The sequence below is a fragment of the Apteryx mantelli genome, chromosome 3, assembly GCF_036417845.1.
Source record: "Apteryx mantelli isolate bAptMan1 chromosome 3, bAptMan1.hap1, whole genome shotgun sequence".
NCBI classification, from domain to species: domain Eukaryota; kingdom Metazoa; phylum Chordata; class Aves; order Apterygiformes; family Apterygidae; genus Apteryx; species Apteryx mantelli.
The window spans coordinates 26186249-26330427 of NC_089980.1; the positions used below are offsets into that span (position 1 = coordinate 26186249).

A 144179-nucleotide genomic window follows, 5' to 3' on the forward strand; every position below is an offset into this window, starting at 1 on the left:
ACAAATTGTTTTAGGTCTACTTCAAAACAAAGCCTGTGGTTTTATCTTCATCAAAATAAAAAATAATGATTATTAAGTCAAAATAAATGGTTCTGAAATCCAATACTATTATTTCATTAGATTTTCATTTGTTTTTATGCCATTTTAAATAGTTAACTTAATTTTGACATAAAACATTATTTTAAAATGAAAAGGTGATGCATCTCATTATAAAATGTAATATTAAAACAAACTGTTTTACATTTTGGGAGGTTTTCTGTATTTGTTGGCCGAAACTACTATCCAAATTGCAATACGAAATTGCAAGTAGTTTCAGTTGACCCAGAATTGCATTATCAGCAAATAAATTATTTGTCTGAAAAATCTCAGCAACTTTATATATGAATCTCTCCATTTGCAATTTTAAGCAAAATGATTTGTACAGCAATATCATGTATTATATTACTTGACTACATATCAAAGTAGAACCTTGTAATTAACACAGAGAATGGATCAAATGCACAGATAAGTCTAGTTTGAGAATAATTCACATTTGTTCCTCTCTAAATTACATAGTTAGACTTTCAAACTGCTTTTGACTCACATGCTTACTGACATATCACTCATACTGTTTCCATACTATTAAATTGATCTAAATAGGAATCTAACTTGGTAATTTGCTGTAATTTTTTTTTATATATCAGTCCTCTTAAAAGTAAAAAAGGTTTTGTGTCATACCTCTTCTCCTGTCCCTACATCTGTAAATTACTAGAGAGTAGCCTCTGAATATGCCTCGTAGTCTGCCCATCTTCTGCTAAGTGCTACTTATAACCTATTAATGCCCAAGGTACAAAAGGTTATCATCAACACAGAGACCACAGAATCAGTCAGGAGGTGAAACTGCACAGGGTTTAAATCTGATATGAAATCGTGATTGACTCTGGATGAATCACTTTTTCAAAAGACGAATGTAGATGCTTGGTGATCTAAGCACGTGCCTCCAGGGCATTTACGTGCCAGGGATGTTCTCTTCAGAATTTAATAACGTGCAGGCAGCGGTAATGTGCTATTTAGCAAACCTAGGGAATATTGGTTATCAGTCAAACCCAATTTCTTATAGCTTCATTTTTTTTTCTGCTACCTTGCTCTAAACTTCAGAAAGAATAATCATCTAACTTTCACTTAATAAGACTAGAGCATATATTTCAGAGATAATTACAATAAGATCTTTATTGTTGACAGGGGAGTTCTTTTTTATCACACAGAATTTAAAGATCTGCTGAACAATACACATATGAACTGGTCTGCATTTCACCAAGAGCAATAAAGACAGGAGAAAGTAGGGAAAAAAAGATTGCCAAAATGTATAAACAGGGAAAAAGGCAATTTCAGCTGACAAAAATGAAAAACATTTACTAAGAACCCGCTACTGACTGTACTTACTGACAGCATTGAAAAATACTACCAACTGTAACAGGAAAAAAATCTGCTTATTTCTTTAGAATACTGTATTAACTTGACATTTTCCTAAAAAGTGATCTGATATTAGAGCTCTGTACAACTTTAAAAATGATCCCAAAGGTTACAAAATATTCTGCGATATTACTGGATTTTTAATTTAATTTAAAAAATGATAACAATATCATCAAAATATAAACTCATTATATCCTGAATCTGCAGTGTGACTCCCAGTGACTTTACTTCTTCATTTATATACATGAGACACCATCTAAGATACAGTTATAATCTGTTGGTTTTATTTAATTTTTTAAAAACAAACTATTTTCTTTTCCCTTCAAAAGTAAAACAAGTATCCTGGGTCCAGTTTCTCTAACGCTCAAAAATAAGAACCAGAAAGCTGAAACCATCAGGATCTGATTATACTTCTAATGTTAGGAAACTGTACTTCCTCCATCTCTTTGATAATGAAACAAATTACTCCGTCATGTAGATTAAGCAAAAATAAAAACTGAACAGCAATTACATAAAACATTATAATGATAACATCAAAAATTAGAAAGCTTGAAGCAATAACATTCTGTAGCCTGTTTTTAAAGGATGTTTATTTCTAGACAACAAAAACAAACTGTTCTAAAACTACTTTTAGTACAATTTAAAAACATATGAGTGACATTTAAGCCTATTTTCAGAAGTGAGTTGGAAGCCTAATCAGGAGCCTTCTAAGAGCTGGGAACAGACAGATAGGAAAGAGCACCATGTGACCCTGTTTGCATCCTTAGATCTTTAAATGCCTTTAGAAGTGTGGCTGTTGAGCATTTTTTAAAAAAATGACCTTTAATCCTGAAAATGATCCCAATTCTATCAGATCAAGATTCAGCAACTGACAAAGCTGAACTTAATTTCGTCTGTCTGTGATAACAAAGCCACGATTAATATTGTATTAACTATCTTAAATCATTGCAGTTGCATTTAGAGACAATAATACTAGGTGATAGTAATAAACCACTAGCACCTGGAGTTGGGAATTGTGTCTAATTAGGTTATTTCTTTTAACTTACCTTACTGCATGAAGCACACAGAGGTATCCAGTTGCCTTAGCAGGCAGAACACCATGTCACTGGAAGATAAGAGATTAACAGTGAAATTGCTATCATGAAACCAGTATGAAGCACTCTTGCAATTATTTGTTTTTCTTCAGGTCACTGCAGAAGACCCATGAATGCATATTAAGGTAAAGCAACATTGCAGGAATGTAGTTGGAAAATGTATCTAGCTCTCTAGTCAAGACAAATCAACCCACAACCATCTAACAGAATAAAATGATTTTTTTTTGGGGGGGGGGGGAGGTCCATTTATTGATTCTCTTTGATTATGTTTCCTACTTAGACAGCTCTGATTTTGTAACTAGTGAAGTCCTCTGAAGGGATGGAGGAGGCCTGAGCACTCACTATACAAAACATGTTTCTTTATATACATCATTTTATACAGGAATGAGAGTTCACTTTGCTGAGCGATGTGCACCGAGGAGAAAGGTAAGTGCAGTGTAAGTCCTGCTTATGGATGGTGATGATGTAGCTCCCTCTGCTGCAGTATACTAGATGGTGTTGCTGGTCCCAGTTCAGGATTTCTCCTAGCCAGGCCTGGCTAAGAGAAAAAAAAAATCCTTTTAAATAAAAACAAACCAACCAACCCCCCAACAAGATTACACTTAACACATGTGTCCCACTAAGAAATAGCCTTATGATTCACTAGAGAAAGTCATGAAGACATACTTCATTTCAGGTAGCTGAACTGTCTGAAAGGCAAAACATTGCACAGAAAGAGATTTAGGTGCAGTGGGAGCCTTGTAGCTCATGATGGCAGGAAGGTGCTAGCCAGGCTGTGAGATATGGGGTGTTTCTCCAGGAAGGGCTCCAGATACAGTTTTGCCTTTCTTAAGGTTCCTTATCTTCCTGCTCCCATTGACCTCTCCTTTGTTCAGTCTTTTTCCTTTTTCTCTCCACTCTCTCATCCTCATCTTCCCCTTTTGTCTTTTTCTCCCATTATTGTTTTGGGGTTATTTTCCCTTTTTGGTCTTTGTCTCACCACTTCTTTATAAGGCAAACTGCTTGGAGGAGTTGCTTTTTCTTCTGACAATAGCATGGAGCGTGGTTGGAAAATCCTTACGGTGGAGAAAAATGCAGTGGAAGCCCCAGAAGAAACTGATCCAGCAGGATGCTTCCTGGTACTGCAGGTATTGCAGTGCCCCAGCACCATGAAAACCAGGAGTTAACCACCTGCTGCCATCCACACAACCATGAGAGGAAGTATGCTGTGGGCCATTGAGCAGATCTGTGTTTCTGCACGCACCTGGTCTCAGTGTGACTGGATGACAGCATGGCCTGCCATCCCTGGGGTACACAAAGCTGCTGATCTGTTCTCAAGTAATTGGGTAGAAACAAGTTACTGAGGACCACATTCAGAACTGATACAGAAGGCACTTGAACAGCAATTTGCACTTTTTCTAAGCAAGATGTAAACACACATCTATTTGGCAGACATCTGGAATGACTGTTGTTGTGCTTATGCAGAAGGTCACTTCACCTCTGGTCGCTCAGCAGCAGAGCCAGGAGATGACACCGGGTCAGCATTCTTCTTTCACATCTTTGCAAAGTCAGTGAATGTGCGTGATCCGAGCTCATGCCTAATTTTGCAGTGCAATTAATTGGTGCTGAAGTTTTCATGTGGTCTCCTCCATCTGCAGCAGATGAAGAAGGCAGTGTCCAGCTGATAGTTGTGAGTACCCAGCTATTGTGCCATCTTCAACCACCCCAGCCAGAGCTATTAAAAGGTGCACAGCTATCACCCAAGTCTCCTCCTGCCTACTAATAGGTACTTGCTCCTCCACAGTGGACACTTCAGAAAACAGACTATACTTTCATATACTACCGGAAAGATAATCACTTCTGGCAAGACAGCTTTCTGAATTTAGCATCATTTGTCTGTGTGTATGTGCATACCCATAAACATGGGCACATGTATATAGAGGTGTGCTCTAGTGATGGTGCCCTGTTACAGATCATTAGCCGCACAGTTGCAAGTTCTAATTTTTTTTCTTGTGAAAACTCACAATATTTGATACTTTTTGTGAAACTCCAGTTTCCAAATCCCTAGGATTACAGGAGAATTTAAATTTTGATTTGAAAGGAAGCCAAGTTTTTAGCTTTCCTCCTTCTGAAGAAGTGGTTGGAAATGAGAACCCTCAAAACTTTAAAAATCAGAAGGCAAATTTAAAAGCTCATTACATTTTAAAAATCTTGTTATTTTCTAATGCTTGAGGCTGGCAATATAGCATAAATCCTGTCCTGCTGCCAGCTTACAGATTTTACTTAAATTAGATGATAAGAGTTCAGCAGTCCTCACCGAAAAAATACAGGGCCATCTGTTTCCATGAGTTTCTTCTAAAATTATGAATCCCTGCTGTGAGCGCTGCCCAGCTGTAACTGGCTGAGAGGTAAGTAAGCCACTGCCTGAGGAAAGAGAAAGAGTGAGCAGAAACTTTATCCAGAAGATTAACAAACTATACTTCAGATGTTTAGTCATTTTTCCAGTACAAAAGTGTTTCAAACTGATTAATTACATTTTCCATTCACAGAGAAATAAATGTGTTATAAAAAGTGCACCAATTGGATGAGCTGGTTTAACTATGAAGCAGGATTTTTCTTTAAGATTAAGATTTAAGGAAGAATGTGGGAGGAGATAACAGATGCTCCAAGACAAGCAAAAATTACCTAGGTGTACTTCTATTAGTACAAAAGCTGAGCTGTGTTATTATTATGAATACACGATATTCAAGACACATGCTAACAGATGCATCAAGCAATGATGCCGGAAGTCTTCCTGGCAAAGTTGCCTTCCTGAAAATATGAAGAAAAGGGAAGGTGTCAAATGGAAGACTGTTAAATGTGAAACAAAAAAACAGTAATGAAAAGGTAGTGTATAAAATGAGACTTTGTCTCCTGGCAACACTTGTGGTTTGCATGAATGAATGTCACAGGTATAAAGTTTGATTTTTCAAAGTTCAGGCAGCACTGATAGCAGACTTGTCATGTAACCAGTCTAACCTCTTGATTGCTCAGTGTAAGACTTGTGAAAATGGCAGTGCCTACAGAATGATCAATATAGATTTTCTTTTGTCTGGTATAGACACAAACTTGTATTATTTCTGATGAAAATCATGGTTTACAGGTTATCGAGTTACATAGGCAAAACACTTCCCATTCATGTCTATGGCAGTTCGGTTCAGAGATAGATAATTATCCCATTCCAATTTGGAAAAAAAAAAAAGTAAAATTGTGCACTTTTTCAGTGTCCCTTTAAAGCCAGAGCTATTTACTTTTTATACTGCTTTTGACACCTGTGTTATAGGTAGAATGAATATAGATGGCGTCTATTGTTTTTAACACCCTCCTCATGTTCTAAGATACGGTTTTCCATTTGTGCCCATTGTCTCTCATCCCGACACCGGGCATCTCTGAAGAGAGTCTGGCCCCATCGTCTTTACACCCTCCCTTCAGATACTTATCCGCCCTGATAAGATCCCCCCTCAGTCTTCTCCCTGCTAGACAGTCCCAGCTCTCTCAGCCTTTTATCACATGAGAGGTGCTCCAGTACCTCAGTCATCTATGCGGCCCTCACTTGAGTTGCTCCAGTAGCTCCATGTCTCTCTTGTACTGGGGAGCCCAGCACTGGACCCAGCACTCCAGATGTGACCTCACCAGGGCTGAGCAGAAGGGAAGGATCACATCCCTCAACCTGCTGGCAACGCTCTCCTTCATGCAGCCCAGGATGCTGTTGGCCTTTTGTGCCACAAGGGCACACTGCTGGCTTATGGTCAAGTTGGTGTCCACCAGGACTCTAAGGTCCCTCTCTGCACAGCTGCTTCCCAGCAGATTGGCCCCTAGCCTGTACTGGTGCATGGGGTTATTCCTCCCTAGGTGCAGGACTCTGCACTTGCCTTTATTGAACTGCATGAGGTTCCTCTCTGCCCACCTCTCCAGCCTGGCAAGGTCCCTCTGAACAGCAGTGCAACCGTCTGGTGTATCAGCCACTCCTCCCGGTTTTGTATCATCAGCAAATTTGCTGAGGGTGCGCTCTGTCCTATCATCCAGGTCATCTCAGCAGGCATCTATACGAATACATCTGCTCACCCAAACAGCATTTGAAATGGATCCACCAGCTGCTGGACTGCTGAGGCTCTCGTGCTTCCGGGGCAATTCAGGGATGCCCACAACGTGACAGAGGAGGAAGGATAAGCACTCTCACTGTCGGTGAGGTAACTATTGTGCTCATAAATGCAAAAATTAATGAACTAGCAAATTAAGTAATTAGTGAATTAACAATTTAGGCTAGTCTATAGAGAAGGGATTAATCCCTGGTTTGTTTTTTACCTAATGAGCTCGTAAAAATAGTTTGTTTCACACAGGATGTTGTCCTATAAATTTGAGAGATCACAACAAACTGTGGCATTTTACTGGTATCCAAAGTGGGATCTCTCTTGGTCACATTGTGTTGGCAGGTACCGAGTGGTTTGCTGTGCCAAGCGGGGCAATAGTTCAAGTGTGAGGGTAGAGGGTGTGGGTGGGTATGATGGCCACAAATGAAAAATTGGTCTGTTCCGGCGAAAACCTTGGGCACACATCTGTTCCATATTCTCCATAGAAAAACAGAGAAGAAGCTGCTGTAGTAATTCGAAAGATGAAGTTTTATGTGCTTGATTAGCACAGGCCACCAGGGTTGCATTAAATCCCACTGCGCTCAATAGTGCAGAACTGCATGAATCCATGGTAATACACTGGGGATCACGACTGAATCGTTGGCTTTAGCAGGCAAGTAAGGGAAGGGATGAATAAGGGCAACTTTATATAGTTGCCTACTTCAGATATCCATAAATCTTGAGGGTTTTTTTTAAACTGAAATAGAAACTTGCTTGAGAAACAAAATTATTCTGATGTATAGAAATAATTGATGTATTTGGCACCATGTTTAATTTGTGAAGATATACCTTTGTCCTTACCCGAATTTATTTTTAAATCCTTGGCCTCTCTAAGAAATGGTTGCCAGCTGCACAAATATATCTAATCATTTTATGCTGTAGGCAAATTGCCTATATGGTTTATATCACTCCTTGCCTGATTGTTTCCCTGGCCTGCTCAATTGCCATATTGTGTCATGAAATAGAATGTCATCCAGATAAATACGTTTAATGTATTTTTAATTTTTCTTTTGCCAGTTACAACAGGAAATCACTAAATTGAATGTATGTTAGAATATAACTTATCAGCAAGCTAACTGTGTACCAAGACAATTATATTAGCAACTGATTTCAATAAAAACTATCAAGTATCCACTAGAATACCAGTACCAGTTATATTATTTGATGATATTTTGCCCTAACTTTACAGTAATGTCCAAAAATAATGAATTGGATTTTATATCCAAATGTCATGGTATTTATCTGCAAGGTTTGATGCCGTATCTGTTCAGTTACAGTGGTCAAAGTTTTTGTAAAAAAAGGGAGGGGAAAAAAGAGTATTGACTGATAGCCACCTACATATCAACACCTTGCAGTGTAACACTGCCCTTATGTCAGTTCTGAACAGCTGCTCGGCGGAACATACAATATTAGCACCCTGCATGGCTTCCTTCTCAAAGAGAAAGGAAAGAAAAAGGGCACAGAGCAGGATGGAGTGGAGCTCTCGGCAGGGAGTGGAGAAGCCTAGAGGAAAAAGGAAGGTTTACAGAAAAAGGTACAACAGGGAGACTTGTGCCCCCAGCACATAAAGAGATACAGTACACACAGCAGAAAATAAGGACAGAGAGGGTCCGCAGCTTGCGAGGGATGGCAAAAATGGTATGGAGAGAAGCAAATGAGGTGACACAGAGCCACTGCCATGTACGGGGAAGGAAACCGCATGGCACAGAGAGTCCTTGCCATGATGGGGAGGAGCAGGCTGAGAGCCCCAGCAACTCCATCAAGAGCTCTCAGTTTCTGCATTTTCCCTGGTTTATATTCAAACATGCATACTGGGCAGTGACCCTTGCTCTGCCTTGGGCCAAGCACGAGTCATTTCTCTAAGGAGAGGCTGTCTCCGTGATGACAAGCCCTGTTTCCCTGGAAGCGCCATGTTATGTGGCTCTCAAGTGATAAGCCTGGCTGCTGAAATATAAAGTGACAGTGAAAACCAAACCACATTAAAAAAGCAGTGTTCTAAAAATAAAGCATCTTAGTGAACTACTATGTCAGAGAAATGTGTATTGAACTAGCTTTCTAGTCTGGCAACAAGCATACAGCCAGTGATTTTCATGAAAAGGAACTCTTGGCAAACATTTGAGTTCATGAATTCATCTGAATTCTGAGTTCCTCAGACTTTTTGCCCTTTGTGCTACACATTACAAGCACTAACCTAATCATTACAGGAAAAATGAATTTTTAGTCTCATTAGAACCAATAAACTGTTAAATGTTACAAACTCAGTGAATGCGCACTTTAAAAATAAGTCCATGTAAATATAAAGCTGCTCTGACAAAGCAGAAACTTCAGGAAAGAGACTTCTTGGAGCATCTGTATTAAGGAGAAGACTGCAAATAAGGGCTCAGAGTAGTTCTAAAGCTATTAATTCCCAGTAAGTTAACTGGTCTTATTTCCCAGTGAAGGCTGGGTACTTCTCTCCTTCATTCAGCAAAGGATAATAGTTAAACCACATGTCTGTCACTATGAAAACCAGTTGTCAGCTGAGGCCTGAGGCAGGGATGGACCCAGCGTGGAAAGGGTGCTGCTCAGGCGGCATGACATTTCTCCACTGTGAAACACAAAGCCTCTGTCACAAGAAAACAGGTCACCTTGCCCCATGTCACCTCATCCTTGCCCCAACCTGCACCTCCTGACATTCATCAGAAAAACAACTTTTGGACAACATTTCCTAGATTTAGTGCCAATGCCACTTGGCAGCAGATTAGCTCTCCATAAGGAATGAAGTTATAGATTTAAGGAGGAAATCAAGAAGCCTCCTTTTTTTTTTTTGGTGAATTTTAATTAGTAGGAACCAATCTTCCTTTGGCTCTCTGAGCAGTATCTGGCAGGGATACTGAATTGAAACATTAATTCTCCAAGCAGTGACCGTACTCATTCTTCATCAGTGGGCTGGTTTCCCTTTGCCTCTCTCACCCATCATCAACACTGGCAGGTGATTTCTCTGAAGCACAAGACTATCAGTTATGCAAAATACACATCCCTTCTTTTTTACAACACTGATTTGCTAATTCAGTGCGGGAAAACAACTAGAACTTGTTTAACACTATCCAACCAGCTCAAATTATGTTCCCTGCCTCAAGAGCTGCAGATACATCATGCTACCTAATTAACAAACCATTGCCATGATCTATCTTTGAAAATCTGTAAATCAAAACTGTTTGTTTTCTGCAGGAGGTAGATAGTCTGATTTAAACAGGATTGATTCAGGGAAATCCAATGCCTTGTGCTGTGCAGGTCAGATTGTTTGATCATAGTTGGTTTTCTGGATTTATGGGTTATTTTTTCTTTGCAACTTGAAGTTATTAAGCTATATTATTTAAAAAATTGCAAGTGTTCATACTATTAATAGAAGCACAATGAAACAGAAGGCAGGAAGCAGGATAACTGTGGGTGGCTACTACAGTTTTAAAAAGCAGGAGCCAAGATATACATCTTGATCTCAATGAAATCAGCAGATAATGTTCCTGCTTGATTCTGTGGGAGCAGGATGGAACTATGGAGAACAGTTAATCACCCTCAGCCCTGGCCCATTTTGCTTTTGTTTCCTGCTTCTTTTTTTTTAGGATATATTATTATTATTATTATTATTATTATTTTAGGATATGGTATTATTCAGGGGGCTACACTGTATCACATGAGATAAACATATGAATTGGAGATGCAGTTTGTCTGCATTTTTGGTTGCAAATCAATTCCATGGGTAACATGCTTTTCTTATGATTTTTGAACTCTTGTTTCTGGGAGTCCTGCTACATGCCATTCCAGCAGCTCTACTCTCACTTCAGACCTGCATCTAAAACAAGGCATAATATGAACAAACCATCCTAAAAGCTCACTTATTCAGAAAACTTACAATTTAATCTCTTTTTTTGCTGCTCTGTCATTTAAGGATAATAGTGAAAAGGTTTCAGTCCCAGACTGTGTAATTAGAGGGACCCTTAAACATTTATTTCTTGCTTTACTTCTTGCCACTGAACAAGCGCCCCTAAAACTGGTATAAGGAAGCTGCACATCAGCAGACATGCAAAAATCAAGCAAAGGGAATTAATTTCTCTTTTGCGGTTTCTCAACCCAATTACAAAACACAGACCTACTGAATAATCATCAGTCTGTAACTTATATTCATACCCTTGCCAAGCCCTTTAAGGATGCTGGATGTTGAAGAGGATACTGAGAAGTAACAAATTTTGCCCTGGGGAAATCTCAAAAAAATACCCATTAAACATGCTTTTACAAACCCCTTATATATTCATTTTTCCAAGCCCCTGCACAAAAATAGTATACTAGGATATCTAATTCTCACTGTCCTACCAGATCAGTGGTATTTAGGTCAGATTCACATCAGTACTCATCAACATTTTGTCATGGTCATATTGTTATTAAAATTTAACCTTATGCCAATTACTAATCAAAACCAATTGTAAAACATTGTAGTTTCACAAAACTGCATAGATGTACAGTCTCCAGGTTTTTGCTTTCTTAATTTACAAATAAAATCACTTGCAGTCTTTGAGTAATAGGGGAATTTCTGTACAACACATTATTCATAGCTTACATAATATACAGACTTCTCATATTTAAATTCTCCTTTAGGGGGATTTCTGGAAAGCTAAAAATGTCAGTAAGTTCAACATTGTCTTCAGTCCTGTTTGCATTAGCTTAATTAAAGTACTTCTGTAAGTTGTTCCACTTCACAAGCTAAGAATATCTCATTATTATTAGATTGGTCTGGCACCCTTTGTCACCAACATAAGGCATATACAGCATTTAGCGGTGCTTTAAGACTACTTCTGATCATGTCACCTCTACGGGTATAAAAACAGTGTAAGGGAAAGGACACACATTAATTACATGAAGCAACGGATCTTCTTTCCACTCACCATTAAGCTATTCACATGCCAGGTTATTTCACTTGGCTATGACAGAATTACTGGGTGGTTGCAGCAGCACTATTAAAAGCACTGTTAAGACTCACTATCTTCCCCCTTAGTAATGTCTTGTGCCAAAGAGTAAAAATAGAACATACTAAAAAATCTCCATGAAATATATTTATGTTAAAGGCGAAAAGTGAGGATTGTTATATGTGTCCCAATAGGACAACTCCAGAACATTCAAATGAGAAAATCATAAGTTTTGTTCAAAAACAAAAAATCCCACCTATAATAGGAAGATTTCTTCTCTCTTTTTAAGAACCTTTCTGTTAGTGCTGGAAGAAAAACCTGTTACTTTGCTCAGGAGACCTAAAAAAGTGCTAGTGCTCATATCTCTTTCTTGAAACATCCATCAAAGTGAAATTTCCTAGATGGCTCTTAACGTTAACTATCATTAAATACAACAATTTTGCTAATGGTTTAGCAAATTTTGCCTTAAGAGTTTCAAAAATTTGTTATCAACAACTTGTTTCTTGTGCATAGGCCTTCAGGTAAAAAGAAGTTTAAAACAGTTCTGCAAGTACAATTCATAACTAGTTAACAGTAGCATATGTTGAATGTTATCAAACATTAATATTTTGTCGGATGTAAGGCTTCAGGCTTAGGCCTCCCAAAGGCACTAACTGGCCTTATGGTCCCTGCCCAGCCCTACCTGGGACCTCCCTCCACCTTGCCCAGCCCCAGGGTCCCATTTCAGCCCTGCCTGGGGCCATCAGTCCCTGTGACGCAGGGCTCCAGCCTGGTCTCTTTCCTTGTCCAGGGCTGTTGGTGGACTCAGTTATCAGCACCCCATTCTGCCCACCCCGTTCAGATGCTGTGGGTCTGCACCCCGGTCAGCGAGGGCGCTGCGTGTGCTGGGCTCACCCCCAGCTCGCCCCCCTTGCAGAGCGCCCCGGCTCTCGCTGTTCCTCGACGCCTCACTGGTTTGCTCTTGGCTCCACCCAGCAACTTCGAGGACTTCAAGAACCTTCAGGTGAGGAATGACCCTTCTTGTCTATCAAACATTTTTTCCAAAGAATATCTTATCTGAGGTAGCAAACACTACATAAAATTAAAAAAGGGGCATATGATCACAAACGTACTTTAGTTTTCTATTGCTGTTGTTGTTGTTTTAAGTATCCTTCTTGATCTACATAATTTCATTTTCCCAGGAACACCTCAAAATCACTTGGTTAGCATTTTGCTTATTCCAGCAGCTAACAAGATAGAAATGATTAGTTCCAGACTCTAGAGGGAAGCCTTGGTACAGGGGAGAGTCACTGCATTGCAAGCTGGCTCTTAGATCCTGCTCCGCTCTTGACAACAGTCCATCATCCTTTCTGTATCAACTGTAAAGAAGGTGCTGTATAATCCAGTAAAGCAAGATATGTCCAAAATCGTTTCAAACACTTTGAGACATTATCTTGAAAAATGCCAAATCCCTGTCATTTCCAATGAAACTAGAAAGGAAATTGTTCAGAACCACTTAAGGAGTTAAAAAGCACAGTTGAAGGCTGTGTGGGAGTATTTGCGTATGCACTGGCAGGGGGAAAGGGAGGGAAAGAAGATAAATACAGCAATTTTTGGTATTCAGCTGAGGTTGGTGTAAGGTCTGCATTACAGCAGCTTAACAATTCCCTATGGTTTGCTCTGTAAAAGGAGAACATTCAGAAAAGGAGGAAGGACAAAGAGAGATGTTTTTAATAAGATAAAAGTTTTTACTAATGTCACTTACCTTTCATTAAAGCCTCCTATCAAACAACTTCAAAGACTTTCATGCATTGATTTTTCCATACTCTACCCCTCTGAGATTGGTAGAGACTCTAGAATTACATATTTTACTAGAGGGAAACTGAAGACCATGTCAGAAAAGCCCCCTCTGCGTGCATTTATGTGAATGGCTCTGTAGGTAGCAACGTCTGTGGAAACAGCTACCAGAAAACAGCAGGCTGAAGAGAGGACAAGTGTGTGCTGAGAGGTAGCTCATGTAAAGTCTCCCACAAAGCGATAAGCTCCATAGAATAGTTGCCGAATCCACAAAAGCTGATAAACTCTGAACATCAATAGCCAAGGCCACTAGCATACACCAACACCAGTCATGGGTTGTATAACCAAGATCACCTCCAAGGAGACTTCTATATGCAAAGACTGCAAAATTATACACATGTATAATATATACACATATACGTATATATATGATAAAACAAACGACCTTGAGAGACTTCCTGAATCTCCACCTTGAAGCCACTGGTGCATCAGTACATGCCTCTGCTTCTAAGTAAACTGCTGGGGTTGGTCCCCCAACTGTTGCTCCAACCAGGTGACTATGAGTGAGTGTGCACAAGTGAATTGTGTGAGGGAATAAGTGAACGTAGTGTGTGACTAGAATGACTTGCTCTTAATAGTAACAGCTTAATTCTATTACTAATAGCTTAATAAAAAGTGTTCTGCCAAATACTGGTTGTGAGCTGTATTTCCCAGACCTGATCCCCTATCAGAGAAAAGGGGACGGACAACAATCTGATACTGCAAAGTGGAAGCTAACTCCTAAGTTTTTGCTGATATCAAAGTGCAGAGCTACCCAGCCTTGGGGAGGGGACCTGATATGGGATCCAGACTTTCTAAAATATGGATCCAGATAAGTTTCCAATGTGACATTTCTTGAGTTTCTGTCACCATCATGCCCTGATGAAATTCCAGATGGAGGCACCACACACCCTGAGAATTCATACTGCTGCATGGGACAAATTAAAAAACTGCAAATGTAAACATTAATCTTCTCAAAGTTGCATATTCCAGCCCACCTGAGTGTCAAGCTTCTGGACTATGCAGTCCATGAATGCCAGTGGTCGTGGGCCTGGTCTTTCTGTGACCTTCCCAGTCAGACAAAGTCAGTAACATGCTCCCTCTCCAGCAACATTACCAGGGCTGATTCAGGTGCTCCAACCAGGCTACAAACAGATAACCCAGGGCTACCAAAAATGACCCCCACATCAAAGTGACTTCTGCTGGGGTCATACCATGTTGACTCAGGAGGCTGCCAAATTCAGATTACCCTTCATGTTTTGCTGTCTTCTCCATTCTTCATATGAACTGAAAACAGTCATCTCCACAGGGAAGCTAAACCCAGTGCTTTCAGGAGCCTGCCTAAAAAGGGCCTCTTCTTTAAGGACTGAGCCTGCTTTCAGCATTCTCCCAAGTTTTTTCGTTCCCTGCCTCAAACGACCCTCCCTGCCTCCACCTGCCAGATGGCTGACCAATGTGTACATTTTCCAGAGATTTAGAAATTTAAATAGGATTGTCCTTACAGCTGATTTTCTGCAAATAATTTACAAAGTGTGCTTCACAAACATTTTTGCAGGTACCAGTCCTGATGAGCGTTTTTGATAGGAACAGCGGTATCTGCTGAGGGGGTTACACTGCAGCACACACCACTTAAAAGTGCTTTAGAGTACATGCAGTTTTGAATCCCCTGGACTATTCTCAGGAAATTAAATGTAGTCATCCTTCTACTCAATTTTGAGATGTTTGTAGTTGACGACGCATCAGAAGCAGTACATGGAAGCAATACACGACAATTTAAGCAGAAATGATGCACTGAAATTAAACTGAAATAATTCCTTTAGAAGGAGTATGCTTTTAAAATACGTTGGTATTGTTTAGGTTTGTTATGACCTCTTGTGGTAAAATCCCTACCTTGCAGTTCAAACTTTTTACTCTGGTGGTAGCTCGTTGCACTTGAGATGTTCTCTGGCTACAGTTGTGTTGAACATTAGGAGAGATTTTGGCTTGCAGTACTAAATGGTAATTTTGATGAAAGAAAAAGCCATGCTGAAAGACATCTAGTGACAGTAGATAATCGTTCTCTTAATTTATGCTGATGAAAATAAGTTCTAATTTTATATTCTTTGTAGCATTGTAGATGGAGCACAACATTTAAGCACCATGAAATGGACTGTCTTCTAGTGCATCAAAATATTCATTTCAAAGCACATGGCCTCCTCTGCAAACATGCAAAAACATGTAGGAAGAGCAGAGAAAAAAGGAATTCCTGTTCTGTAGCAATCTTTTCTTTGCTCTACTGCTATCTGCCAGTAAACGCAGCTGAGAAGCACCATAGCTGTAGAGCTGGCAGCTGTCCCAGCTTCTCCCGTGGACATGCACCAGCTTTCTCCCCACTGCACTGTTACTCCTGCCCTCCGCAGCAGAGCCTGGAAGGAAATTCTCCAAGGCAGGTCTCACAGCTTCACTTTCCCTCAGGATTATTTTACGGGAAGGACAAAGCTCGTCCCAAATCCCACCTCAACAGTGACAGTGATCGACGCAGGATTTTCCCAGCTTCACTGCAAAATAAGCAGCGGAGTTTAAAGAGCTGTAGTTATTAAAATGAAAATAAAAACTTGCTACGAGCTGCTAAACTCGGGAAACGTCTCAGAGGACTGAAGTGACAGGAGCAGCCACCCCCCCCGCCGCCCCCTGCCCGCGGCGGCAACGCGGGGCACCGCAAACATGGCGGGCGCGGGCGGGCGCCGGCGGCGGAGCGGGGGCAGCGCCGAGCAGCACCGCGGCGGCCCGCGGCCCCAGCCGGCAGCGGCGCCGGGGTCTGGGGCGCGGGGGGGGAGACGGGTGCCCGAGCGGGTGCTGGCGGCGGGGCGGGGCGCAGCAGGTAAGCAGCCAGGCAGCCGGCGCCATGCGGCGACCGAGCAGACATGGCACCGCCCGCCGGCGGCGGTTGACGGCGCGCGCGCGCGCGCGCACGGGCGGGGGGTGGGGGGGCGCGAGGCGGCACGTGCGCCGCGCAGGCGCGAGGCGGCGGGGCGGGGCGGGGCGCGGGCAGGCCCCGGGGGCGGGGCGCGCGGCGGCGGGTTTGGCGCGCGCTGCGGGCGCGCAGCGCTTCCCGCCGTGGCCATGTCGCGGCAGAGCACCTTGCTCCGCTTCTTCCCCAAGGCCCCCGCGGCCTCCGCCGCCCCGGCGCCGCCCGCTGCCCCGGCGCCGCCCGCCGCCGGCACCCGCCGCCGGGCCCCAGGCGAGCAGAATGGGCGCGAGGCCGCCGCGAGCCGCGCCGGCGCGGCGACCAACGGCGCGTCGGGCAGAGCCGCGGCCCGGCGCAAAGACGCGGGGGAGAAAGGCGGAGGGCACGGAGCGGCCGCCCAGGCCCCCGGGTAACCGGCGGGGGCCGGGGGCGGGAGCGGGGGCGCAGGAGGGGGGCGGGGCGGCGCAGCAGCGCGCGCGCGCGCCGCGGCGAGGGGGCGGGGGCGGTGCGCGCGGGCCGTTACGGCGCGCGGGGCGGGGGGGGAGGGGGGAGCGGCGCGGCCGTTAATGCCGGTGGCAGCTGAAGGGCCGCGGGGGACATGGCGGTGCCGGTGCCCCTGCTTTCCTCCCGCCGCGGCGGCGGCGGGAGAGGGGCCCGTCTTCGGGAGGTCTGCCTGTTTGTTTTCGTTTTATGGGATGCTCTAGTTTGTGGCTGTTTCGATGTTGCTGCCGACAGTAATTTTTCCGGTTCAAAGGAAGGTGTTTGTTAGTAAATCGCCGGGAAATGTGCGTAACCTTCTTTTTCGCCTTGCTTGAGTTCAAGTGTGCAACTCCTTAACGCAAAGAGCGGTCGATGCAGATGGCAGCCAGCAGCCCTGTCGCTGAGCGGAGGTTTGGAGGTGGGGGGGTTAGATAGCGCTTCTGCTGTGGTAAAGCTGCCATTTTCAGAGAGAGGGAATAACTTTTTGTTTGTTTTAGTTTTTGCTGTTTTGAAATCCATTTTTTTGGTTGCGTGCGAATTTCTTCTCTGGTTTGTAGAATCAGTGGTAAAATCTTCAGATTCTCAACTAACTAAATGTTGCTGCTTGTTGGGTACGATCTGTAAGAAAATCTGCATTTATCAGCACTGGATTATGGCATTTGCTGTGTTGATATCTTGCAAAAGAAGAGGAGAGAGCAACCAAAAGCTCCATCATCTGCTTTTCATTAGAGACCGTTTATGTTGGAGTTTTTGCTGTTGTTTTGGGGGGAGGGGTTGGTAGGTTAAGGTTTGTTGTTGTTTTTTTTTTTTTGAAAGCCTTGCTGTTTCCTTTAGGTTCCAGTCCCTTCGGGAAAGCTTGTCTTAGTTACGGAGGCTGGACACTCATAATACATGGTCTGCTATCTTTTTCTTTTAGTTAATATCTGGTTAGACTCAGTTACTCTCTCCCCTTCCTAAGAAATCCAGTAAGAGTTTGGTTATATATGGAGTATAAACCTCTGTCATTATAGGGGTCCAGCAGAACTTGGGGGAGCAAACCAGAAAAGCAGTTTGAAAAGAAGTCTTGATGGTTCTAGGAAAAGACTGTGTAATTCAGGCCACACCACTTAAGAGCATTCAAGACCTTCTGTGGGCAAGCTGCTCAGAAGCAGCATGCAGTTAAATTTATGAGAAGACTGGTAGACTGAGGAGGCTATTTAAAATGTTAAATGCTACTTAAATGATACATGTATTGTTTTTGCAGTGTCTCCTGTGATTTTTCACCTGGTGACTTAGTTTGGGCCAAGATGGAAGGTTACCCTTGGTGGCCATGTCTCATATACAACCACCCAACTGAAGGAACAATAGTCAGAGGAAAAGGGAAATCTGCTCGTATTCATGTACAGTTTTTTGATGACAGTCCCACAAGGGGCTGGGTCAGTATTAAATACCTGAAGCCATACAAAGGTAAGAGATCTAAATAAAATATTTAGAAAAGAAAATATGCCACTTGTTTTGGAAGCATGGGTAAGGAATGTAGGATATAGTATTCTCCGTAGCAAATGAGCAGCAGAACCAGAGTTAGTACTGAGCTAGGTGGTGTGTTTTGTACTTTGTAAGTTGGAGAAAACAAGTTACAGGTGTACAGGTTACAGGTGTGTTCATGGTTATACGGTTCTTTGAACATAAAACACCAAGCCCTCTGTTGTTTGTTAGATTAGAACGCAAAGTTAAAACTTGCTTATTTTTTAAAGTTTTTTTCCCCCTTTTTTCTCTCCTGTATATAAAGAAGATCTAAAATGATAATCCAGTATCTCAGGTTTTAGTCCTGAAATCCCGAAAATATTAAGAATGTCAAGCCCAGCTTTTAAGAAGGTATTTGGGAATTGCAGTTTGTTCAGAATCAAAAGATTAGGCACAGGATGTTGGTTAGGTAACTGAAATTAATTCTACTGTGGTGTTACTACTTTTGAGTGGCTGAAGTACAGTTTTGTTAGTAAAATGTATGATTTGAGAGTGTTAGGGTAGTACTAGTAGTTACAGACCAGAGTTGGTGTTTGCCATGTTGGAGAGATGACTTGTCTAACTAACTTAAAATTAAGTAAAATCAAGAATTAAAACAATATTTTGCATAATAATCTCACTGTAGTAACAATTATAATCTGTTTTTCCCTTGTTTTATAATTCTACTGTTGCTGAAATATGTGAATCATTGGTGTGTGTCTTTCTGTTTGCCAAACGTACACTTTGGGTATAATACAGTATTTTTGGTAGGCTGTAGGATTTGTGTGTCAACTTAGTGAGACAATTTTGGATTTAAACTCTTTCTTCCCTTTTAAGAGTCAGGATTCCCTCTAATGTGATCACAGTCTCATCCTTTTTTGGGGGGACGGTGGGGGAAAGGGTGTTTTTTGTTTATTAAACCTAAGTGTATTGCTCCCTAAAGCCATAGTTACTTTTAAATTAAAATGACAATGTTAGTGCCGTAAGCATTAGCATAATTTAATGTGAGTTTGTCCATAGATTCTATATATCCTCCCTGAAGGTTTTTTATAAGAATCAAATATATTTTTAGCAGTTTACAGTTTACACCCAGAAGCAAATACAGGTAAGGAGAATAGAGCTGTTTACCAAAAGAAAATCACAGAAAAATAAGAAATGTTGGAGCTATTTAAGAAATGTTGGTCTATCTACAAGATGTGATTAATGCAAAACAGAGCAAAAGTATTTAAAATAATTCTTTGCTTTTAAATAAAGATTAAAAAAATCCTTTTATACAAAATGGGTGAATGCTAACTAAAGGACTGGCTAAATGTTAGGCTAACTTCAGTTTCTGATGAATTATTTGCGATTTTACAGGTTCATCAGATGGGGAGGCACTGAAGGGAGGTACGTTTTACAGTACAAAGCCTGAAATTAAAAGAGCAATGGTGCTAGCGGATGATGCAATGAGTAAAGATAAAACTAAGCGACTTGAGCTTGCAGTATGCAGTGAACCTTCAGACACGGAGGAGGAGGAGGAGGAGGAGGAAATGGAGGTAAATTGTTTTTCTTTCTTACTGTCATTTTCAGAAATAGTGCAAGAGCATACAAGTTGTCTCTTGAAGCTAAGCATGGAATATTCTCTGGCATAGTAAACACTGCCCATCTGCTCTTTAATAAACTCATACATGCATGTATCCTCTGGTCTTTTCTGTGCTACCTCTGTGTTGTCAGGTAGTATACTGGTGTCTCATCTTTTTTAGTAGGAAAGGTGAAGTCCAGTACCTCTTCATACCTCCAGTGCCTGTTTCCTTTGATAAAGACTGGCTTCAGAGAATCACAGAATGGTTGAGGTTGGAAGGGACCTCTGGAGATCATCTAGTCCAACCCCCCTGCTCAAGCAGGGTCACCTGGAGCAGTTACTTAACTTCTCTAAAGTGTATTATCCCTCTTAACTGATCACTCACCAGTAGCCCAGTTGACCCAGTTTCTTGCTCATGAAGTGCTTTTTTTCCTGGTGTATCTCTGTCTTCTCTATCTACTGTTCATATTCCAAGTTCCCCTAGCTTCACTCTGAGGTTTTTGTTTCTAATAATGTAGAAATTCCTAACTTTTTGAGGGCTCGTTTTGAGGGCTTGTTTTAAGGCATTAGATTGGATTTTGAAGGCTGGTCTCACCTTGTGGAGTAGCACTAAATACAAATTCTTATACTGTTTCTTCCTTCTGTTGGGTAACTAAAAGGTGATCTTTTATCAATATTGTGAATGATTCAATTAGTATCTCAGTACCACCACATGCATTGGAATAAACTACTTTGAAAGGGAGTGGTATGAGAAAACTGCTGGTGGGATAGTGATTTGCCCTACCTCTTTTGTCAGCGTAACCCACCTGTTCTTTCTCCAGCATGACATTGCCACCAGGGCCAGCTGTCACTCCAAGCATCATAAATTGGCAGCAACAGTGCAGTGGACACTGGCACTTCTTACTCCCTTCACTCCTTCACTTTTCCAGCAAAGGCGCTGGAGTTCTTAAAATCACAAGTCAAAAATACTAATAATGCAGTTTCCTTTCTTTCTACTAGACAAGCATGATCTTCTTGAGGGTAACTAAGTTAGTAGTCTTTGCTGTTCTGTTTGTAGGTGGAATAGGTAGTTACCTCAGAAAAATAAGGAACACTGCCAAAACCCTCTTATGCTAGTACTGAAAAGTTGCCATGACCAGTCACATTTCTGACAAAGGGCAGTAGGAAAAGGTTTATAATACAGAGTTGGCTTATGGAAACATTTCTCATTTGTGCTGAATTTCGTATAGCATATACCTTCTTGAATGTTTTTTTTCATCAGCATCACTTATGCAAGTTATGAATGATGCAGTAAAGAATATAAAGAACAGTAATTACACCACTGGCAGGTAGCAATTGACTATTCAAAAAAAACCTAAATTTTGTAAAGATAAATTGAGTTGGCTGTGACTCTCCTGTCTCTTGCTTTAAGTATCATAGTTACTGCATTATACTGAATTTTCAGACTTCTTTTTGCAACTGTGATATTTTACTTTTATCTTGTAGCCAGAATTTTTAATATGTTAAATAATTTATTTTCTAGCAGATGAGTGAAAGTGCATCAGGCGACAGTGATGACTGCAATAGTGAGGAGGGTGTGAAGACCAATAAGCGAGTAGCGAATAGAGGGAGAAGTGCTGTAAAAGCCAAAAGAAGAAGAGTGTTGGATTCTGACAGTGATCATGAAGGTTCTGATGTAGAGTTCAAGCCTGATGTGAAAGAAGCAGCAAGCAGTGAGGAAGCTAGTAGTGGGGTAGATGAAAATGAATCTACCGGCACAGAGACGGACGCAGAGAGCATTGCAGAAAGCCCCATTAAAGTCCCTTCTAAACGAAAGAGAAGAGACACAAGCAAGCCTGCTAAAAGGAATAGCTTAGGAAATGAACGTTCTGAAACACCTAAAAGAGCAGCAGTGGTTTCTTTAGAAGCTAAGTCTAAGCTAACATCTTTTGCAGCACCTGAAAATTTTGAATCTCAAGCAAATGCTTGCAGTGGAGGAATTGGTGGCTTTGCAGTGTGGGAACATGAAAAGCTTGACTGGCTGCAGGAAGGGAAAAGGAAAGATGCACGCAGGAGACGACAGGATGATCCTGATTATGACCCATGTACTCTTTATGTACCTGAGGACTATCTTAACAAGTGTACACCAGGAATACGGAGGTGGTGGCAGCTGAAAAGTCAAAACTTTGATGCTGTGATTTTTTACAAAGTTGGAAAATTCTATGAGTTGTATCATATGGATGCAGTCACTGCTGTAAATGAGTTGGGCCTGATATTCATGAAAGGCACTTGGGCCCATTCAGGTTTTCCAGAAACTGCATTTGGCAGATTTTCGGATGTTCTAGTACAGAAGGGCTACAAGGTAGCCCGTGTTGAGCAAACAGAAACCCCTGAAATGATGGAAGCACGCTGTAAATCAATGGCTCACCCAACAAAATTTGACAAGGTTGTACGCCGAGAAATATGTAGAATCATTACTAAAGGGACTCAGACTTACAGTGTTCTGGATTGTGATCCATCTGAGAACCATAACAAATACCTTCTGTGCATTAAAGAAAAAGAAGACTCCTCTGGACATCGTGTATATGGGGTTTGTTTTGTTGACACATCAGTAGGGAAGTTTTATGTAGGCCAGTTCTCAGATGACCGGCACTGTTCGAGGTTTCGAACTTTAGTGGCGCATTACACTCCTGTGCAGGTACTGTTTGAGAAAGGCAACCTCTCTGTGGACACGCAGAAGATCCTGAAAGGCTCGCTTGTTTCTTGCATTCAGGAAGGGTTGAGCTCTGGTTCCCAGTTCTGGAATGCATCTAAAACACTAAAAGTTCTTCTTGAAGAAGAATATTTCAAGGAGAAACAGAACTCTGATAACGGATGTTCTCTGCCCTCTGTAATCAAATTTATGACTTCAGAGAGTGATTCACTGGGATTAACTCCTGGTGAAAATAGTGAATTAGCCCTGTCAGCTCTTGGGGGATGTATCTTCTATCTCAAAAGATGTTTGATTGATCAGGAGCTGTTATCATTGGGAAACTTTGAGGAGTATATCCCTGTGGATATTGATATTGCTAAAACTACAAGTTCAAGTAGTTTCTTTGCCAAAACTGACCAACGGATGGTGCTGGATGGAGTCACCCTAATGAACTTGGAAGTCCTGCAGAATGGAACTAATGGAACCACAGAAGGTACTTTGTTGGAAAGGATTGACTCTTGTTGTACGCCATTTGGAAAGCGGCTCCTGAAACAATGGCTCTGTGCTCCTCTCTGTAATCCTAAATCCATCAATGATCGTTTAGATGCTGTTGAAGACCTTCTGGCAGTGCCTGATAAAATGTCTGAAGTTAGTGAGCACCTGAAGAAACTTCCTGACCTTGAAAGACTACTCAGCAAAATTCACAGCATTGGATCACCACTTAAAAGTCAGAACCATCCTGACAGCAGGGCCATCTTTTATGAAGAAATCAAGTATAGCAAAAAAAAAATTGCTGATTTTTTATCTGCACTGGAGGGTTTTAAAGTAATGAATGAAATTGTAGATGTCATGGAAGAAATTGCCAGTGACTTCAAATCTAAAGTACTTAAGCAGCTAGTCACCCGCAAAGCCAGAAATCCAGAGGGTCGCTTTCCGGACTTAAATGCAGAACTTAAAAGGTGGGATACTGCTTTTGATCATAACCAGGCTCGAAAGACAGGAGTGATTACTCCAAAGACAGGCTTTGACCCCGATTATGATAAAGCACTACAGGATATTAAAGCTGTAGAGAAAGATCTTCATGAGTACCTAGATAAACAACGCAAACTGCTTGGATTCAAATCCATGCTGTACTGGGGGGCAGGCAAAAATCGATACCAAATAGAAATACCAGAAAGTGCAATATCACGTAATTTGCCTGAGGAATATGAATTGAAGTCAACCAGGAAGGGATATAAACGTTACTGGACCAAGGAGATTGAGAAGATGCTGGCTGCGATGGTTAACGCTGAAGAGCGGAGAGATGCAGCACTAAAAGACTGTATGAGGCGTTTGTTTTACAACTTCGATAAAAATAGCAAAGACTGGCAGACAGCAGTTGAATGCATTGCTGTGTTAGGTAAGGGGTTTTCTTTTAGCTTTGACCTCTAGTAAAAATACTCTTACACAGTAAATGGTGAAATCTGCTCAGGACAAGCAGAAGAGGCTCATGGTGAGCTTTTAATTTGTAGTTTAAAACTTCTGGATGTGATAATAGTGCTACTGTTGAAATTTAACAGTTCTGCCATTTACTGTCAGAATGGAAACAGGCTATAACAGATGGAGTGCTGCATCGTGACATTTGCAAGCTCTTTTTTCATTCCTGTTGTGAGATTGTGGCTGTGTGTGTGACCAGTTGAATGTTTCTCACAGTTCAGTGTCATGTGGTTGGTCTCTCGCTGCATCTAGGATTCTTGTTTGTAGCTCAGTAGCTTCTCATTAAATGAAGACTGTGATGCAGATGGGGGTAGAAAAATCTAACCAGCTAGTCATTCTCCTTTCCCTTTGAGCATGCTGTTTTCTCAGCAGCCTTTAAAAATAGAAATAGTGGTCATCTTCATTACCTTGAAGAAGGCAGTGTAATAGGTTTACTTCCCCAAGTCTTCCTTAAGTTTCTGGGGAAGAACAGTCTGCTGTATACCCTTTACATATTTTCCAAACTGATGTACGCTTTCTATTGTACTGTGAATTTTCTGTTAGCATGAGGCACTGTGGGATGCCTTTGCCTTTGCTGGGGAAAGTGAAAGAACTGTAGCAGAAAAGGGAGGGCAGACAGTCAGCGAGCATACTCTGGGAGCCAGTTCTCTGAGTGGGTTGGGAGAGTTGGAAAGAAATCAGAGTAGCTATACCTCAGTGTCAGGGCAAGTAATTAAAGTCAAGGGAGATTGAGGTTTCAGGCCTGTTTCACAACCGTAGCAACTGCAATGCTTAAAATCATTAAAATGGTCTAAGCAGTCTTGTTTTGTAGGTACGTGCTACTTGTAACCAGTTTTTAGAACCTCTGAGCTGTGCTAATTGAGTGGGATTTCTGCTAAGACAACAGAATTTTTTACTACTTATACAAACTTATTCTGGCAACTTTCCGCCAGTATTATGGTTCTTAACAAAGTAATTCGCTGTCAAGGAAGCAGATTTCCTCATCATTTAGTCACCAAATCAAAAACCAGCACAGGAAAAATAGCATTTATACAAGTGTATAAAAATGAGTATTAGCTTTCTAACTGAAATGATGCAGATGTTGAAGACTTCTAAACTAAAAACTAGAGGGGATTATTTTTAATTTGACATCAGTAGAAATCTTGAAGAAATGAGGAAAGAAGTTTTGAATATCTTCAGCTCTTACTTGGGCTGTCTGGTGTACTTCTAGGGTATTGCATTTCACAGGAAAATGAAAAATTGTGTTCCCAAAAATGTTATCAATGAGTAAATGCAGACCAGTGAATGAACAAAGAAAAGTAAAGCATGACTTACCTGGAATTTCCTTTAATTTTTGTAGATGTCTTGATGTCCCTTGCTAACTACAGTCAAGATGGTGATGGACCTCTGTGCCGACCTGTAATTCTACTGCCTGTGGATAGTACTCCTCCATTCCTGGAACTTAAAAGTTCACGCCATCCATGTATTACAAAAACTTTTTTTGGAGATGATTTTATTCCTAACGACATCATGATAGGCTGCAAAGATGAAGATAGCAGTATTGAAGCTTCCTGTGTGTTAGTAACTGGCCCAAACATGGGTGGCAAATCTACGCTCATGAGACAGGTGATTGACTATCTACCTAAGATGACATACTCTAGAGTACCTGAGTATAACATGTAAGGGAATTAAATGACTAAACTGTTTGTAACTTCAAAGGAGAACCCACCAGTGGCCTTCAGGGTATGCAGCAACAGTATGGCAATTATACTGTAAAGAAAAAATAAAATCTGGTAGAAAATGCCCTTTAGGTTTAGATAGTAGATTTCCTATTTGCACTTAATTTAGTGAGGAATAAGTTTTTATTACTCTTATGAGAGATGGTTGGAAAAAGTGATAGAGTAGCTTTTATCTTTCTTGAGTGGTCTTATCTGTGATTTGGGCTCAGCTCACAAAAGATGCTTTTGCAGGTTGAACAAGATGAAAAGGTTAGGGGCTACATGGAAGACATTGCTTTATAAACAATACTTGCTGTGATAACTTGTGTTTTGAAGGTTTTCAGAGTAGTTTAATCCTACTTGAGATTATGATGCTGTAGCTTGGAGCTGTTAAAACAGTAGGAAGTTTTATGTATTCTAGCCTTTGTTTAGGGGAAATATAGTTTAATTCCCCTGTTCTCTGTGTGGAACTGAAACTTCAAGCACATAATAAAAATTTAAATGTTTTAATGTTTGTTTTTCAGGCTGGTCTCTTGGTTATAATGGCTCAATTGGGATGTTATGTACCTGCTGAAGTCTGCAGGCTTACACCTATCGACAGGGTATTTACAAGACTGGGTGCCTCAGACAGAATTATGTCAGGTGAGTTTCTGAAATCCAGCTGTTGGAACTGCTTTTACAACCAACTGAGTGAGTTCTCTCTGTGCATTTTGGATGCTTCCTTTGTGCTTTGAGTGGCAAATTGCAAAGGGATAGTCTTGTATTTTTATTGAGAGCTGGGCAGCTAATTCTTCTGTCTCCTACTGGAGAATTGAGGGTTGTGAATTGTAGAGCAGAAGCAGGGCTGTAGTTTGGCTTATCTGTTTAATATGCTTGTCCTCCATTATTTTTGATGGACACTTAGGATCAGTTTTTAGTGACTGTAATATTAAAGCCTGCTTTACAACCAGATACAAATCTGAGCAGTATCTTCTTGGATGTTGTACAGTTGGTTACTGTTCTGCTTACATGGACATCTTATTCAAAATGTTCTGGAATAGAAAAGTGATGTTCAGGTATCTGTTTTAGAGGAGATGTTTTTCTACCTTCTGTCAAGGATGGATTGTCCTTTGTTTCAATCGGAATGCTTTCCTTATGTCCGAAGTCTAGTTTCTTCAGATGAAGAGAAAGGCAGGCCTCTCTTGGAAGAAGTAGCCGTCACTTCTTGGAACATTTCATTTCTTCCACAGAGGGGATGATAGAAGTGGAGGGTGATACAACAACTGGAACGGGAAAGGATGCTTTTGGTGGTATGCAGTATGTCATGGGGCTAGAAGAAATGAGTATTTTTGTGGTAATAAAAGTTGTATCATAACTCATTTAAGGAGGGGACAAATTTTCTGTGATCTTCATATGGAATAATGTGGGTCAGTGAATATGAAAGGAGTTAGTGTATTGAAGTTGTTGCACATGAAGTATATGGAAAGAAATGCTTTCAGTAGAAAATAGTAGTGGCTGCATATTCCAATAGGAGTTTGCTTTCCTTCCTCTATGAGATATTTTAATCTTTAAATGACTATCATTGAGATAATGTTAGAATCTCTTTGTGCCGGTAGGCTACAAGGAAGAAGTGGAAAAAAGATCTAGCCTTCCAGCAGAGCTGATGCAGATACTTCTCAAAACCTGCTCCATTGAACTTTCACTCTAGAGTACCTACTTGTTATGCGGAGATGCATTTGTTTTTCTTGAACTGATTTTAGGTTCTTAACTAGTATGGAGTTGCTTGAGTGGTGGACTTGTTTCAGTATGAACCTTAAGTACATTTACTCTCAGTCTCACAAAGATCCTGGATGGATGATGCTTTCCACAGAGAGAAAGGCAGAACATGGCATATTTCTTCTATGAAAGAAGATCTCATACTTCTTGACACTTTACAGATTGTTACTGTAGTTCCTGCTGATAGACTTTTAATCTGTAATCTCCATCTAGTAGGAATCGGTCAAATGGGAGTTCTGTAATGGGCTGCCCGCGCAGGATACAGGCTCCACACAGGTTACACGTGGCAGCAAAGGTGTTGAGAACCACATCGATTCCAGTGGATTCTAAGGTCTGCTGCGAAGGGGAAAATGTGCTTATTCCTCCCTCTCCAAGAGAAAATGTTGATCAGAATTTTCTTGGGATTAGAGGAAGGAAGTAACAGAGCTAGATAAAAGAAGGTCAGACCCTTTTTGAGAAGTGGGGCAGGCTTCTTCAACTTAAAATTCACAGCACTTTAGGAAGAACACTTTCCTATGTGTTGTGACAGTATGGAGTTCTAGCTACGCTGGGTCTTGCTGGGCTCCACTGACTTATTTCTTCACGTTTATATTGTGGCAAGTTTGTATTTTATATCCTTTTTGATCCCAAAGTCTTCCTGGGTATAAGTCTAAAGAATTTTTAGCGCTTTCAGTAATACAACCTTGTCTGCTACTCCTTTAGAATCAAAAGGCAATCTAAGGAACTAAGTGGAACTTAGCACAGTAGCGGTGAACCCATACAAAATAAAACCAGCTGGGAAAGATGAGTTCAGCCCACCTAAGACTTTTTTCATTTAAACAGAGAGATTGCCTCTTTCCAAGTCTGGGCTACAGAAAGCATGTAGTTAATAGACAATAAATTACTGATTTTCTTTCTGTAACTTGCTATTCAGAAATGGGGGGGGGAGGGCTAAAAAGCCTCAACATTACAAGATTAAATGCTGCAAGTCCATGACTGTATACAGTTTCTTATGTTTCTTCTTGAGGGTTGAACAAATAATGTTCCTCAGTCATATTCTGTTGCACTTACTAATTAAAAAAATGAAGCAAAATTTTGTGCTCCTCTAAAATAAATGCTTTTTTTTTTGCAGTTAGAGAATTTATTAAGGCTTTTTTGCCCAGCTATTTTCCATTTTTGTTTAATTTCAGTAGGACAAGAAATCTTGAAAATAGAAGAGTGCTTATGGTAGGAAACAAAAATGCATTTTTAGTAATAGATGTGGTCTAGAAAAATGTAGCATTTTACATTTTCTTCTATTGACTATGAGCTGTTCTCCTGTCTTCCATGTATGTGTAGAAGCATCGTAATATTTTCCCCATGAAGTTAAACACTGCACAAAAAAGCTAGCTTTGAAGTCTTGGTTTTAACACACCAGTTTCCACAGTCTGAGTAGAAATGAAAGCACAATGTAAGTTGTTTTGTGGCATCATTTAATAATGGATGTCAATAGGACTTCTATGAAGTAACTTTTAAGTAATAGAATTTTAAAATTGCCTGTGTAATTTTAGGGTTTTTTTTATTTCTAAAGTAAATAAATTAAGGATTATTTTTCCCCTCCCCCACAAAATGAGTGGTTAAAAACATACTAACCCCCTGAACTTTTGTTAAATAAATCAGTGGGTTTTGCTCTCTGCAGATACAGAAAATCAAGTTTGCTAGGCACCATTTAATAATGCATGTGAGAAATTTATGTTGGAGTACAGCAGTGTGGGTTATAGTTAAAATTTTAACCAAATGAGTACTGGCAGTAAACGCTTGTCATCTTTGACATGCTGTTGAATGGGATTATTTCATTTAAACCCTACAGAGGTAAATCTGGACTTCATACCCTTGGATTTATAGTGTGCAAGGGTCTAAATATTTGTGTCTACTTCTGCTTCCAATCTGCTAAAAAGAATTTCAAGCCTAGCATTGAGTCTTGTCCGGGTTGCTGGAACTTCTGTCAGTTGTTCAGTTTTTAGCAGAGGTGTCATTTTTGTAGACTTCACTCCAGAAAGGTATGTTTGAGTATAGCCTTTTACCTATTTGAACAAGTGACTTAATTGGTGACATCAAAAACCAAACCAGTAAGGCTAGTTTCTTAGTCACTTTAAGGGTTTCTGCTTGCTTTTTCACATAGAAAAGTCATGTGCACCTTTGGCCTGCATGTAAGACTGTGAAGAGGCAAAAGATTCTCCTCCACCTTGTTTCCTTTGTGCCCCTTCTCTTTTTGTCCAGCTGGTACATCTAACTAGTGCTATACTTGTCTGCTTTTATTTAGTCATCTGTACTTGTGTCTGTATTCCTTAGGAACCAGAATATGCTTTTTCTGGCAAATAGAACCCCACCTTTTTCATGCCAACTCCAGTGCAGATTAAATAGGGTTTTAGTTGTGTTTTCAGAGAATTTTGAATACTTCATGTTTTTTTGTCTTTAAGGTGAAAGTACCTTCTTTGTTGAGTTGAGCGAGACTTCCAGCATACTCCAGCATGCGACAGAGCATTCCCTTGTTCTTGTGGATGAACTAGGTAATTAGTCTGTTTCGTAATAGACTGAAAGTGAATCTAAGATTAAAGACTAGCTGTAGGGCTGTTATGACTGTCTAACCTATGACTGAGTACACTGAAGTGGTTTTAGCGTAATGCTGCTAACTAGTTAATACCAATGTAATTGTCTTCCTAAAACATGTTTTTCTTAAGTGTCCCAGAACCAATACAGCACACCCCCTGCAATCATTATTAGCCTATTTCTAGCTCAGTTTCCCCACAATGTCCTTTGCATGATTACTTACAGCAGACCTTGACAAAACCAGCAGCAAGCCTCAAGAGAGCAGAAATGTTTCTTTTATGTGGTGTGGAAGAGATCATGATTGTTGTGGGACAAATAGTCACTTTACACAGATGCTGGTGGCTCTTATTCATCATTGCTGTTTTTCTTCTGCCTTGCTGTGTGGAAGACTAACAAACAGAATGAATTGATACATTTGAAACAATGAATTGTATTTGGCAGTTGTCTTCAGAAAAGCATCTTTGCTTGTGTTTATTAATCTTTACACTTGGGGAGGGTCTCTTCAGCAATAAGTAAAAGATGGATTGAATTTACTTTGGTACCACTTCTGTTCTTGAGTATGCTAAAGCTTTTCAAATTTCTCCTCCAGGTAGAGGCACAGCTACTTTTGATGGAACAGCTATAGCAAGTGCAGTTGTTAAAGAACTTGCAGAGAAAATCAAGTGTCGAACTTTGTTTTCTACACACTACCATTCACTAGTAGAGGATTATTCACACAGTGCTGCTGTGCGGCTTGGTCACATGGTATGTATAAGATGCAATACATGCATTGAGAGCACCAAGGTAATGTTTGTTTTCCCCCTCAGAGCTAGCAGATCTCATGATGTGCATGTTTTCTCCAATCTTCTGCTTATAGTCACAAAGATGTCTTGAGAAAAGGTGTGATGTTTCATGTATTCTATAGTCTAACATATACTAACTTGTGGTAACTTGCTCTTTCTAGGCATGTATGGTTGAAAATGAGAGTGAAGATCCAAGCCAGGAAACTATTACATTCCTGTACAAATTCATTGAAGGAGTATGTCCAAAAAGCTATGGCTTCAATGCAGCAAGACTTGCTAATATTCCAGAGGAGGTTGTTCAGAAGGGGCACAGAAAAGCAAAAGAGTTTGAAAAAACAACAATTTCACTGAGAATATTTAGGTAAGGCTTTGATTTTCTTTTTTCATTTAATTACAGACAATTTAGTATGCAGCCATTTTAAAATATGGGCAGGGGCTTGTGCTTAGGAGCCAAGTCTCATTTAGGGAGGGAGGGAGGGTAGAAGCTACTGTTGTGAATATCAAGTGTCCCTCACAGGCACTGAGGGAGGTAAGTAGGGAATAAAGTCAGACTGACTAGGAGATGGCAGATGAGATGAGTAATGTATTTTAAGCCTGGGTCCTTGTGCTAGTCTCCAGGGCTAAGGAGAGAGTGTAACTTGCATAGGTGCTGGACTGGATTTGAGCTGAGCTAAATCCAAGGGATGCATGATTAAGCCCTTGCTGCCTGCTGCTGCACAACACTGCGGGTCACAGTACTGGAACAGGATTTGGCTGCCTTTGCATCAAGCACTAAAGGCCAACAGCAGCCTTCTTTAACATACATAGAAAATGGCATGTATACTTGTAAAGTTTCCAGTAGGCCCCTTTGTGTCCGTGTTTGGTAAAATGAATTCATTATTCTCCATAGGTATCTCTGCTTGGTGGTGGATGATGCAACAAGTGATACAAATGCTATTCAGAAGCTTACCACTATGATCAGTCATCTTTAAGAACAATAATGTATTTGTAGTGGCGGTTTCTCAAAAATGTGGTATGAGACAACATTATGATCTAATAAACTTTATTTTTTAAAAATGACCATTTTTCCATTGTCTTTCCTAGGAAATTAAACCCTTTTAATTCTTACCTACCCTCTACATAATGGTTATTGAGTACTCCACAATATATTAAGTCTAGATGTTATGGTACATGCATACACTTTCAGGCTGTTGATTACCCACTGTCACCAATACACATAAATGGAAAAAAAGCTATGAAACTGTATAGGGCTGTATATATACTTGTCTCAGCTTCATTAGAGCAGGAAATTGCTGTGATTTCCAGCAGGTTATGTAAGTAATGTCCAGACTGTTCAAAAAAAACTATGAACAGAGTAAAATACAAGACTGTTTTGAGGAGACTTTCTACTGTGTACTTTAAAACATAGTAAAATTTCATTCACAAAACTTAGTTACATGGGTACTTTGTTTTATAGTGCATTATAGTCTAGGAAGTCTCATTAAAACACTCGCTTTTTTTGTTAGGGTGGTTTGAGTACAGACTATTGCTGGGGCAGGGAAGGAGATTATTCTAACTTCAGAGGACACCAGAAAAATTGCTGGATATAATTTAAGATTAGTGTTTTCTCTTTCATAGAAAGAACGTACATACTGGGACATGAGTACAGTTACAGCAAGTCTAGGTGTGCTAACAAAACAGGACACATTCAAGTACAATAAGATTTTTTTGCTTGAAATTAGAAACAAACTACATGAGATTAAAGCATTAAAATCATATTTCTCAATCTGAATAAATGTTAAAAAATCAAAAGAAATGCAGAAGTGCTAGCTCACATTTTTTTTACCATGTTACAAAAGCAATTGGTACCCATGTCCATAAAGGCAGCAACAAAGAATGCTGCTTGTCTACAGAATAGTACTACTGCAAATTGGACTGCGTTTCAATGCTACTTGTAAAAACACCAGCTTTCAGAAGTTGGTATCTGTACAAAATTGCAGCTTATTTTTCTTCACTTCTGTCCCTTCAAAGTCTTTGTTTACACAGTAATGCTAAAACGCCCAGTTCTGTTATCCTGAGTCAACATATTGCCACTTTCTTTTTTGGTAGGTTGAGCTCCATAGTGTCAACACCTCACATATCCACTTTAATACAGTCTCTTTCTGCAGAAATGGGCAAGTATAACTTCCTCCAAAAAAAAAGTTTTAACAGTTATGATATTAGAATGGCAGGACTTTCTTTCTGAAAGGAATTCAGTTGTGCTGCAATGTATTAGATTCTATAGGTGGAGCAGAGTCATATAGTGTATCTGTATCATGTGTAGGCTCTCCAGCAAGTGTACAGGGATTAGACAGTGTTCCAGCACCACAGTCACAGAAAAACCTACAAAAAAAGAGAGCACTTTAGTTCCCTTGCTTAAATTGCTTTAAATTGCCCGACATACACATTTGAAACATACCTATCATGTCTAATGAATTCTACATCATGTCCTTGATGGCACTTCTTAATGCAGTTCACACATATGGCATTGCGGTCTGTGGTGTTACAGGTGTGACATCTGAAGTAAAATGCATCACATTAGGCATGAATCAAACACTGGTGAGCTGAGAAAAGTGCTTGGGGGAGGAGGGAGAATGGCATTAAAGAAAAGATTTGCACAGGATTGGAAAACCTCAGGATTTTACATGAATAGTGAACCTGAATTTTCATAGCATACTTTTGTTTTTGGCTTTTGAAAGGGCAGTTCTCCCATGTAATCCCGTACCATACATCATCTCAAGCCCACAGCAAAGTCAAGGCAATGGAACTTGTTTAATCCTCTTCTGTTGCAGGTGAGGAAGAACATTCATTTGTGCTTTAACTGACACACAGCAAATGTTTTAGGGGACTTACTAAAAGAAACACTGTGGGTGTTTATTTAAAAAAAAAAACTTGGTGTAGGTGACTCCCCCCCCCAAATCTTGTTAACTTGCAGAAGAACTTGTTACCTGTAGAAGTCATGCATCGGATAGCTGGTGTAACTTGATATCTTATACAAACACTGGCCTCTACTGACAGCTTTTTCTATGGCATCTTGATTGTTCATTATTTTGTTATCTATTGGGGGAACAAAAACCCACAGTACTTAGTCACACCTGGGTCAATAGTCTGATTTATTTATTAAAATTAGAACCATTACAAACATTTAGTTACATGCCAGAATTTTAGTTTTGGCATTTAAGTATATCAAATCCTGGATGCTAGATTACAAGGCAGATGCCCAGACAGCACAGTGCATTCCTCAGACCAAAAAGACTGCTCTTCTATCTGATCCTTGCATAAAACATCTGATAAACCAGACCCCTCTTTCATTTAAATACTCTTTGTGAATTGGTGAAAGATGGTTATAGAAGCAAGCCTTCCTGTCAGGCTTAAGTTTTCTATTGAAAAAAAGTCTGAAAACAAAACAGGTGAAAGCCACTAGCCTGCAAGCCCTTGACCATAAGGAGTTTTACACACCCCTCTTAGAAAGCAGACAAGCACAGCTCTTCACCCTTTTAAGAATAAGGCATTTTCCAATAGAACTGAAGCTGGAATTAGTTCCCAACCACCTCCAGCATTTAAAAGTTGTGCCCAAGGCCTTACGAATTTGGTTATCCCCTCTTTGGCAACTGTTACTCAAATACTGGTTCTTCTCCTGTCAAGTCCCAAAGTTGGGACTCAACCTCAACCTTTTTGTCTGTCCCCAGTAGCATCACAGCACTGTCTGATGCAGTCAGCAAGCCCCAGAGCTGTGAACCAGGGACTGGGGGGTTGGGTTTTAAGTTGATCTAAAGAATTACACAGAAAAGGGTATAACCAGTACATCTAAGCAGGTAAAAGCTTCTTGCAAAATTAACCTTTTTCTTCTAGAATAACCTCCGGTAGCTGTCTGCCATTCAAACCATCACTCCAACATGAGGATCTTGTTTCATGCACACTTCACTATACATGAAAATTTTATGTAAACTGTTCTTATCATTTTCTGCCAAAGTGACTGGGGATTGTGAATAGTCATGCTTTTAGATCCTAAAGCCAAGTAAAGCACATTTCTTTACCTCTTTGATTGGCCCATCTCAAATTCACACTGTAAGTTAGTGTAATGGAAAGCCTTTTCTCACATATCTGAAAACAAGTGTCCAGTAACCAGTTTGCAAACAACTATGAGACAGAAGAGCTAATAAAGGAGCTTTAATACAACAAGAAAACCTGAAGTTACCTCTGAAAGCTTCTGGCTATTAGTCTAAAAAATTGAAATATCTTAGTTTGTCTTATTCCTGTCAGTCAAAACCCTTAATTTTAATGCAGCTTAAAAAGTTAGCATAACTGAGCCAAAAGTGTGGGGGGAAGATGAGGATGGGAGAGAAGGTATGATAAACTCTAGACCACCAAAACCACCACCAAATCAAAAAATGCAAAATGAACACACACATGCAGCAGAACTCAGACTCACCTTTCATTGTTACATTGACACCAGATGCTAGAAATAAACCTCCAAATCGGTTGTTAAAAATCTGATTGCCTTCTAATGTTGCAGTTGCATGATTTGTTATTTCAATACCTTTTTTGGGTCAGGGAAATAGGAAAGAGAAAAGAGAGTGGGAAAAATTAAATCCTTAGTCATTGTGCATTTGTACCTCTCATTAGCTTCAAGTTTTTTTTTTTTTTTAAACTACTCAGGGAAAAAATGTAAAATGACATAGCTAGAAATTGCATTGTAATCTGCTACAAAACTGAAGTTCAAATACTTGTATTGAATCCTTTCAAAAAGCTACCGCTGGCATGCATGGTTTCCGGTAGTAACAAACTATTAATTCATCTAATAATATCGTTCTTTGATAAAATAGTACTTTGATTTTCAAGAGGAACATGATTTTTGGGTGCTTAACCTGTCATCTTCATGTATATTTGAAAGTTCTTGTGCACATACCTTACCCTCTTTAAAAGAACTTCTTTTAAAAGAAGTTTGAGATGGGCACCTAAAAATCATTTCTTTAAATCTTAGCTTTTATCATTAACCAGTGTCTTCCAAGCCATTTCTCCAGGATTGCTCTTGACAGCAACCTATCCTTCCCCCCCCCCCCCCGAAACTACACCTTTAGAGGCTCTTCTCAGAAAACTTGCTTCTTCTTGAAAGAAAGATGGGAGAAAACTCAAGAATGCAAGTTTAGTTGGAATGGAATGCAAGACTTATGAAAGTGTGATCATTAAACAACAAATTGCACAAAAATCACTACTAATTCATTCTTCATCTCTTTTGGAGTCAACAGAAATGCTCATTTCAACAATTTTTCATGTTTGGGAGATGGTTAAATTTGAGATGCAATTCAAATATCCTTAAAACATATATTGCTCTATGTTGCCTTGGTTTTAAAACAGGATCAGTGATAGAATATTCAAAACCAGCATCCAGCAGATCAACTAGACAACTTTTTCAATTACTTCTAAAATAAAATTATAAAAAAGGACTTCACAGAAAAAAAGAGAAGGCAGAATATGTGTTGTTTCTCAACAGGCTAGTAATTCCAAAGATTGCTATAAAGATATTCTGGCTACAATTCTGAATTCTCAAATGAGTTCTAGAAGACATTAAAGAACATCCCAATCTCTGTTAAGAATTTCTAAATACTGTGGGATAAAGAAAATCAGAGTTAGCTTATGTGAAGGGCTTTTTCTAAGCTCTAACACTTCAGAATTTTATTTAAACAATACAAACCTGCAGCAAACCCATCAAATATTCGATTTTTCCTTAACACAGGGTGGCTGTTGGTGCTGATAAGAACGCCAGCTTGAGCGTTCCTGAAGATATCATTCTCTTCCAGAAGACCTAAGACAGAATCAACACACATGACATTTCAGCTTGTTAACTTCTCCCTATCCATTCTGTGAAACCTTTCCAAAAGATCTCATGCATCATCATCCAGTTAATTCTTTCATCTGGAGAATAGTCATCAACAGCACTGAAGTTGCTAGCAATACAAGTTTAAAGTCATTCTCAGTGCAAAAATTATCTAAGGGTATTTTTTTTTCAATATGTGGAATACAATTTGGGAACATATGTGCCATTACAGCAAACCCACAAGTGATCCCTCTAAACCCTATTTTATATTTGAGGAAACACCAAGGGTTTTTTTTTATTATTATTTTTTATTTTTTTTTACAGCAAGTGACTAGCTACCAAGTATCAGAAGCTGATACCAGGATATACAATGGTCAGAGGATTTCAGAGAAGGACCATTTTGAAATTTATAGCTGTGTGAAAGAACCCTTACAAGTCTGGGTCTTTTCTTAAATCTCTTGACATCAGCAAAACCTGAAACATTCAGGTGCAAGATCTGACTTAGATGACTAATTAAATATTTGTCCTTCAGTCAAATGGAAAGCTTACAAAAGCGGTCAAGATAAAAGGACCGTCCTGAGCAGCAATCCTTGGATTCTTGGTGAGATTAATTACCTCTTCGTCTTCCACAGAGTTCAGTATTACTGATGTAATTGAGGCTAAAAAGCATCAGTGTATGTTCATAATAACTATTTTATTACTTCAGAAGAGAAGAACTAAATTTCTAAAGAGCGCTTTAAAAAGAACATAGCTTAATCTGAAACTAAACTCTTCTCCAGAGTATTTAGTGTACACTAGTAAGGGAAAGAAATACCTCTTCCCCCATTAAATATACAGATGCCGCCATCTCTTCCATCATGGATTTTGTTTCTTCTTAGCGTGGGATTACTGTCTGTTTTAATCCATACACCAGCCATTGCATTATCAAAAATCTCATTGTCTTCTATAAATCCAAGCCCTAAAATTGAGGGAAGGAGGGCAGGGGGGGAAAAAAAAAGGTAATAAATGGGAAGCAATAATATTGCAAAACATAAACAATTCTGGATAAATGAGAAAAACAGACCTACCGGAATTATAAACAAGAATACCACCATTCTGACCTCCCCAGATCTTGTTGCGTCTAATTTTGGGGTTGCTTCCAGTTCTAGAGAGAAACATAAGCAAAAAAAGTCTGATAAAGCAGTTTACTATCTCCCAAGGCCAAACATTTAACGCATGTCAGTGGTAAGTGGCCAGTAGATCTCACTGCTTGCAAACCTTAATAAAAATACTTCACTTCCAGATATGTGACCAGATTTTAGCTTTACGCACTTCTCAATGGCCACACATTCTAGTCAGCATCCAGGCTGTACTGGAAACTACTCCTGACAAGTTGAAGCTCAGGCTATTCAGACATATCAAATTTCAAAAAAGTTAGTTTTAGAAACAAAATGACAAGAACAGTTGGAAAAAAAAAAAAGAAAAAAAAGACAAAAAAGAGCATAGCACAAGTTCTATCTGTTTAGACATAAAATCAGAATACACTTTACCTTATTTGAACCCCCGAGTACATGTGATTATAGATGTCATTGTCTTCTAACACACCATGTCCATTGTCATAAAAATAAACTCCAACCTAACACATTAAAAAATAAATTATTATTAGTTTCAAAGTAGTAATAATAATAATTAAAAAAAACATGGAAGAGCTTTCTTTTTTTTTGACACCTTTTTAACATGCAAAGCAAAACTCACCTGTTTCCCACTATGTATTCTATTTCTCCTCAACACTGGAGTGCTTCCTGTTGTCACCCAGACTCCAGCCAAAGTATTGCTGTAAACTTCATTTTCCTCAATCACACCTTGTCCTTTTTCATGCTAAATACAAGACAATTTAGGAGTTAAGCAAAATTGCTAATTGCAAATATTGTTTTTCTGGTTGTACCTGTCCCCCTCCAACATGGTATTTTTATTGCAGGAAAGGAATTCTTATCTATTAAATTTAGTACTTATTTTCACTATTTCATTAATAATACTGCATCATGATTTTGAATGTTTGTCATAAAATTAAGAATACTCTGCATGTAAATCATTACTTTATATTTCCAAACTCTGCAGCAGTATTTGCAAATCTCCGCTAGCTGTTGCTAGCTCCATGCACTCAGACAAGAGCTAGGGCACCCAGCACTTCCAACTACACCCACTGCTGTCCACCCGACTGACAGCAGTTGGCATGTTACTGAAGGTAACCAGCATGTTTGTGCATAAAACTAAAACAACAGCACAAAAGTGTTCTCAGACAGGGAAGCTGTTATGGTTAGACTTACGCTTGTAGCTCAAGTAAATGGAGCTCTACATTTGTGGCATGAGCTTAACCTTAGGTAACTTTTGGGTAAGAAGATATGCAAATCTTTCTCTATACAAAATCTGATATGACTTAAGGCAACCTGACTGCTCCTCCAGTTCAGTTAGCAGCGCCCTTGGTTGCACACGCTGAGATCTACACTTTATTCCTCAGTTTTATAATACACAATTGTACAGTGAGCGCAATCCCTACCATCCTGGAGGAAAAAAAAAATATTTATTGAGGTTAATGGTAAATGCATTATACTCTCCAAAAGCTCAACAGATTTCTAAATTTAAAAACTTTTTTTAAAAGTAACTATAAACTATTATCAAAGCTCAGTCTTTTAAAAGTTTTTTTTTCCTGAAAAGTGGTGAAATTGTGCCAGCTACCCCATTTTACTCTGTAAAAGAAATAATTCAGTTACATTTGTAAGAGTCTTCATCTTTTAAATATTAGCACCAGCTTCAATGTACTACAATTAACCTATTTTATAAGAAATTCAGTCTCATCAGCCATTATAAGTATAATCAAACACTTCATATACAGTACCCTTTTCCAACATTCACATAAAACAGATCTGCATGCCTGTTTGCAGGTAATACTTACCACATAAATTCCACCATGCTGACCATCATGAATCTTGTTGTGTCGAACTATGGGACAGCTATTTGTTCGAATCTGTATTCCTGCTAATGCATTACCTGTTAGCAAAAAAATCATATTTAATATAACTTATATGTTCATTTTTCAATTGTTATATATGTAAAATGTTCAAATTTTCAATTGTTCTGAGTTCAAGGCGCAGTAAGTGAATTCATTTACCATAAATGTCATTTCCTTCAATAAGGCCTCTTCCATCACCAAAGATATAAACACCACCTTGATTCCCATTAAAAATTGCATTGCCCCTAAGGAACAAAAGTATGCATGTTACAAAATGATTATAATACATCGTACAATACTATGCAAAATATGTAGTGCTTAAGATTATGCAGGACTCGTGTTTGAAACTGAATTTAACAGCAGTTCTGTGTTTTTTTGAGAAATACACATTTCCAAGAATATATGCAAGTTAAAAACATAGTTCAACTGAACACAGACAGCAATTCCGTTTATATATAAACAGGAATATTTACACTTCATTATAAATAAATGAATTAAAGTTGCACTTTTCCCCTCTCCATCAAATCTTCTTCTAAATAGTAAAATGTCAATGAGGAAACTGATACCTTATTGTTGGGTCACTGTTTGAGGTAATCCAAACACCTGCAAAATTGTTTGCATAGATTTTGTTCTCTATGAATTGTCCTCTTCCTTTTTCATGAACATAGATTCCTCCAGTCTGGCCATGATGGATTTCACACCGAACTACTGTAGGATTGGCGTACGCTTTCACTTCAAAGCCTGCTATTCTGTTTCTATGTATGTTGCAGCTTTCAAAATAACCCTTAAGACACAAAACATGCAAAGTTTCCTGTAAGAGTCCTTTTTTATGTGAAGGCAGAATATTCTAAGATGCTATTCGCTGCCCTCCCTCCCCTCCCAACGATGTGGTCATTTAAAGAGTATAAAAATGGACAAAATACCAGTACTTACATATAGCTAATTGAAACAGCCACTGTATCGAGTCTTTCCCCAAAATAAAAGACTATCAAGAAACTGTTTGTATTGCTTTGGATATATATTTCAAAGAGGACTGAATTCCAGGTTTGTTCAGCAGCTCCCAAGGATAAAACTCCTTTTAAAGGCCCCAAAGCCCACAGATCCACTATCAAAAGTGCAGTGCTATGGAGAAGACTACCTGCTCATTTTCAGACCCAGAAAAACATATATTAAGAACAGAAGTTATTTAAGAAGTGTCCTAAATTTTTTTGAAATGACTGGTCAGAATAAATGCATATGAATGTAGGAAAGTAGTAATTTTTCCAGGGCTGAATAAGATCCTCCTTTCCCCTTCTTCTGGTCTGAGCCGCCAATGGGTCTTTTTTTTTTTTTTTTTAAATATAGTGTACACTTCCATCTGAACACTACAGTAGCAGTAGGCCTACAACCAAACTGTAAATACAACAAATGCTTTAAAAACAGCATAGCCATGAAAAAAAGCCATCCAACGATGCCCAGGCATGCTTCCTCCTGCACCTTCTGCTATGCCCAGAAGCACTCGCATGGCAGCATGATGAACGGATCCACTTGAAAACTAACCCAGCAAAAAGGTTGTTCTCTGCCAGTCATTTCTCCAAGTCAGTTCACTCCAGGGTCACGCAAAGTAACCGTGTCAATCCTTCCAGAGCATTTCTTCTGACACAATTTTAGAATATTTAGATAATGAATTCAACCTGTTCTTTGAGGAGAATTTTAATGATATTATATGTGTGTTTTGCCCAACTAAAAGAACTAAAACTATACAACAGAAGAGAGGAAGTATCGCTTATTGTGAATGGGAGACAATCATAAGGTGAGGATGTTTCACTTTATGGATGGGTCTTGCAAGCTCTAACCCAGGCTGTCTCCAGTGGAAAGCTGCAGAGGGCCATACTAAAAACAGAGCATTTGACATTCAGAGCAGTACTGTTGCTGACAAACAACCAAAATTGCACTGTTCCTTACGTCCAAGGACACATGGTTGAAAAATAATGTGAACGCATCTCGACTCCTCCTCTCCTTTTGGCTAGCTCTCTGTGCTCTCCAAAGCCATCTATAGTATAAACAATCTACAAAATGCCAACTATAGCTTTAGTAGCAGCAGCCCCTCCATGCAAATAGTTACCTGTTTAAGGAGCCGATACATACATACATACATATATATATATATATATATATATATATAGTTAAAACATTCAGTCCAAAAGGAAAGGGGCTAGACATACTTTCATTGATCTCTGTTCTTAAACATCAGCTGCCCTCATAGGCATCTGGTCCCAAACACATTTTTTCCTATAGCTATCTAGAGTTAGTTATACGACTAGGAAGACTCGTTTTACTAGAAAACTACAAAAAAGCACAATTTCTCCTACTGCTCTGTGTAACTAGATTCCACAATGTTTTTATTCACATGATCTCAGACCTGAGTACCTCTGCTCTGGTGTTTCTACCTACCATATGAAAATTACTGAAGAAGTTATTGCTAAGCCTACCTATACAGAAAAGTGCTCCATTTCATGGTTTTCTTATTTATGTACTGCGAGTAGCTGAGAGACTTCATCTAACATGGTTTAATTACAAAAAAAGCAGAGACATGCACAGCTCAAGGAAGAAATCAAGAAAACATGCACCCTACCCTCCCTACTTCAAGGCTTGCAGCCAGGAAGGGCACTGCACTAATTAAACAGGCTCCAAAGAAAATTGTCAACATGTGTAGCTTGGCTCCCCAGTCTCCAGTCTCATGGATAAATAAAAAAGTCAAAAAAAATGGAGAGAGACTACTTCTTTAAAGTATTCAGCCACAAAGCCACAAGTGAAATTTAAGATGACAATTTGGTATAAAACAAGGCTTAAGCCTCTAAACAGAATATATCATTTCAATTAAGATATTACTTTATGGTCTGGTGTTTCTTTTTTAATTACTTCAAGGATCATCTTCCTTTTGAGCACCAGATGTGTTGTGACTACAGCAACTGCCTGGATGAAGAAAAAAGGTATTTTAGATGCGCTTACTCACAAGCGTTAAGTGTCATGGAGAAGCTGCAAACAAGCAGAGCCTTTATCACATATTCAGCGGTATCTTTGTGAATCTCAGCAAGTATTATTTATTCAATAGTATGGAAATTCTGATACAAAGATTTTTAGTTCTTGAAAACAGTATCAGATACACTGTAATTTTACAACTTTTTTGGAAACCCAGTGAAAGAGAAGGCTCCTCTTGCTTGTACTTGTGTCTCAATGCATCTACATAATATGCAATTTCACAGACAGTGTCAGAAGGGCCTACAGATTGATGGTATTCTGCTCGCTCTGTCCTAAAACACCGTTACATCACTCAGAGCAGAATACAAGTGTCATTGCTCTTCTACAGGCTCCAAGAGGTAGGACCACTGATTCAGAAGAAGCTGAGAAATTGCTGTAAAAGCCTTTGAGGTTGGTAGAAGAGAACTCCTTGTAAAGGAAAAAAATCTAGATCTCAGACTCCTTAACAGACTGCTGGGGCAGAAAGTCAGGGCCCTCTGTTAGGCAAGATCCTACAACATTCAAAAACTATAAAGAGAAACCGCATTAAACCCTATTAAACACCCTTTAGAGAGAGCCTGTTCCTTTCTTGAAATCCCATTTAAGAGTATATAGGGGCTGGCCAACCTGTAGTCCTTAAGCTACATGCAGCTGACAACCAGCTCCAGCACAGATCCTTTACAGAGATTTAGAGAGCAGCTATCAAGGTCAGGAAGGCCAGTGCTGCGCCTCCTCTGCACAGAGGAATCCCAAATCTTATATTGCCTCCATCTCCTTTTAAGCATGATTTTTGAGTGTGCTGGGTATTTTGGTACTCTCTTGTGACCTGTTTTGGTTCTAGTTTATCAACTAACAGTGTAAGAACCTGGGGAATTCGGCATTCTGAAGTGTCAGGATTCTTTAATAAAAAAGAGCCACTATGTTAAGGAGGAAGAATACAGGATGCATGTGAAAACAGATTACAACCTTGCACAAAAATACAAAGTGTAAGGAGATTTAAAATACTTAAGATTTTTGAAGCAGAAGCTACTGCTAAGGTATCACAAAGCAGCTCTCCACACCAAATCTACTTAAAACACCAGGCAAAGCATTAGCTATGGACACAAAATGACAGTTACAACCACAGAAAAGCTGCTATGTGGGCAGGAAAATACTGCTGTAATCTGTTACACTGACCAGGCAAAATAATTACAAATGAACAAATACTGTAGTAATTCTAGTGCTGATGCTTCCACACACCACTTAGCATACCAAAAAAGTTTATGTGATAATGAAGAAACAGGTCCTGTGCAACTGGACAGGTTCAGGAGACTTCTTTACATCGAGACTAATTCAGTAACTAAACTTATTTCACATTTATAAAAAGGTGACAGTGTTACAGAGATGCAGAGGTATTTTATGTGATATTATTTGAAGAATAAACACATTAAAGAAATTATGAAAATGTTGCAAGTTTAAATAATCTGGAACTATTTATTGACACTAGTATTCCCAAAAGGACGGGAAAAACTACCTGCAGATCAAGACAGAAAAACGTTAACTGCTAAAGAGTATCTGACTCTGTATCAATTTAAACAAACAGATATAGCACAACTGACAACAAAAAGAGACATACTTATAAAAATCTGCCTCCTAAAGCCAGGAATGGTCCCTGTTTGAGGGTTGGTGTTGATGTAAAAAGCCAAATGCAGCACAAAGACGACTATGTTCAAGATGCAAAACAAACCCTTTATTTTTAGCACACGGGAAAAAATTGTTGTTATTGCAGCAAAAGGCCAATTGAGTTCTTGGGTACTCTATGTAGCAATTGGCAGAAGTTTCATTTACATTTTTCTAACTGTATATACATTTCTTTAAAATTTGTAATATTTAAAAGAATGAGCTGCCAACTAGTCATAATTACCCTACTGAGTCACATGCTATTATATTTTTATTTCAGTGAGCAGAAAAAACAAGCAATAGTGCTACATTTCTCATTTGGGAGCAAGGAAAATAGAGACTGCATGCCCAAACCTCAGATTTAAATAAAATTATGGTAGTTTATTCTTATAGTAAATTGACATTTCTTTTTTGCTTGCATACAATGGCTAAACATGATTTATGGCAAATGTCTGGCAGCTTGTCTCATGCACCTGGCAAGAGGCGCCACTGTAGGACATTGCAATGCAGGACACTGCTGATGCCATGCTGCATTTTTCATGCCTGCTTGTTAAATGGTTGGCACAAGTACTAAGGCAAATGTCTGAATATTGCCACTTCAGAAATAAGAGGTTAAGTTTCCACAAGTATCAAAACACAAAGAATAGTCTGAGAACACGAAACTGAAAAACAAAGCACTCTTGAACCTTTCTCAACCAGCACTCCAGCACAGCAAACCCACGGGAAAAGAATGTGTAGGGTAGGAATTCAGTACTGGAATGTACTTTTCCCACTTCAGTGTGCTACAAGCAATGAAAAACATATCTATCCAAAAATAACAGAACAGAAGCAAGAGAAAGGCACAGAAAAAATTCATTAATTTGTTTAAGTGTATGTAGGATTTGTATTTGAAATATAAAACGTCACTTAAAGGATATTTATACTTTCCCAATGATGTCATCTCATCAACTCTATCACTAGCGTGATAGAGAACAAAGAGTACTTTTTGCCAAAAGCAGACTTTGAGATGAGGGGGAGAAAAAAAAAAACCTTTCAAAAAGTTTGCAACTAAGAAACATCTCAATACTGGAACTGGGACATTCTTAAAGATAGTATATTCTATAATTTGCCCTATTTTTTCTCCTACTTATCAAAATACCTCCCAAACACATACACCAGTGTTATTGCACTCGAGGGGGGTTGGGAGGAAGGTGTTTTGTAATTGTGGTTGTTGTTTGCTTGTTTTTTTTTTTTTTTAAACCCAAGGCATCACAAAGACTGCATCAATTCTGTACGTAACATTTCCAAACCTGGAACCGCAAGTATAAGACAGGAGAATCAACTCTAATGTCTGCAGCTAAGATAAATGTTATTTGCATTTTCTTTAATGTGCTATTGTTCTTTTCAAAGAACAATTTCTTTGTACTGTGTTCTGTTTGTGATATCACACTGGTTACAGCACTAGAATACAGAATAATTGAAATACAGAATTGGAATAGGCTTTCTACCTTTAAGAAAACAGATCAAATACACTTTTGATTTCAAATGAGTCAAGCAAATACAGTCTAGTTTTATTACTCTTTGATACTTCAATACTCATGTACGTAATACTTCAATACTTAAACCAGAAGTGGCTCCTAGCCAGGCTTTCCAGTTAACCCTGAAGCCTACACATACACACCTCCCCTCCAGGAGTTACTGAAGCATTCCCCTTTGCCAGCTTTCCTAGAGTTGAATTCACTTCATTACACATTTCAGAACCTGTTTAAGTCTTGGAGGGATGGATGTATATACGTATCCACTCAAGCAGATTAGGAGTGCTTATAAAACACATTAATACAGCTTAGATGAGGCAGTGGTGATCTCCAACACTGAGGCAATACAAAACAAAGGTGTAACTACTTAGCTTGCCACTGCTCTCTGCAAAACAGCCAAATAACTACATCAGCTACATATGAAATGACAAAAATCTGCCAGACCACTGTTCCAAGGCGTTCTTCCGTGCGGGTGTAATCCTGCCCAAAACAGAGCAAATACTCTCCTCTTCAGAGGTAATTAAGGGCAGAGAAGACGAACCTATCAGAGCAGAATCCCACCACATTTGACCTTCCATTGGCAAGATGATTTTATGCCAACAGCAAAGTAACAGCAGTGCATATCCTATTGAGTTTACATCAAGACCAGGAAACTGCAACTCAATCAGCTGCGACTAGTATGGCATTGCCCCTTTGCCCCCTGCTCCCCCAGAAGCTTGAATGGGATGAAGGAAACCCTTGCTAGCTTTTATCCACAGTGGATCCTCTATTAATACTATTTTCTGACTGCCAATGCTAATTGAAAACCCAACCAATTCTGGGTTAGAACTAAAGCAACAGAACAACCACTTACAAGGGAACAAAGCATTCCTCCCCAACAAGGGGGAGTATAGAACAGTATAGAAAAGCCTCATGTAGAAGTTCAGCAGGAAAAATAAAGCAGTTTAGTGCCTGACTTGATAAACACTTAGATTTCAAATATAGGAATAAGATTACTTTAAAAAGCTTGACTATTTGGTTGGATGGAGCGACCACTGAGTGAACGTGATAACGTAATAAAAATTAATGTCTATTGCAGTTAGATATCTGAAAATGCTTAACGGGGTGAGGTGAAGAGAACATCAAGAGATTATATACCTAAGAAGGAATATGGGAGGAACAGTGGATCCAAAGGTTAGAAGATAAAGTGAAAAATAAAATGAGAAAACAGAGGTCCAGTCTACATCCAAGCTATGTTTGCAAAAGTGCAACTTGGGACTCTCTCTGCTAGTCAAAGCCATTAGTTTCAATGCTTGCATTTTTACAATTTTTGTTTTGCCTTCTCAGGGACTGAGTAAGGTGTACCAGCAAACCTGCTATTTGATGATGGAAGACACTTACTTACAGAGAGCATGCTGATATAACATACGAGATCTAATTACAGTCTTCTAATTGAAGAACAGCCCTAACACATATTTAGCCACAGCTAGTCAAGAAGCACATCTGGCAGTAAGGCAAGGAACAAGACGTACAGAAGGGGACATGCACTACTATTCCACGGTGCATTGAGCAAATGCTGCCTTTGGCTGACCTCATTCTTGAGCAGCTTTCTGGAATCAAGTTTGTTACAGTGAGGCTTCTTTAAAATAGCTGTACCGCAACAGAGAAGAGATTCCTATTCATCTATAACACCTTTAAAAAGGAAAGCCCAGAGCAACTGGCTTTATAGCTTAACCCAAGTTACATGCAATTCCTTCAGAGTAAGAGCCAACTCCTACAGCAAGCTCATCAAATTCTGTGGTACCCTTGTGAAGGTAAGAGGGAAACTGAAATCTTACTGGTTTTGAATGCTGATTTTTACTATATTAAATCCAAAAATGAGTAATATTAACTTCAGTAGCCTTTTAGTTTGACCTTTAGTTCACCATACCTGATCACATTTTGCATTTTTGAGGTGCTGTTCACGTTTTTGTTCTTAATTATAGCAAAGGAGTGAATGGAAGAAAACTTTCGGTTTTGCCAGCTGGTGGGGAGAATTGGGACTTTGGCATTCAAGCAGGCAAAAACAATGGTTTGGCATTGTTTGGAAGACATACAGAATGTCTTGCTAAAACAAATTAGCAAATAGTCTTTTATTTCAGTGGCAAAAATCCATTCTGTTTTTTATTTCAAGGGCTATGCACACTCGTTTCAGCACTAGTTTACACGTACACGGCAAACCACTTTCAACTCATAGAAACAAACGTTACGATGAAGGAAGGCTTAAACTCTGAAGCAAAATTTTGTGTTAAGATTCCACGACTAACTCCATGTTAAGAAAAGTCTTCTTCCCAGAGAAGGTGGGCATACCCCATTTCAGAGATGTAACATTAAAATAAGACTAAGTCTCCACACAACATTTTGTTATGCTTTCAAATCTTCCAGGCACCTTGATAAAGGTACGGAACCCTACAGAAAAGAGCGAAGTTACAGTATAAATGTAAGCCTACCATTTATTTCCTATTTCAAGAGTTATTTTATCACTGCAATATAATTCAACATAACAGGTTGTCAATCAACTGCAAAAAGCTTGCTTAAACCTTTTTCAGCTAAACTTGTCTTTAAGCTAAAGTGAAATTGCCCACAAAATAGTGAGAAAAGAAATACTAAGTGTATTTTAAAATATCTGTTCACAAGTAAAAGCATGGCTTTTAAACACATTCCAATGACGGGCAGTAAAGTTTGTTCAGCTATGCAACATCTACATTTCTTTCCTCAAAGAAAACATATACATTACCATGCCATGGTCAAAAGTGAAAACGCCAACATCACGTCCATGGTGAATATGATTCCGTCTGATAATGGGATTTCCATGGTTTTTAACCCAAATCCCTGCTAACGCATTATTGGAGATCTCATTGTCCTCATATATTCCCTAGGAAATGAAGAAGTAAGTTAAGATGGCAATCAATAAAAGTAAACAAATTTACCAAAATAAAAAAACTGATATAGAAAATACCTGTGCATGGTCTGTAATATAAAGTCCAACATTTTCACAGTCGCTGATGTTACAGTGTTTAATAGTAGGACAAGCTCCCTGGCCACTAACACATACTGCGGAGCCAACTGGAAGAAAACAGTACAGTTACCATAGCTTCAAAGCATAGTGTGTTTATAAATAGTCTGGCAGTGCTCTTGCAAGAGAAGTCAGCGTGAACTGGTATTTAAAAAAGATTTGGCATGCACAGTGCCAAAACATTGCAAACCAAAGCCAGAAAAACACTAATGTCATCATTTTGTAGATGTGAAAAACTGAGGTGGAAGTTGCTTTAAAAAAAAAAAAGTCCCTCTTCCAGGGTTACACAGCTGCATATGACTGCCAGAACAGACAATAGTTTATATAATATTTCATGCTTATGAAAGTTTTTGCTCATTTATTTCCCTACATTAGGCACACTGTATACTGACAATTCACAACAGACAAAGGATAACAAAAATATAATAAAATCCTATGCTAATTATTGCCTAACTTAACTCCTTCAAACTGTTCATAACCCAACCCTTCAAAGAGCCCAAACAAAGAATTTTGCAGTATCCCAGAACAAAGATGCACTAACAAAAGATGAGCAGAAGACTAACAGCATGATCTAGAGTAAAGAACTTCACACCAGAAATCCATAGGTCTTTTTCCAGCTGAATTGCAAAGCTCCTTGCTGCAGTTTCCTTGGATGATTTCAACTATTATATTATTCACCCTGAGGGTCCCCTCCCCCCCCCCCCCAAAAAAAAAAAAAAAAAAAAATCAAAAAACCCACCAAACTCTTCCAAGCAGCTTGGACTCAAATCATTCAGGAGTTCAGCAGATGAGCTCAAGTCCCTGAATTGCAGGGCAAGACGAAAGCACGATATTCTGCGCCCACCAAAATCAATGGCAGATGCACACCGATTTCGGAAAGGCAAGGTTTCATCTCAAGTGTATCTGGCCTATATAACAAACGCCTTCCTTTCAATTATGCATCACTAAATAAGCAAGCTGGTACTACATGCCCATCAGTAAGCTTTTGTATCACCTTCAAGCAGAGTACCACATAGACTACATTTTAATAATTCAGATTCATCCATAGAGGTTTTTTTTGTGTTTTTTTTTTAATCCTAAAGAAATCATTTCTATTGTCTAGTCTGACCTTATGAGTAACACAGGCCATAAGAATTTCCTGAATTAATTCTGCTTCAGTTCTACTGGCAGGGACTTCAGTATACATCTTTTATAGAAACAGATTTGATTTAAAGATTTTCAATAATTGAGGAACTATCATAAAGCTTGTTATAGAGTTTTTACCCTGTTAATTGACATTTTAGTTTCTCATGAGAGTTTCTCTAGTTTCAGGATCCAGTTACTCGTTCTCCTTATACCAGCATATGCTACACCCAATGCATATACTTATCTAATGCAAGTTACCCCTTCAGTCTTCTCCTTGAAACCTTAATGAACTGTGGCTGAAATGTTTTTCATTATGAATCAAGTTTTCCACTTTGTCCTTTAGGACTTTTCACTGAACCGTTTCTAAGTTTTCAACACATTGCTTTAAACTATGGACACCAGGAAAGAGCACTTTATTTTGAAGCAGGACTAAGCAGAGGGGTAACACAGTCTCTCCCCTTCTGTTCAACGTTCCCATACGTTCACCTAAGGATCACGTTAGTTCTGTTGGCCGCTTTATCACATAAGGGTTCATATTCAGCTGTGTACCTACGACTCTTCACCTTTTCCAGCAATACAGCTTCCCATCATAGAGGGCTATCAAGCACATACACAACTAGGCACAAAAAGCCAGCTGTAACTTCGCATTTGTCCATACTGAAGTGGATACTGTTCACCAGAATCCACCTTCCAAACAGGATGTGGCAACCCATCCTCTTGGTGATTTACAACACCTTGATCTTAATCATCTACAAATTTCATCAGTATGCATTTTATTTCTTCTCTACAAATCATCGACAAAGTGGCTTTGAGTCAAGAAGTGATCTTTGGAATACTCGGCCACAAACAAAACCATTTATAATTAAACTGCAAGTTATTTTTAATCTATTTAATACAACCTGTGTTAATTCCATAATGTTCTCATGTCTTAATCAAGGTACTGTAGGGCCAAGTCAAATGTCTTTCAAGGATCTACTTAATTATACCAGGAGTGCTGCCTTTTTTAGTCAAAGGTCATCAAAAATGCTAAGTGTAATGCAATCATTACAACTTTCTGTAAATAACATTAGCTTCCTTCAGTTATAAATTCTAATTCTTGATTGACCAAACCCCTGCATTCACTACCTCATTATCCTACCTGGGATCAATGGGCAGTACTAGTTACCATACATCATCTTGTTCAGTCATCCCCCATCCCTGGTTTCACCCAGGTTTCAAGTTACTGCTGATATATAATAATAGAGTCCAGAAGATTTCTTGGCCAGTTCCTTTTAAACTCTTGCATGATTTTAGAATGTCTATTTTTACAGCTGTTTAACCTCATCCACAGTTACTGTCAGAGTGGAATGTATTTCGTTATCCCTCTAGGGTATGAACACATTTATCATTCCTGTCTATTCTCATTAAATATGGAATAAAAATTACACAACACTTTGCCATTCAAATTCTTCCATATCTATGATGGATAAGTATCACTGTTAAAACTCTTTGTTCCCCAAGTTAAGACTTTGTCACTGTCTCTTCTAGCCAGAGGTTAGATCATCTTCGTTTTTCAGTTTTTTTTTTTTTTTTTTTTTTTGGGGGGGGGGGGTCCAGTTCCCACAGTTTCCTGCAATTCCTAGCTTCTGATTCATGTTAACTAATACCTTCTCATTGCCTACATTCCATAATTGCTTTCATTCCCTTTTCCTCCTCCTCTTCTTGGTGACATTCAGGAACTGTAAACTTTTGGGAAGCCAGTAGGATGTTCCAAAAACATCTATCATGACATCTATCAAAGACCTCTATCATGATTTATGGTTTTGTTTTTTTAAGTTCTTTATTCCAACTCACTTGACTTGACTTCATTTTTTGTTGTGTGAAATTGGTCCTTCTAAAGTACCAAGCACACATTACTGGTGTGGGCTTTATTTTGTTTACTCATAATGATTGCACATACTTAAGCAATACAGGGAAGAAAAAGAAAGCCACCCACATACATTGCCATCAACTTCTTGTTTTATCTATCAAGATGAGGACTAATACAGATTTCCTATATGATGGATGCAATAGAACATCTAGAGTCAGGATCTTGCCATTTAAATTTTATTTTAAAATTTCAAAGATGCTTTGGACTGGTAGCAAGAGACCTCCAGCTTAAATCACTCACACAGCTCCCACCTTTACATATTGCATACAATAAGAACTTTACATATGACATATATTGAGGAAATACGCTTTAATGTAATGAGGATGTCTACAGATAGGGTATCAAGCATGTGCTAAAAGAGTGATTTTGAATGCTCACGGTTCAATACTTCAGAGATGTCAATGACTTGGAAACAGGAAAAGTCTTTTCTGGCAGACTGACAAACTTCCTCCCTTTTTACACACACTCAATACTTCCTGTAGAGGTTATAATAAGGCTTGGTAGGATTAAAAAAAAAAAAATCAATAAAAATCAATAATTGATATATGTTGGTAGTACAGCCTACCCACAGCCTCTAAAATTGACCAGAAATTTTGACTTTGAAGCAGACAAAAGCAAAATACAGTGCAGGGAAAAAAACAAAAACCCCCACAAAAACACACAGATATCCGGAGGATTAAAGAGGGCAAGAGCCTGCAATTGATCAGAAATGTTTCATAAAGAACATTAACCATGGAAATCAAAACTTAGTTTTAATAAACAATTTTCACAGAAATAGCAAGTGCTACTACTAGCTTATATATAAGCACATGTTTTAACATAAAGCCATGCAGGTCTTCAAACCACTTTTGTAATCAAGTTGCATGTGGTTCAAGAAATTAATCCAATTTTTCTCATTCAAAATTGGGGTCCCCAGCATTTTATGTAGGAACTTAAAGAACAATTTTCTTCATATACTTTGCTCTCCCAGTACTTAGCACAAAAAAAGGGGAAAAAAAAGATACTGAGAGCAGCTAGCTGTCTTTTGTTCCTTTTTGAACACCTCTACATGTTAGCTGATCCGTCTCCAACAAAACTAGGACGAAGGTGATGAGAACGGTCCAGCTGCCTTGACCAGAAGTGAAATAGTGTTTCACAGCCTGAAGCCTCCAAGAAAGAGCATGTCTCCCTCTAAGATGCAGACAAGGAATACTTACACTCTCCTTATTAGAGTTCCCTGAAGAATTCCCTCCTATATAATTCCTAGCAGAAAAGGGTAGTTGCTATGTCTAGCTGAAGATCTTCCTTGTTTCCCTGCCTTTAGGCTGAGCTGAGCAACCATTATGCACAGCCTGCTGTATAAAACCCTTCCATTTCACTAGCTGAATTTAGGTATGTGAAGTTTGTGTTATGATTTCCATGCAAAGACTGAGCATTTTAGTTCTTGATCTCCCCTTTGGGATGCTCCATTTCAGCTGTTTGTTTTCAAACACTTTAAATTTGCCACATCTCTAGTGCTTGTGAACTGCCATATATCCTCTCTGGTTTCCACTACTTCTGATCCTTTTTCCTGAATCCAGACTACTGAAGTTTCCCAAATCAGGTGGTATAAATATTCCTTATGATCTCTGGTGATGAAATGAGCATTCAGTCTTCCACACCATACATCTCTTCTGCCACTATAGCTAATGGCTCCTCCTTTGTCTACAGGAAATTCCTTCCACTCTTGACAAAGTGAACTTAGTATACTAGCTACAGCTCGACTGTTTTAATGCCATCAGTCCCAATACTGCATGTAGCACTGAACCTAATGTAAAAGTCCCATTTACGCCCTTTTCATATACCTTCTCTCTTGCTAGCTACAACTATACACACACACCCCCCAAGAAACAGATACACGTTTTATATAATCACATTCCTGTCACTTATCAGGTTTTAAAGTAACTGCCCAGAGAGTTCAGACTGATTCAAATAGAAGACTAAGACATAATCACACTGGTCTTGGACACAAAGAGATCACTGTAATAATGCCATGTCAAGGCAGTAAGGCTTACAGACCTGTATTAAACACTTGCATCAAAAAAGAAATGCGGGAACAGTGATCATAACCAATTTTTCTGCTGCTTCCATGTTCCAGGTTAAATTAGCCTGCTTTAAACAGTGTTAATTTCAAACAATAAAAAACCCACTAACCCGTACAAGTACTTCGAATAATACAGTGATCTATAATTGGACTGCAGTTCACGGTAATCTCTAAGCAGTGGTGTGCATTGTGGTGCTGAGCAGATTTGTCATCAGGATTGAACTGAAAAAGGAACACAAAATATAAATGTAATATATTTCATTTGATAGGCATTACATGAAAAATATTAAGAGCTCTGCTTGAGTCTGAGATTCTTACCCTGATTGTCATATATCCAACATAAGCATCTTCAGAACCCTCCATAAAAACGAAGGTAGAATCTCTAGTGTTTTCTATTATGACTTTATCTGCTACTTTTCCAGGTGCTGTAAACAACAACAAAAAATTTAGTTTATGCCAATGAAAACTCCTCAGAGACTTACAGAATTCTTTTCAAACCAACAACAACAAAAGAAAATGAAGATGATTCTCAGCATGTAAAAAAATCTTACTGATGAAAGAATCTTCAAACAGAATTTCAAAAGACAATCATGAAACTGATCTTTAGCTAATACAAACTTGAACTAGTTTAATATCTAGTACTAAGTCTCTTGTGCAGAGCTCATTTTTCTGACTTCTAGTTTCTTATTCCAACTTCTAAGAAAATGGTTCCCCCATTAAAGTAAACTACAAACTGAAAATCTGGGCAAGAAAATAGCTACAAAATATCAACTGCATTTTCTGAACACAAATTAAACAGTTTAACAAATTTGGTTTCCAGCCTGGCAGCACTTGTAATTCTGTTATGAAGTACAAGTTATTTTGGTATTCTAAACCCTTTTATTAAAGCTAAATACATACCTTCCATCACCTATTTGAACCAATTAAAATGTCTACTTAGTAATATGCTCACAACCTAAGAGTGACCTCCCCATACTCTCAAATGGAAGATTCAGAGTTTTGCAGCAATATCCTCATTATTTACAGGACAGACTTGTATAATTAAAATTGAACTGTACTTTTGAACATATGTAGTGAAGGTTTCAGGACGGTTAATTTAGAAATTCCTATAATCTGCAATTTGATTTCCAGTGTTAGTCATCTTTATCCTTAATTTAGGGGGAGAAAAGCTTACTCTTACTATTGCAAGAGCCAGCAGAGGGAGCACAAGTTAACAACCATCTTAGCATTGATGTAAATTCAGTGATCCTCATTCACAAGCAAGACTGTCCATCTGATTCCAAATAGGACATTAAATATGCAAGCCAGAAGCAGCCTTCCTCAATACATGAAACAAAGATTCAAGTTGCATATATTACAGCAGATCAAGTTATCTGATTGCAGTTCTAAACCATTTCGAGCTATGTAACAAGAGAGACACAAACGTGGCCAGATATTTCCCCTAAATTCCGTATTTTATTGACAAGCCGATGCACAGGGTTTCTCAGCAGCAGATCTTTCTCTTGTCTGTTGACACTAGTACAGACAAGCGGCATGTCCTGTTCTTTATCACTCAGGCAGAAAGGTGCCAGTCAGAATGAAGCAATATTTACATCACTATCCAGCTTGTTCTCACTATCTAAAAGCCAGATCTCCGCTTTCATTACTGCAAAGCTGCAAATATTTTAAGGTAGTCTAGCTCTTCTTCATACCACTATTCCCTTAGTACTGGACAATAACTGAAAGAGCCTTTGATGAGGACTTGCATCATCATAAGAAACATATTTCCACTGCCTGATAACATTTTTTTCATGGAGAAAAACAGTAAAATTAGATACAAATGCCACTGGCATCCACACATCTGTATACTTCACCACCTTAGCAAGAATAGCCCCACCGTACTGCAGCTGATCTAAACCCAGGAAATAAATGGAGTCCCTGGCAGGAAATAAAGGAGCCATAAACTAATACCAGAATACAGGTTCCCTCCTAGGAGGCAGGGAAGATTTGTACTTCACACTGGATACTGTGAAAGACTAAGCAAAGCAGACAGATCTGTGGAATTGGGCTTGGAGGTGTTTGCCATGCACTTGTGCAATATTCTCTACAGGTTTCTCTTTCCTCTCAGCACAAGAGTTACATCATGGGCCTCTGAGTTTGGGAGGTCCCCAAATACCCATTACAGAATATACCAATTAGCAAGATCAGTGCATTTTGGGGAAATGCAGATTCTTTCCCCCAGAAAAGGCTGAATGAAAAGGGACCGGGATTTGCTCAAGCACTGGCTGCATTCTAAATGCAAAGGGCTTCTCTGCCACATCCTACTGCATCTTTGCAGAGGAATTACTCAGAGAAATATCTTCATTTCAGCTTTTTGCTCAAACCACTCTAGAGAGATAAACCAATACAAGAGGGAAGGGGGAAAAAAATCCCACACCCTTATCTATTCACCTGGTACTTATCTAGCCTCCAACTCAGGACATCTGTTACTAGTGAGCTCAAAGAGGAAGAAAAGGGCCACCAATTTTGTAATTAAGCAAAAGCACAGTTGATGCTCCCAGAAAGTCTGTCTTCCAAAGTCTAAGGGAGTCATGCTCTATGGGAATCAGAGGGTGTGGTCAGCATACGAACCAAAATGAGACCATTTAGGAAGTATTTTAACAGGAAACCTAAGACAAGGGACTGACTAAAGGAAGTAAAAATTAACTGGATGCTGACTCAAATTTCTTTTATTCCTCAAAAGAATTAAGAACAATTTTATTTTTCAGTAATAAAAGAAAAGAGCTAGACCATGGGAAATAATTGTTGCGACTTTGTTCAACAGTATGAGGCAAAAATGCAGGGGTCCTTTTAGATCTTGCAATCAGTAACAACTATGGTAATAACACAGCTCAAAACCTATTTTAAGTATCATTTTCAACCCAAAGATGCAGAACTGGCATTTGAAAGTTTACTTTTGTCTGGGAAAGAGGGAAAAAAAAAAGTGCCTTACTCTGACAAAGTCTTCAAAGTCTTTATCATTTTAGGTTTTGCTACCCTTAAAATTATTCTCATGTTATTACCTACTTTCCTCCTACTTCCCTTGTTATCACTTTTTTCCCCCTCTGTATTGGAAAATCCTTTGGTAATCCCTTTTCCACTTGCACATTATTTAAGTCAAGTGGAAAAATAAAGGAAATAAAATGAAAGCTAAATCTCTCAAAATACAGAAAAAGGCATATTCAGTGAAGATTCTCACATTTGATACATGTCAGTACAACTGCTGAAACTCGGCCAGCAAGACAAGACGTCTTTGTTGTCTTGAGCAACATGACTCCATGGAAGGTCTACACTCCTGCAGAAGCCTGCCCCTCCCTCCCCACCACTTTTTTTTTTTTTTGCACCCAACACCCTGGAAAAATAGTTTTGTTATTAATTAAAAAAAAGCCCACATGTATTTCAGCCCACTGAACCAGACACATCAGCTCCCTTACAGGATCTTGACTCTTGCCTCCAAGTGACAGCTTGGATAAGCCACACTAGAAGTAGTACCTCTAATGGCTTCTTTCTAAACTTGACTCTTTTCCCTAGATCTAAGAAAAGAAATAACCTTAAAATTAACACAAGAACAAACCTAGAGGACCAGGTGCTTTTCTGTAAGAAAATTTCTTATGTGAGAAGGTAGTAACCTCTTGAATGCTAGAGGGATGTAAAGCTGACTTCTCATTACCCTGTGCTTCTTCAGAAGTCAGCAGAAGGAACTGCCGCAGAAGTTCTAGCAGAACTGCAGAGGGATTTGGTGCTGCCTTAACCCTACCACCATTCTGAAAAGCGTGCCAGACTGAACAGCAACGAAAAAGTCCTCCAAGGACTAGTGGTTCACTTGAATTCCTGTTTTTTCCAGACAAATGAAAATTGACTCCCTCTACAACATTACTGACTATTCAGTGGAGAAAGTCTGAGGAAGCGAAAAGATTGCAGTGCCAAAAACTGAAATATAAACATATCTAGCCTTTCTGGATTACTCGTGGAGATTTCGTTCCCCAGGACAGCTATTCTGTTACAGAAATACACAATGCAGATCTCTTGCTTTTAAAGAACTATACTTAAGGTGACTGCTTTTCTGAATAACACAAGCAGCTCCAGTGGAAGGGAACTACTGAAGCAGAGGGTCTTTCAAAACTCAAAAGGAGCCAGAAAGCCTGCAGAAGTCCAATCAGATATTGCAGATGCTATCTCAAATTTCATCAAGTAACTGAGACATTTCATATCTTAGAACAGTTCTGTTACAGCTTCTTCTAGATTTTAAACACTTGAGTGTCTCTTGCCCTATTTGTACTAGAATCTATTATTGTCATCCCCTATTTGAAACAGAAGCTAGGAGAGTATTTTATTTGTCTAAGGCTATGTCTGTACAGCATTAGCAAGCACTGTAGCACCACTTCTGTTACACTACAGAATGAAACAGTGCTGAGGATAAGACATCCAAACCACACATGTGGCAAGGCAGCGGAGGAAAGGGACCAGGACCTGGGACTAGTTTTAGTCTGTTCCTCTTGACTGAGCACACGCTGGCTATTAGAGTATGCCAAGCGTATTCCAGGAACTTGTCCTAGTCTAGTCTCATTGAAAAGGAATCCAGTTTGCGCTCCAAGGCACAAACCGAAGCACAGAAAATGGGAATGATCAGGACAGTAGCTTCAGAAGTGCAGTCATGACCCGACAAAATAAAATACTAATGCAGTGGCACCTCACAAATCTGCAGGAACAAGTTTTAGAGACTAACACTGGAACCACCTCACTTAATGGGTCAAAACTGTTTTCAATGCCAAGACTGTAAAATCCAGGCAAGAAACGCCAGAACTGGTTTACTCAAGAACAAAACAGCTGAAATACTTCTGGTATCCAGAACAAACAGACAGCTGAAAACAGGGATTTCCCCCCCTCCCCCCCCCGAAAAGAAAAGAAAATATGCAGAGAGCTACCATCTCACCTCTGGGTTTCCAAAGGAGCAAGAGGTCTGAGACCTCTTAACCACGATCTCTACCAGACTTTGTTAAGACGCTCTAAATTCTTATCATTTTACTGTGCTACTGGGGGTTAGCACACTCACAGCAGGGACAGGAGAAGCAAACACCTCCTCAGGCACCACAATCTGCAGCCAGGTGTATTATCTTAAATTAACTTCCTAAAACTTTCAGAACAGTAAAGGTTTACATCCTTCTCCACAGAAGGAATCTCCCTTAGAGGAGCAGTTGGGAGATGAACAGAGAAAGAAGCCCCAGTCGCAGAATCTTCCTGCGGGGCGCTCTCATTTCCTTCCTCAAGACAGAATTACGATGTTAAAGAAAATGGGACAGATACTAATTTGGGCTTACTCCCACTGCTGGAATCTACTCCAGAGATAGGTTATATATAAATAAATTTTATAATAACCACCTGAAAATCTCAGCTGTAGTCATGTAACTGAATACACTTGCTGACAAATTTCATTTTTTTTCTCCTAGTGAAATAAAAAGTTAGTTATTCCAAGAACTAACAATCAGACAACAATACCTCAGTCTGAAGGAGTCAGTTTTTGGTTAGTGACACTTGCACAGAAAACAGTTACTGACCAGGCTCACGAAGAAAAAGGATATTTACACAGAATATTTAATATACAAAGAGTATTTTTGTAAAGAAGGTGGTAATGAACACAAATTATACTTTGAGACAAAGATGCTTTTTCAGTTTAAATACCTGCACCGATCATGGTGATTGGAGATTCTATATATATCCATTCATCAGTATATATTCCAGAATGAACAAAGATAAGTCCATCAAAATGAGCTTCTTGAACTCCACCAAGAGCATCCTCAATGGTATCATAATACTAGAAGCAAAGAGACAAGTTTAGACAGATGCAAAGATGCACAAGTATAAGTAGTCTTAAGAACTGCTTTAGAAACATACCAGCATATTTTCTCTTCCTTTATATCTTGCAGGATTACTGTAGAAGTGTTCAGCAAAACCTGGCTTTACATGTGCTCCTTTGTACTGAAACAGGGAAAAATTTTATGATAAACTTGCAAGTAAATGGATCTGAATGCACAGATGAAAGACCTACTAATCCTATAATTAATGAGCCATTTGCTGGTATGAGCCATTTGCTGGTATTAGCTAGCTCCAAGGACAAACGATCATATTCCGACCTCCCACATTAGGCACCCAATTTGGAACGGGAACACCAAAAGATCCAGTAGTCTCATAAGAGTGATCGACTACACCAAGAGCCTGACTTACACAGCCAGAGGCCTCTGAAGCAACTGAGAAGTTGACAACAAGCTCTGTGTCTTATCCACTCCACTAAAGATGTTATTTCCATCTTTTGATTTTGTAGCTGCTTGTCAAAAGGGACAGCACTTTATTTGGTGAGGAGAAAAAAATAAAAACAAAAAAACCTCTACCTTTGCAGCTTGGCACCTGATTCTCAGTACTGAACTAAGAAGCCGAATCAAGTACTAGTATTCAACAAGCTTCAGAGCTTCATTAACTAATATATACAGCACTATGTAATTAATTATAACACATAGGCCTTGTTATTTTATTTAATTCTTTTACCTACAGTTTTCAAACATCATGCCCAGCCTCTCTTACAGTAACTTTGATACTTTGGATTAGAGGTCGGATCATGAACATGCCTTTAAACATAACCTGTTCAGCTCCAATCACGTTAGCTGTAAATCACTACTTCAGCCCAAGTGATATCCACATACTGCTCAGTTTACTGAAGGAGGAAGCATAAGAATTTGATAACCAGTGTGCATATTGGTTAAATAATATGCATGATGACAACAATCTATTGGAAAGTGATTTGCAAGCCACAGACCACAACAATCTTCCACAGGATTTCAGTGATGCAAAACCTGAGGAAAACCCAAGATAGAAGAGTAGGACACCAGTGCTCCACTTTGGCATGATGCATCTCTCTAAAGAGTACCTCAAAACAGGAAATAATTTAAGATAGTCCACTATCATGTAACACAAGACAGTGATCTCCCCTCATCCTACTTACTCCCATGAGCCTGTCTACTTTAAATTTTGAAAGAAAAAAAAAAAAGTCTTCTGGTTGGGAGTTGCACATGCTATGTTTCAGAGGTTTGAGTTTTTACTTTTATAAGCCATCATTAAATTGGAATATAAACAAACACTATTACCAGTTGCTGAAAGCTTTCTTTCCAGGGATTTGGATGTTCATATTCTTCTGGATTAATCTGGTAAAATTTACCAGGTTCAGGATGCATCATTGGACGTGTGTACTCAAATACTTCCATATACAATCTTTTCCTGAGAAGTGTCATTCAGGGGGAAAACAAACAAACAAAACAAACACACACACCAATTACTCTTCCATTTTAATATACCTCAGACATTGCAGATGGGATTTTTCAACAGCATTTGCCATAGTCAGTAACAGTGAATTTGATCAAGACCAGTACCAAACACTAAAATACTTCAAGAAAATTTATCTTTTGAAAAACTAATCATCCTCAAAATTAGTAATAATTCTTTTCAGAGCATCTTATCTGTTAAAAGTTGGTTAGGACTGACCTCTGTGGTAATACAGATTCTGACATATGTTTAAGAGTCCAAGTAACCATGTCCTTAACACGTAACTTCCAGCTGGGAGAGAGAATTAAGCAATTTATTATGTGGTTTGTGGACTCAGAGTCCAATTGTACACAAATATAGCTTAAGCAGTGTTTTAATGCTTAAGAAAAAGCCAATATCATGAGAATAACAAAGTTTAAGTAAAACAAAACGTGCCTCACCTTGCCAAAAGGCTGAAAAATGCATTTATAGAGGAACAAATGATGCACTGTAAAAGTGTAAAATGTGCATCACTGGATACATTACAGTGGCTTAAAAAAAAAAGGGGGGAGAATACCACAAGCACAGAGCAATTAGATTCTTTTGATTAGTGCTAAAACACACAGTTTCAGAGTCTATCCTGCTGATATTAAGTCCAGCTTTACAGGATGATGCTAAGTATCAGAAGTAGTAATTCATCTGACAAGACATCCCCAAGATTGTCTTCTAGGACAGAAAGAACAGAGTTTTGTGATATGCTCAAATTTCATTCTTGTTCTTTGGTCTAACTTCTGGTCTTAATTTTTATTTTTAAAAAAAGCAGCATAAAGACCTGCATGCAATTTTTGCTTATAAAATACTAATTATTTAGATCACATTTATCCTAGCTGTCAATAACCCAGGGGTGGGGGAGGGAGATGGATTCATAAGGGAGAAACTAAGGTATACAACCACCATTAAAAATTAAAAAAATCCAATACAAAATTTTAAGTATGGGTAAAAAAAGACCTTGCACTTCACATTCTACAAAATGCATTTACTGTACAATTCTCACAGAAACTTGAGAAAGGATATAGAGGGGAAGGAGGAAAGGAATGGCCACTGAATTTTAAACAGCCATTATTTAACTAGGATATGCTACAAAATCAAAAGTTTTACTGTTAATGTCTACAATCAGATATTCATAAGTAACCAATAATGCTTATGCAAACCAGCTATGTTAAAAAACAATTGGTTTTAATTCAACTAACTGCAATTTCTAACCAACATTTCAATTTTTCCTATTGCACTTGGCATCTTGTGCAGCACATCTAATATTTCTCAAGATAATGAGGAATAGCTTTTCACTTACCACAAAATTGGATCATTAGCCAGCTCACTGAAGCGTTTACACACACAAGCTGCTCTACAGAGATCCTGCTCCAGCAGGTAGGAAAAGATCTTTAGAACCACTTCATCTGGCAATTTTTCCTGAAGATACTGTTCTGCAGGCGCTGCTATTAAATAGTAATCTACATAAGATTATTGATAGATTTAACCAACCCAAATCCTGATTAAAACAGATCACCAAGTTGCCACATTAAAGATTACCACTTAATTCCAATTATCTTAAACCTACCATTAAAAAAAAAATTCATTAAAAAAGTAAATGGTTGACTCTGGCGTTAAGAATAGAAGTCTTCTTTTGAACCTCTATATTTCACCTTTTCTGTTGCCTACAGTTGTAGACATAATGGGCTACCATGGATGTTCCAGATATACTGACTCTCCACTGCAATTAGGTTTATCATGGCTCAATTAGCCCACACTACCGATACAAAAACAATCCAATTTCAAAGTCAAAAGTTTTGCAAGTATTTTCAAACAAAGAAAATAATTTACTCAGAAATAGTTACTGTCTGAAAACAGCTACTTTCTTCCCCCCCCCCCCATAAAGACATTAAGAAAAAGGATGTTTAAGATGCAGGAGACCTGCAGCCAGCAATAATTCCAACATTTCTTCCTTTCATGTACTCCCACTTACGCTCTTTCCCTGAATTTGGTTTGACAATGAAAAAGAGAAGTCAAAACAAACAGTAGTCATGTCAAGTGTCGTATTTCTTAAAAATGCCAGAGAGGTTTGAGAAGTGACTTTCCTGTATCCCTGTGGGGAAAAGTGAGTATATTTGTTATACTTCTGCTCTTGTGCACACGTGCACTCTAAATACAAGAGCGTATATTGGAAATACCATTTGCAGTCTGTGTTCTTACAAGAACTTTGGGGCAGGTATCCTCAGAGCAGGATGGTTCTCTGTTTGCAAAGGTCATTTGTTTGAGTCATCGTCTTTAGGATCTTTTCCCAGGAAGAACGATACAGAACAGCTCCCAAAGTTTAGACGATTTATATGCAAGGTTTTAAAAGCTTCTACTACTTCCACAAAAATCCATGTAACGCCCCTTGCATTATTAATTTTTCCTAGAACATTTGAACCTAGGGAGCAATAAGATCATGATTTTGACTATTAAAGGAAGAACAGTAAAGTGATCCTTGGAAAGAAGGCCCACTAAACTTGAGGAAATAACAGTGGGAAAAATAATTTCCACATGAGATTCCACAAAAAATAAGCCAAACTCCAAGTCTTCCCTAGTCGAAGAAGCACAAGTTGTCAAGTTATTTCCAGCAAGAAGAGATAAAAGACATGAATTGCCAGGATCAGAACTGTGGCTTTATGAAGATGTTAAACTACCTGCACTATTGTAGAACTGATCAAAGCTTCAGTACTCTTGTTTTTCCAGGGTGTTATGCTTACATCCATGGTCAGACCAGTCAGCAGAAATTCTGAAATAGCACTGACGTTGCAGTGACTTCCCCTAAACTTGTTCTTTGTCACACCATTGCATGAACCTCACTCAAGCGATTCACAAATACTGATTTTCCTCCAAGATGCTAAGAGGGCATTTATCCAACTGAGTAATTGCTGTTCTTAGCAGTAATACAGCTTACATTCATAAACCACGGGTATATGCCATGTTAATCCAACAAAATTCTACGCTGTACAAAATGGACACCATTCTCCATGTTCATAGCTACCTGCTCCCAAGACATCCTTTACGTTGGCAGTATTGACCATGGACAGAATAAACCAAAATCCCTCCCCTGCACTTCTTCCATTAATTTTTTGCTAGATCAGTTCCTTGATGTAGCTCACTGCAAGCCACAGAAAAGCTACCACGGGCACAAGGAAGGAGGCAGGAATGAGTGCCCAGGAGCAAAGCAATGCGGATCCTTTCAGCAGCAGTACTGTTTGTGCCAGATTAAGAAATTATTTTTAGTCAAAAACCTATGAGCCAGGCTGAAGCCAGTAAACTACAGGAGCTAGAATAAAGCAGGCAACAGCCTCGAAGGGTTTTGCCCTGGAGAGACATTTGTGGAGCCCAAAGTCTGGGAAATATATACTGACAATCCACAACAGCAGAGTTAGAAAACACCAAAGGTTACCTGCATCCATGCTAGTTTTTAAGAAGGTATTTTTCCAAGGGAGATATAAAGATTTCTTCCTGCATCAAGCAGGCAGAAGCAATTCATTCTAAAGTCCTAACTACACTTGAAATCCATCACAGAATAATTGGACATTGCTTTTGAATTCATCTTTTTCTAGTAGCTTTCCAGTTAGGTACAGGATAGAATCTTCTTACTGGCTTACAAGCTGAAATGTGATGTTGTGAAGGCAGGGCAGTAAATCCCTACCAGCCTTCCACAACCTGTCTTCTCCCTTCAACATGCAAAGCCCTGAGGCACCGTCTTCCCAAGACAATCTGTTACTTCCTTAAACAACCTGGAGAGTTTTGTCTTTCTTTCAATTTACATATGTCAGGACCTTGACTAATTTTCTACTGAAGGGGGAAGTTCACTGGTCTAGGGGCTCCTATTATGCAACAGTTCATATTCCATTTTCCTCCTTTAGCCATGTCTCATAGTGAAAGTTGAAATCCAGAGGTGTTACCTCATTGCAAGAGGCAGGGACCAACTTTGGAAGCGTCAAAAGAATTTTGCAATAAAGAAAATTGCAATTTTTCAGTCTGTATTTACTTAGGAGCTTAGGCACTACTTGCAAAATGCAGGAAGAGATGATTTTTTACAGGTACTTGCTGTCTTAACCCACCATTACCCAAAATCCTTTAGAAGTGAAAGATTTAAATTAGGTTACCCTTCTGTTCAGTTAAGAAAAGGGGTTTGATTTAAGATTTCTCCACTCAAATCACTAAGCTAGTGATTACTAGCTGAAATTCTCCAGTATAACTTATAAAAAGTAGTCCATTTTAATGTAAATACTTAAATATTCTCTAGGTCCAAGAGAAAGAACTCCATGGTTTGATTTTGTGAATTCATACTTTGTTTAGTAATCTGTGAAAGCATAGATGCATTCAATTTGAAATGTTCTTCTTCCCAATTCACAAATAGGCCACCACAATTTTAAAGGTTTCTTTGGTGATCAAACCAAAATCATTTGTGTGTCACTACTCCTAACAGTTTTACTCCTATTGACAAAATGAAGGTTAAGAAATGCATACTCATTTTTAAATATATATATTATATATAAAAAAATATATAATATGTATAAATACTATATATAAATATATATCTTTATATATAACTGACACTTTTCCAACTAAATGTTAAAAAAGAGTAAAAGTTAAAAAGAAGTGCAAGATTCCATCACTAATCTTTATCTCTGCCCTAACACAGGTAGTTAACAATTGAAATATTTATAATTTGAATAAACTGTTCAATATACTAGACCAATGAAGATTAGAAACCCAGCTAGTTAAGTCGCTCTGTTTCCACAGCATGCGCATGAAGCTAATTCAGTTTCAGTTTTGATCATTCAGTAGACAGAAATTAGTACCAAGTAGACAAAACAAGCACCAAGAAGTGCAGGGAGAACTGCCTGAAAACAAGTTTGAGTCTTTGTACAAAGATGAAGAATGCCATTCTGTGAATCCTGAGTTGTAATATTGTCTTGCATGGATACTTTTCGTCTATTTTTGTGGAGAAGATGGAGACAAATAGCTTTTGCTCAGTAAGGTGGCATTTAGTAAAAATATTTTCTTTCTAAGTAGAAATATGACAGAAAACTTGTCAAACAGTGATCATAGAAAAAAAGAAATCTTAAAAAGAATAAAAACAGAAATAAGAAAATGTAGCAAGTTATGTGAACTATAAGCTATGAGATTACATAATAATCAACACAAGCTTCACAACCACAATAATAACATAACAATATAAGCATAACAACATAAACACAATGAATGGAACAGTTTCAGTATCTACTCAGTTCAGTGAGGAGAAAGAGTTAAAGAAATTAGTTGTCTCTGAACTCAAGTCTTCCAAAGATGGTTAAAAGTCAGTAAGAACTGCCCAATATAAATTGAATATGCAAATTTAGGGATGTTAAAGAGAGAGAGGAAGAAACCTGCAGAGTAAGCAAAAAGGAAGAATATGTTAAGTGACTGAAACAGTGGATTAAACTGACACAATGAGAAAAGCGATACTGAAGAGGGTAAAAGATCACAGTGAGATGTGTAATTACAATTCAGTTAATATAAGGAACTAGTCAAAATATACTGAATTTAAATCTTTCTGCAAATCAGAAGTACTATGAATATCACTGTTTGCTACAAATATTTGCTTCTGTAAGCTCTAAAAGCTGTAAACACTTTATAAAGATGTTTTACAAATGCTGATTTTTTGTAGGATCACCAGTAATTTGAAGTGTAAGCAACATAGCTCAATTGTGCCTTTCTTACCTGAACTTTTGTTTTCTTCAATTTTTAGTATTCTACTTAAGAGGTTGTTGTATTTAAATGAAAAAAAATTCAGTATTTATTTAGTGTGTTGATTTCTCATTAAGATTCCTGTATATTCATTAATCTCTGTGTCAGGATTGAAAGCAACATTGTCCATTACACAGACTGCCGGAGGACAGGGTCGCAGGTAAGAAAAAAACATGTCAGTATTTTTCCTCTTTGAAACACCATCTGAGATACTGTCAAGATGAACATGTTAAAGTTTTGAAATAGCAACTCCTTCACAGCAGCACTAATTCTGAAATAAGTATTAGACTAACGAACAGTTTCTGTCCCTGTTCCCCCCCCCACACACACATACTGCCTCCACTCCAGTTGTGGACACCAACCGGCATTTCTCCTTTCATCTTCCTCAAGTTTTCCTCTAGTCAGAGTCTGTACAACAGGGAATGGTCTCCACCAAAACATATTGCAGTGTCACTAGCCCCAAGCCTCCATTTCATCTCCAGTTCTAAAATAAACAGCTGTATGTTCCGAACGACAACGTACCAGCTCCACACACCACCTTCCACAAAGTCTCATGCCTACTGCCAGGCACAACGGCTACCATTAGCTAGGCTTTAAATGAGTGCCCGGCAACAGATAAATCTACAAAATTAGAAAAATATCTCAAAACCTGAAAACCTACATGGGGGGAGGGGAGGGGAAGAAAAGGGAGAGAGCGCAAGAGAGCGCACGCGCGAAAGTGAGAGAGAGCGGGCACAAGTTCACAAGGACATTCCCTTTCAGCAGTTTGAAAGGCCAGATTGTAACTGGTTTGAATACAAGCATAAGAGTACCACTATAAAAGTCACTGTTTACATTTCCTCTGATGATAATTCTGTACTGGAGTAGCCTCCACAGTCCACATACCTTCCCACATAAGCTCAGTAACGTGACAGCAGGCACGTGCAGCAAAAGGGTGAGAATTTATTTGGAAATCTGTGCCATTCATGGTGTAATTTAAATTTGCACCAGAGGATTTGAGATTAAAAACACGTACCTTGCAGAAAGCAAGAAGGTGGGCAACAGCCTAATGAAGAACACATCAAAAGTGAATGACCTTGAATAAAAACGAGAACTGGCAAGAGAAACTAACTGAGTCTATTAAAAAAGCAAATGGAAGACTTTGCAAAAAGCTCTAGGTATCAATCAAGCCAGGATATGAACCCGGAAAGTAGAATGACACAAGTTGACATTCAATTGGTCCTGGCCATTTCAAGGACAGAAATCTGAGGTTAAATGATTTTTAAACAGTTACTGAATTAAAAAAAGACAATGAAAATCAGCAGGGGGAATAAAACAGAGGGAGAAGAGACAGAGGGCTCAAAGGATAAAATCCACACCAAGGAAAAGTTGAGAAGCCAAAAGGAACAGACTTCAACAGATGGAAAGACAAGTGGCCAAGGGCTTGTGCCAGCTCTTCAGTTTTAATTCAGAAGGATAAGTTAGACAGAGTGTAAGAACCCAAGAAAAGCAACAGAAACCAAATCACTGGGAATAAACCAGATCTGGTAAGATATTAAAAAACAAACAAAAAACAACAAAAAAACCCCACACACAACACACTGCCAGATCAATGTGTGTTTCTTATAGACAAAAAAGACATCACCCTGCCTGGGGAAGAGGCAAAAGGGAATGGGAGATGGCAAATGCTGGTGCTGATTCCCCAGAAAAAAGTGACAGCAAATCTCATGAAACTGAGGTGTGTCAGGAGACAAAAAAAGAAAGAGACTGAGAAGGGATGTAGAAGGAAGAAGAGTTTGGATGTGTGTGTCTACACTCCCCCCCCAATGAAGTATCATAATGCTATACCAAAACTACTTCTAAATAACATACTGGAACACTACAGCAATATCAATATGAGAAATGATAAATAAGCCTGGTCAGAGTGCTGCACTATTGCAGCATTAGAGCTTCTACCATTAGCTTGTATACAAATGGTGAGCACTTTACTAGAAAAAGTAAGTCTACAGCAGAGCCAGTAGCAGGTAGACTAAAGCACCAACTTCTGAAGGCCAGACTAACACCAAGCTTCTACATTTGAAGTTCAGAACAAGTTATTAGTTGCTTTCTCATTTCAGATTCTTGTTTGGAAAACAGATGGGAAAAATAAACTTGGAAAAAGTGTCATGACCTCCCCCCATCTTTTCTTGTTCTTTAAGAAAAAAATTACCTGATAAATCTTGGGATTTTCCAGATACTCTAGCACGTTTAGCTCGATGACCAAAGTTTTCAGTAGCTGAAGTGGAGGCACCCTTTAACCAAATATGTAAGAATTAGTTCAGTCATCAGGTAACTTAAGAAAAGCACTAATTAGCTGCTGACTCCTGAGGTAGAAAGATTTTATAATTAAAAAAAACAAAACAAAAAACCCACCCCCACCTACCTCCATACTGCTCTTTGTAGGGCAAGCTGTTCTTTTAGGTAGAAGAGTTTTTCTGCGAAGTTGGTATGGACTATTTTGTGCACCAGGACCCGATTCTTCTGCAACCATATCTGCAGGTACATCATCATCTGTTAAAAGCAACAAAGACAAGGAAGTTTGCACATTGCAGTTCTGTTTTATGGCAGGAAATACTATAGAAATATTTACTACCATCACCTAGCTGTTATTTAAATATATCTAGTCAGAAAAAAGAAAAAACTGTTAGAGAACATGTCATGAAAATGAGAATATGCACAGCATACATTCAGATGTACTTTTTCATGTAATTTTATGTATTAATCTGCATTCATTGTATTTACCCAGCAGTTATACTGAATGGTCATGTTAAAAATATGCATGTGTACCTTTTTATTTTATTTTATTAACTTTTTCAGTTTCTTTGCAAATATGTTGTTCACTGTGCTAATTCCATTTTTAATATTACCTCAATTTTTCCACCTTTCCCTAACGCCATCTTTATAATGAGGAACACTGGAGTTTTAATTATTAACCAGATGTTATCAAGAAACCCTTCAGTAAATACAGTGTTTAGTACAAAACTCAAGACAGGATTTCCTCAAAATGTCTCAAGGAAAGCCCAGGCCAGCATACAAATCCTTCGGTAAAATGGAGGAGAAAGCTGTAAGTATCTTTTAGGCAAACACAATGTATGCCATTAAAGACACCAAGTATATTCTCTCCATATCCTTAAAAACAAAACAAAGCAGAATGTATGATCAATATTATTTGAAAAATTTTTGAATGCTTTCAATTTTCCATGTTCATGTAATTATGGAATACACACAAAGCAAGCAAGGAATAAATACTGACCAGTACATGCCCTACAACTAGCATCACACAAAGACTGCAAGAACTTAAAAATGGTCAGAACAAGAATATCTAGAAAATAAAAGCCCTGTTTCACTTAAATAAAAGGTGTACTTTCTGCAGATACTTAACCGTGAGAAAAGAATTTTGGACTTAGTTTTAACCACTTTCTCATTTTAAACGGGATAAAACATGACAAAAGTGATAGTCAAAAAAAGCAGTACTATAGAGTAAGCAGTTTTCCCGAATAAATTAGGGTGAAGAGACACTGATGTTAAGGAAGGCTAACAAAAATAGACAGAAAAAAAATTAAAACCAGCTCAACACACAAATCAAAAGAAAACCAATTAAAAAACCTTGTTCTGAAACAATATTCCTTCTCTGCAATTCAAGACCTTAATATGATTTCAAGACCTTAATATGATTTTTGTAAGGTTTTTTTTTAAAATAAATTACAAAATATTTATGGATTTAAGGACTACGCATGCCATCATAGCCCAAGTTACTTTAAAACTTAGTAATAACTAACCAAAAAAATTGAAGAAAAAGATCTTGTCAGTGTCCTCCTGCTCTTTTCTGATCCCACTCTTGGCCCTATCTAAATAGATATTTATGAATTGTACACCTTGCCACACATCATAAATAGGTCATAAAAATGCTAGGACATCTTTTTTCCAGCTGGTCCAGCCCAGCGTAGCCATGAGGAGACAGCCAGGAGAACCACCCCTTTTGTGGTAACAGCACAGGTTTTAAAGTTTATAAACAAACTGTGAAATTTCACCCAAAGAAAGCTTTTTAAAAAACAAAACAAGCTTCCATAACTTCAGCCAGACCTGAGCTCCCTCTCTCCCCATCTGCTCCTTGGGGACACACCTCACTAGCACCTCAGCGTTTCTCTTTCTAGGAAGGAAGGATTTATCCGTTACACAGAGAAACTAGAGGACATCAACAGATTAGCTACAGTGCGTTTTACTGTGAATAAGTTTGCACCCAGCTTTGGCATCCTGTACCTGCTGGAGGCTATTGACCCCAGAACAGAGAGACTGACTGCTTACTCATGATCCAGACTCAGTCACCTGATTTTTACATGTTTATCATCCCTGATGGAGACCATCACTGTCACGTTACTAAGGTATCAACAGCTGGAAGAGACGACCTGCTGCAGAAGGGCAACATGCTCCCGGCCTGCCTTCCCAAGCTAGGGCAGAGGCAGTTCTGCACCCGAGGTGCCTTGGGAGGGAGTTGGGCAGCTAGAGCCAAGAGTACGACTCTTGTAGAGCTGAACCCTTGCTCTTGAAAGTACCCCAGCACTTCAGTACGCAGCAACTTAGCACCCTTATCTCATTTCTCTATCAAGTTAAAATCCAATGCAGTAATTGGGAATTCTGTTGCGACCATCCCGAGCAGCAGGCTGCTGAGGGATTTTGTGGCTCTTCTTCTAAACCCGTGTCTATATTTTGTATTGACCACATGTTAGAACTGTTAGAACTGCAGGATTTTATTATTTTTCTTTTCTACTTGACAATCAATATAATAGTTCAAAATTGCCATGTGGAACATAGCAAAAGCATAATGAGCAAAGAAAATAGGGAAGGGGGGGAGGGAGAGGGGAATAGGAGAAAGAAAAAAAAAAAATAAAAGCACAGAATTTGATCTTTCCGTTGGTGGTTAGGTTCTTAGAAATAAACCAGTAGAGGCCAATAAGGACAAAAGATGTTACTGCAGGAAAGAGAAGAAAGAAGCCACTGGGGGGAATAGAAATAAAGGCCAGTTTGGCTGAAACACCAGAAGACTGACTAAGCAGAAGAGAAATATACTCATTTTCTTGCAGTGGATTTAGTGGGTTTTTCCCTGCTCCAAGATTACTTTTCTAGCACAGATGACATTGAGATGCACGCATTCACAAATATCCATAAGAGTTAAAAGAATGAAAGCCTCCCTATGTCATCAGACAGATGAGGAAGGCAATGAGGAAGGTGAGAGAGGCACGAGCAGAAGGTGCGAGCCCGCAGAGTGCGGACGGCTGAGCGGCCCCGCGGGAGAGCTCTCGTGGCAGGCAGGTGGCTGCTGCTCCGGGAGGGACTGCCCGGACCTCGCGCTCAGGAGCCCTTTCTGTGCTCGCCCTTTTTTCCAAGCGTGCACTGAGTACATACTGGTTCACTTACCAGCAAATATAAGGAAACCTGAAAGCCTTCGGTGGTCTGTTACTGAAGTAGTCTCAATGCTTGTTTTTAAATTTTCCACATGCTCCATTTTAAATTCTCAGACTAAAGCAGCTGTAGTGCCAGTTTTCAGAGAAATAACTCTCAGAAAGTATTGCTGTTTTCCAAAGACTACACATTACTCTTCCATACAGAAGTAACACCACAACACTCATAACTTAGCCTGGGAGCTCTTGGTGCTAGGTGCTATGAAAAGCCATTTTGAAAGTCCTCCCCTACGAATACTTGCATGACACACTGCTGTGAAGAAGCAAGCTTGATTTTAAAATAGAGCTACAAGGCCTCCAAAATATTTGAGAAGCAACAATTTAAAAATAAAAAGATGCAAAAAAATTTGAGGTGCAACAGTATCAGTTACTGCATCTAATAGCATAAATAAAAGGCATAATAATTACATTTGTTGCTTGTAGAAATGCTTATCCTGTTAGAGTCATTAAATAAATTTGGGGGGTGCATGTGTAATGTTAATACCCTCTTACAGACATCTGCCGAAATGAATGCTCGATGCTGTCACTAATTTTAACAAAGTCAATGCATTTGCACTTTTCGGAGATTAAATTAAGCTGAGCCTGCTCTCAAACAGACCTTTACCTTTAAGGAGTACACACTTTCATAGTACAATATAAAGTACACAATTAACAATATCTGCATGAAGAAGAAAAAGTAAGTTACAGAAAAGTGACTAAGGACTGTCGAAATAGCTTATAAAAATATGCAGATCACTTCTAGAAGAAGTTTAGCATGAGCATGCCATTACTTTCTTCACAAAAAGATAGGAATATGGTTTCACATCTGCCTCATACGTGTTCAGATAATAGTTCCAACAGTCATCTTAAATACTAAACACAACCTTCAGGAAGAAAGGGTGAGGCTGATAAAAGTTTCATAAATATTCAAAAACCAGCCAAACAAGAACAACAGAAAGTCTTACCAGAAAAAAGGGGGGATGCCAAGGAAGGATGTTTATGCCCTAATTTGTACTGTTTTTCATTTAGATCAACACATATAACATTGTAAACTTCACTTTTTTGTGACGTTGTTCCATATCTTCCCAAGGGAAAAAAGAAAAAGAAAAAAGAAAAAGATCTGTGGTCAAAGGCAAAATGCTGGTTGTGGGGAGACAGAGGGGAATTAAGTTTTTCCAAACAGATACAGCACTAAAATTGTTCCTAGAGATTGTGAAGTAGTGAGGAAGATAACACAGATTTCTCTGTTTTAAAACTACTTGGTTAACTTGGCAGTAGGTCCTAAAAGAACACCTCTGAAAAGTAAAATAACCCATACTGAAGGTATTTGAACTGAGTGATGATTTATCTGACCTATCAGACAAATTACAAAAGTAACACAAGTCAATCATACACAGCCCGAAGTAGAACTGGTGTCATTTTGGAATGAAACGATAAGCCAGCAATTAAGACCAAAAAAAAAAGTTTTTCCTTTATAATTAGAAGCAAGCCTGAGAAATGCAACTAAAATGTAAACCGATACAGTTCAGTGCTTTGGGTAGAGTGCATTTTCCCATGCACTTGACACAAAATGTCATGGATAAGACCTCCAGGCAACCTGCTAGATGACAGCTTCAACTATTTTAGTGATGTATTAGTTTAGTACTGCAAGCAAGAAGAAAGCAGGACTGAAGTTTAAGGAGTAGAAAAGGAAGAAACAAGCAAAAAGGGATGTCAAAGACAAAATAACTTACAGAGAACGGAAGATACAGTACCAAAAACAGAGATGACTGAATATGGAAACGGTACTTTCCACTCCACAGCTCAGAGCAGAAATTCTTAAACCAGTGGAAGCTTTCCCATTGATTTAGGATAACATTTAAAGATAAGTCTAAATTATGAATTGTAGATTGTTTTAAAAAATGGGAGACAGCTGTCTTTGGAGAGCTATCCAAATACCCAAAGAGCAAGCCACTAGCTGGGTACACCACCGCAAAAATCTCAAAAACTAAGGAAAGTGCAAAGTTGACTGAGACCACATGCACGGTATTTTAAAGACCCAATGTCAACATTTTGTAATGTTCCACTTCTCCACAGTGGACTTAAAATAAAATTTTATTTTACGTCTAATGTTCAAATGTTAATGTTAAAATAAGAAATAGCTGCAAATTCATTTGCTACTAACAAGAAGTTAAGACCTTGGTAAATACTGTAATCCTTTTTAATTATATAAACCCTGCAGTATTTTCCAAGCAATTCCAAAGCAACCTGACTTGCGTAAAGTTTAAGACATGGTATTTTTGTAGCTCCTGATGACACAGGTCAACTACAGGGATTCATCTCTGACAGGAGTCAATGTTGTTTTGAGCTGGAAGACACCCAGCAAGAAAAAGATTTGGGGACAGATCTCAGCTCAGAGCAGCAGGCTTTCAGTTTGGAAAGGGGACAGATCTAACATTAAAAATGTACTCTTTCAGAAAGACTACAGAAAGATCATACTTACTGAACACCATACGGAATGAAGAGATTTTGCCTTCTAGAAAGCAACAGCTAGACAAAATAACTATTACTGATTGCTAAGATATTTTAAGTATACATATACAGTTTCTTACAGAATATTAAACCTAAGATTTCTTATTAAATGACAATATCCAAGCTTATTTTAATTAGTAGCAATTTCTTTGACTAACCTTGCCCTCCCCCCAAAAAAATCTTAATGCATTTGTAGTATCTAGGTATTTTCCTACATAAAAATTAGTATTCTTAAATTGGGGGGGGGGAGCTAAAAATCTTGATACTTGCATAGAGCAAAACAGAAACCCCCCTCCACTCCCCAATATATGAGTCAAATAGCAACTTTTTGGAATTTACATTTTAAGCTTTTAAAGATCAGTCCCCAAATGATATAGCTTATTACTCTTTGGAAATAGGTCGGTCGTGCAATAGATAACATGATGGCCTAAAAAGAATAAGAATAGATCAGATACTCCAATCTATTTTTATTTTCTCAAAAGCTCATGTTAGTTTTACAATACACCTATCTAAATGTGTGTCTTACAAGGAGGAAAATAACTATTTTAAATATTTATATAGTTTCTTAACTCTCGAAATATATTTTGTGTTGCTCTTAGGATATAAACAAAATTAACTTTTAAGTAGCTTATCTTTTCTCCTCCTCAGTTTATTGTGAAGCCCCACTTCAGCAATCCTTACACAGGCCACCCAAACCAGACGTGAAAGAAAAGATCTCATCACAAGGGTCCACTAGATCAACCAATGCCATCAAAATGCTACATACCAAAACAGAACGTGTCTACGCATGACAAAAGTTCAGTTCTTCGAGCTGGCACAAAACAGAGAGCTGGCACAAAGCAGAGAGAACGTGAAAGGAGACAGCTGGGGAAAACAAACTGGGTGCAAACCTTGTCCCCAGTTGTATTTAAGTGTTATCAATAGTCACTAGCAGCTACTCGCATCTTTGAGCCTTGTTCACTAGGAGTTCATGATCTAAAACTATCTAGCATAAAAACACGTATAAATGTCAGTAAAGACCCTCCAAATGCTATGAAGAATATTTTCAGGAGGAGATAACTACAATTTGATGACAAATCCTAGCTTCTCTCCAAAAGAAACCCCGAAAAGATACTAACACCAGGTTATCAAGACAGAATTCCTAAAGAATTGCAGTTATTTTCTCTGTCTAATATAAATGTGCATATTAATGCAAGTACCCACATACTTGAGCTACTTGTCAAACAACTCACTTTAGAGAGGGGAGGAAAACTTCTTTCTTCAGAAGCAGCAGCTCTAACAACTAGTGCCAGGTAGTTTGAAACAATAGTACCAACAAGCCAGAATAAAAATACCAAAGGAAAAACGTATCTCAAGTTATACTGTTTTCCCAAAACGATGATAACTGTACTACAGCACAGCCTATAATGTTTAGCAGAGTAATAAACACATCTCCAGGTGGCCGCTTTGCAAGTATTTTATTAAGAGACTTTCCCTTCCTGCTTAACAGGCCGCCCAACTCCTGCTCTGACAAGCTCTCATTGAGAAGGGACAAGGATCCCTTTTCTGGGTGCATTCCTCATTAATAAAGCAGCACTTTCAAAGCTGCAGCCTTGCTGCACAGTTCCTTGATGCTACAGTAAAAAAAAAAAAAAAAAAAAAAAAAAAAAAAAAAAAAAAAAAGGCTGACCAAGTGATTTTAAAGGTTCAGAAATATATAGAGTTTAAGAGCCTTTCCTCATTACATTCGAGTCATACTAAAGAAAGACTTGTTTGATTACTCCAAGACAAGTTTTGTTTTGTTTTTTTCCTGTGGACTACTAAATTGAGTTTCCAACTTGGAATGGTTTAATTAAAATTTTTTTCTGGTTATATGGCTGCAAGTGTTAGAGCAGTGAAGTCACCAGTCCTGGAGGTCATCCCCTCTTCAGCTGAAATGCGTAACTTTAAACTCACTAGGAAAGCACAGCCAGTAAAAACAATTAAAAAAAAAAAAAACACACACACACACACACACACACCCCCGAAAGAGGTTCAAGTAATCCCATTTTATTCCACATTACAATTGACCAGAACAATAGCGCTGATCAACCACCCTGTTTTAAGCGCAGGAAGTACTCCTCAGCATGCCCAAGCACAGGCAAGAATGCAGCCTGTCACCACACCCTCAGAGATGCTGTGAGGCAAAAGCCTTCCTCCTCCTCCTCCTCTCAACAAAGATCCCACCTTCCCAGGAGATGCTATCTTAGAAGGGGAAAAAAAAGATGATCCATTTTCGAGTATGGACACCAAACTACTCGGTGCAGAGGAATGGTTGAACCAAACAGTTACTGGCACTTAAAAACTCATTTCTCTTAAGCCATGCTCCTAGTAAAACTGCTGGAGATTGATGGGACAACAACCAGGCCCTAAACCGAACATATTAGAAAGAGTAGGAAGAGGGCAAACTCCAGTTGGGGGCAGCAGGGACAGTCAAGTCAGCCAGTTTTACAGAATGGCCGTGAGGGAATCAAACCAGTACACCCACCTCATCCAACAGCCCGACTCAGGCTCGACAAGATTTTTGTGATCAGAATCTCATAGCAGACATATCTAAAATAAAGGGGAGATCTTTGTGGGGGTAGATTACTTTAATAACCAGAGAGTAGCTGAGTTATGAGGCATAAAGGCTACATGCTTTTATTAGGATAAATCTGGATATCCTTGATACCCCTGAACTCAAATAAGAAAGAATCAGAAATTTGTAAATTACTGGTTTTATTAACTTCCAGTCGCAATTATTTCCAGCCTAATCTCATACCGTATGAATAACTGGCTTTAACACCACTGACATTTAAGAATGAACACAACACTATTAATTCCTTATCCTTTTGTGTTTCTGGTATCCTTAAAAGATGGGGGTGGTGGGGGGATCCCACAGTATAGGAATTGAGTAGTAGCTCAGTGAGAACAGAGATTGCACTTGACACATCTACATTTTAAATTTCAAGTCTTCTATAGCCCGTAACTGAGCCACTTGCAGAGCTTCCCGGAAAGCAAGGGAAGCCAGAGCAACCCGGCTCAGAGAAACACTGCTCCCTTAAACTGGCAGGAAGGTTTGGGTGCAATGAAACAATCCACAGAGCTACGAGGTTCACTATGACTAAACACTGTTGCAGCTATTCAAGCACAACTCCTGTAAAACACCATCTCAAGGCACAACCACTTCACCAAATTTTCACAAAATGAAAACCTCCCACAGATTTCTTTGCCATAAGCCACATCTGCAGAGCACTTTTATAACAGAGGGGAAAAAAATTCTGCCGCTACTCACAGTAGTAGCAGATTTAGAGACACTCGTCATGCAAAACCATCTGCCTGACATGGACTCCGTACCAGCAGTGACTGGCATCTATCAATACATTGGCTCGGCTGGAACCTAGTGATGTCAGGGAGCAGTTTTGATGCACCAAGCTAGGAACTTCCTAAGGTTCTTCAGAATAAGAGTGGTTTTGAAATGCCTATCACGACAAGGACAGGCAGTCACGGATCTGCCTTGCAGTGAGAAACAAGCTAAGGAAAAAGGTCAAGCCGTATAGGAGCAAAAATATTTCAGAACCCAACAAGTCTGACAAGTAGCTGGAACTAACAACAGATTACAAATAAAGGAATTTTCTGGGACCCATCCCTCGTCCTTGGAGAAATTCTACATTTTTTCTGAATAAAGCTACCGAAGAAATTTCCCTTTTCACTAGAAAAATTTGGGAAGACATATAAATTTTTTTTTAGCATTTAGTCTTTTTAGCATTCATAGACTACCAGCATAGTATGGCTGAGAAGACTTCTTAGTACAAGGGAAGACTTTCTGAGCAACAATATCTCTTTTTAACATTACAACAACAAATAGAATAGAAAGTGTCCAGTGACAATGTAGGTTTGGGCTTTCCTAAAGCGCTTAGAGCTATACTCTCATCCATTCCAAGTCCAGAAAGAGGAAAGAGTAAACAAATCAGGAAATGACATGAATATGCCTGGTGTGTGTGTGTGTGTGTGTGTGTGTGTGAATATATATATTAAATATTTTTTATATATATAAAATATAAATGTGATGACAAAGCCAAAAGGCAACCAAGATGAACGATCGGCCAGTTTTGTCTGTGTGCTTGGGGGAAGGGTGCCAGGGTGGGGGTACACTCAGTATTACTTTCTCCTCCTTGAGCAAGAGGGAGCACCCATATTACTAGTAACTTTAAAACTTACTTGTTTTGGTTGCCATTCTTCCCTCTCTGTATCCTAGTATTATGCTAGGTCAGAGAAAGTTAAGAACTGGGAACCATCATCTTAAGTACTTTGTATGATTTAATGCTACTATAGGAAAACAGAGGATCACCAAGAAAAACACACAGCTTGATTCTTGGCTTTTTATAGACCCCAAATAACATTGTCATAGCCTTCAAAAAACAGAATACAAGCCACCAGACTATGAAGCATAGTTTTCTAGAGAAATACCTACTGGTATAGCTGGGCAAATACTTCCTACGTTAGGCAAAGTTTCCAAGTCATCTTCAGATGCAGTTGCAATTTACACAAACCATTAGTCTAAGAAGAAGCAAAGGGACTGCAAATGGTCCCTGTAACTTTGACACATAGCCATGAGAAAAAAAAACACCATAAGCTAATATTCATAGTTTTGGGTATCCAGCAGCATAGAAGATGGGAGCATGAACTGTAAAAGGCAGAAGATGCTCTCTCAAAGACAACAAATGTGAATTCTGCTACCTCTTCTGGCTATTTTCCCTACCTTCTTATTGCAATGATAATAAACATACACACGTACATACCACTTTCCTTCCCCACTCCATGCCAAAGTACTACAATCAACATTTACCTAATGTTCAAAACGCTCCAGTTTAAATGGAAAAGGGGAGGGGGGGGGGGGAAGGAAATGCCACTATTCAAACAACATGACTAGCAATAGTACTAAAAATCTAAAAATACTTCAGACTGAAAAAATATAGTATTAACCCCAGAAATTACTGGTCTTTTAATCACCAAAAGACAGAAACACCATTATAGTTTATATTTATTTTCAAACCGATTTTTGGAAAGGCCATTCAATGACAACTAGGCCAGGGACGCACACATACAAAAAGAAAACATTTGTTATTCTCAGATCAGTCAAACACATGTTGTATTTGATGTACTTTGTAACAAGCCTCAGCCTTGTAAGACTTACTCCCAACTGTAGCAAGGTTTGCATGGTCCAAGTCAGACTTATCTGAGTGTTATGTAGTCTGAAAACTTCAACATCACTGTCCCTATTACTTTATTACTTGAATTACAAACTCCAAAGTGCCAGACAAGAGCAGGAAAGCATGGCTCTGGTTAGCTTCATGAAATGACTGTATGAAAACAGTGTGTGGAACTATAGTAAAACCAAGCACACTGTCAGGTGCTGGCTACTCATCATGTATTTTCACTATTAAAAGTAATATTACACATAAAATGCAGGATAGACGAACTTCTAAAAGCTTTTTGTAAGTAATTTTAATTTCCATTAATATTTTCTATTAAAGTTATCAGAAATTGTGATTAACTTCTACATACGGGTTTACACAGGTGTTTAAGTGTATTCAAACTTCAGAAAAGTTACGTCTTTAATACATCGGAGAGCAGGTAGCATTTAATTCAACTAATTTGGACATAGGAACTCAGTTTTCAGTTAAAACTTCAGAGACTAATCCAAAAGCAGCTGTAACTGCTCTTGGGGTGGGGGTGGAAAGGAACAGAAATCCAACAGTGTATTTGGCTGATAATTATGGCTTTTGGCAACTAGTTACAGATGTATTTTTTTGAGAAACACTGAAGATGTTATTGCAGCTTCATTTTTTTAGTTTCTAAATTGAGACACATGTGCAATGAATTATCTCAAGATTAAACTTTACAGATGATACCCCATATCCCAATGAAAGTTAACTATTTTCAACAACTGACAGTTTCATAAAAAGGAATACATACACAGCCTACTTTCATTTTCTCAGTATTTCTCCATTGCTTTTCTAATAGACTCACTTTGGTCAAAGCTCTGTTATACTAAGCACTACGTAAACACCATCTGAAATAAAACCAAAAGCCTCAGTGCAGATTTGTATTTTTCAAATAAAGAGATGCTTGTTACTTCCACCTCAAACTTACTCTTACCAACACAAAGTGACAATCGGGTTCAAGCAGCCAGCGCCAACTTGGTTACCTGGCAGCAAGTGCAAGGCGCAGAACAGAAAAGAACTACTAACTTTATAGTCTAAACCGTTCAGAAGTAACTGTTCAAAATTTTCAACAGGTTTCTGCATGCAAAAGTTCATTTCTTCTCCCTCCACTGACTTTTATTTCCAGTCTTTGCATACCTACATCCCAATTTTTTGGTGGGAGGGGGCAGGGAGGGGGGTGTTTTGTTTTGTTTTTTAACCAGATCCTCACTCTCCTGCACCGCACCTCCCATTTCGTTTCACTTCCATAGTTTTAGAAATTCTCCCCCTCCATACAACTGATGAAATCCTTCCATTTTAAGGCCAGGTAGAACAGCTCTTTGTCATTTATTCCATCTACGTTCTGGCATCCTGACCCACCATACTTCCTACAAACTCCCTATAATTTGTCATGCATTAGTAGCTGGTAGATTTCTATTTAAAAAGCTACCTAAAAATAATGCATATGAACTGTAAAAGCTGTTTGAACACATGTAATAAAAAGGAACTTCCCAGACTCAAAGGCTTTCGCTAAAGTAAGCCTGTAGTTGTGAGCCATTAAAATAAAGATTGAAATAGCCTTCCATTTAATCTAATAAGAATGCATAAACACAGTGTGAGAAATAACTAATACGTATACCAGAAGACCACAGAAGACCTGAAACAGGCTTTAAGGGGAAGAAGTAGTATTCTTTGTCTCTGGGCCAAAAAATTAAAGGTCTAGAAAACTCAACACCCTACTAGGCTACTGCCTCCTTCCGCGTGCTGGCAGCGCCACCGCCGCCTGCCCACCTCACAGGCGCAGGCACCAGGCAGGCACGATCCCTGCACGCCAAAGGACTTAGGAGAGCCAGTGGACAAAACACAAGGAGGAGGGGAGAAAAAAACAAAAAGCCCACAAACATTAAACTCCTTCTCTGATTATTTTACCTGCATTTCCCAAATATTTTTCAGAGAAAGGATGGTTTCTGCGGAAGAAGCCTGAGGAGCGAGCAGCAAGAGATGTCGAGGCTCCCTGGGGCAGTTGCTCCGCGGCTGAGGCTCCCTCCCTCCTCCACTTGCCACCCCCTTACTCCCAACTGTTCTAGCTCCATGAACCTACACGATCTCACCCCATCCCTTTACCTTTTGGTAAATGCTAAGTACTATTAAACAAATAAATACATTTATACTAGAAATACAGCTCTTTGCATACACATAGCTGGTCAGGTATTTTTCTGTATACTGTTCTGATATATACTCAAAAACACATCAGAGGGGAAAAAGCCACGGGCATATATACGCCTTGGAGTAGTTCCAAATACACTGGTCCAGCAGGAAAGATAAATACCTCCGATTTAGCCAAACTAATTTTACTTAGTACACCAGACTACTAGGTCAGTTGCAATGTCTCAGTTGCAGAGGGCAGCAACTTCACAGTATTAATTTATTGTGTTTTTTAGGTCATCTGACTATATCCTTAAAAGGCTGCAGGAAAAAGAGCATTAACCTTAAGAAGGAACACTATCACAGACAAGGTGGATGGCTAAAAACCCTTCAGACAGATATCTGTAAGAAGATCTGTCATACAGAACTTCTTTTGGAAGACAAACTGTTCAAATGCTATCTAAAAATAAAAACAAAGATTTCTTTGGTCCAAAACACTGCAAAGCTTTGCTTAACTTACAGCTCTACACAAATAAGGAAAGGAAAGCAGAGCACTTAAGTAATGGAAGGACATTATTAAAAAAAATTTTTTTTCAGTACTTGAGTGTTCCCTTGTCCCCTCTCTAAAAGCACATATAAAGCCTCAGCTGAAGGTAGTTCACTTTAATTTTGAGATTTCTTAGCATCCTGCATCACCAATTCAAAGTACCTAAAAAGACAACTCATATCTGTATTGTGCTAATTACCTCTCAACCCCCTGCTTCCCCCCCCCCCCCAAAAAGACATCAGTAGGTTCAAGTTTCCACGTGACAGGCTAACAGATGTACTGCCTTAGACAATTCAGAGACAGCATGCCTTAGTCTCACAACACCTAAACCTTCCATCACCAACCTGCCGGGCATGCACCGACACTGCGACTCTGTAGGAATCCACATCTCAAGTCCTTTCCAAGTAAGCTAGTAACCGCATGTCGTTAACTTGGCTCATGTGAACTAAGGGAATAATCACACAAACAGCTCAGAAGGCATTTTTGAAGGGTGTCCTAAGTTAGGAGCCCAGATTCCCCTTGAAGTCATCAAGGGGAGAAAGCACCGTCAGAGAACGACTCATTACCTACGTAGCAGTGCTTCAACATTCTGAAGTGTTGGGTAACAACCCTCCACTCCTTTGAATTCATAAAGAATTTATATACCTACTTCCAAAGAACCTCTAGATTTAATGATTTTATGGCCTAGCTAGAACACTGAAGCTTTAATCCAACTGCTCTTATCCAAGAAATATTTTGCTTAAAAATATATATAATTTATAGTATATTGGCATCTCAAAAACCTCAATCATTTTCACTGTATTGAGTACTATAAACAGATCCAAAAATCCAAGACACTGTGACATTAGGATAGGAGAAGAGACTATACTTTTTTCAGCCTTATACATTTGCAATGCAGCTACATAAACATGTACATTTTCTACACTAGCAAATATTACTATGTTAAGCAGTCAGAGAATCTCTATCAATATATTTTGTCAGCAAGAAGTCCCTTATGAAGGAATACATATGTTTTAGGTTAGACCAAAACATCCTCAGCACAGTAATTTAAGTTTTTGATATACAGTACTAAAAATAGAACTTTTAAAACAAGTTCTGCAGTTGTAGGAGTCTCCTCCTCAAACGTCCAGAATCTATGTTACCATCTTGTTCCTTCCCCATTGTTAGACCCAGTTTCACAGCATCTTTCTGGGCCAGGTTTTTGAGAAAAAACCTCTGGGCATTTTGTCAGGAAGCCAGGTTGTAAGTCAGCACAGAGCACTTCTCTGCACGGTTGACCAGGTGAGTGGAACATCATGAAGCCTCTAAGAAGGTGCTAGGTGACACTAACAACAAAAGACTACAGGGCTAGCAGCTGAGGAGGCTTTTGTAACAAAAACCTATTTTGTAGTAGTAGCAACATAAGACCTTTGAGAAAATTGTATGATAAGTTAATAACCGATTAAAACACCTTTCAATTTAACTCCATTTAGAGAAAAACACAGAAAAGCCCTGTATGAGGTAGAAAATGTTTGTGTTTACACAAATAGAAGATTTATCCCCCACTACTAGAGTTCAGAAAGACAGTAATACAACATCCAAGTTCTCCCACAGATCCTCCTTTATAAGAGGTATAACTTCAAGATTAGGGGTCAGGAGGGAAACAGAACCACGATAACCTCCCACCGCTGTTCAGAAGTCAAGCCTCGTCATGCACAGGGAACCAAGCAGAGGCTCAAAACTGAGCCATGCACGTGCCACTGGGCTGTGTTCACTGAGCTCTCCCTCGAGAAAGGACAGGTGCCACCAGACATGGCAAGCTCCAGTCTCCTGGCTCTGTTCCTATTCCCATCTCATAAGCTCTTTAAATCATACTTGTTGGCATTGGGATGGGGGAGATACTTGACTCACAAGTACCACCTATTTAAGGGTACTTTTCATAATAAGATCACTCCTGATGAAAGAAACAGGGCAGGAGAAAAATGAAATACTTGCATTACTATTATCTTCATACAACTCTAAATATCCTGCAGTACAAAAGAAATTATTTGTTTTTCCACATTATTGCTTTAATCTCAGTGTCTAAACTCAAAAAATGCTACTGTGCCAATTCATGTTTTCTTGGATCTCTGCAACAGTCAACATAAGTGTCCTAGAACACAGAAGCTGAACACACTGTAAAAAACCCTCATCTGCTAGACAGGATCATACAAACTAGATCAACTGAAGTAATAATATATTCAACCTCCTACACCTCCACTCTAAATTACAGTCAGTTTGCTAAAAGTAAAACCACACAACCCCTCTCCCTTATAAAGCACGTTCTCAAAATTAATGAATCTAGAGGCTGCACTAAGATGGTTATATAACATCAGCAAATTCAATTTATTTTCCTGGTCCTGTCTATTTTCTGCTAGTCTTTATAATCATCCTCTTTGTTTCCAGTTTCCTTACCAAGTGATCCTGTCACAATTTCACCTGTTCTTAACTTCCCAGTCAAATATACCTGTAATCTACTCAGCTGCTACACAGTTATTTTACAGTAGCACCTAGAGACCCAGTCAAGCTAGTCACTTCAAGTACTTACACGGGGGGGGGGGGACCCAAAACACCTTACTCTAAAGAGCTTGTGGACATGGTTAAAAGCAAGTTAAAACTGATGACCTGAACAGGAGAATGCAAGACACACAAAGTAATCATGCAGAGTTTGTTTTTGCAAAGGCAGATACCTTCACATCGAATGCAGTGTTTTGGGGTTAGGTGAACAGCATTCACATTTCTTGGTTGCCGCTGGTTTGCTTACAGCTCTTTTCTCCTAGTTGAGTATTTGGGACGATGGCTGCGCTGTTTAAAAACTGTACCCTCAGATCTGTACCCTGAGACTGAGGGAGACAATTTAAGAACTTGACTGCTGCCATCTCAAGATGCTTTTCTCGATTCATGAGTACATGAATGATTAATACTTTCCCAAAGTACACAGGGAGGGTTTGAAAGACATTGCTGCTAGTATTCTTTCAACTGTTCCTTTTTTCAAACATCACTGCTATACAACAGGTGGAGAACTAGCATTTTCTCGTTTCCTTAGAATTTAAATATCACTGTGAAAAATGCTGGCGACAATAGAGGAGGATCTAGTGGATTGCAGTTTCCAATGCTTGTTCTGAATTAGTTTACCTCATGCTAATGCCTGGGAGATCAATTCAGTACCAAAGTTCTTCATTTCATTAACCACATTTTACCCATATTTTCTTCACTAAACTTCCAAACTGCACAAAAACAATCATGCTCATTAATGCCTAACTGAAATTTTGACAGAATGGCCACTTCTTAAAGGAACTGTTCTTTTTCTCAAGATAACAATAACATCTTGATGCCATATTAACCTACAGGTCTTGCAGGAACACCCTATTCCCAAACAAGTCTTTGTACAGCAGTTAAACTTTTCAAGAACATGCACAGTCCAAGTTCCCTCTGTGCTCCCAAATAAGGGCTGGAGAAGTCCACGTTACTCAAGAATTACAAAACCTAAGGTTTCTAAAAAGCAAGGATAGATGGCAGGCTACTTTGAAATGCTGATTTCAACTTGAAGAACCATGTCGTTGTATGGCGGTAGCTGGCTGACAATATTCCCCCCACCCCCTGGAGATGTCAGGGCACATCCCACCATCGATGACTAACGAGCACAAAGAATTTGGGGTGCATCAGTCAAGTCATGACTGAAAAACTAATACCTGACATCAATTCAGGCTGCTATTTTTGAAGCATCATACTTAAGTCAGTGAATTACTTCCTGTCAGTACTGCGTGGATTTTCTGATACCAGCACAAGATAAGAAACACGCAGGTGCCTGAACTGTGATGGAATGAATCTTTACTTTCAGTCAACAGGCACAATGCACCCTGGAAGGGACAGATGATAAAATGATACTCTGAGGAGGGGAAGGTTACAGCAGTGGGAAGCAGCCAGTTACAACCAGAAATGAACAAGTAAACAGAACAGTGAGAAATTTCCATAGAGATTTGTTTCCACTAACGGACACCTTTTCAAAGTGTAAAAAACACTTCCAGAGGTCATAAGGATTCCCCTTTTATATCGCTGGTTCTCACAAAGGACCTACAGGAGTCTGTCTTTGGTGGAGGAAAGTTCAAAACCCCTTATAACAAAGCAGAACTATATGCATGCACACAGATGCTAGATAATAAAAACCCTTCTTAAATGCTGAGAAAAGTCAGACTCCACCTCATTCAGCTACAGTCCTTTCACTTTACTTCCACAATTTGATCCTGGAGAACTATGTTGCTTCAGCGAACGTTGGTCAATGCCAGCAACTCAGCCCCATTCCAGTATTAACCATCACTTCCAGACCAGAGAAGTTTTTACTGACCACTGAACATGTTTATCTTAAAGAAAGCCTCTTTGGAGGCCCCAAGTCTTCCTAAATGGAAACACCTGCATACAAAACATCTACAAAAGGATGATACTATCTTTTACTGGGACACTCCACCTGCTGCATCCACCTCCTTGTCACGCCAATGCCTATCCTAGGAGAGCAAGAGTAGAGAGAGGGAGAGTTCAGCCTCAGTACAAAGGACCACAGCACATTTAAGCTTCCAATACACAGGCGGGATGCACAGGACACTGCCCTTTTGGGAGCATAAAAAGCCACCGTTACCCAAAGAGATTCAATCTGTTGAGTTTGAAGCATAAGCATAGCCATAAGCAGATTCAATATTACTAAATACTTGCAAGGAAAGAATCCTTCACGAGTTTTTCTTAAATCATGAGCATTCAAAACATTTTTAGTAAGTAAATAAATATAACTTGAGTGCACAAAACATAAATATGCCACAAGGGTCAGAAACACAGTAAAAAGCAGCCTACTAAATAACTGGATGTCTTTCTCTGCTGAACTAAATACTTATTAACTATTAATTACACTCCATCCAGAACAGTATCTCTAGATCCCTGTTCATTATTTTTTGGTTTTGCTAGCAAAACTGCGATAACGTAGAAGTGTTCTAATACATATCAAAAGATAACTTGCAAAGCGTACACTGAGCTTTGCAATTTTTTCCACTGCACGTCATTTGAGCACACAGAATATTAACCACCTTTGTTATATTCATGCTTAACATAGCCACAAAAAGTCTAAAATGTGCTCCAAAACAGCTGTTGGATTGGATTCTTAAAGTGTTCATTCTCAAGCTATGTTTCATTAAAAAACAAAAACTCTAAAAATAGAATGAACAAATAAACATTTTATATTAAAATGCAGGCTTATTTATTGAAGTAATATTAAAAAGTTACTTGTGAACAAATGACTTTCACACAGAAAACAGATTTTAAATTCCTTTAAAATATTAACCCTGATCATGCATCTGGCCTCAAAGCCCAGAAATTAACCCAGAAGCAACCTTTACCTTTTTCCCCCAACATACATCAACATCTGCCATATCTTCCACATGCTATAATTTTGCCACTTGGGTTAGTTTTCTTATGTTTGGTAGGTTTTTTTTTTTTCCTAACTTCAAAAACTAGTATCTTGTAAGATAAGTAAGAAAGCATTTCTTCTAAGAACTTTCTATGTCAGTCAAGGATAGATAACTAATATTAATTTACTAAGAACCACAAATCCCTTCCCAGAAAGGAGACTTTTCATTTGCATGAAAAACAACAACAACCCTTTCCACCATTACAAGTTCTATTTCACATTTTCTTAATTTTTTTGCTTACTTTCTCCTCCCATAACAGAAAGCAGCAAAAGAAAAGTCCTATCATTTGTTTTATAAATCTGAAATATATTTTACAGATTTTTTAAAATAATAATGGACTAGTACAGATTTATTAATATGAGAAAAGATTTTTATCTGACACCAAGTCTCTGTAAAATTTGAGGTTTTAATATCCTGGACTACAAATTTTGCCTGCAGAAAAACACAGAAGGCAGCAAAAGAGGAATCCAAAACCTATGAATCTGTACACATGAAAGTGACAGACCACAGTGGCTGTTTTCCCAAATATTTCAAGAAGTTTAAGGTGTAAAGCAACATATAAGAGGAAGACTTCACACTAATTTTCCACCATACACTACCGCTTTTTAAATATTGTTTTTTTTAAATCATTCCTGTCAGAGAAATGACCTTCAAGAGAATATCCTCCAATTTCTAAGATTCTATACCTCCAATTTCTTCTTATGAAAACTTGATACATTTAGCCTTCACAAACCCATCAGTAGCAATACTAAACACTGCAGAGCTCTTCACTGCCATTTTTTCCCTCATCACAAGTTTCCTTTGAATCTCTACTCCACTGGGAGAAAAATCACCGAATTACTTCCATCTCACTTGGACACTTGCTTTGTGGTCAAAAAGTGAAGGTATCAGATGTAGGAATTTCATTTTAAATACTAAAAGAGGTTCCAAGACACCTACCTTGAGTCAAGACACTTGCATTCTCTCAATTCTCCTCTACTCCTACCATCCTTAGTTGCAAAACTATGAGCATTTCCTTCCTTCCAGTAGCACACTAGCCTCTTTACACATGGCAGAGAATAGATACTATAAATCTTTTTCCAGCAGTAAAAGTATCTGCCTCACTTGCATCAAGTATTTGGAGCTTTGAGCAGTAAAATTTCCACCTACTTTGTATCACCTGAGTGACCACATATGGTGTATAAAATAGACAGCTATAAGAGACAAGAAAGCCAGCTGTGGCAAGAAGCTAATGCAAGCGTGGGGAAGGGGATGAAATGGGAGGGAGACCAGTCAAGTAACCAACCCAACACACTCATGCAGATCCACCATCAATGCAAGTGCTCTAACACTTCCTTTCCTACTGAAAAACCTAGAGATTGAAAAAATAGCCATTCACAGAGTTTAAGTTATAAAAACAATTGATTTTGGACCTCTTTCCCTATTAGAGTTAAAAATAAAATTCTGTAAGGGGGGGGGAGAAGAGAGAGAGAGGAAGAGAAAAAACCCACCCAAACACCACACTTAATCCAGTGCACTCTCTCAGACTCTCCTGAGAGGAGAGCTGGTGGGGTGAAGGGCAGAGGGAGGAATTGTTCAGTATGAGCTTAGAAATTGCCATCTTCTCCCATAGTTTCAGCTGAAGAAACTGCTATTCATATCTTCTCCCCCACATGCCACCCCCCCAAAAAGAGGATTTGCTGGTGCTAAGTAACAGCTGTATTGCATACTAAGAAGGTCTTAACTGAGTTGTAGGCAACACAGCAATCCATACCACTCAACAGAAAATGTACATACACAGGCAGCATGTATGAGAAACACCTCACAGTAATATTAATTAAAGTTCACAAAACTTTGGTACAATCACTAGTTTCTGCAGCAGCAATCCTAGGCCTTGCATATGGGCAGGAGACAGACAGTTCCCTAAGCAATATGCACCCATTAAACCGTACAGACAAGCAGTTAACATATATTGGGGTTCCCATCTGGTACTAAGTAAAACATACAGCAGTAACATACACTAGTTAAATGCAGTTACCAGAAAGAAAAAAACTAAAACTATATAATATAAGCTAGACTTGGAGAGAAAAAGTCATATATTTAGAGCTCAGACTAGATTTACTGCCAGGCAATAGACTGTTGAATACATATAATCAAACATACACAGAACAATATTATGCTAACAAAATTTTAAAGAGCAGCAGTTGGGTAAAAGACTAAAAACATCCTTTATTTCAGTGATTTCTTTCTACATTGCAAGTGTGAGAACCATTTACTCTATCATGATGCCACCTATTAGTCAGAAAACGGCAGCATTCCTGCGATAAACAGGAAGGGAAGAGCTGCTACATAACACAACAGGTTTTAAAAAAATCTGTCAGTTCCCTTCTGCACCCAAGACCCAGTGCCCTCCCCCCCCCCCCTTTTTTCTTTAAACTCCACACATTTTGAAAGTGAAGCCAAGTTTGGCTCCTTCAGCTTAGATTTTCAGGAAAAAGAGAAGCTTTGTAAAGGTATCTTTTGTGCTCTGTATAACACAGACTGGAAAGGAGAGAAGCTTCCTTTAACAAAAAGGAAGCAATAGACATGGTCAAAGATCTGCAAACGCTCAGATGTCAGAGTGTTGGGAATGGAAGAGAATCACACAAACAAAAGAGAATCGTACAAACTGAAAACTTCTACAAAACTGCCAATGATTGTTGAGAGAAATACTATAAAGGGAAAAGAAGAAAAAAAAAGCATGTTTCGGTGCCCTTAGTGGACAAATACAGAGCTGCAGACACTTCACGTAAAGAACAGGTCAAAATTAGTTTTCATCTGGCGTAAAGCAAAGCCATACTGTGTATTAGTTGCTCACTGTAAACATAGAAGAGTTTTGGATTCCCAAGACAGAAAAGCCCGAGATGAGAAGAGGGGGAGGAAAAAAGCTGCATCAGCACCAGCTTCTCCCCCACTCATCATCATGAACAACAGAGACAGGAGGCCAATCCTGTAATAAAACCCAAAATTTAACACCATTTTAAGAAAATACCAGGATTCCACAACTTTTTTTTTTTTTAATGGGACAGCCTCAGACAAAACAGGATGGCTGCCAACATAAAGTTGTCACTATTCCATCTATAGGAAGCATGGTATCTGTATGGAGATCAAAATCATGGCAACTAATTCATGGCCTTGAACATCCTAAACTCCAGACAGTATCAGGCAAATCCTTTAACAGAAATAATTATGCAGAAAGTAATTTTGAAAGTGGCACTGAACTTCATTTTGCCAATATAAAAGGAGTGCAATAGTTTGTCAGTGCCCTTTCTGGTACTTGCAAATTTTAACAAATACCTTTTTTCAAGATATTATAATGATTTTATAAAATACATTTTTCAGATTGAAAAATACAAGGAATAAAATGGAGTTTCCTGGGAATTCTTGAATCAATTATTACAGACAAATGCTTCCACTGTCTGAATGGAGGTTGGGGGGAAGCTTCCTGTCAAAAATTTACTTTCACCTGACAAATGACATGATTTAGTAGGACAGCTCTACAGAAAGTTTTAATTCCAGATCATTTTCTAAGCAGCATGTAGTAAGGAGGAGATGCTTCAGACATGTTATACTGCATATTCAAAAGACTCCAAACTTAACAGTTAATCAATTATTTCTAAATATTGTAAAGGCACAATCAACATTTTGAGACAGATTCAGAGACCAACCCAAATGTTCCTTCCCAGTACAAGGTTGATAAATCCACCTTTAATGGTCTCTGGTGTACCGGGCATGCTAGAGAAGTGGGAGGAGATGTGGATGGAATACAAGTATTCCAGCTATCGATAGCTTTATAAAGGTTCTTCTGAGAGCAAGCAGCAGCTAATTTAAATTAGAACAGAATAGCATCTACACCAGTCCAGGTTATGACTGAGGACTAAGAATCCATTATTAAAGTTGCTCCCTTACCTACCCTTTCCCCCCAGTGTATCAGCCAGTTGTACAGGATGAACAAATAGCAGCCATTAAGGCTCATGCAAGAGCCAGTGTAAAATGCTGCCCCAGGCCCCCCTAGACTTCCCAAACCAGTGAGCTATCAGCTCACTCCTGGACTTGCACAGAGAGAGGAGGAAGAGGTAGTACCGCCTCTCTTGATAAAAATATTCAAAGCATTTCAAATTAAAAGCCATATATTGTTTGACTGTGAACTGCAATGTGTTCCCCAAGTACATATTTTCCTAACAGTCACCTTCCATAAACCCACATACTCTTCCGCAGATAAAAATCAGGATATTAGTGCATTTTTATTTCTCTAACACTGTGTCCAGATGATTAACAACATTGAAATTTTCCAGGTCTTTCCTCAGAAGCAAGTAAGATAACCATTTACAATGCTTTCTGAAGAACTAGTTCAAAATCTAAAGTGTTTGAACTTTCCACAAGATCCTTTCTCTAGGTTGTGTCTCAACTTATTTCCTACAATATCGGTGTTTTCACAACATAGCACTGTATTTTAGTAAGAATATATAATTTTCTTGTACCATATGTATGGTTCATTGCACCCACAAACGTACCTACGGCTTCACAACTGTCATATTATTGTTGCATCTTGAAACTGCAAAAAAATAAAAGAGTCTATAAGAACACAGAATGCAAGTTATATGAATGTAGTTTATTCTCACAGAAATGCCCACTGTTCCTCTTGGGATTTTTTAACTTAATTGCACAAACAATTAAGGCAACTCCTACCCTCCCTTACCCACAAATAAGGGCTCTGACTAATGCCCAGTAGCAAATTAGAGAAGTCTGCCAGCTGAAGCAATTCTCAGTCCTGCCAGCTGCCCCTTAGAAGTTGTTGCCCCAATGACAGATGGCTCTACAGTTCATGTGGCAATTCAAGAGCAGCTCCAGTTTTCAACCTAGCATAATTAAGTAAACCAACTGCAATTTCCCTTTACCTTAATATGCTGTCCTGAAAAATCAAAGCACCACAGGAACCATGTTTTGAGCTGCTCAGTGATCCCTGCCTTGAACAGGGATCAGCCAGGAGCACAGGACAAATTACAACTGAGAGCAACAACCCCCTCTTCAACCATCCACTTTTCATCCTGTATTACACGAAACAAGCTGAGCACTAAAATAAGTCCAGAAAGAAGATGGGTACTGTACCAAGAGACAGTACAGTTCAAAAACTAGACTATCAACTACAGAGACTTGGGAGCATCAAGTTCAATCTTCTGCTTCGCCACAGACATGGTTCCATCATCAGGTTAAAGCAATTTAAGACTATAAGGCTGCCAGAAAGGACAGTACAGCCCTTTTCCACACCTGTCTCCATCAGCTCTTTTGCATAATGGCTAGGGATTGTACAGACACAGTGTCACTAGTATTAATGAAGGAAGGAGGAGGCAAAGCGCCACTGAGAAAATCCCTTTTGATGGCCATCTGCAGTTAGACTGTCTAAACCAAAGGTGGGACTGCATCTACAGATTTCCCTAGTGTCTTCGGGCAAGTCATGTTGTGTCATTTCTTTATGCTTTCAGTTCCTAATGTTGAACTCTGAACAACAGTACTTCCCTACATCCCAGGTGTGTTATGAGGACAGCTACAGCAAAGACTGGAGAGTCTGCAAGACACAAGAGCAGTGCAAGACGCATAAATATCCAAAATAATTATACAAAAGAGATTCTCTACCAGTACCTAAAGTTACTCTAGACAATCACTAGAATCACCATAAGAAATGGTGGGATAAGAGACATTTCCCCGCATTCACTGCAACTCCAAGGCAAGACCTTAAGGAAGCAGAGAAGGAGTAAAGTTGAGTGCACTGATGAGTCTCTTTTTTACACCACTGAAGGCTTGATAGTTTTTTCCTAAACAAGCTCTTAGAATATAGAAAAATAAGAATTTTTATGAAAAGATCAGTAAATCAGAAACCTTCTGGACTGGAAACTGCTACTTAGCCTAACTCCATCTAATGTAACATTAGTCTTTCAGTATTTATAGTAATAGCAAACAACCACAGAGTTTCCTCTCTGTTTAAACAAAAAAGTTAAATATGCACACATGCATAAACTTTGCAGTGAGCCTCTATTCTTAAAGGAAAAAAAAATTTTAAGAGAACATAAATTTTGTAAGTTGAACCCCTAAAACTATTAAGTCATACAGACTCTCACTAACATTTGGCCACAATACTACAGAATCAGGGGAAAGATGGAACACACACCTTCTCTATATTCCCCAAAATATTATACAGTAAGACCTAAGCAGGCTCAAGCAGCTCCCACAGCCACTATTAACTGATCACCATAATGCATACATAGTATTTATATTACTGTAAGTCTAACCTTTCGCCAAAATGACTGTACATACAAACATTAAGAAAAATTACAATAAATGTTTAATACAGAATACACACACACCCCTTTAGTGACTGCCGCATCTGCATCAGAACATCACATCAAAAATACTAAACCCGAGACAATTTCTTCAGTTTTTCTTACTACCACTTTCATATCAAGCAAGTTTTTAGTAATTATCTCCACCACTCAAGTGGCAAGAAGAGTTAGTTTCTAATTTTCCCTGGCCATTAGAGTACTTCTTCAGTGGATTACATACCTGTTTGCTAAATAGCGGTACTACAGAGGAATGCTAGAGATCCAGCCCTGCCTCTGGGAGGAAACTATTGAGTGAATAAAGATTGCATCCAAAGCATAATCAGTCTAAAAATAATAATAATAATAAAATTAAATAAATAATAAAAAAATCTCATTGTGCTCAGTTCACTATCTTACACAAAAAAATAGAGTTGCAGCTCATAGTGCTCTTTGTGATCTTGGTCATTAAGACAACTGCAAAAATAAATGATAGAATAAATAATGCAGTCAGTCTGTTGGGATCTACCCAAGAAAATAGTAATGAACCCACTCTTATAGCATCAGTGGATGGCAGGTATTGCTTGGTACAGTTCTTTCAAATAGAGAAATTAAAATAATGATTTTTACAAAACTAACTATTTTTAACTTCCACTGTATTAATCAGCATAAAAAGCAACCCACAGCACAGAGCACACACTCAATTTCTTGAAAAAGTTATCCCGAAAAACATAGGAAGAAAACTTCAGGGATGGTATTTGAAAACTGATCTTAAACTGGACTATTATATAGTAAAAGAAATTTAATCTCAAAGAAAATTGAAATTTTAAAATAAAATTTTGATCATTTAAAATATTCCATTCTTATTTTTCCCACCTTATCAAGAGTTTTTACAAGTTTTAAGACTTTCTAACTATGAAACTACAACTAATAGCTATGCTAAACCAAGAAGTCCAAAAATATAAAGTGCTTACTTCAACATTAGCATGGGCAGTATTTTTTCATCTGAAATTACATATTAAGGCTGTTATTTTGTCTATAACTGAACATCAGAATAATTTCACCTCTTCCATGGCATTAAAAAAGAAAAATAGGAAATAAGTTTAGATGAGATGGAGCTGTCAGAAAACATTATTTCTTGTTAACATTAAGAGTGAGTTTTGTTCAAGCTCAGATGTTCAAATTTCACTTAGACAAAATGGGGAAAGCAGCAGCGCACCGACACATAGCATGACAACTTTATCTTCTGAACACAGCTTCATTAGGTACCTACTGAACCTACTCAGGTATGCCTTTCTCAATTGCTTATGAAGCTTTTAATTTGAGGTAAATTTTGACAATGGCAAACATCCATACTAATACTGTTAGGTCTGTCAGTGGCTTATTGATCATGAGCTGCTGCTGACACTAAGAAATTTGGCAAGATCTGAAGAGGTCTAAACTCGTTATCAAAGGCCACCTGAAGTCATTCAGATATAACCCATTATCACAATCATGCCAATTCTTCTTCTAATCATCCAAACGACAGTAACCAAAAGCATTCATCTCCTGCTTTCTCACTAACATTTAGCTAGCCAAACAACTGTACAATCTGTGTTGAAGGAGGTTCTCGCTACAATGATCTTCAGCACATGCCTTAGAGGCTCAATTACTGTATAGCCTTGTAGAGACTTAAAAATGGAGCCAGAAAGGAAGCTCCAAATGGATCAGAACAAAATGGTTCCTCTGTGATGAAAAAACTGTTACTTATTTTCACATACTACAGCCACTTTAGACCTTCAGTCTATTTTCCCAGGTAATAAGGGATGGAGCCTGGCTATCTCCTCTCCCTATCTTGATCTAGGGCAGTACAGTTGCAGTCAATACAGGTCAAATAACAGAGCAAGTGAAATTCCAAAGTAAACTCTGGTTTATTTTGAGGTCAAGTCCTGAACAACTTTTCAAGAAGGTGAAGGTGCAGAACCTTTCTGCCAGAAAAAGATGACAATAGATCTTATCACCTTCAAAGTTAGATGCCAAAGGCTTTTTACAACTATCCTAAAGAAAGTCACCAGCTTCCCTCTTCAAGACTGCAAGAAATTAAGGAAATGACAAATATATTCATTTGGACAGTTATTGCACATAGTTTAACTGATGCCCTAAAAGCTTTGTTTCTGGTCTCTTGCTTTCCTGGTAGTCAGGAAATACTTTTATTTAGCCAAATAGCATCCGTTTTGTCCTCAGCTCTTGGAAAAAAATGGTTAAAACTTGAAGCTGCACTGTGCTTCTACAGCATAAAGCTCCTTTCAGTCAATTGCAGCACTCTCTGAAGGTACATTGATAGACTACCTCCACGACTATTTTATTTCTCAGAGGACTACAGAAGTCTGCACCAAGGCTTACGTCTTAGGAAACCTGAATTCAAAGTAAGAAAAAAAAAAGTCACACTTCACCCCCACTTTTCCAAGTGCAAAAGCCTTACAAACTGTGTATTTCACCCAATTTTGAAGAGAGTTCTCATTGGCTAAATAAGACTGAAAGATGGGGAGGAGGGTTAATTTGCTGGCCATACACACACAGAATCAGTAGTGCAGTAATCAGCTAACCAGATTTGTCTCGTGGAGAAGGAAGAATGAGGCGAGTTCAAGAGGCAGTTCAGAGTTTCTTTGGGAGCCCTAGAAATTCAGTGAGGCAGCAAGACAAGGTTACTGGCACCCAACTACTAAAAACACATTGGAAAATATCTTTCAAGTAGTACTATTCTGTATTTTTAATAAATATTGATGAAACAGACTGGACAGTTGTGTTTACTGTTGCAAACCCAAATTTCAAGTAATGTCTAAGCTCAAAAAGAGGAGGAGGGGTGTTGACTTTTACCTTTTCTGTCATTTCAGGTGCCATTTGTGATCAGCAGGAATCTTTCAGTTAGTCAAGTTTCAAGTGGGCAACACTGAACATCCAAAAAACATTACTTCAGTATTAGAATAATTTCAATTATCAACTGTCTTCTGAAAAAAATAGAAGTAAAAACTACTTCTTTAAATACATGAAAGCAGCATTCCAAGATACTGTGAAATAACCAACGTACTCACAGTGTTTCAAAGTGCACTAATAAACCTTTCATAAATTTAACTACAGAAAAATGCACCTGATAGTTACAGCATCTGACCAATTTTCAGGGTAGCATCTTTTTAGCACTCACTCCTTGAGCACAGGGTAATCTCAAAACAGCAGCAATACAGGAAACTGTGGTGAGGTCCACATCTTATTGTTGTACAGATACACCCAAATTAGCTTGGAGACAGAAACTGCATTACTGTTTTAGCAAGGAACTCCAGCAGGTCTAATGATCCACGTGGAGAAGGGAGTGCCTTGAAAGAGCATAATGAAAGAGAGTCAAGCTAACTCAAATTACCTTGCATTTGCCACAGGCTAAGAGCATACACATGAACAATTACTGTGAATCAGATACCACAGATCAGCTGACATATGGCAGGTAACCTGTCATCCTGTAATACCCTGTCCAAATGCAAAGATAGCTTGAAATTTATACTGGCTGTAGAGCTACAAACTCAACCCTATTCTGAAAGCAACAGAAACTAAACCCTCAAACTTTGGCTTCTAGATATATTTGCAGAAAACAAGCAACAGAACAGAACCCACAAATCAGAGCCCTTAAGGCAAACAAGCTGTTTCCAACACTACAAACTGGACTACCAAAAGGGAATAATTACTGTACCATGACCTATTCACACTAACCAGTCCCTTGTTATAAGCATGCATACAACATGATGACCATGAGACTGCAAACTCAGCTCTTCTGCTAGCCTGGATACTAGTTATTCAAAACAAGCCTACTAACTCAAACTACAGGTGTTAGTTTTGCCTTGTAATGGCAATGCATGGTAGGAGCAGAAGACAATCTTTTGCTTCCCAGCCTAATTCCCAGGAGTGCTCATTTCCCTGTGCTGCATTCAGGAACTAGAAACTAAAAAGTTCTCCATAACATTAAAAAGCACTATCCTTCCAATGGCCGAGGATGCTACAGCTGGAATAATGCACATGGAGCCCTTCCTTCCACTCCCCAAATATTTTCCAAGGCTTTTCCCATGTCTCTCCCAGCCTCCAGAAGTGTCCAGTAAGAGGTTTAGTTCATTTTAAAATCAGTCTGCCCTAATAACTGGAAAAACAATCATCAATTAACAGCCCTAATTCAAACATCTAACAGGCTCAATGAAGTCAAGCTGGACAGAAAGTCCAAGGAAAAACTTTATGTCCTCTAATGACATTCGACTGACACTCACATGGTAGAGATTTACAGCTGAATCAGTTTTGGAACACAGAACCAGCTGCATAAGTAGTAAATAATAATAGTATTATTTTGATATTGGATTAATATCAGGAATAGCCAGTATATACTAGAATAATATCAATATACACTTTTGCTGAATAAACCAAGCAGAACCAAGAAAATAGAGCTGCTTATCGGAAACAGCTAGGAGCTGCAGCAATGACATTTCTCAATAAAAAGCAACTGCAGGCCACTTCGAACTCCTCACGGACACCAGTGCTCACCGCTCACATTTAAGACACCAGGAAGACCTGAGGGACCTAGTAATGGGATGCGAACTGCAGGTTTCTGTTACATAAACAGCGACTTCTGTTCTGGTTTCATTGTGTTTATCATAGCACATATAGAATAAAGCCACAGCAGCGTTTCTACAGCTCCTGTCAACAGACTATTGCCATTCACTGTGGAAGGCTACAGTTCCACACGACAGCTAAACTGATCTAATGGCAAGCTGTGACAAAAAGGGGCAGGCCTGCTTCCTTCCTCCCATTCCCAGCCACGCACCCGTTAGCCGCTTCTCATACACACTCACCTACCTCTGCAGTTAATTAGCTCGGAGAACTAAACCAGCAGATAACTGATGGCGTTTTCTGGAGCATTAGCTTCCACGGTGAGCTGGTTCAGAGAACCAAACTGGCAGAAATCGGGCAAAGGCCAGCACAAGGCAGAGGAGGAGAACGCACAGCTAGAAGCAAGAAGAGCAGGATGACCCCTTCCTCTAGTGAGGGGGTGCTAGAATAACTTAGCCATCTTGTCAAAATACAACTAAAGGAAGTACCTCAGAGAAGAGCATAAGAATTAGTCTCCAAAAGCTTACCAAAACAACTGCATGTTTAGAAAATGAACGTTTGTTGCTTGTCCTTGTCCTATCAGCTTGTAGGTACGGATAAACAACATCTTTTTAAAAAACAAGCACCACTCCAACTAAGATGATTTATTTACTGAGAAGAACCACACTTGGCTACGCAACAGTTATCTTTTTAGAAGTATTCCAGATTCAGAGATTTTTATCTCCTCAAAAAGAATTCACTAAACTATATAACAGTAAGTACAACTTAATGACAGGGGATTCCTACACCAAGGTCTTTATTTACCTCAGAACCTACATCTAGCTCTTGTCTTATTTTGCTCCTTTATAACAATTTAAAAGTCTTCTTTAAAAATAGTAATGCATTATAAAGCAGTGTTTTGATAGATTTGCTATAATTTCACTGAATATTTTAGTTTGCTTTCTCCCCTCACCTTCCCTCCAGAAGCTCATTTCATCAAGAAATGAAGCACTCAAAGTTCTAGACTATATTCACCAAACACCATTCATGGCACTTAACTACAATAATAAAAATCACAAAGTATATTACCCCTCTTATTCAAATACCAAATAGAGAAATAGCACAGGAACAAGGAATAAACAGAAGTACTTAACAACCAGAAAATATCAGAGGATTAGGTAATGACAAAATCAACTGAACAACAAACCTTGCTTTTCCTTAATTGCTATTAGTTCAGTCATGTTTTTTCTTCTTTCCTTTTACTATCTACTTGCTATGCAGTTCTGACTTACTTTTCCTACATTATCTGTTATAGCATTTAATGCTAAAGATATTTAATCAGCACAATTGAGAAAGCTTAGAGAAGCACACTACCTCCCCTTTATAGCAGATGCTACAGTTCAGAGCCACGAGCAGTGAAAGGAAGTTTAAGCTGTGCCACAGGTGATGTGCATTACACCACACGTGGCACATATTCATTCCCAACAACTTCCTTTACAGAAGTAACCCAGAATTAACTGTGGGCCCAGTGAGTTGTCCTCATAGCTGTGGCAGCCCCCTTCTGGCTGCTGCTTGGTCTCCTCAATTATGCTGCTGTGCATGCGCGGAATAAACATACATGCACAGCAGGCGCTCTGTACATGCACTGCAAATTCAGCACTTCCTGGGCACACCAGATTTACCACGCTGGTAAGGAAAGCCTGAATTGCCTATGGAAAGCAAGCTGTAAGCCTTACTGTCCCAAGCTGCTGCTAGGCTGACAGTGCATTTTCAGTACTCCAGTTATACATATATACATTAAATCCTCCATATCCAGAGCACATAATGTTTATTGTGCTTAATGCCCTGCACACCTGCAATAAAAGCCTGACATGCTTTGGACAGTTTTGGTCTACTCCACAAATATGATGCTCCCAGGAAGTACGAGAACATGGAGCAGGTCGCAGACTATAACCTTCCCCCAAAATGGAAGGACATCAAACAGACTAACTGATAAACGAGACTGTTTACTTCTTTACTTAAACCATTTAGCTCAAAGTTTTTGCAATCCAGAATCAAAATTAAAAAAAAAAAAAGAGAGAGAGATTTCTGGAAAATTATAACAGACATTAATATTCCCATGAATGACCAAAATATACTAAAACTGTGAACAATGAACATTACTGTGTATTTGAGCAACAAAAAAAACTTAGTTTTAACATAAAATTAGGTGCTTGTCCTACATTAAGGACAACAGAGGTGCCCACACTCTCCTATGTACCTGTGATCCTGTGATGCAGAATTAGGATTTGAGAAATAGAAGTTGTACTTGCAGTACTAAGTTTATAAATTCTAAATTTTTATCTGTAAGGTCAACTTTGGAAAATTTTAATTGCAGAAACAAGAACTACAGATCCATATATAGATATCTTTTCACAGCCTAAGACTCTCTTTTAAGGAAAATGGAAAGCTTGTATTAGATTTCTTTCCACCTGGAGCAAGTGATGCCCGACTTCTTGATTTCTTGCCATAAGGGATGATCCTAAACTGAAACCAATTTAGTTATTTTGATACAAGTCTGGGTATGGACATTTGCTTCAGAATAAAAGTCTCTTAATTTAGCTACTGTACAGCCCAACACACACCAATATAACAGTTTCAGTGCATATTTCCCCCCCCCAAAGAAAACACACACGCACTTGAAACGGGGCCAAATAAAGACTCAACTTTCCTGACATATTTACCTTAACGTTACAAAAAAAATCAAGCTCTGTGAACAAGAAATCGAATGGAGCTTAGTTTCTACATGCTTCCATAGCCTAACTCACTCTTTCTCCCAGTACTTCAAGCACTCATGTCCCCTATCCAGACAAATGACTAATTAAATTACCGTGTATGCTGACAGGCCAGCTGGTTATTGCTTTTTGGCAAGGGTAGGGAGGGATAAGTTATAACTGTCTTTTCCTCACCGTCTTCTTCAACAATCAACAGTTTCCAAAAAACTTAAGAACTTCACATCCCCTTATCAAATGTGGTCGAAATGAGCTAGCAAGTTCCAAAGTTGCAGGGTGACAGACAGACAGACTGTATGGGTGTATAAGCCTTATTTTCTTCAGAAAAACAATTAAAAAAAATCAGACTTGCAAGGTAGGTTTACAGGTGGTATTACATATGCCCCCAACTCTACATGTTTTCAGGGTGCAGCTCTCTACCAGTTTAACCCAGTCTAAAATCAGAGCTGCCACAGTCCCACCACACCCACAGGCACGCAGTGTTATCCCTTCCCTTGTACTGGCACTGGTGCCAAAAATCAACCTGGAGGGGAAAAAAAAAAGTTATTAGTTTTTGGGCCAGCCAGGTCCTGAGTCAGCTCACTGCACTGTCACATGGACACCACTACCATATAAAAGGGAAGAGTAGGATTGTGGCAGCTCCAGCTGCCATGGAGCTACAAGTTTGGTACTTAACAACATACAGGATCCAATCCTGAAAGCACTTAATACTGGACATGAACCTCATTAGTACTATATCCAGTAATTTGCTGATGTTATGAAGAAGCACATATACACTAATGTATGTATTATTTTGAGAAAACAAAAACAAGAAAAAAATCTCTCATATGTGATAGCTCTTAGGTTAACTGTCTTAGTTGCATTCTGGCCAAGATACCTGTTTCACCTTGTTTTCTTCCTAAAACTGTAGCCAAACCTATACCCTCAAGGGAAAAAACAAACAAACAAACAAACAAAAAACCCAGCACTATAAGCAAACAGACATATTTAAACACAGACATCACTTTCCCTTCCTTTTGGACAGACCACTGTCCTAAAGAAAACGCAAGGGCCCATCTATTCTGTAACCTTAATGCAGAGTCCCAAAAGCACGGGGTAAGCCACTGGCAATCCCAAAGGCAACTGGGGAGAGATCAAGAGCAAGGAGGCAAAACAGAAGTAGCACAGTGTAGCCAGTGGCTAATTTAGATGGATGGAGGTGTGAACAGCAGAACATAAGGCAAAACATCTTGGGAAGTACATCCTGATGACATCTATCTTGGCCATACAATACAGTAAATTTGGGAGAGAAAAAATTTTATCTGCAAGCATTTACAACATTTCTTTCCCAGTGTAATCAGAATACAGGTACACACAACCATTGTTTATCAAAGCATAGTACAAATAACCTGAATCCACATTCATTAGATCTATTCATATTGCACATATAAAATACATTAAAATAAGAATAACTGAATGTTATGAAACACACCTTTATAGGATTTTTAAACCCTTATAGGGAACATCTGATGGAAGATTTTTTTTTAAAAAAAAGAACAGTGTTTTCTAGGGATCCATTTATTAACAACAGCAGACATAACTCTTGATTTTTTACCCAATAATGAAAATAACAGCTGTTACACAGTTGCAAAACACTGTGTATTTATGTAGCATTAAATAAATAAAGTTCAAGATCTAGCACATTCTACTAAGCAATCTACTTTATGAAACAAGAAGTTCCAAAGATTAACTATGTGCTATATTAAAAACTGTTCCATGTTATTTGTACTTATAAGCTCCTCCTAACTGTGATATAAAAGGAGAAATTAATTGTAATGAAGTATGATTTTCATTTAATCACAGCCACACTCATGCTACCTAATTTTTTTTTTTAACAAATCTAAGTTTGAATTTAATAGAAACTCTTGACTAATAACTTACACTGCCTCTTTTGTACAGCCTTTCTTAAGGAGACCTACACTGAACAGGAATAAAGGTGAAAAAAAGTCACCACTGACTAGTCTAACCCTAGAATATTGCCTGATAATTTAGCAACATTATGCACTGTCCTTAATAGTAACAGCCCTGTACAAAGCCCATGAAAGTCACAGGTAAAACTGGCATTAGCTTCCAGAGATACTGGATCAGACCTTAGAAGTTCTGGGAAAGGAACAGGAATTGCAGTAGAGATACCCTAAATGTAAAACTAATACAAATGACCTTAATACAATTAATAAGTTTTTGGGCAAGCCAGGCCTCACCACTGACCTTCAAAAATGGAAGGAAAAAGCTAGCAATGATCCATACGGAACAGTAATTTCAGCAAACTGCGGAACTTGATTTTGTTACAGTTCTATCACCACTAAGTGGTAGACAGCAATGAACAATTTAAAAAATGTTAGGTAAATGAAGAGCTCCCCGAAAGATCACAGTAATGCAATAAATCACAGCTTCATATTTTAACAGAAAAAGTTTCTCCCTGTATCTTTAGCAAATTGGTAACATGTGAACAGTTTGAGACAGCCAGTCCAACGTAAAACCGAATAATCACAGCATTAATCTATAAGCGTGCCTGATTTTACGTTTTCATCTGTTTAAAAAAAAAAAAAAGAAAAAAAGTCGAGTTGAAAAAAGATGTGTATTATGCATATGGAACATAGATGATGAAAATCTTCAGTGCGTGTCACTGAAAGGAGGAAGTGTTTTGGGGGGGGGTTTTAAATGTCAGTTTACCAAAGAAGTCATTTTAATTATATAATTACTGAAGATTTTGGAAGGTTTACACAAGACCCATAATTGGGCATAAGACATCACATCCTCTGGTTATATACACAGCAATCTGGTCTGGGTAACATTCTTTGCTCTGACCAATGTGTGCGAGGGGGGGCGGGGGAAAGAAGGGGAGGGAGGGGGGGAGGAATGGAGAATTAAAAATACTTCCTCAGATTAAATTTTCTTTACTTCATTCGTTTAAAACGTTTTGATTGCATAAAACGCACTGAAATATTTATCGCGATGAATCTCCGCAGTTAAAATATCTTGTTCTTAACGCGATATCCTAGACACTCAAACAAAAGACATTCAGCTGACAATGAAGGCTTTTTTTTATTATTGTTTTAAAAAGGCACTTGTACATCTAAAACTGCAGCACAGATCAGTCTCCTTTATCACGCAAGAGTTGTGACAGCCAATGCATGAAAAATTAAAATCGAATCCACCAGATAAGACATGCAAAATGTCTCCTTCAATCCCACCCCCATCTCGGCTTAAAAAAAAAAAAAAAAAAAAAAAAGAGGGAGGGAGGCAGCCCTGCACGCACAGTCCACACACTCGCACCCCCAGCCATGATCGAGGCAGCAGTTTCGGGGGCCGAGGGACCCCCCTCCCCGCCGCCGCCCCCCCCCCCCCGCGCTGGCGGCTCTGCCCCGGGCTCCCTCCGAGGAGGGATCCCACCTCGGCGACTCCTCATCCCTTCAGACAATGGTGCTTCCCCGCTCGGCTCCGGATTGTCAACGTTTTTCACGCCAGGCCCCGGCCGCGGGTCGCCGCCGCCGCCGCCAGGCAGGGCCGCGGCGCCCCCCGCTCGGCGGCCAGCGCGGCGCCCGGGGAGGGGGGGGGGGGAGGTAAATAAATGGCCGCCCGGCGCCCCACGCGCCGCCGGGCCGCGGCCCCCTCCCCTCCCCCCCGCGGCCGGCCGCGTAACCGAAGCGCGGCGCCCAACTGCGCAGCAAACATTGCGCTGCGCGGCGCGGCGGGCTGCGCCCCGGGCCGCCCCGCCGCCACCATTTCGGCAGCGGCTCGGCCGCGGCGGCCGCCCGCCCGCCTCCCCCCGCAGCCCCCCGGGGCGGGCCGGGCGCCGCTCCCCCCCGTCCCCCCGGCACCTCGGCAGGGCCCGGCGCCCCTCCGCCGGCGCGGGGGCGCCGCGGGGAGGCACCGGCTCCCCCGGGCCCGGGCGGCTCGGCCCGCCGCAGCCCCGGGGGGGGGGGGGTCTCGCCCCGCTCCGGCCCCGCGGTCTGGCCGCGATCCGCCTCCCGCGGGCCCCTCGGCGCGGCCGGGCCGAGCCCCCGCCTCCCCGCCGCTCGGCGGCAGGGCCCCGCGGCCCCGAGCCGGGGCCGAGCCCGAGCCCGAGCCAAACAAAGCGCGGCCTGAGCGGGAGCCAAGGGTGAAGCAGCCTCGGCTTTTCCTGCCGGTGCCCGGCCGGGCGCGGCGGGGCCCAGCGCCGCGGAGGCCCCCGCGCAGCGCGGCGGCGGCGCGGCCGGGCGGCGGCGGCGCCTCGCTTACCCCGTTCCCCGGCGGCGGCGGCGGCGTTGTTCCTCTCCTGCTGCTGCTGCACCGGGCGCGGCCTGGACACTCGCCTGGGTCTCCTGTTGGCGGCTCGGACCGAGTTCATTTGCCGGCTCGTGTGGGTGGCGGGAGGGGGGGGGGTCGATCCTCCGGCAACCGGCGCCTCTCAGCGGGGGAGGGCGGGCGGGGGCCCCGGGCGGCCGCCTCGCAGCAGCGGGCGGGCAGGGAAGGAGGGGGGTCTCCAGGTGCGGGTCCCGCCGCCGCCGCCGCTGCCGCCTCCTCCCCGGCTCGGTCGAGAGGCAGAGGAGCCGCCGGCCGCCTGGGTCTCCCGAGCGCTGGCTGTGGGGGCTGCTCGCTCCGCTGCCCCCCTCCCCAGCCCCCCCCAAAAATCCCTCTCTTAAAGGAGCCCCGCGGTCCTGCCCGTCTCAAGCCCGTCGCTGCTCCGTGGCAGGAGGAGCCATTGACACTGCCAGAGACACACACTCGCGGGGAGGCAGCCGCTGGCGGCCGCGCTCCGCCAATCGCCGCCTCCCACACAGCGGGCTGGCGGCGGCGCGGCCAATGGCGGCGCGGCTTCTATCCGGAGGCGCGGCGGGGAGGGGAGGGAGCGGAGCGGAGCGGAGCGGGGTGGGGTGGGGTGGCTGGAGCAGGATATAAGGCGCGGGGACGCGGGCGCGGCGTCTGCGCGGAGGGGGGGAGGAGCGCGCGGAGTTTGCGCGGAGCGCGCAGGCGGCGGGAGGGAGGGGGGCGGGCGCGGGGGCCTGGGGGCGCAGCGCGAGGGCGCGGGGCGGTGCGTCGTGCCGTGCCGTGCCGTGCCGCTGCGCGGGGGCGGGCTGGGCCGCGGCCTGCTGCGGGCCGCGGGGCCGCGGAGGGCGGTGGCCTGGCCCGGCCCGCGTGCGCAACAGGCCCCGGCTGCCCCGAAACCGCCGCTTTTTGGCACCAAGGTGGAAGAGCAGCCAGAGAGGAAGCTTGGAGGGGCCTGAGCGCTGGCGGGCCTCGGTAAAGCCGTGTACAAAATGGTAGGTAGGTAGGGAGGCAGGCAGCGCCTGCCCGGAGCGCCTTGTTGTGCGTGCGCTGTGCCTTGGTAACCTTGGGCCGGGTGCGCGCCTAGCCCTCGCGTGGCTTGCGCGGGCTTCTTTCTTTTTTTCCCTTTTCTTTTTTTTTTGTTTCCACACACTACTTATTTCCTGGCTGGCTGTTAACAGCCTCTTCGCTCAGGGAACGTGTATTTCACATTTTCTGTATACCCGCTCTCGCTCGCGTTACCTTTTGCGCGTATAACGATGTGCTGTTTGTCCTAGGGCTGGCAGTCTAGGCGGCGCGGGAGGCTGCTCCTGCCTCGCTGCTGTTTGTCATGGTTGGCGCTCCGCAGATGGCCTGCGATCGCAAGGAGTGGTTGAAGTTGGTTCTGCTTTTTTCCCCACTTTTTTTTTTTCAGAAGACACGTAATAAAGTAGATGGCAGAATCCTAGCAGTAAGGAATATATGTTCTTTCTACGGGGTGATTCAGGAATCTGCAAAGGTGGGTTTGTTTGTAGTGCTATTTAAACTGAGCACTTCAAGTCTGCAAAATCAGAGCCTGTATCTGAGACTGAATAACGAAAGTGTGCTATCTGCCATGAAATGTAAATAAATAGTTAAAAAACACATTAAGCAGAACCTCAAAGCCAACAAAGGAAGGTGTAATAGAACTTTAGGAAAAGATTGCTGTATCAACAACAACAACAAAAAACCACGTTCTTTAAAAATGTCTCTCTAGTGTGCTTCTAAATTGAATGACAGTGAAATTTGACTTTTAAGTTCATATTTGACCAGAAATCAAATGTTTGGAAAATCTTATGGAGCTTATGCTATTAAGGAGCATTTTTTGGACTTAGAATTTTGTTGCGTTGAGGAATGACTGAAGAAGCAGTGGAGGATTGTTTCCCCATGCCTGAAAAAGGTAATTCTTGCTACCTTCTCTAATAATACAGGAAGAAATAATAAAGTTTAGTTTTTGTGAAAAAAAACTATATAGGAAGAGAGAATAGTGGTCATTCCTTGTCTGGGGTTATTTTCTGTCATCATGATTATTAGGCTAGTGTAGTCAAGCATTTATTAGAATAGACCTGTCCAATTACATACACATATCATGTGAATATTTTTTTCTTCTGAGAAACAGCACTGTTAAACTGTGCTGTAACTTCTCAATGGAAAGAATGATCCATACCAAAGAGCTGTACCTAACTTACTGCGATGTAAGAATTTTGATATCATTAAAAACCTGTAATCTTTAAAATTTAGCAGTTTAGTTCAACTGTATTTCGGTTAAACTGTTCTAATTATGCTCTCTGTACTCCTAGATCTAGCGCATGGATTTCTAGTGTCTCAAAGTTACCTGAATTTGTTCAGTATCAGTGTTTACTCCAAATATTTTGTATGCCGTCCATCTTTGAAAAGCTTCTGTTGAAGGGTCAAGACAGATGACAAGCTAATTTTCACCTAAAGCTTAGAAGAATCTAAAGCTAAATCTAAAACCTTTTTTTGGTAATTGGCTGCTTAAGATGATAACTTATGCTAAGGATATGATGGTAGGAGTCAGGCAAAACTTACTGTATATGGTAAAACTTTTGTGACTCTGTTTATAAGCAGTTCCAATATGTGGTCTTACTGACTTAATCTTCTGTAGATTGCCCTCAATCTATTTTGGCTATACAGAAGTTTGAAAAATGTTCTGAGTATGAGATATTGAGAACCTCACATGCAGGTAGCACAAACTTCATCTGCTGAGTAGGGCAAACTGTATAAAGTTACTAAACAAATTACTGGTGCAAAAAAAGATGTTATCTGAAAGTGTTCTTTGGTAGCTTACAAGGCATGGAGTAGAGAAATGTTTATAAAAATCGGTTGACCAGTGCTTTTCTAGCACATTCTTGGTTATGCTTTAGAAGATCAAACATTAGAAAGCCTGAAAATCCATCAGAACAGTTTTAACTAGAATGATGCGTCTCTGCATTTAAACAAACAGAAATGTCTGTCCTGTCTGATTCTTGGTGACTGGAACTTGATCATCACAATTTCACTTTTCTAAGTCAGTCCTCAAGAAATTATACTTATCCTCCCCTTGCCTCCTTTGCTGCTGTTTAGCCTCTGAGAGGAAAAACATAGTTCTGTGATGCAAATGACACTGCAAGTCCAAACTAATATTAAGGCTTCACTGTACTGACCACTGTGCAGATGCTTTAAGCCATCCTGCATGCTTTGCTAATAACCCACTCCTGAATGTGGATGCAATTTATCCTGGCAAGATTTTTGGGATTTTTCCAAGACAGCTTTTTCTTTAGTTCCATTTCCATTTCCTCTCTTTCCAATTTAAATAAACTATACCATGATTTTATTTTGTAATTGTCTACAACATAAATGCTCGTTAGACTGGTTACGTTAGCCACCAATCACCTTTTGGTGACCCGTGAACAACTTTTTATGAAAGCAGGGCACAGGACTCAGGTGAAGTGTTTACTTGGACTGTTTACAGCATAGGCAGTTTGGACAGAATTGTCATGTGCTAGCTGATTGTAGGAGACTGTCCTCCAGTTGCACTGGATATTAAATGTATATGTATTTAAATGTTGATATTATTTGGTTCTCTGTATGTACATGAAGAGTTGGCTGCTGCTTTGAAGAGATCTGATTCCTGAGTGAGTGAAGAAAGATGCCACAAAGTAGGGTACTTAGCGTGATAATGACAGTAACTTGTTAATTATGTGTTAACATACAATAGTTAGAGCTGTGTAGCTAATGAGGCAGCTTTCATAGAAAAGTAATGCAAGAGGTAGTGAAGGAAGTACTGATATAGGACTTTAATTGTGCGGGTTAAATGCAGAGACAGGAGTGACTTTGGTTCAGCTTACTCTAAAATGAAAGAGAAGGTTCAAAACGACTTGAAGATCAGCTCAAGATAATTGAACACTTATGTATTCCTTTTCTAATATCTCAGTTGAGAATAGAGGAGAGACTGAAAATGGTGGGGCCACAGACTTAGCTGGATTCCAAATGGGTGAAGCAGTGCAAGCTTAAGTCAGCAAGGCTGATTGAGGCTGGGGTAATCTGCAGGGATCCCCACTATTTTATTCCCTTTAATGCATCTATTCACTAGCAGCCTGAAAAGCCTTGCTTCAGAAACTGTTGGAAATGCTTTGAATGTGGGACAGATTCATGTAAGATGTTACAATCCTTACTTGCCCTGAGGATGTGAGTATTGCTTTAACAGTTGATCAGAACAAGTCTAGCATAATAGATTTCAATGCATGGTAGTCTGTGGGCTACTTTTAAGGGACTCACAAAAGGTAAGTAAGAACAGACTTAAACTTCTATATATAGGCCTAAATCTTTATTTAAAAACTGTTAGGAATCTGCAAAATGAAGAAGAAAACCACTACTGATTTGCAATTCATATTTGTTCCTCAGAAAATACAGAGTAACTGTGTTTTCACTAGATTTTGCTTCCTAATATTTGTGAGAGAACAAAAAATATTTTGACAGCACTGTTGCAGTTTGTTACACAAGCCCACCATAATGCCTTTTGCTACAACTCCTGGATTTGAACAGGAAATATAAGAAGTCGGTTTTTATCATGCTTTTTAATCACTTCAAATGCCTTTGCAAAGGAGCCATATACCTATCCCTCTTCTTACAGATGAAAGTGAGGCACCAAGAGCTGAAATGACTTGCCCAAGAGCATTTACAGGCTATTAACAGGGCCAGGAATAGAACCCAGGGTACAGGAGTCCTTATCTAAGGTTTTCTCTACAGTGTCACATTACTCTTTCAGAAGCGTAAGATTTGCCTATTATTTCTAACTGTCTCATAAGCCATTAATTTATCCCTGACTAAAAATACTATATTGAAGACTTTGGACTGACCCGATGTGGGCTACTGACTTGGTCGTCTTTAAACCCTTTAAAAGGATTGTTTCTCATAAGCTTGGAAGAAATGAACCTTTCAGAAGTAGTGATATCTAGAACTGATTTAACCTGCTTGCTCTACAGCTAAAAATATTAATGTAGCTTCTTTGCAGTTCCTCCCCTGCCCCACCCCATCCCAATTCCTCTTAGTTACATTTTACATTCCATGTAATGCAGCCAAATCTTACCACTCTTGTAGCAAAAGATTCTTAAAAATCTCCTCAATTTACCTGGAATCCATATCTCTTCTGAAATCATATGGCTTGATTTTTAGCTGACCTTAGTGGGTCACCTTCTGAGTGAATGTCTGTGACTGGGAGTCTCTTGCTGTATCAGCTTGGTTTCCAAAATAGAGGAAAGAATGAAGATCTCAGAAAAAGAAAAACATGCATGCTGTTACATATAAGCACACGTGACTGTGGCACCATGTGCATCTAACCTGCTAATTTTGATTCTCCCCTAACAGAAGCTTTCTGGAAGCCTGAACGCTACCAATTCTCATTAAATTTTTTAATAAAAGCAGCTGCCAGAAAGAGTCTAGAGGGATGGTGCTTAAGCTTTAAAGTATCATGAGAACTGCCCTTGTAGGTGTTGTATGATCCTCATACATCACCTGGCTTCAGGATTTTCTTGGGACTACTTCCAGAGGAGGGAGAGCAGGTGTGATGCTCTTCCCTCTGAATGATGTCAACGGACATAAAAGCACCCAGTTTGCTATCAAGTGGTGGCAGGCCGGTAGCAAAGAGGGAAACCGAGGTGTGTTTCTGTGGGCTGCCCCAACAGCTGCAGAGCTCTGGGGATTGGCCTGAGTCTGAGCCCCAGCAGTGCTTGCTGGCAGAGGTGGGTGAAGCCCAAGGCCCTGTTGAGAGGTGAGCAGGCTCGTAGCAGGCCTCGGTACTGCAATCGCTTGTACAGTTTTGCATTCTGTACCTGGGAATGCTTGCAAAATTGGTTCAATAGCCACTTCTATTTCAACAAAATTTTATGAAATTGGTATGTTCAATCCCAGCTGTAAATCAGGAGCATGAGAGGTCTGGAGCTCAGAGTGAAAGGAGCAAAGACTTGTACTAGAAATGTATTCACAGAAGCCTAAATGACAATTCTAAAGTAGCATTAGGGGAGAGGTATCTGTGCAGACCAGCCTTGTGTCAATGATAGGAGTTTACATTAAGCAAGTAGTTGTAATGGGTGATATCCTGGTTAAAGCCAAAATGTTTTGGCTGCAGTGGAGCAGGACTTATTTTTACCTAATCATGAATAAGGAGTGCAGTTAAAATCCCCCAGAAACAGCAACACTGTCAGATTCTTATCAATTGCAAGGAATCGCATAGTCAAAATTATAGCCATGCTTCAATGTAATGCTTAACGTTTGTATGTGAAGATCGAACCGCTTCAAGCACCTAATCTGCATTTTCAGCCTTGTTTTCCCAGTGACACCCACTGCCCTCCATTGGCTGAAGTGCCTGAGCTTTGTCCTTTGGATTGAACTGGTTTTACATGTTTCAGATAGTCTGAATCAATATGCAGCTTCTGTTTTAAAATACATTGGGTGTAAACAACGCAATTTTAAGGGTGACCCATCAAAATAGCATGATTCTCCAACATTATCTGTCTAGGTACTTAATGTAATACTGAGATCAAATGATGTTTTGACTTGGCAATATCATTCAAGACTTGCTTCTCGCTGTCCCCACTCAAACATGAATGCACAGTGATTAAAAGGTGCGGGCTACACATTGCATCCATAGGTCCTCTAAAGTCTGTGGCTCAAATCAGAGAAGTTTTTGCTAAATCTTTCTGTAAATTCCTAATTTCAGATTTGTCTTGGACTCTGTCTCCATTTCTTGGACTCTGCTCTTGTTTCACTCATTACTTCAGTATCACATGCATATGACAAGATCTGTCTTTACAGCTGGGTTTTCCCCTCATCCGACAGGTATATCTGTTGTTTATATTGCCTTGGAGAGGGTATACCCTGAACAAATCTTTCATTATGAGAGTCAGCCCTGAGTGAGGAAGGATTACAGGAAGCGCCTTGATTGTATCAACTGGAAGAATCAATCATTTGATAGAAGGAGGCTGGAGTTATGTGAGAGCCTGTCTCCAGATTCAGAAGTGCCAAAGGGGAAAAATGGCTTCTTCAGGGAAGTTCTTGCTAGTTTGGGGAATAATTCTCCCCCAAAATTTAGCAGGGGAAGCCTGAGCTCCCCATTTTTACAAAGCACTCATACTCTCGATGCTCATCAAAGACAAACTGCCAGGAGCAGTAAAAGACACTTTGCTTCATCCTCATTATGAGCAGCTAAATCTGAAATAAGCACTAGAAATCCCATGCTTCATTTTCAACTTGTTCAATTGTTGGCAATATTGTGGAGCATCCTAAAGGTGCTTCTTAAATCAGGATCTCTGTATACCTCAGCAGTGAGAGGTGATACCTGTTTCAGTCCTGGAGACAAGAAACTGAAGGTGTCTGTAGTCTCACCATCAACACATTATGAATACATGTGGTGCAATTGCCTTCACATCAAATCTCGTGAGCACATAGCTGTGGAGTGTGGTATGATTTTACCCTATCAGCAACTGGTTGTGTTTACCAGTGGGAACAAATTTTTTCATGCTAAGAAAGGGGGACTATGAGGAACGTGACTGTTGTTTGCAGCCTGCTAGATCAATGCCATTTCAGATCTGCTTGAAAACTTCATCCTTTTCTGCAGAGAAATTCTTTAAATGTTGAAAGGTTGTGAAATGATAAGGATCCCTGAAATTACCATGAGTCCAGCAATGACTGACCAGAAAAAAAAAAATTGGTGCTGCAGGTCCTTCGTGTGCATCTTGCCTGTTTGTTCCTTCTCTGAACCAAGCTTTGGGTTGGGCAGCTAGAAGAGAGGAGTCTAGGTCCTTATTTTCCACCTTGCAGCCTCCATTGCATCTGTCAATTATGGCTTATCTAATGAGTAGGGGAAAATATCTAGTTATCAGTCTTTATCCTTTTGACTGCTTCATGAAAGGTATTTCCTCAGAAGGGGTGTTTAAATGTTCTGAAGAGTATTCTGGAGTTAGGCTCTAAACCGTCATAGCTGTTGAAAAGCAGTCCTGTTCTCCACAGGCATCTTTTTGCTGTTCCTACCCTGTCCCCTCTTTTGTCAGCACTAGTGTTTATGCAGCAGCACAGTGAAGCAGATCAGGGAGATAATCTGTTTGGAAGCTAAGCCAGCTGAAGGAGCAGCTAGTTTTCAGGCCCTGTGCACCGAGAAGTGGTGGGAAAGCATGGCCCCAGTGTAGTGAAGGAAGCTTGCACACAGATTGACTTACTGCAATCCTGGAAACATGCCATTAACAAATTCCCAAGGCCTTTGGGTGAATATTCAAAAGTTACCTTTGATTAGGTATGTTACACAGGAATACTGGAATCCCTCTCAGCCATAGCCCACTGCTCTAGGATCTCTGTGCTGCTGCTGAAGCAACAAATTACGTTTCTTGACTGGTGTCCATTTAAGCATGCAGCAGCATGTGCTTAAAAGGTGACAAAGGTGATGTCACACAATATATATAGCTTTAAGGAGTTCATTTCTCTTGATTGCCACTTGGTGGAGATGTTGGTTGTTGTCTTCAAGGAGCTTTGGACTTCCACTGTTGAGGGCAGGTAGCATGTAATGTCGGCAAGGGGTGTTTTACAGGTCAGTAATGAGGGGTGACTTTTTCCAGTGCTGCATGGTTTTTCCAGAAATCCTTGTGTTCAGGACACATGGCTTCCTATTTGTACTCCATTTTATATGTAAACATTTCTACACTTATCAGTGTGAGCTAATCAACAGCAGGAAGTATTTTGCTAGGGACAACTGATCAAATGTAACACATTTTCAGCTTAAGATGCTGCAAGCATTTCCTTTTGAATCCTCCCTTATTTGTCATCCTAGGTTATTCTAGAGCTAGAAGGTTTTCCTATCCCATCTTTATCCCATCAGTCAAAGGCTGACTGCGGTCTTTTTGTCTCCCCAATAGCACTGTTTCTCTAGTGAGATCTGAACTCTGTCCTCTCATCTTCAGTGGATCAGCTCTCACTTTCTCCAAATATACGATTATCAGTGCCTTTCACTCTGATGTCCCTGGTTGAAGTATAGTCCTTTGATCTCTGTCCGTCTGTCACTTCTAGGGTGACAGTCCTTGTAAGGAATCTTGAAGGATACTGAATGTTTACTTGCCACTAACTAACTATTCTGGAGAACGGGTGTGTAATGTATACTTGCAAAGGTGAGTGGTGGATTGCATCCCTGGGAGATTTTCAAGGATTTTGCAGTTGAAGAGAACTGAGTGCTTGCACTGCCTACTTGCTTCAGTTTGTGGTGTGCCTTATAGGTACTGTATTCTCTGGTCTTTGGTGTTTGTCATCCCCCACATGTGAATGTAAATACCAAGAGATATGTAACCTTTCATTATGCAAAGGGCATAAAAACAGGAATTTACCCAAATTAACTGATAAAAAGTGCGCTGTGTATGGAAAATGGTCTGCTCTCTCTCATTTGCCTATGACTAATGTCTCAGGTTCTCATCAGTTTTATGCTGACAAGCAGAGATAGAGGCCATCCATTCAGAAGACTGTGTGTAAATGAGATCAATAGCACTGTAAAATCCTCTCTACTGACTACTGATGATGAGCATCAGTGTAATCTAGCTCTTGAAGAAATTTACACAATATAGATAAATGCATACTGTAAGGGTAACAACTGGTTTAAATATGTTGTATAAACTCTGTTTTCCTCCGCTTGTTTGTATCTAGCACTACAAACCCAGGTTTTCTGAGGCACTGAAAATCTTACACCCCCTGGTTCCTCAGCTTAAGTTATGCTTGTCCTCACTGCAAAGCAGAAGAGGAAAATGGAAAACTGAGATTCTCATGTATTTTTAAGTCTCAGTTAGCTAAGATGATAAGGAAAACTTGAATAAGACAACATCAGTCTCACATTTTAGAGAATTTTCCTATTTGGAATAGGATAAAAAGAAGTAATATTTCTCTGATGTTTTGTGTAGACAGTTTACTGACAGTCAATGCAAGTGCATGTTGAGATGGGTAGACTAGCTATCATTGTAGAAATTCATAAATGTTTGACCTTTATTGTTTCTTTTGTAATTTCCATTTCTTAAAATCTGATCTTTGTCTTGCTTGCTTTTTTATTTTGCTGGTGAATTTACTGTGTGTGATTGATTGGATGACTTTGTCTTGTAATGTAGCTTAGCAAAAACTAGGCACATTTTGATGCAAATGTATTTTTTTTTAGCTTTACATTTATGTAGATAGTATTACTTCTGTGAACCACTTTCAGTATGAAATGCCATTTTATTTGTTCACAACAGAAAACTGAGTTGAGCGCTTTATTTTACTTTTTCAGTGATATGATCTGATGCACAGAACAAATGAGAAGAAGAAAAAACATAAAATGTTCTTTAAATAAACTCTTTTCCAATGTGACGTTACCTGTAATAGTTAATGTTGTGCAGTGCTGTACAGTGCAATATGCAGAGCTATCCTGCATTGCTCTGAAGGTGCTTGGGTGGATAGTGGAGGTCCAGCTAGCACAATCACAGTTTCCACAGTCTGCATGAGCATCTCGGCAGTTAGCTACATTCTTTTGCAAAACACTGTAGTGGATAACATACACATACCTTCAGCATTTCCGTACTCAACCCATGAAGTGTGGGAGAAAGAAGCTACCGGTCTGCTTTATAAGTCAAATTTTTGGAGGTGTGGAAGAGCAGTCAGTGAAGGAGCTAAAAAGATGATAGGAGAATGGATTGGCTTGCTTTTAATTAGAACCATTCTGTTTATCACCCATATCATGAGATAAAAAGGGAAAAACATCCTTTACTATAGCACATGTACAAAGAGAAAATATTTGTACTGTAGTTATTGAGTAATTTCAATTGACCTGCCAAATATAATTGAATAGAAATAAAAGCATTCTCTTTACTTCAACAGTAAGTGTATTTCCCTTGTCATAGTGTATGAGATACACACAACTGGCATTATATTTATTTCTAATGACCTTTGTCTGAAATTCATAATACTGACAATTCAAAATCAAAACTAGCATTTATTTCTCTGTCAGACAAAAAACAAATCAAGCCCAGTCAGTAAACTTTTCTCTAATGAACATGAGCTTTCTTGTACCTTTCCCCTTACAGAAACCCAAAGTAAAAAGATAGGACTTGCATTGTAGCTTGTAAGAGAATGTAAACCACTGAAGGACATTGACAACTTGGAGAGCTCAGGGCTGAAGAATCTTCTGTTTTGTTTTTTGGGGTTTTGTTTTTTTCCTCTTGCCAAGGAGTAACCAGCCCCTGAACTTTACTGCTCGTCTACTCACAGGTGTGGTTCTCTGACATGGCAGGAGAGGTATGTGCTGCCTCGGCTGTTGTTAGTCATGTACAGTGACCTGTGCTCTGTTCTCATTTCCAGCATTGCAAACTAGCAGAGGTGACCGATGCTGTTACTTCATATGTTACTGTAAAGTGGATTCGAATCTGCTGCTCTTGGATTTGTTTGGTTAGCTGACAGTATCTATAAAATGAATACCTTCTGGAGCGTTTCACTGTAACGTGAAGTGTGCATCATTTTTAAGGGTTAAACTTTACTAAATGAAGCAAAGCAATCTGAGCTCTTTCCTCATATGAAGGGGAAAAGTTTAAGAAACTTAAATTAAGATCATTCTACATTTAAAAACTCATTAAATATCAGGAAAGTGTGTGAGTAACCCACCCTCAATTGATACAAAAGACTTTTTTTTACTTTGCATGAATGTGTAGACTGAAGCTCCCTCAAAACCAATATATATTTTTTTTTGCTTCTGACTAAAAATCATGCAAAGGGATGTTACAGGGTAAAAACTTTGAGTAACTATTAAGCTGACAGATGTATTATCTAAAAAATAATGGTAGAGGAAGGAAAACTCTTAATTGATTGCTTTTCTTTTCTAAAATATACCATAAGGCAGTTCTGACATGAATTTAATGACATGAAGGGAATAATATAAGCTATTGTACTACAGTGTAGGATACACATTTTAGATGAATGAAAAATGCAGGAAGTTTGAATGATGAGTGTACATAAATTTACTCATCTTTTATATAAACGCCTTCTTGAGGTGCTGACGTTTTCAGTACATTAGTTGTTCATAATGAATACTCTTGTATAAAACATTTCAAAGGTAATTTTCTAAGGGCAAGGAATGACTAAAAGTTATTCACTAAAGGACAGTCAGTAATCTGAGTCTGAAAGGAGACCGATGGGAAATGAAATAAACTGATGTAACAGGCAAAAGTTTGCTTATATTAAAGAATCACCTGCCCTTTTATGGATTCAGTGTCCTAAAACAGAAGCTACAGAAGTGTTGTTGGCTGATGCAGAGGCAAAATCATTATGTTCTAATCATGTGCCATTGAAGGAAAGGTGTGTGGGGGAAATCTTGGCAAAATACCCGTACCTGTTGTAGCAGAAGTGCAGAAGAGGTAGTCACCTCTTCTGCTGCATGGTAAATGCAGTTGCTTTTATGCTATACATTTCAGGATGGATAAAATGAATCAGTGAAGAAATACTATGTTTAAGGAATATGCTTAAAAATAAGAAAAATAAATCAGTTGATCTATCAGACTGCTTCCAGGCAGTAGTTTTTAAATAACTTGTTGTATATTTCTTGGCTATTACAATCTTGCATAAGAGCTTTTCCAGCTTCATAAAGAGAATTAATGTGAAATCAGTAATGACATTTGAAAATTCACCAAACACTTCCCATCCAGAAAGTCTTCACTTTGAGTGCCACTAATGCTACATGGAAAAACCGCACACAGAGACCTGACTTCAATGGCAGATGAAAGAGAACGCAGAGTAGATCGAAAGCACAGGGAAGAAAGATGCTTCAGAAGCAGCTGGAAGGAATGAGGAAGACCTGCCTGTTCCCCACACAAGAGCAAACCTGGAAACAGCCACTGTGGGCATCAGCTTGCAAAAAGCCTTTTGCTTGATGATGTAGCCTAAATGCTAACAGCGATGTCCAGCTAAAGGATCCAAACTGGCATGAACAGCAACCAAAAATTCACTTGATGTTGAGAACCTCAACAGAAGCACAGAAACATGAGTTTCCCATGGTGTATTAGGAGCGTGTTACCTGCTGGACTCTAGGCAATGAAGAGGATACTTGTTCTGCTGTCTCAGAAAGCCTGGAATCATTGTGGAAATGGGCATAAACAAAACCATAAAATGGATGTTTTATTTTATACTTTTAATACAAGCACAATGAGGAGCACTACAACATGTGAGTGCAATGATACATGGTAATCTTGTGACTGCATGTGTTCAGGCTACTTCACTCCTGGAAAAGATGCACTGTAGTTACACAAGTTAATACAACTGTAATTACCTACAGTTGCCACGTTTGATCTGGGAAAATAAATAAGATTTGTCAGTACCCCCTCTCCTCTTCCTCCCTCCCCCAAGCAATGCAGAATTGTCTTCCAGTCTCTTCCGTAGCATCACTCAGAAATAGCAGCAGTAGAGCAAGCCTGTAGAAACTGGGAGGCAGTGGTCTTTCAAGAAAGGCTGAGCTGAGCTGTCACACCCAAGAGCGAGGTTCAGAGGGTTTGGTCGGTGCTGTCTGCGTCACACGTTAACCATGTTTGCGCCAGACACCCATGCCCCCACCCTCTTAGTGGCTTTCAAAGGAGATTTTAAAATATACTACTTTGTTGCTCATTTTGATTTCCTGTTTTGGGGACTCGTGTGTCTCATGTTTCCCCAAGTTTTTCTCTGACCTTAAGAGTCAGAAATGTATTTTTCTTTTTACCTAAAAACTCAGATTCTCATGGAAGCACTTGACTCCAGAAGCTGAGGCTTAAACCAGCAGATAAGAGATTCATGATAAAATTGGCAGAATTGCACTGCTCTAAGCACTTCCAGAGACATATGCTGCTTTTCCTACTCCTGGAAGTAGTCCCACAGATGTCTCATGATTATTCACTTGAGTCATGGTTGCAGAATTGATTTTTTGGTATTTTGGATTCCCAGATTCTTACATTGAATACGTATGGTCTTTAAAGTGCAAATTCTAATAGAAAAGCTACCTATTTTAAAACACAGAAGAGATGTTTCACCAAAAAACAATGTTTTGAATTTAAACTAAATTGCCTCCTGAATTACAGTTGTATTTGCTCAAACTAAGACATCTCCAAGGACAAAGAATCAAAAATACAAAAGTAAACTGGACATGGCACACTCCTATTAAAAGTTTTTTGTTTTTTTTTCTTGTGGTTTTCACCAGTCATATTATTGTGGTATTAGTCACTAGGTGGTGCTGTCATACATAGTCTGCTATATTCCTTTCTTCAGATGTGAGTGGCCTAAACTGTAAGTTTTCAGCTGGAGTTTATTTTGGAAGGAAACTATGGGAGTTATTAAGCTAGAGAGAAAAATCTCTTGCTTGTTTGGACTAGAGTGAATTTTTAGAGTAAAATTGCTCTAGGGAGTCTGTATCTTGTTTTTTCGCTGAGGTTCCTCAAAGATTGTCTTGAAAGATTCCTGCCTGCCTGAAAGATTCCTGAAGGTTGTCTATATGCCATTTATGATCACCTCTGCTCCCAGGTTCATGTGCTCTGTAAGAAACTTTGGTAGTGCTAAGCCTGTACTTACAAGCTGTTTAATTCTGTTTTGCAAGGCTTTAACATCTAACGTTGTTGAGATAATAATGACTTATTTTCCATGTGTGTTTTTACTGTTAAAGAGCTGAATTTGTTGCATATATTTGTATATACTATACCATTAACTGATGTTGGACAACATGAGAAAACGTGCACGTTACAGATATAATTAAAGAACTTTAGCTTCTTTCATTTGCATTGCCATTTTAAAATTGCATTTCAGTTTCATTCTATCAGTTTTTCTTATAAAAACAAATTCTGTCTGTAACAAGCCTTTACAGAGTTCAAAATCTTAGATATATCCTGATAAAAGAGATTCATTGAGTACTAGAGATGGTCTGAAGATAGCAAACACTTCTCGATGCTTTCTCTATATTTTCCAAAAAGCTTCTGGAACATTTGAATTAGATAAATGAACCCCAAGTCATTTCAGTTTTCAGGCAAGGAAAGTTGTTTTCTTCTTCCTCACTTGTAGTATTTTTTACGAGAAGTGAGGACAAGATCAGACAGATGGAAGGGAAAAAAGTGCGAAGGAATTGTGATATCAGAATCTTCCAAATTGGAGGATTGGTTTGAAAAATGAAAACATTAATTGCGTAGCTTCCCCATCTAAATTTCAGAAAGTTTTTTAAAATGCCATTTTAATTTTAGAAAATGCTGCATTTATTCAAAGAGGCCTGAGAATGAAAAATATTGCTAAGTTCTATTAAGCATTTTCATATGGAATCTATTTTCAGCCACATACCAGCAAATGCAAATGTTATTTTTTCGAATGAGATCCTGATCTTGCAATGCCTTTCCATTTATGAGTCCCTTTTAAGTCTTCCATTGTGTTTTGAGTCAGATCCTTTCCACTCACTTTTTTTTTTTTCTGTATCAGCCTCTTGCAAACTTACCGTAGAGCAAAGTTCACAGTTATTTTCCACAGGCACAAGAAGGATTTCCCCTCTCAGGGGTGTACTTGGCTTTTCACAGTGGAATCCAAGCACAAATTAATACCAGTTCTAATCATTTACAATAAAGTTTCTTGTGGTATACAATGCTTAACACTAAAACTTACAATTTGTGATTTAACTTGTTAGCCATTCAGAAGCTTTTTAGACTCTTTAATCAGATGAAATGGCTTAGTGGTTTTTGCATCACTGCTACAGTACCAGCATTGACATTTGTCTCAGTGTTGGTGTTTCCGTTAATCTCCTACTTTGACAATAATTTAGTAATGTTAACATACCAGCTTTCTAGAAAAAAAAAAAGGTCATCTATGTGCAATTAATTGAGAAGCTGGAAAATGTGAGTGCAATGCAAAAGCCAAAAAAACCCCCCCAAACCTGACTCTTCTTTAAAGTTCATGATATTTTAGTTTTCTGGGATTAGCAATATTGTAGCATTTAGATTCTCTGAGATGTATCTATTTTTCCTTGTCCCTGTGAGGTTAAGTTTATTTCCATGTATTTCATAGGTAAGAAGCAGCTGAAATTCTCTTAGGGAAGAAAAAAAATGCAAAACCTGTTTGTTCTCCCCTGATGGGTTACTACAGATTTTATGACTCTTAGTAGCAACCAGGATTTGCGCTCACATCCCTGATCAAAATTTCCACCTCGCCATCCTTCTGCACTGACTCTGTGCTGGTTGTCAGCCTGGCTGCCACCCTCCAGCCTAGTGCAGCTGAATGAATCTTTTAATTCTAGCTTGGAAAGTGCTTTGTGATCCTTTCGCATGAGAGGTTAATGTTCAGACTATAGTCGCTCTTGTCAGACAAGTTTTTGTATTTCTCACTGGACATTCGTTGCTGTCATCTGGAGCTGATGAGACTAACTGTTGTTGGACTGTGTCAAGTAACTAGGTATAACAGGAGAGAACCGAGCATGCATGAGTCAGGGTCAAACCGTTTAAGTTCACAATACCAACGACCCAGTTTTCTCAGTTATATTTCACCAGATGCAGATTTAAAAAAATTAAGCAGGTTGTTTACGTAACCTACACTACCTATTAGAGGGCCATAAACAACTGTATCACAAAATGAAAACATAGGTGGAGAAATCTGATTGGGGATTTTGTGCGGGTTTTGTTTTGGAAGAGCCAGCCTCATCAGATGCAGGTTTATGGAAAAGTATCACCCAGTTATCAGTGCAGATCCATCAGGCCTTGAGAGACTGCTGCTAGCACAAGTTGGCACTGTGAACTGGGCATTGGGCTGGCAGCCGTCCAGCCCAGCGCCTCACTGTACTTTCCCTTCTGGCTTTGAGATGTGCCCTCTGGACGATCCCCTTCCCACCTCTCTGCTCTCCTCCTACCATGCGATTGCTTTGTCCTTTTAGACTTATGCTCCTGGGGAGGGCAGGTCTGCAAGCTCCCTCTTACTAGGTGTTTGCAAAGTACGCAGCACAATAGTGCTGATCTCAGTTAAGATCTCCAGGCGCCTCTGCACTCCCAATAATAGTTACCATTAATAGCAAAAACAACTAGTTGTAATACAGTGCAGAAAGGGGAATAGCTTGGCATCATTAATGTCAAGTTTAAAGAGCAAAAGTATCTGACAAGCTCTATTTGTGTTTTCATTACCTGTCATCCTCTGGAGGACCATACGCATATCCCTGAATAGGGATCCAATTTCTGCCCTTACTTATACCCTATGTAACCTCATCTGTTTCAAAACAAGATTTAATGTCATTAGAGCAGATTGGCATGAAATCAAGGGCAGGATTTCATCCTAGGAATTCAGGATGTCTTTACTTATTTTTATAAGCACCTGGCATCAGAAGGGTCATTGAGAAACCTACCCACACCAGACTTTCTTCCTAGCTCAGTTCCCGATTATATCTCCGGTCCTTCTTCCTATGCTGTTTTTCATTATACTAAGTGGCTAGTGGCTACTTTTAACATCCTTCAGGATATTTTATACTCCTCTTGGTCTGTCTCATCCAGATACAAGAGACAATTGCGTGGTCAGTGGTCATTACCTAGGAACTTGGTCAGCCCTCATCATGTTCTCAAAATTGATGCTAGGTTAATACTCATGTCTTGTGTTGCTGTGGGCTAATTATTGTAACTCATATAGACTCAATAGATTAATGTATGTGAGTAGTGTTTAGTTTTATATGTTTCTTTTCCTTTTTGCAACATTTTTCTTTCTTTCTCTCTTTCTTTCTTTCTTTCTTTCTTTCCTGCTGTTTTGCGTGAGAATACCTACTTCTGTGATAGATTCAATCTGCAAATCCTGAATTACTGATTTAGGCTATCCTACCATTTTTTCACTTGCACTTTAGAAATCACTTTCCTCTTAGAAATTTCTGCATTTCAAAAAGAAAAAGAAAATTCCCTCCTCCGATATGAAACTGCTTGGATTTCTCTAGTATTTTTTTGGTATAATAGTCAATGCTTTGTTTTCTGGTAGGTACAACTTCCCTACAGATGTCTCTTTAAAGTCCTTCATGCCCTTCCATGAGGAATGTGAAGTCAGTATGGCTTGCAAATTGTTGAAAATAGTTTGTTTATTGGGCAGCAGGTGCGTAGTTCATTCTACTTTACAAAATGTAATCAGTTGCTTTGAATTGATGCTCATAAACTACAGTTAGAATCACCTTTTCTTTTCCAGAGAAGGATCTGAACTGTTTCCACTATCACTTTGAAGTCTTTCCCGGTAGTCGTACAATACATTGACAATAAGGATGAAGCCTGATATATCAAAACGTCCTGGGAGGGATGTGACTCCAAAGTGAATGAAGACCTGATGGGGTGGGCTTGTTGCACAGGGCTGATGATGGGAAGGAGTATGGCTCTGCATAGAAGTGTGTTTGCCCTAGATCCCCTTTATTTGCAAAATGTAGCTGAAAACTGGAGAGAAGCTAGGATGCTATGCAGGGCACTGTATGATTTCCTAGTGTCATTGCAGGGGGTTAGGAAACATGCTTTGATAGGGAAAGGGTTTTTTATCTTTGGAAATCAATGCCCACATGGATCTAAGGTAAAGAGAAGTCTTCCACTATGAGTCTGTAATTTCTACTAGGGTATTCTGGCTCCAAGAGAGACAGTGCCCCTGATGAGCAGTAAAGAAACAAGACTTACTGTGATTCTCGGAGAAGCTTTTTCAGCAAAAGAAATAAGCCAAATAAATAGGTATGGAAAGGCAAATTCGAGCATGTGGTGTAAGAGAGGATTGATTCACATCACACAGCAGATAAGGGTGTTCCTAAAGTGAAAGATATTCCTCTAGGAGCATCCTCACATAAAAAGGAAGCATCAGATTCCTTGACCAAACTAAATCAATCTTCATGGCATGACATGTCTGTAGACATGTAACCTCCTTGCTGTAGCACCTCTTTAACTGCAGTCTGCAGTTGTTACTGCAGATGTAACTGCAGATGTGTTCTAGACAAAAAAGTTGAAGACACAGGCACTTCATATTTATTCAAGAATAGGCTGTATAAAAGCTGTAAAAAGAACCCAATCCTGTGATTTTTCAGAGGGCCAGAATGCATAAGACAGTGTCAGATGTAAAGAAAAATTCTGGAATCTGTATGAGAATATTTCAGGTGAAATGTTTCCTTTCGAGCCCTAGAGAAACAGGGAGGAATGGTAACAGCTGATTCCTTGTCATAGATCAGCTGTCAGAATGAGCAGATAATACTTACCTAATGTTATCCAAAAAAAAAAAAAGAGAGAGAGATACTGCAGATCAGTTTGCACAGCTCCTGCAGTAATAGCCAAAGAAAAAATAATTTTGGAGTAGTTAAGCATTTGAGAGACAAACAGAGACAAAATGCAAGATAAGAGAAAGCTCTCCGAGATTAACCAGCGTAGAGCAGTTAATTGTTTTGCCTTTTCTCTGATCATTTACCATCCATTTTGCTGCCTTCTTCCTTTCACTTTTTTCTAATACTTATGCCAAGAACTATGTTCCTTTCCAGGGAGCCAGTTCAGACAGAGATTGAGCAGATGTATAAGGGACTGACCTTTGGGAAATCCAATAGAAACATATAGGTAGAATTAGAAATTAGTGGCACAGGCTGAATATCACTCAGTCCAGCAAGTGCAGCATGGCAACATGGATATAGATATGACATGTTACTTATTTAGGGGGATATGGCAGAAACTATGAAGTACAGCTAAAGTCTTGTGTAAGAAAAAAGGACCAACTGGAATCTTGTCTAATGTTTTTAATTCACTTAAAACTCAGTCTCTTATTTCTAGAAGGGAGTGCTTGAGGGAATGAAGGTACTTGGGTGTAAAAGTCATCTTCCAAACCATTTGGAATTCACTCTGATAAGAATGATTTTTGACTGAGCTTCATTTCCAGCTAAATTTCAAAGCAAGATGCCAGGCAATACAAACCTGAACCTGTATCAAATGAAACTAAAGAGGAAACTTCTGCTGGTTTCTGATAGCTATGTATGGTACTAGTCAGCCCAGTTACTACAATATCTGAGCATCTCAGTCTTTATTATATTTATCTTCAAACATCAATACAACTCAAATTGTTTTTATTGGTCAAAGTCAACACCTTAATACACACCCAGAAAGTGGGAGCCTGTTTCTGAGAAGAATTTGCCTACATCTAACAGATGAAGATACTGCAATGTGCTGTTTTTCCTCATTATTTGTATTCATAAAATATATCTTTCTTGGGCATACAACCAGTGCAAAAACAAATACAAAATTCACATAATAAGCTGGTGAAAAGTAGAACCTCTTCCTTGAGCCTTCAATCTGCCACTTTTTATGTTTTTCACCCACTTGTGCTATTCTCAATACTTTTTTTTTTTTTTTTGCCTAGAAGAATACATAGGATTTGTAATGTGCCAGGAGAGCCAGAAGTCTCAATCCCTGCTATGCTAAGGGGAAAGCCAGGTTTCAGAGTAAAAGGATCGTCTCCCAGGACATCCTTGTGTGTGTTTATTTTAGTCTAATATACTCAGGTTTTATATATATTTTTATATTATCTTCATCATCATAGTATCTGAGCATTTCTGCCCACTACCACAGATGGAAAGGAGTACTCGTGTATGGCTGGTAGATACTCATGAGCAAATGCAAGTCCAACAGGAATAAGCCTGAATGACTAATGACATCTTTAACACATGCAAACATTTGCTCAAGATGCATTAAGTTCTGGTCTTCTAGCATCAGTAAGGTCCACACGTTAAGTATGAGTGTTGCTGAATGACAAATGAGGAACATAATGCAGAACATTTTTAGTTCCCCTACAGCTAGAGTGGAAAGTTCTAGCTCATCTTACATGCTACCATGGGATGACTGGGGGGAGAGTCAGGGAGGAATAAGGGCAGATGATATGATCCAAACTCCATTCAGTTATGTGCTGACTAAAGTAAGCACAAGGAGCATCTCTGCTGTGGCTGCAGAAATGCTTGTGAAGCAGCTGTTAGGATGCTCAGCAGCGAGCGTGGGATTCTGCTCAATCCCACTCACTTAGCTTAGAAAGAGGAACCAGAATGGACTACAAGTAAAAGATATTTCCAGTTAGGAAAAAGGGGTGACCAATGGATTAGAGATGCAAAATACAAAACCATAAGAAGTTCCATTGCTCATGGAATAATCTTTAGGCTTTGTATGTTTTTTTCCGTGGAAGTACTGCAGTAGCTGCCTTCTTAATAGGCTGCACATGTCTGTGAAAGCAGCAGCCCTCTTCAGTCATTTACCTTAACATTGCATGTGAAATAAAATTGCACCTGAAATACAGCTGAGGTTTGACTTTATAATGCTGTGCTAACTTCTGATTGTAGACCTGGACTCAAAAGTGCTACAGTATTCTCTCATTCCTCTTTTACTCCTCTCCTTTCAGGTGTGTAATATGGTGCTTCCCCAATTAACTTTCTCATTTATTTCTGTGCAGTACATTAGAGGCCAGCGTACCTCCTTGTCATAATACTTCCAGTTTATAAGAGAGCGGAGGGAGCAGAAAGTAACTACAAGATAGTTCTGAATCTTTCATCTTCATTTCTAAATCCTGTAATTTCTTTAAAGTACATATTCTCTTTCCTTCTTGCCACTAGATAGAAGAATTTATTTGAATGTCAAACAGGGCCTTAATGAGTCCCACAAGATAATCAGAGCAGCAGCTGTCCAAGTTAGTTTCTATAAATAATTCTATATGATCTTTACTTAAGTTTTTAAGCACCAGCTCCAGAGTTTGCCTCTTCCTCTCACAGATCCATTTGAAAACACGAATATTAATTTGCAAGATAAGGTCTTACAAGTGCTTCACCTAAGGGTAAAGGGTGATTGTGATACTGAACACTGGGCTCCTCAAATGCTCCAACTGAAGTGAAGTGCATAATTTTGAGGGGCAAGGCACTCCTCAGTAGAGAATATTGCGATCATAAAATTATTGATACAAATATCCAGAAATGTCTTAAAATAACATTAGTTACCATTCAGCAAAAGTTGGCGCCTATAGAATGGTGATTACTAAATAACCTTATACTTCACTACATAGAAGAGAGCATGTCTTAAGGTTTTACTACCTTGCTCTACAGAAGCACTGAGTACACACAGCATTTTTCCTGTACTCTACCCTTTCAACGTCTCTCATACAAAGAAGGGCAAATGACTGTAAATCGAAGTTTTGTTGCCTTGTCTTCTAACGTCTGTGTGCTCTACCCATCACTAGCAGATGCTTATGCCTTCCTTTTGGATGTAAAAAGAAGTCTGAGGGTATTCTAAATTTGAATCACTTTATTTGCACATATATACCAATCCCAAAATGAGGATGTGCAGCCAACATGCAAGGCAGTTCCTTCATTTAGGAATCCTAGCCCAACATCTCTGTCTGGTTCCCAAGAGACAGCTCTTACACCAGAATTGATTTTAACAAGAGTCAAGGCAGACAGCCAATTTTCAGGCTGTTCACATTGCCTCTTCTTCTTCAGAGCCTGCCAAAGCACAAAGTCCTTGCATAACCCAAAGACTGAACAGCAAGATAGGAGGTTTCCCTAAAAGACAAAAACCTGCTTGCACACTACAAAGACAACATTAGAAAATTTCGTAGTGGTGCTACTTGGTGATGCTTCCTGTAACGATGTACCTGCTTAGCTGTTGACAGAAAAGTTAAGCGCAAAGGTCTAGAGCTTCACTTTTGACTAGCGTTTCTGCACTTGAGTTCTTATCCAAATTAGTTCTATCTGCAAAACCAGGAGAGGAATCAGCTTTCTCATACTGCAATTATGCTGTTTCCATTTATCTTTTTAAAAGTTTTCAGTGTGTTTACTAATAGGCTTGTTCTCAAGAATTTTCATTTCCAGCCTGATCAGTTACACAAACTGGGACATTTGTATTTCATGAACCTCATATTTCCTAGGTCAATTACTGTAGCTTCATGCTGACATCTTGTAGGCCTTCCCTCAAGAGTATTGTATTTCACACACGTTTTACTCAGAAGAAAAGAAGAATGTTTTTTTCTGTAGCTCAGAACTAACTCTCTGTAGTTCTACTGCACCTTTTCCCTTCAATTGTTTCAGATTTGCAAGTAAGATGCACCTAGTAACACAGGAAAGCTGCAGTCACTTCCAGCCTGTTCTCAATACTGCCTACAGACTGATGCAAATTGGCATATTTGAAGCCCAGGCAGACAGCAGCTGTGTAATCCAGTGGCATTTCCTTCTAAAATTTTCTGCACAGAATAGGCGCTTGAAAGGAATGTGAAATGAAGTAACAGTTTGGGGAGAAATCCAATTCCAAACCCAGAGGCAGTACTACACTAAGCAATAAATCTCCTCTGTCTCTACAGAAAGAACAAGATACTCTCCTGACTTGCTGGCTCGCTCTCTACTGCCAGGCAGGCGCCCCGCAGACCTGATTCCCCAGTCATCTAGATCAGGGACCTATATGAGCATGCTACAATTCCCTTTCAGCCTATGCTCCTGGTTTTCTTTTCCATGGAAACCAGGACACTGTAGAAGGAGGAAGGTGGGAGGGATGCTGTGTATCTTAGCTCAACCTGACATGGCTTTGGGACATGAGCAGAAAACAACACCGGCCAGACAGAGTCCTTTTTTGCTTGCTGGTTTCAAATAGTTTCAGGCAGTCAGACAGTGTCTGAGTTGATAAACAAGCTCAAACAATCTCAAAGCAGGCAATTCATACAGAAAAGTATATACTAACCTAGGGAGAAATGGAGACTTAAAGCTAGTAGCTTTTGCAAAGTCGCAGACTGTTGCCTGGCTCGAAGATAGTGATGCCTCCTCTCTAATTCCAGGATAATCTGCCACTCGGTTGTGGAAAAGGCAGAGTGAACAATAGTCATTCAGTAATGTAAAACATAGGTATCTATTGTGTGTACACATTAACACCTGAAGGACAATTTCTGCATGAGTTCGTTACTGAGATCACAGTGGGTTTTTCTGGGCTGTTCCTTTTCAGTAGGAATAGGTCTGTTTCTAAATATTCCATTAAAATACAAGCTTTTGATCAAAAATGCAGTTTCTGCCAGACTAGACATTTTCGGTATAAAATCAAGCAATTCTTTCATTAGGAGAAGTAAAAGAAATTGCTTTCTTTTAGGGTTGTTTAACCTATGTTTACTGTCTTTCAGTGTGCTGAAATAACCCCAGAAGGTTGAGGGCTGCGTAGCTTCCCAGCGAGGCTAGCTGGGAGCTGCAGCTGGCGTGTCTGGCAACCCCTGCCTCTGCCCTATCGGTTCCCCATCCCCACTAGTGTTCCCGTAGTGAAATGTGCCTTTCTCCCTGGCTGGGCTGAGGCGAGACATGCGCTGCAAGAGGCACGGGGCAGTGACATTTCAGAAGTCCAACCAGGGAGGCCAGTCCTCAGTGAAGATGCAGAATCCCAAGCTGCAGCTCTCAGGGGACAGTGTTCCCCTGCCTAGCAAAATGTAACTTAACGTTGAACTGTCTCGAAACAAAAGGCTGAAGGATTTTTCTTCCCCACTTTCCTTTTACTCCACACTGATATTCTTCTCTTTACCAATATCTTTAGGCTTTCAGTTCTTCTACGAAACTACAGCCTGTTCTGTTTCTGCAAAAACCTGGGGAAAGGAACTGCAAATGGAAAATAAGCTCCCTTGTTTTTATCTGCCTCTTCCCCCCCACACTTTGGTAGAAAGAAAATTCAGTGATCTTCTACCTCCTTTTCTTTAAGCCCAGATTGCTTTTCTCAATGCTTTCTCTAGTGATTTCAACTACACTTTTTGTTCAAGAAGAAATAAACCCCTTCACATTTAAAAGCCACAAATTGTTGCTTCCATTTTGTCAAAAAGGCTGGGCTCCTTCCAGGTTTAGAAACACTCAAATCTGCCAAGTTTTGTCAAACATTACCTTCATTTTACAAGAAATATTCATATTTTTTGCATTAAAGAAAAAGAAAGAAGAAACCATTTGAATGGTTTCTGTAAGAGATAAGCTTCTGTATTTTCTTGGGTGCAGACATAGGGGAGGAAGAATTTGGAAAGACAGAATAAAAAAGAATAGCAGACAGAAATACCCAACTCAAGGCCAGTCTCAGTTTATAATTGGTATCAGATTCTGCCAATCTAACTCATGTAGTGCAATCCCTATCGATTTCTGAAGGTTCCTCACAGAGTAAGCTAATGTTTAACATAAATAAAGGCTACAGAATCTTGTCCTTGAGAGCTAAGGGTCAAGAAGCTTTTATTAATTCAACTGCAGTATTCCTGACCGGCAAGTCTGCTCGATTCAGGGTTAATTAACTGATTCCTTAGAGTAGAAGTCTTGTGGAAGAATATGATCATTACCATTTATATTCATTCTAATATGATGTATGCCAACTCCCCCTCCATCATGTCTTACAGAGAGCTATCTGGCAAAGGAAGATGACAAGTCTTTGCAAAATGATCTTGAATTCTGCCAGATTTCAGTGCTCATATATATATACCCATAGTTTACGTTGTGTCACAGTGCAAGATCAGGCACAGTGTGAAAGGAAATAATGTATACATTTTTTATTCAGAACTATCTTTTAAGCTTACATGATATAAAAACCCATCATCACTGGGTAACTAGCTCACTTTTCATGTCAGCCTTTGCTGCCGGGCCCACTCCAATGTGCAGGAAAGAAACATTGATTTGAATTCTGCCCTAGTGCCATGCATGTCAATACTGCTCTGCAGCAGCTGGCACCGGGGCTGGATCCTGGGGCTGGATCCAACCCAGCCACCAGGAGGTGATGCTGGAGAGAGGGGCTACAGCTGTGGGCTCTGAAGGCAACTGGATCCTACATGTACATGTCTCTAATGTGTTCACATTTTCCTCAGTTCAGTAGTATATTCTGTCCTTAAAAACTCTGCTATTTAAAATAGAAATGTGTATTGCCTCTCTGAAAGATTAATCAAAGGAGGTGCTTTAGGTGGGAAGGCTTTTCTGGAGAGCTTCCACATGTTGTCAGTTAGTCATTTTGAATTGCAGCTTCCAGTAAGGCCCCTGAGCTTTTGGAAGTGACATCTAGTTTGACATGTGCCAGCTACACAATCTACCTAGCTCTGCAAACTGCAAGTATTAACATAAACGCACTTTAAGATACTCTGCGTTAGCTCTCTGATGAAATAAAGCATGGGTGTTCCAGTGAAGGCAAGCAAATAATGCTGATTTACACGGGTGTGAGGATTTGGCCCATTGTCACTTATTTACTCACTTTTTAGAGGAGCTGCAAACTACATGGTTAAGGCTTTTCCTGAAACATGGCAAGAGGTTGCATAGGCTGGCTAGTAATAATGCTGGGAGATGTCTCCCAGAGACTGTCCGGCATAGCTGATCCCTCATGTAGGGCTAGTTATTTAGATCAGCCACCCATCCGAGGCCTGCCCCTCAGGTTTGCCCCCTGCTTCTCCCAGAGATCTCGTCTGGGCTGATTTTGAGGAACAGCCCCGATGAGCCGGGATTTCTGCGTGTGTGACACAGCTCTTGGGCAGGAGGTCCCGGAGGACTGCCCTGTGCTGGCCGCGCGGGGAGGGCTGCCGTGCCCAGGGCGGCTCCAGCTGCTCCCCGCGCGCGTCTGGGAACGACAGGAGGTCCAGTGCTTTTGGAAGCATGCCGGTGTTACTGCCCAAACACGAAGCGATGGCAATGCGATGGGAAATACTGCCAGGGCTTCCAGAAAACGTCAAGCTTTCTGCTCAGGGGTGACGTGCCTCCCCCCTACCACGGTGCGCGGGGAAGGGGCCGTGTGCCGAGCTCCCTGCGTGCCCTGGTTGCCCACGCATGCCCAGAGTGACGCCCGTAGCCCTGCTGGCGGTGCCTTTCTGGTTATTGTATTCGTTTAAAAACCTGATTTTGTAATATCATGCGATGTCGGTTTTCTTAGGCATTTTTGCCTTCTGATAAGCGTGATTTGAGTACTCTTGCAAGCATTTATTTGTTGAGACAAAAATACTGGTAGTATCCACCTCCCCCTGTGCCGCCGCTGCTACCTGCAGTCGGCGCTCACGTGCCCGCAGGCCCACGTACAGACACAATGCACGCGCACGACACCGATCCGGCTTCTTCAGTGTTTTTAGCCCAGTTCCCTGAGTTGTTCTGCTTCCTGCTGATGAATGGAAAACTATAGTAGTGCTGTTTCATCTCACCAGCCTCTCAAACGTAGACATTATGGTGAATTTGAGAACAAGAGAGATTGGATTGATAGTTATACCTCCTTCTTTAATTAGCCAACCACAGTATCTGCGGAGACGAGGAGGGAATAAGATTTTACCACAGCAAGGGAGCGGCGAGTTCTTTCTTGACCGTCTGTTCTCACTGAGAATAAACCCTTTCATGATGTGTGTTTTATTTACAATTGCCCTGACTAGGCTGCTTCAATGGTTTCCCTGACCTTGGCTCAATGATTATGCAACAGAGCGTTGTAAATTATCTTGTCACCAGAATCTCCATTTAGGCAAGTATAATCGCTTCCTTGTAAGAACCCAGGCCTGGTGTACAAAAACAAAAATTCTGCTGCATAGTAATGAGGGCAGCGTGCTATTAGGGAGGAAAAAACCCTCTGCCATATGGAAAACTACCACACAAGAGTGCTGGGAACCTGAACGTCATTAATTTGTGTGAAGTGCTTAGCAATCCTTGGCAAAAAGGTGATAAAGTGTAAAGTATTATTTTTAGCTGTATTATGAAATGCAGCATACCCCATCCTGTATTTAACACAGTATTGAGTCTCTGTGTGCCTCACTGCAGTGACACTTGGCAGTGCTGTAATCACTACTTGGCAATGCTTCTGCAGGCTCCATATTGCAGGGAGCGTTCTTTGCCTTATTGGCTCTCTGATCAATGCGACTTGCAATCTAGTTTTTCTACACTCGTGGTAATAAAACATGTAATGCTAGCTCCTTGCAATGCATCAGAGAAGTGAAGTGGAGCAACTGCATTCTGCTTGCTACAAGAAAATCGTATTATGTAGATTAGGAATCAAATGGCTGTGTGTCTGCAGGTGTGCGTGTGCACACATGTGCATACTGATTCCTTCAAGGATGTATATCCTTGCTTGGTTTTGCTAGCCGGGCTGCTGGAGATGTGGAAAGGATTGGCTTTGATAGGGATGACTGTGAACAGTGGGCTAGAATCAATTTAAAATGTAGCATATTTGCTAATGCCAAAACTGTTCTCCTGTTTGTTTCACTTCAGCTAGGAGCTACATTTCCCTTCTCCTTGTGTCTCCTAGTATGATGGAATATGTCTCTCCCATAAAACAACCCTTCAGTATTTCTCTGGACCAACTCTTCAGCAGCTTTCTGTTTATCTCTCCAGAACCTTGAATGTAAAACCTTCGGCTGCTAAATTAATATTTTTGTATATGAGGGAGTCACACTATGTTGTTCTTACTCCAAAGATTTTACAATTAGTCCTCAAGCTCAGTACTTTCTCCTCTTCCTCTCCATAGTAACAGGAGAACTGTATTTTGGTATATTTGTTAGGAATGTAGTTAGTATTCAGTGAATAAACTCAGAAAGCAATATTTCACATAGAATAATTATGAAAATGTATTTACTTGAATAAGCTGTTGATTTTGCATGAATTCTGCACACTGTTTCTTAGGCAAATATGCTAATGATTGATGTGTGAAAATTTATTTTATTTTGGGCTTGTCAGACTAACTAACATAGTGATCCAAATCCAGAAAATTATTTCCTTATGTCTAAAGAACCATAAGTATTACAGGAATATTCCAGGGAAGTTGATTACTAATACATCAAAACCTTCTTTATGGATATTGTGGCTATGCAGCAATATTTTCAAACAAAATTTATTTTGCAATTGTCTCTTGGCATAGGTATTCAATCAAGTCTTCATACCTATATTAGCTATATCAGGAAACCAATTTAATTAGCATCCTTTCGCTTGGCCTCTGTGGTGAACGCTGTGGACAACACTACCAGCAATGCTGAGATGACTGGCTCAGTGGACAAGGGGGGAGCAGTGAATGGCATTTACCTAAACTTTAGCAAGGCTGTTGACAGTCTCCCACAGTATCCCTGGAGCCAAGCTGGAGATATAAGGACTGAGTGGTAGGATGACAAGGTGGATGGAAAACTAGCTGGACCAGCAGGTCAAAGTCTAGTTGGTGACTGGCTACCAGCCTTGTTCCTCAGGGGTGACTACTGCATCTGATACTATTTAATGTCTTCATTAATGAGCAGGACAGTGGAATGGGATGGACCTTCAGCAAGTTCCCTGACAACACAAAACTGGGGGAACAGTCAGTACACCAAAGGGCAGGGCTGCCATTCAGAGGGATCTCAGCAGACTGGAGAACTGGGTCGACAGAAACTTTGTGAAATTCAGCAAAGGCAAATGCAAAGTCCTGCACATGGTACAGAATAGGGCCCTGCAACAGCACAGGCTGGGGGGCTAGAAAGCAGTTTTGAAGGAAAGAAGCTGAGGGTCCAGGTGGGCAACAAGTTGAACAGGAGTCGGCAGTGTGCCCATGGGGTGCACGTGTTGGGCTGTTTTAGCAAGAGTGTAGGCAGCGGGTCGAGGGAGGCGATTATTCCCCTCTATTCAGAACTTGGGAGATCACATCTGGAGTACTATGTCCAGTTTTGGGCTCCCGAGTACAAGGAAGACAGACATACTGGAGCAAGTTCAGTGGCGGCCAGCAGGATGGTCAGGGGGCTGGAGCGTATGGTGTACAAGGAGAGGCAGAGGGAGCTGGTTTGTTCAGCCTGGAGAAGAGATGACTTAGGGGGGATCTTGTCACTGTCTATAACTACCTAATGGGTGGTTATAGAGAAGATGGAGCCAGACTGTTCTTGGAGGTGCACAGCAAGAGAGCAAGGGGCAACGGACATGAATTGCAGCAAGGTAAATCGCAAGGTAAATTAGATATAAGGAAAAATTCTTTGCAGTGAGTATAATCAAGCACTAGAACAGGTGCTCAGAGGTGTTGTAGACTCTCCATGCTTGGATATACTCAAAATTCATCTAGGTAAGGCCCTGAGCAACCTCATCTAACTTCAAAGCTGACTTCGGAGGTCCAGAGGCCCCTTCCAACCTACTCTCAGATGATTCAATGGCAAATACTTGCAGTGAATTTTATTCACTTGGAAAAGTACTCTTCTTATCTGTATTTTGGGTACCTTTCATCTCACAGTACCTTCCACCAGAAGGGAAACCAAAGAGTGGCACCTTTGCCAAAGAAATGAGTGCTGAGACTAATTTGTGCCATGACAGTATGGCTATGAATTTATAATTGTATCACCCCAAAACTGACCAGTTCCATACCTACAGAATTCAGTATCTGAAGGCTAGCCACCCGCTTCCAGGGATGAAAGTTTCTGCTGCTTTAATTTACAAGATGCAGTGGAGACAACCTCTGCCATCTGCAGGTGGACCATATGTGTTGACTCTGTTTCCAGCCTGCCTGACTGCACTGAGCAGGCTCTGCAACCCCCCATAAACAAGAAGGCATGTGACTGCTCTTCAACACAGCTACCAAAGAGCCAAATATATATATAAACCAAGTGTGTCTCACATCATGTGGATATGGAGGAATATGCAGAGAAGTTCCAAACTGGCCTGAGTGAAAATCTTTCCGCATTTGAGTCGGTGAGAAATGTGCCATTGATATCAATGGCATCAAGACTTCACAGTTCCCTTCCCTCACACACATGCATACAAAATTCTAGAGGTAATTCACCAGTTTAAAAGCAATGTTTCATGCAAGATAAGTTAATTCAGTAGATTTATACAATAATGCTGATTGTTCACAAGTTTTGCCTTTTTCTTTTTTGAAATATGCAAACGTGGAGGCTGTTTGCAAACTGCATTTAATGATTCATTTCTGATGATGAACTAGAAACTAACATTTTGATACAAGTTTATATATGGAAAAGTATGCTTTGCACTTTGCTTGGACGTTTCAGTGACAGGGAATCTATGCTTCTAACTCTCTCTCTGGTCTACTCTATGAAGGATGCATAGAAAACTCTTCTAAACTGTTTAAGAAGCCCAAGAGAAAGCATTTTAGTGCTTGGGTTTATGAAAAATAAATGTATAAGAAGAATTAAACTTGGTGGATAGCTACATGGTACAAGATTTTTCAGCACTGCTCTACTAATGTAACTGAGTACAAGACGTGTTGCTTGCCATTTCCCGGAATAAAAAATGAGCTGTTGAGTCTTAATGCGCTATTCCAATTATGGTTATAAAATACTGAATCAAGTCTTTCTTTAAAAAAAAAACTCTTGCAATAGTACTTGGAATTAAACAGTTCAACAGAATTAATAATGATTCCAGATGGGCCTGTATTTGGCACTAAGACGTGTGTGAAAGGAAACATTTTAGGGAACTCATTTTAAACCAGAAGTTTGAATGATTTATAAAAGACCTTTAAAGATTTTTCACCAGTAAAGATGCCCTTTCAACCTCTGCACGTTTGGAGCTAACAAAGGAAGTGACACTCACTGAGTGAAAATCTTGGCATTGGTGAAACACACACATATGCTCACGAAAAGAAGTGCCTGAAATAGTACAATTAAAAGCCCTAGCAAAGCCAGATTCTCAAAACATTTTCCATGCTTTATTTCCCTATCAGTAAAATAGAAAGAATAGCAGCTCTCCACCTTAAAAGGATGCTGGGAATAGAAAATCTTTTCTGATTATGGGTGGCTAGATATTGTGGTACTAATGCCTATTGCAGTATGTTGGGAATAACAGCAGCTTCTGCCTGTAATTTAAACTTTCTTTAGGTCTGAGACAGACAAGACACTGGGGCAAAAGGAGAGACATCTACGTTTGACAACAGTTATTTTAGTATCTAATGTTGGGCAGACTTGGGAATACTAGAAATAGCAGAAGACAGCGCTATAACCTTTTATCCAAGGCTGAACTTTGTCTTACTCCACTAATTGTCTCCTTGATCCACAGCATCCCTGTTATAACCACAAAATATTTAGTAGATATCTAGCTCTCTTTAATGCAAGTCAGCAGCTGGAGTTAGGAGAGGGGTTATCATCATGTAGTCAGTCAGCCTCTTACTGGTCACCAGTGATTCACGGATTATATTAAACTGAGGAACAAGGAAACAGATTACACGCACTTCATGTGTTACATTAAATCAATTATTAATAGACAGCTGGACATCTTACTGACTTGTATCCTGTTAAGAACTTGTGAGAATGATGAACAGCAAAGCAAAAGCTGATAGACTGCCCCAAACCACTTTTTTTACCAATTATGGTTTTAGCCTACTATCAGCTAATGAAAATTACTGAATTTTGCATCCTGCCTCTCCTGTGATTTACAGCCCCTTCCTTGATCAAGACTTAAGGGAAGATGTTTTTTGCCAAGGGAATAGAAACGACCATATGTGTCTTCTGTCTCAAATTACACCAAGTTGTAACCTACAGCTTTAGCTTTCTTTTTCCTACAAAGCAAACGCCTGAGAGATCCTCTGGTGTAGCTAACTCCCAAATGCCACAAAGCCTTTCTCCTTCCCAAATTCCCCCCTTTTATTCCAATGTTCCTCTCCTTTATTCCACCATCTTAACACATTCTGTCTGCTAATGTCACTTTCTTTCTTTGCACATAAGACTGCCCAATTATTCATAATTTCTGGGCCCAAGTTCAACAAGTCTGTTTGGAGATGATAGTTGCTCTGCACACAGAATTTCCTTTTATGTTGGTGGGCCAGGCTCATGAGAGCACATCTATCTTAATGAATAAATGGCATTCTTATTTACCTACTTTAAAACGTTAACAAATGGTTCCACCGGCAAATAATTGGATTCCAATACTTCCTAGAGCCATCACATGCTCTGAAAGTTGCCTGGCTATATTATGTAAGTGTCATTGTCCATGTTATAATTTAAAAGCAGATGCAGCATGATTAGGAATTTCATTTATGAGTTACAATTAGGAAAATAACAGAGAGTGACTCTTGAATGTTTCATTTTTCATTCCGTCTTCATGTATAAATAGTATATCTGATCTCTATTAATTCTAAATTCAAGAAAGAGCACCAAAATCACTTCCTGTCACTTTCTAAGCTTCCCAGGCCTTCAGTTGCGTGACTTTGGAAAAAAAGTTGCAGCCTGCACATTGGATCTACAAAGGTTTTTACTTTTTGTCCATGTATATTGAGCCAGATTCTGACCCCTCCACAACCCAACAGTGCTGCCTTCTGCAACTCATGCTTGCCTCTGTAATCTGCACTGGGGGCTATGGCCACAGACACCCCTTTCCTCTCACCTTCACCGTGAATTTATCCCCTATAAAAGGATGTAAAGGATTGCTTGGTTGCTTCTTGTGGATTTCTTCCTGTTCCTTCTTGGTTCATATTTTTTTTCCAAAAGAGATCAGCAGTGAATCTAATTTAGTTCATGTTCTTCTCTTTGCCTTCTTTGATAGCCTCTTTGGACTGAAGGATGTCGTGTTGTCCATAGCTTCACAACTTTTCTATTTGCTCAGTGTGTTCAGATGAATCTGACTTTCTGGTGTTCAAACCAAAATTCATCCGAGTGAATGGAAAAATTCCTAATTCCCTCAGTTTCTGGGCCTCATAAACTTGGCTTGTTTCTCCAAAGCTTTGCGCCTTTTGTATAATTATTTATATCTTTGCAAAGCAGGGGGAAAGTTTTTATAAGTATTGCCCAAATGGAATATTAGGATTTCACACCCCCTCTGCATAGTTGTAAATGATTGTATGAGCTAGAAAAAACAGAAAATCTGTTGCACTGAATAAAACAAAATTAATGATTTGGAGTTCATGCTGGCCTTAGACAGGCAGAGCAAAGTACCAGCAACTCTGCCTAGGAAATGTAGGGAGAAAAGCCAAACCTCATAAACATTTCCTTTCAAGGCAAATAGGTTTTGAAACAATGTAAATAAAGACATTACCAAAAAAAATATGGTTTTCTTCTGTGGATTGGCCATCCAGTATGGTGGGTTTTTTTCCATTTAGGAAAAAAAAAGAACATGAGAAAACAATCAAAATCTATCAAAAAACAAAGCAATATGGACAGGAGAAACATGAGCCAATGAAAAATTAACTTTTTTTTTTTTTTAGGAATGCAGGAGCTGTTTGTGAATTCTTTTGTATTTTAAATTCTTGTGTATTTCTTTTGTATTTTCATAATTGTACAAAATAGCAGATGCTAACACTAACATATCCCTTATTTACAAAAATAACTATAGATTCGAATGAACCACTTGCAAAAATATGACCTTGCTCTTCTCCCCTGCTAAGAGACACAGCCTTCCTGCCTCCTTCTTGACCAAGCCCATGACAAAGGTAGATGTCACAGTTGAGGCTTGAACCCTAAAGACCCTATAGCAGGCTGGCTTGTTTTTTAGCTTACTGAAAGATGTTTCGTGTGGTTATAGCATAAGCTTCAGGTCTGCATATGCACAGCGCTATTTCATTTTTAGGACAGAGCCTTCACAACACCCTTCAGCCTTGAGGTAAAGGCTTTTAACTATCCCCTACGGACTGCGAAAGGAAAGGACGGTTCCCAGCCCACGCTGTGGCTCTGGTCTCTTCCCAATCCTTGCTGCTGCAACTGGAGCTCCGCAGAGGCAGCATCCCCAGGAGAAGAAATTAAAACGAGGAGAGAGACTCCAGTACGAATGCAGACAGTGGGCTGTTAAATAACTCTCTGTGCATGCAGGCACACAATGCCTGGAATAAAGCAAAAGCCCCCAAACCCAGCTGACTGATTGTTTATCGATACAATTTTTGTTCTAAAAAATGCAAATCTGCAGCGGGACCAAATGCCTCTCTGATATGACTAAAAAGATGTCTGAATGAACTCCCAGATTATAAAACACACTAGGAAGTGAAGCTCACTTTTGCCTTCCCAGTTGCCTAGGTGATTAACATTAGATAAATAAGTTCTTTCTATGCCTGTTCTTAAATCTTTAAGACAAAGAGTTTTTGACTCTGTGTTGCAAAATGTGAAGGTGTTTCAAAAGCCAGATTCCACCAGAGTTGGGCCCTCCTCCTTTCCCTGTATTTGTGTCGCATTTCTGCTGTGAAGGTCACCTTAGAGTCACTAGCTGTGCGCCATCCAAAGTGCGCAAGGGCCCGGAGCTCCCTTGGCTGGGACTGTCCCTCGGGGCGACCGAGCTCACTGCTGTGTATGCAGCACTCTGGTTACAGGTAAAGTTCATGCTGGTTAAAAATATCAAGTCATATTTAGTTATTTTTAGTGCCATTAACACTCATAAGCATTAGAACAGCAAAAGTTGGTTCAGCAGTGTTATCCGTGAAAATGAGCAGATTGCTGGGCTGGAAGTCAGGATACCAGACCTCTGCCTCTGCCTTCGTGACCAAACTCTGTACCCCGAGCAGTCAACTCTTTTCTAATTCCTCTCCTATTTTTTCTATGTCGTGTCTATTCGGAGACTAAAAGTCCTCTGTGACATGGATTGTCTCCTGGAGAATATTTGTACAGTGCGCGACACAGCAGGCTTTGATCTCAATTGATGGCTCCAAAATCCTAATACAAAATTCATCATGTACAACGGCTTCACAAAACTCTGTTCTGCTCTGTGTTCTCCTTCCTCTCCGAGGATCCCAGGCTATTCGTAAGTGAGCATCAGCATGAGATAGGGAAGTGCTGTCACCCTTATTTGACAGATCAGGAAACAGAAGTACAGAAATGTGGAATGAGTTTCTCCAGCTCATGCAGCAAACAGGCTTTTTTTTTGTGTGTGTGTGTGTGTGTATGTGTGTGTTTTTTTCCTCTCCCAACTCAGTAATATAAAGATAGAAAACATTTTGAAAAACAAAAAATTCCCAGCGTATCTTCAAGTTTTACCTTCTGCTTCCTGTCCCTCTCCAAGAGCTGGCAGAAGCCACCGCATCTGCAAGTATGTGCTTCCTTTCATGTCTGCTCTGCCCTGCTTCTCTCCCGACCTCTGGAAACTCTCCAGGGTTTGCTGGAGCAAATCTTAACCAAGCAAAAAGGTCTTGTCTTTACAGCGGCAGCCTGAACATGCCTGTAATGCCTAACCTATCCTGAGGTTATAGAAACCTGCATCCATCTCGCCCTATTTGCCCACAAAATGTGCCCTTTTCTGTAAGCCTTGAACATCCACACATAGATAGTAATCAGATTTTTTTGTTTTTTTTTTTTTGCATGTGGTAAAATGCTTCTACCTGGGACTCAAAAGGAACCTCATCACCCTTCATTTAACCTCGCAGCTCCGCAGTGGAGGAGAAAAATGAGAATAGTGTCTATTTTAGAGACGAGCGAGTTGAGGTAAGGGATCACAGCATCAGTTGCCTGGCCCCCGCAGCGCTCAGGAGCAGCCCCGGAGGGCCGCCGCTGCCGGCCGCCGGCCGCCGGCCTGGGCAGCCCTTTCGGCAGCCGCCTCGCTGGCGGGGCCTCTCGGCCAGCATCTTCCCACCAGCGCGCGCAGAAGGACGAGGGCTCTCATCCCTGCTTTGCGTATTGTGCGTTATTTGAGCCGCTTCAAAAAGGAACCTTAAAAAAAAAAAAAGGTTATTTCAGGCATATTTCCTGGGTTGTTGTTTGCTGGTTTTTTCCTTATGTTTTTCAGCTGAAGCCAAATAACATGAAGCAAATGCAGCCATGGCTCCCGTGCGGTGGTTTCCTAACTCACAGGGACACCTAGCGGGCAGGGTGACGTATATCGGTACAGGCAGGAGAAAACAAGCTTCCTTGGCTTCCCCCCAGGAGCAGGATTTGGCCCTGTGTCGTGCCTGTGCAGAATTTGCACCAACGTTATTCTTACGCAGGGTTGGTAGGAGTTTGCAGCCTACCCTAGCTAGCTACTTGGGAGCAGCATCTGAACTGCAGTTAACGGGAAACCCCCCCCAGCCTCGCTTTTGCTTGATTTAGTCTTTTAAATAACACCCACGCTGGCTGCAAGCGAAAGCTGAACTGGTGGCGGTGGGCTTTCCCGGCAGGTGCGGACCCGTCGCCCGAGCCGCTTGCCACCGGGGCTACTCGACCACGTTCCCCTAGCTCGGGTTTTCGTGGGAAGAGCCTGTTGACCAACTTCTTTGCTTCCATCCTGGGGCTGTAGACAACTTTTTCCTGGCCTCTTCCCAACCACCTGCCCGAGAGGGCTGCTCCGCAGATAGCGGGTCCCAGACTGAGGGTGTCCCTGGAAAAGCTCCCGTCCGTGCCAGAACCAGGGGCGCCTTCCCCACGAGATGACTCACGCCAGGAAAAGCCTTTTAGAAGGATTTTTTCTTTTTTCTTTTTTGGTAGGGTGAATGCTTTTCCTATGTAAACTACGAACTCCAGAGGCTGGGAAGGAACACCCTCTGGCTCCCACTGCAGGGAAAAAGACACCAAAGAGGTTCTTGTATATACAAATTTGAGATGAGCTGCAGCTTCCCCATCAGAAACAGATTGCCTAAAGAGCAGGGCGCAGTTGTGCTCTGGACGTTCTGAAATCCTCCTCTTCTGAGCTAATTCTGTGCTAGCAGCAGAACTGGCACAGTCGTGGTTATTAAAGGTTTTTTTTCTTTTTTTTTCTTTTTTTTTTTACTTTTCACCAGAAGTATAGTAGAGATATAGAAATTCTGTCTTAGGATTAATAGACTCTTGCATCATTTCTGTCCTGTGCACTATATTAAGGAGCATCTAAATCATCAGCAAATATTCTTGTTGTGCTAAAACAGCACACAAATTCAGACTCATAGGTATAGTGCTTTTCTTTGCTGGGCTTTCAAGATAAATATAGTGG

The 144179-nt window shown here is 39.8% G+C and overlaps 2 protein-coding genes and 1 long non-coding RNA gene across 8 annotated transcripts; 2 read left to right on the forward strand and 1 right to left on the reverse strand.

Moving 5' to 3' along the window:
* Window positions 1-16551: 16551 nt before the first annotated feature.
* On the forward strand, window positions 16552-31927 carry MSH6 (mutS homolog 6). Of its 5 annotated transcripts, none has more exons than XM_067292974.1 (10): window positions 16552-16805; window positions 18120-18322; window positions 19715-19893; window positions 21442-23989; window positions 25406-25671; window positions 26288-26405; window positions 29957-30046; window positions 30676-30830; window positions 31030-31229; window positions 31758-31927. In XM_067292974.1, the coding sequence occupies exons 1-10, from the start codon at window positions 16552-16554 to the stop codon at window positions 31837-31839; spliced, it is 4095 nt and encodes a 1364-aa protein (XP_067149075.1). In that variant the 3' UTR covers window positions 31840-31927. The 5 variants fall into 5 exon arrangements, 3 of the variants coding, with proteins under 3 accessions (XP_067149075.1, XP_067149076.1, XP_067149077.1); XM_067292975.1 differs by having other exon boundaries at window positions 21445-23989; XR_010883672.1 differs by lacking the exons at window positions 30676-30830; window positions 31030-31229; window positions 31758-31927 and adding an exon at window positions 26913-27052 and having other exon boundaries at window positions 29957-30040.
* FBXO11 (F-box protein 11) lies at window positions 31894-106539 on the reverse strand. 2 transcript variants are annotated; one of them, XM_067292978.1, is made up of 23 exons: window positions 106415-106539; window positions 69520-69647; window positions 69307-69388; window positions 62656-62797; window positions 61151-61280; window positions 59907-59990; window positions 59694-59826; window positions 54315-54421; window positions 54107-54218; window positions 48844-48950; window positions 48622-48759; window positions 40260-40477; window positions 39853-39938; window positions 39637-39731; window positions 38439-38561; window positions 38234-38319; window positions 37772-37848; window positions 37519-37662; window positions 36582-36692; window positions 35319-35426; window positions 33835-33943; window positions 33306-33404; window positions 31894-33229 (listed from the first exon to the last, which is right to left on the reverse strand). In XM_067292978.1, exons 1-23 carry the CDS (start codon window positions 106521-106523, stop codon window positions 33100-33102), a joined length of 2658 nt encoding a protein of 885 aa, XP_067149079.1. In that variant the 5' UTR covers window positions 106524-106539; the 3' UTR covers window positions 31894-33099. The 2 variants fall into 2 exon arrangements, with proteins under 2 accessions (XP_067149079.1, XP_067149078.1); XM_067292977.1 differs by having other exon boundaries at window positions 62656-62800.
* A 719-nt stretch (window positions 106540-107258) lies between these two features.
* On the forward strand, window positions 107259-121255 carry LOC106490481 (uncharacterized). The gene is made up of 3 exons (XR_010883674.1): window positions 107259-107436; window positions 107719-107939; window positions 119152-121255. It is a non-coding gene; the product is annotated as an uncharacterized lncRNA (long non-coding RNA).
* Window positions 121256-144179: the final 22924 nt, after the last annotated feature.

Coding starts and splice junctions, on each gene's coding strand:
- MSH6 (XM_067292974.1), top strand. CDS start 16,552: ATGTCGCGGCAGAGCACCTTGCTCCGCTTCTTCCCCAAGGCCCCCGCG. Junction 19,894..21,441: donor AGGAGGAGGAGGAAATGGAG/GTAAATTGTTTT, acceptor TTTATTTTCTAG/CAGATGAGTGAAAGTGCATC. Junction 30,831..31,029: donor CTGTGCGGCTTGGTCACATG/GTATGTATAAGA, acceptor TGCTCTTTCTAG/GCATGTATGGTTGAAAATGA.
- FBXO11 (XM_067292977.1), bottom strand. CDS start 106,523: ATGAACTCGGTCCGAGCCGCCAACAGGAGACCCAGGCGAGTGTCCAGG. Junction 38,320..38,438: donor GAATACATAGTGGGAAACAG/GTGAGTTTTGCT, acceptor TTAATGTGTTAG/GTTGGAGTTTATTTTTATGA. Junction 35,427..36,581: donor ATTTGATGGGTTTGCTGCAG/GTTTGTATTGTT, acceptor GACCCAAAAAAG/GTATTGAAATAACAAATCAT.